Genomic DNA, 121896 nt, shown 5'->3' with positions numbered 1-121896 from the left:
TTCTGGTTTTAGTCCATAATATTTCTTAGCAACAGTCAAAATCCTGAGTTGGTACAGTACATGCAAACCTTTTCAAAGTCAGCCAACACACACTTTGATTGTTGCTCCAGGGGCTAAAGTGACAAAAACCGACAGAGAAAGGTAAACAATTTTAATTACTGTAGAAAGTTCTCCAGGGGGAATGGGAAAATTCAGCATGCACCATGACAGTTACAGAAACAGTAACCACACAATTAAACAAGTAATGAGCATGAGAATGTCTTTATGCCAGTGAAACACAAAGCCTTTGCTCTTTGGCGGCAGTACAGAGTTATGTAAGATCTGGCACTACATCGGGTTATCACAGGCCTGGGCAGCTCCTCTCCTTGTCAAGGTACCATATGGTAAGGACAACGACATGTGACTACTACAGATTCTGATCCTGAAACACTGTGATCACGCAGCTTGAACAGCCAAGACTGCAAAGGGCTTAAATTAAAGCAATGTTATTTTTAGGTTAGCACGCTTTGATTTCAGTCTTCTTTACAAATGTTGAATAGACAGCTAGATGTTATATGAAGCTTTACAGAAATATACTTATCAATGAACACCACTGTAGATATTAGCACTGGCATCATGTAACAATGTAATTTGGTAATTTAGTGCAATAAGCACTGTTCTACAGAGTGTTGTGATATGATAATAATACCTCTTCTAAGCTTATAAAAAGCTCTTTCTACCAAGCTACTAGTAATTAAGGTGTTCTTGTGAATTAACTTATTGAAAATACTGGCACTGATGCTTAACTGCCATAACTGTTAAAGGTACTGTTCAAAGAGTGTAAGAAGATGTGGAAAATCGTTTTACACAAATATCCACTCGACTGCAGCTCAACCCCCACATGGAATGTAACGCACTGCATTCATAAATCCAGACAGGAGAACTAAAAACTTTTAAAGTCTTTTAAATCTTCTTTCCATTGATATGAAGTGTTGTCCCTTTGTCTCTTCAGATCATTTTGAAAGTAAATACAGAAAAGAATTGGATTTTGTACAGACAACTCATGTCCGTTAGTGCTGTTAACTTTCAGAGACTTGACGGTAATGACCTCCAAACCCCTGGTCTTAAATCCACATGATGTAAAACAGAGAGAAAAACTGAACATGACAAGCAAGGCAGTGCTGCAGGATTGAATGGAACAAGGTGCAGAGTCTCTGTAGAATGAGACAGAGCAGAGGGAGGGCTACAGAGACTATCTAGGAAGCTACATGTCAGGTTTCAAACAATAACAGCTCATTTCAATTAACGTAATCCTTGTTTTGATGAGAAATGTATGTCTTTAGAGGGGAAAAAAAGAAAAAATCTTCCACAACCACTCCTTACGTTTTAGATCCTGTCATCACAGGCGTGTGTAAACTAATGCCATTTAACAGACCAACTCAGACCGCCTTCTTTTTTTTTTAAATTCTGTGGAATTTGTCCACTTCGTTCTCATCTTTTTTAACCGGGCTTGAGTAACCATGCTGGGAAAAGCGAAGACTCAGCCAAGGGACGATGGACGCTCTGCTGCTGTAAGAGACACAGAGGGGAAAAAAAGAGTGAGGCAGAGTTTTGGGAGGAGACAAAAGACAGCAAAATAAAAATAAGCATAGTGAAATTACAATACACATCATTTAGGCAATTCTTATGCAGAAATATACAATTTATTTTACAGGGGTAAATCTAGCAAACTATATCATTGGTCTCCATCTTCAGAAACAATATTATTCACTAATTCAATTAGTTCAGTACTGCTTATTAATGTGTATTTATCAAAGACAAAAAAGTCTACTGAACAATGATACAGCCAAGAAAGCAGTAGCAAATGACCCAAGTGAATTAACTCATTTCAGATAGTATGGTGTCCAATCGTGTCTGCAACTGTCAGTGTTACCTGCAAGAACAGCCAAATCACAATGCCAAGATAGGAGCCTTACACAAACCCAAGAACTGCTGACCCCAGCCTCCCTATCAGTATGGCCACTGTTTGCATGGGCCTGCCCCAGTTAAGGACACGTACTGTCACTGGCACCCACAGCAGGGACCACGTGGTGCAGAACAGATAAACTGCAGACTGAATTTTGCAATGGAATGTTGATTCACTGCAAGAGATATCACCTTTCTATAAAACAAATTTAAAGGATAAAATGGATAGATTACACTGTTTGCCTAGTCCCTTTGAGCCTGTTAACGGGATAATTTTTAGTTCAATACAAATCAGAGAGACTAAAAACGAAGCACCTTACACCTGAAAAGGATGGCAGTTAGCCGACTGATTTTAACATTTATCTTTGTAGCTCCATGCAGAGTGACAGAAATCTTTACTGAGACCAAGTGCTGAAATGTAGTCCCACAGGCAGAGTCAACACTAAAACATTCTCGAAAGCTTGCCTGATGATAGTGTACACAACCCAACACCCATATGCAATAACTTCCCAGGCCTCGTCATCACCTGCTCATAACCAAGTCATACTGTCGTTTTCTTCACAGTTTTAATTATATACAGCAGGTGGCTGGAATAGACTTTCACTGTCACTATTAATACAATCATACCTAGCGCAGGAGAGCACAGACCAGCTGAAATGAATAGTGTGAATACCTGCACTCCTAGATGAGCTGCACTGCCCCATTGGCCACCAGGGGCGCTATAGTGCGGTAACGCATCAGGTGCTGTGAGCCCACCTCCAGGTCAACGGCATATTCACTGTAGTGAAAGAGTGAAGAACAAGGAGTGAGAGAAGGAGTACCTCTCTCTGGTAGAACAGGCTTCTTCACAAATTCATTTTGTAGTAAAATAGGCTCAACTCCCACCACAGATTCCTCTGTGAAACAAATACAAGCACAAAATTGCTGTTTTATAATTACAATAAAAAAGTATACGTCATAACAACTGATGTAAAACTGCAATAGCACTTATTTAATCATGCGGCCTGAACTAAGTGAATTCTCAAGATCTGAAAGTGTCAGCTGGCTTGCTTTCTCACAGATATGCCACATATCAGTTTCTGACAAATCAAAGGCTTGAAGATTAGTTGTCATATTGGGTCAATTTTTAAAATGAAATGCTCTTTGCCTTAACATTTTTGATTCTTGTGTCCAGCTCACGCTTTAAGTTACATTTAAATTATCTGGAAATCAAATATTTATATTATAAAATAGAATGCTCAACTTCTTACATACTATAAGTGATGTCTAAGGTACATACTGTCTAATAATGGAGTACATATAACTAAGGTTCATGCAGTAGCAACTGTTTTCTGACACACTGGTCCAGACAGAATCACATGCGTTCTTATGCAGTGATACCTTTGACATACTGCATATGATTTTAAATATGTTTCTGTTGCTGTAAGGTGTCAAACATCTGTGTAAAGTATTTAAACTCTATATACACATCACAAATAGTCCAAGTAAATTACTTTTTGAATAATTATGAAATGTTAATATAATAAAATGTTAAACTACTCAATGCACAATATAATTTAACTGCTGCGTTCCTGTAATGGTTACCATAATTATTAACAAGAATAATCAACACTATATGCATTAGAAATTTAAGATTTTAAATCTATGAATGTTATACTGATAATATCTGTGTTGTTCTGAGTTACAGTGTGGAGAAACAGAAGACACACATAGAGTTCTTATAATTCCTGGCTTTCTACACTTCTAGGTATGGTTTTTAGGAAACGTTTAATTCCAAGCCAATGTGCTCTTTAAGTTAAAGGGGCAAGAAAGATGTTTTTTTCAACAGACATGTCAGACAATAGCATATATTCAAACACCAGTGAATTAAGTTCATACAGTATATTAACATATAGCCCATTAGAAATTTACTGATCCAAGGATGTCATCCAACTATTTGTTGAAATTAAATATTAGAAAAGTGAAATCCAATATAAACTATACATAATACATTCCATACCATCAAATCAATTCTTGAAAAAAATCACTAATATAAAGCTACTGTATAGTTTCCAATCAGAAAACAACAGAGAAATGATGTTTCCAAAGTCTGTATTGTCACAATACCAACCCACAAAATAAGTAACATATAAACTAAAATGTAGTCTCCAATGTACACATACAACACCTACAGTATTTAGACATGGCTCAAATGAGAGTGATAATTTTGCAGAATCCAACAAGTCTGAGGAACAAAATGTCAGACTGTAATAGAAAATGTCAATTTTTAAACATTATTGTCTAGGGTGATTATTAATTTGTATTTGTATATTAGGATTTCATGTTTTCAACTTGCAAACACTGAAAATATATTTTAGTCAACACAAAAAAAAATAATTTTAATAAATTACTAGGTCTAGTGTCTTCAATTTTTAAAATAAACAAAGTACATTAAAATTTTAAAAATATATTTATAAAATCAGTGTTATTTTATTTTCATTCCAAAACCATACAGAGACAATTAATGTTATGCATGCATATAAAACAGTAGTTTCTGTATCTTTCAAACATTTATGTCACAACAGAATTATGTTTGAAGCACTTCAAAATTAAGGTACCATAATTCTGCTGATTTGACATCAACTAAAGGGAATTGGCTTGCAAAGATTGGGGATTTTAGTTTTGGTTAATTCTTTCTTGGATTATGTAACAAGGCAGGAAAGATGTGCAAATTCTGAACTAATGACCTGATGTTGCCTCATATGGATAAACAGTAATCAGGTCATTTGTTTAAAGTAAATAAAAAGTTTTGCCTATTATTTACTTTATCTGATTTAGACATCTGTTTTCCAATTAAACTGATAGAGCATGAACAGAAAAGGTGCTGGACTTTAAATGCTAAGGAATAGGAAATGAGACCTACTGTACTTCACTTCCGCAAAATTAATATGAATAAATATTACTATAGAATTATAGCTGTTTTCTAGGTACAAATAAAAGGTATTTATACACCATTATATCTGAAATTGAAAAGGTTAAAAATTAAAATTAAAATTAGAAGTGACCACAACAGTAATTATTGATGTTGCTTGTTGCTGTTAATAATACCATCACTTTCTTAAAGCATCCAGAAATCAGATAACTGTGTCATATAAAATTAAACAGTATGTCACAATTCAGAAATATAAACAAATGCTGATCAGTTATACAGGTATGAAAATGTGCCCCAACTACTAAGGAAATTAATACACAGTGAATAAATAATAATCTGAAATATTTTGCGTTTATTTTTAACATTGGATGAACCCAGCTATTGCCTTGTCTCAAACTTCTAGTAGTACCTATTCCTCAGTGCTTGTACCTTTTACATCACTCTGCAGTTTATATCGTCAAGGTGGACACTGTTGCCACCTGGTGGCACTTCAGAGTGTGACACCCCATCTCCCCCTTGGATCAAAACAACACTGTATCGGAAGCATACAGGCGCTGCTTTCTCTTTAAAATTCACCTATTCTCCAAACACATCTTCAATCATTCATAATAAGAAGAAATTTGATGTAATTGTTTTTCTCTTCTGAACATCATTACTGTCCATATTACACTAATAATAGCTATGGACGAAACAAAAGCAAAACAATTTTAATGGACTACAATTAGTATCTCTCTTGTAGGTTTAAAGAAGCTTTAAAATATAAAAAACAAGAACAAATACTATGAAATCAGTTAACTTTGAAGGTTTTTCATAGCAGCTTCTTTTCAAAGAAATTCAACAACATCTAAAGAGTTAAGCCTTGATAGTGAAGTCTAAACTGTGATTTTCATTAATGCAAAAAATCCAAAGAAAATCAAAATTATGATTAACAGATAAAATTTTTATTTCATTTTGAAGGACAAATGTATAAGGACAATTGGATGACAGGTGTCTCTTGTTAGTCAGGTGCTTGTTGCTGGGTTATTAGACTCATGAAAATGCTGTAAACATCCCATCAGCCTGCCTCATTTTGAATTCAGTGTTTGAAGTCAGCAGTCAAAGTTAAAATGAAAACGAAATAACCTGCTGTTAAAAATGCAGCAAAAGGAAATCACCAACTGCCTCTAGAGAACAGGGTTCACTAGGTATCAAAATCCACAGCCTGCAAAAGAAATGGCTGCAGTGCAAGATGTAAATCTCTCGTCAGCAGCAAGAACAGAACCGCCAGGTTAGAATTTACCTGCACTAAGTAAATACAAAGACAAACCAGGAGAGTCTTGGAAGTAAGTGTTATGGAGAGAGATAATGAGACAATGATGATCCTTTATCAAAATGATGGCAAATGAATCAAAGAGCAGATGCTCCACAGACCACCACCTCATCTCTGAATACATTTGAATTCTGTGTTTCAGAGCTTTGGAGGACATACAGAAGACATTGCATCCTGGTGTTTTTTTGGCAGGAAAATTTAACAGTATCCGAGAATAGAAAAAAAAATGAGATCGCAATCATTTGTCCTAAATTACATAAGAAGAAAAAACAAATGGTTATGTGAGCTGCCCTTTTCATTAGTTTTTCTAGGTTTTCATTTACAATTCTACAGTTCATTTGATCCTTCAGTCTTTACCTCTGGTCATCTGTCTCTGGTTCCACCAAGATATTCTCCTGCTGTACTTTCACTCGCAGGAACACAAATGAGTCCAAGCTGGGCTCCGGAACTGATGTGTGGCAGACAAAACATAAGATAAGTTAATACTTAGAACTGGAGTGTCAATAAAAAGAAGGATGCCCTCAACTTCAATGGCAAATTGAAAATGTTAAAAAAAACTGTTTATAAATTCCAGCCTATCTTGTTCATTTGGTCTCTATTATCTAATCAAGGGTCAAATCTCATCCAGGAACCCAAAATGCAAACTCCATTCTTTATTATACAGTACCCTCAAGTACACCTGAACCTATTTGGCAAAAGTACCGTAGGTTTAAAATAAAAATAAGAATCTGTTTTCTCTTGTTCCCTTCTAAACATTTTATGTTCACTGCAGGACCGGTTATGCACAAAGGAAAAGTCATACTATAGTGGAAAATGTTACAGGCATGTCATACAGTTCTCAAAGTACACAAGAAAATGATAACGTTCTGACAAAGATACACTTTCTGCTCCATTTCTTGCAATGAAATTGAATTTCTGTGGTATTCTGTTTATATTTAACACATAGATGTGTTGTGCTGGAAAGAATATTTCCATCCCCTTACCAGATTTGGCAAAATCCACTGTCTGCAGGTTAGGGGGCATGTGTCTTAGAGCCACATTCTTCAGGTAAGTCTCTGTGTTGGCCATGTATCTGGGCCAGAGAACACATGTGTATCAGTATATGCATACAGATCAAGTATTATGCCTGGGAAACATGACAAAACTACAGTAGGTTACATATAGTGGAATTACCCTGTTTTTCTACAACACTTTTACAGAACTAGTAGAAACCCACATCGTACAAGATTAAGATACACCAGATAGTGCTTCATCTGTCATTTATCTTTTCACATGTCACAGGAAACATAACTCCATACCAGAGGTTCAGTGCCAATCAGAAGAGAGGCTTGTCATTCACCACAAGTGCACAAGAAGCAGCATGAGTGCTAACTCATACCCTCAAACTTACCCTCAGTAATGCTCAGCCAATTCAAAACCTCATTTTAATGTTACAGAAATCTGTATATAATTACATACATGTACAGTATACACTGAAAGAAAACTAATGTGTAACTATGCAGTCTGGGCTTGTTCTTTTTTCTTTTCAAGGTTAACATTCTCTCCCTTACTATTCAAATAAGTATGCACTAACTGGATTCACATTTTCCAGTACAGAACAGCTGAGGGATGCTCTATTATAGGTATTAAAGTCTTACCAGGTATTTATTTAATAAAGTATTGCTTAATTTGTGACATTTTGCATACATTTATGCAATTCTGATGGCTAGACAAGCAGTTACTGAAAAAAACGTATCAACTAGAGGAGATACTGTTGTGGCCTTCGATTAGGACTCACTCTTTAGCAAAGGCAAATTCCTCTGGGGATAAATAGGATGGGTCACCATCTGCCCGAGACTTCTCCTTCTTCAAGACATGTGGAAAATACTTCTCAATCTGGAACGGCAACAGGAAACCAAGGCTCAGCTGTGTGACGAGTTTGCCTCAAGTAACAAACCACAGCTCACTTTTTCATCTTTATCACAAATAAGATGTTGTTATAGTGGGAATACAAACAAATGAGATCAATCTGAGAAGAAAATTGTATTCTCATAGACTCCTGGACCCGACAAAGATTCCACTACAGAGTTCTGAACCTCCAAATGCCGGTTTATTTACGATACCACTCAATTTATAATTCGTTTACTTTACACCGGACATATTTCTTGTTTGGCTGTTAGAAGATCAGTTTCAACGATGTGGCTGTACAGTTTGTTCCCAAAATCTGTGACTCTTTGCGGAAAAAAGTTACTCTAATTTTCATTACTTAAAGCAGCTTCTATTAATTTTTAATATAGATTCAGTGGAGCAGACCCTGGCTATTTGTTGGTTTCTCCTTCAATGATTCTCTTAATCGCAGTGTTTTGAGTCCACACCAGTACAGTGGTCAGAGTGGTTGCATACCGTGGAATGATGTAATTAATGTTTTGCACCAATATACAGTGCATTCCGTAAGTATTAGGGCAGTGACACAATTTTTGTTGTTTTGACTCTGTACTCCAGCACATTGGATTTGAAATGAAACAATGACTATGAAGTTACAGTGCAGAATGTCAGCTTTAATTCGAGGGTATTTACGTCTATATTGGGTGAACCATATACTGTAGGTATCACAGACCTTTTTATACATAGTCCTCCCATTTTAGAGGACCAAAAGTAATTGGACACATTAACATAATCTTAATAAAACTGTCATGTTTAGTACTTGGTTGCAAATCCTTTGCAATTGATGACTGCCTGAAGTCTGCGACCCATAGACATCACCAAACGCTGGGCATCTTCCCTGGTGATGCTCTGCCAGGCCTCTAATGCAGCCATTTTCCACTTTCTACACTTACAGACTGTACTGTATACATGCTAAATTTCTGCACATACGCACTCAGATTTTTCAGCACTGCTCTCAAATTGGATCCTTCTTATAGTATTGTATATTTCTTTTTTGTGTTTTTATTTACAATATGGTATGCGTCAATGCCATCTAAACAAACTGCAATTCCTAGTGAGCCTGGCTAAAAGAGGCAAAGAAAAGTGATGTCTCTTACAGACATGGAATTATCAGATAGTTTACCAAGAGGGGAGTTTTGCTTTTGTTATATGCCAGCAAGGAACCAACATACAGTACCAATAATAAGGGACATTAAAAGAGAGAAGACATAAAAAGAGCACGAATTTCTGCAACACAAACCATCAACACATTAACAGAGTATATCATTTTAGATTTATTGCTTTATTATCTTGTTCTCTATTAACTGATCTTAAATTTTGAATAAATGTAATAATTACTATAAATGACAAAGAGGGGTGGCCAATTAGCACTAATTTTGCATTTCTTGGATTTCCTTTAAACAGGAATTTTCAAGAACATAACCCCCATGAACAGCAAGGGGTTTAGTGTTTAAGTTACTCTTCTGACTTACTGTACTTAAATAAATGCTTCATTTTTTGTGTTACTGTCACCTTTGAAATTTAGGCATATCTCACTAAAGATGAAGTGGTGATAAAGTGAAAATTTGAGGCAGCGATGAATTAATTACATGTAAAACCATTTTAATGAGTTTTATATTCAGGATGGTATTAATTTGATCTTGCATGAGCAATTTGTAAGGCCACGTTCGGTAAGTAAGCCAGATGAACAGATCTAGCACATTCTACTGTATGTGTGTAATCAAAGCACTTTCAAATAAAAAGAAAGGAAGTGCAAAGACAGGTAGGAGTAGGTCATTATCTTCAGTTTGGATTTTTTGTTAAATTCCAGACATATGTAAAGACCAGACATTTCCTATAGTCTGTGACACCGCATATATTCGTGCAAACCAGACAGACAAGTCAAAAAGCTGTGTTCTCACAAAGGGAGATATGTGAAGATGTCCTATATTGAGTTTGAATACTAAAGAAAAAAAACTAAAGAAAGAAACAAGAAGAAAAGCAAGAGAGAGAATGAAACAGAACAACATTTTTTCGATAATACAGCAACACATCTAAGTTAAGTGTCAAACCTGCTCTCCATATTCTGGAAATCACTGGAATGGTATAAATCGAAAATCTTCTCTTGCTACTTTTGCAGAAAGTTTTTTTTTACACCAAACTTTTCAGAAAATAAGATGGACATACAATGGAGCTCTGGAAAGACAATTACTACTACTAATCCTGATGATGATTTGTAGTACTAAAACTAATTACACTACTGATCTACAGCAGTCACCCTGACCTTCTGAAGACGTGAGCGAAGGTAGCTGCTCAGAACGTAGCGGATCCTGTCAATTTCCATGCGGTGTATGCTGGCCTTTAGGTCACCCTTCTTCACGCGCTGCAAGTTCTCCTCCTGAGCCACAGAAATGGACCGGAAACATGTAACACTGAGACTACAACACAGAGCACAGCAACATAATACACCACACAATGAACTGCACAGCATGTACACAACATACATCATAGACCCTGAGAGGGACAGTACTACATGAAAGCAGCATGCAGCACCCTCTCCTTAACATACGCTACATAACACAAGACACTGTTAACCATGACATCTTACTTTCTCGCCATAAGACTGTGTTTGGAGTTTCTGACACTGCTCTCAAATGGTTTAAGTCTTACCTCACTGATCGCTGTCACTTTGTCTCTCTTGGCAGATTAAGGTCTGAAATTGGTCTCGTTAAGTCTGGTGTTCCTCAGGGTTCGATACTGGGTCCCCTACTTTTCAGAATTTACATGTTTCCACTTGGTCAGCTTTTAAGATCACATGGCCTCAACTATCACTTCTATGCCGATGATACCGAAATATACATCCATACCAAACCTGACACTGACGTGGCTGTCTCTATTCTAATTGCATCTCTGATATAAAAACTTGGATGACTCAAAATTTCCTTCATCTTAACTGCGACAAGACTGAAGTCATGCTTATTGGCACCCCCATCAACTTTGTAAAGCCAATCCTGTAACCCTATCTGTGGATGAAACTGTACTTGAGCTTCAGTCTAAATTGAAAAGCCTTGGGGTGATATTTGATTCAGGCTTAACAGCATATTGTTAAAACATCTCTCTTTCACCTCAGAAACATCACTAGACTACGCCCTATGTTTTCACTAACTGTGGCTGAAAAGCTGATCAACACATTTGTCTTCTCCCGAATTGACTCCTGTGATGCTCTACTCGCTGGGGTACCTAAATCCACATTGAACAAACTCCAGTATGTCCAACATTCGATTGCCAGAAACCTGACGAGGCCTAGTGCAAGTGATCACATTACTCCTATCCTGAAGTCTTTGCAGTGGACTCCTGTCAAATTCCGCGTGGACTTTAAAATCCTCATGCTCACCAATAAGGCTCTGTATGGCTTTGCACCTCAGTATCTGTCTGATCTATTATCGCCCTATTCCCATCTCACAACCTTCACTCCTCTAATTCTGGTCTCCTAACTGTCCCCAAGCCTGTCTACACTCTATGGGTGACAGGGCCTTCTCCTGTTATGCCCCTAAGCTCAGGAACTCTCTCCCTAAGGATATCAGAGACTCACCTTCTCTAAACTCCTTCAAATCCAGACTCAAAACCTTCTTTAGAAGAGCTTTTACTTAACTGGTTCCATTCTTTACCCCTCTGCCCCTACAGTATTTAGTATTACCATCTACTGTCTCCTACTGATTATTTTTAATTGTTGTTGTTGCTGCTGTTGTCATTCTGTAAAGCGCTTTGAGAAGCCACCTTTAAAGGCACTATATAAAATAAAGTTTAATAATAATACTCATCACTCATTCAGGAAGAAACCAGACCTGCGTAAAGAAGATGGATCACTCTTAAACAAAGGGGTATGAATATATCAGAGAAGCATATTAGTGGAGTAACTGAGGACTATTTACACTAAGGAGGTGGGTCAGAGGGATTAACATCAGGCCAGCTCTGGTATTTTTCTCGTACGATCAGAAAAGCCCTAAGCAACACTAACAACGAACTCCACATCTGTCTTCAACTGCATTTTTACATGCTTATACCTCAGTGCTACGGCATAAAGAACAAAGTGCAAGAACCCAAGGCCACTGTATTGATGGGAAACTTATGACATTATAGGAATAACTGAAACATACTGAGAGGAGGATGACAGAGATGAATATAATGGATACACATAGCTTCAAGAAAACAGGCAGGTTAAAAGGGTGTGGTGAGGTACTGCATATAGAAAAAACCTGAAAGCTAAAGAGCACAAACAAGAGGACACAGGTAGTTTTAGACTGTATGAGATGTAAAACAGACATTCTGAAACAAAAAAGAACTCTGAAAGTAAGAGTTTGCAGGTTTTCATGAAGAAAAACATCAATGACATGGACGACATTATACAGTACAATGGTCTCCAGTTACACTGGGAGACTCTAGTGGAATCCCATGGGGGTAGAGAACAGAATGCAAAGTATACAGCCTCACCATGTGAGTGAGTTGCTCCATTACGCACTCTACAATCTCAGACTTGTTCTCCAGGAGCTCAGGGGAGAACTTCTCATTCAGCCAGGCCTGCATAAGAACAGCACACAAGAAGATCTGAAGTCACCGTTGAGAAAACAACAGAATACTTTACTACTTTTTCTTCTTATTCCCTTTATGAATTGGGCTATTTAAGTAAATTAAAAGCAGCCTTTAACCATGCCACCTACCGAAACCAAAACAAGCCCAAAGTTTAAACTTGATCAAATATCAACACAAATATTGTGGACACTTACAATACTGTTCTATTAATGAAGGACTGGATTCAGTTCAGAAGAACTGGAAAAAAAAACAGCACTCCCACTGTACAGTAATTTGGGATCATTTTGGAATCCTTTTGGGTTTATAAGCTGCAGGCCTTTATATAAAATCACATCCTTCAATGTTACTTACCTTTTTAGGCATATATGTAAATATAAATTGTAATATGCAACGATGAATTTGTTTCTTCTCAAGTAAAATATGGACAACAGTCTTCAGCTAGTTTAAATGGATGAGAGTCAAACTGCTGTGGCTTATGAGTATGTTCCTTTCTATAGCAGAAGCCAGTGGTAAAGGTGGTGTGAGGCAAAGCTACACATTTTCTTTACACTTCCCTGGAGAATTAATTCTTTACTGCAAAGGAGATGGAACAATCACTCATTACCTGAAGCACCTATAATATAAAACTGAATGCTTACTGTGAAGAGAAACATGAGAACAATGGATTATTTAAATTTAAACTCAATTTGTTTTTATATTTCTCAGATGGAAAGTCAAAGTTTGTTATTTATCTACAGTACATGTAGCAGATGCTTTTATGAATAAAGACATTTTCAAGCACTTTTCAAGAGAGGTCACTTCATACAACAAACTGATGTGAAGGAGTGAGCACTAACAGAAAAATAGTGTAGTAATGATAGCTCCTAAACAAAATTAAAACATGCACGCAGATACATGATCAAGCTAAATTTAAGCGTTAAATTAGGAAATTACTACGATCTAGAAAAAATGTTTTTTTTTTGCTTAGCCGAAGCTTCTGTGAATATAATGATCGTTATTTTCTTTTGGCTAATGTGAAACAAATCAAACAGCAAAATTACCTTTCTGCATACACAAACATGTCATTAGACTCGAGAATGGACTTTTGTTACTGCTTTTAAATAGCTTCTGTGTTTCGGACACTATGCTTCTACAGGTAAGAGAGAGGTACTAAAATAAAAAAATATATACATAATGACCTCTTCCAGCTTCTCGATTAGCTCTGCTGGGGTCATCAGCTCCTGGCTTTCATCTCCGCTCCCTTCGCTGCCTTCGGACAGCACGTCGGACATCACAGACACAGTGCGATCAGACAGCGGTGAATATCAAATAGTACGTTTCAGCTCTCGGATCTCGCCCTTATGACCGGCACAAGTCCGATACTAGACATCAACAATTCTGAATAAACACTTGTAAATTTAGTCGAGATTAACGTTTATAACAATAAAAAGGAAAGAGTACGACGCTTAAAGTACGATTTTCTACGTATGTTGTATTTATAAATACATCTTTGCGAAGCCTCCGAAGAACAATAAAACCAAGTTACACTTATTTCATAACTAAATTCCACTAATAATTAGTTTCGAAAAGTTTTTCCGCCTTTAAAAACAAGATACATCTGCTACTTTTGTATACGCTACTCTGCTGTTCCTAAATTTCGCGCCACCTCGACAAAACGTCACTTCACTGCGACACGAAATGAAAGTTAGCCGACATTCTCGCCATCTTTGTTGTGGAAAAAAAAACACATGAGGCTTTGGTCTTATATTAAATTATGTAATGATTATGAATGCCAGTGAAATGTAATGAAAGTTTAAAACATAATTCGAAATTAAATATCAAAGATATTTAGATAGTGTAGCGCCCTCGCCTGGCTTTGGAGCCGAAGAGCGCCCGGTTGGGGTGCACGGCGAGGGGAAGGAAGGGAGTAGTAGTGGCCAGGGCTGGTATTAGGAGAGCCACTGGCCAGTACAGCTGACCAATTGTTGAATAGGTGTACACAGTCGCGAGATTGCCCGGACTCATGTAGTTTCCCTGGTTTTGCGCCCCTTATACACATGTACCCAATCACCACTCCTGTGTAACTGTACCCGAATTGAACCCAGTGTGTTGTAGCCTGTTTTTGTTTTTTTCTCTCCCTCTGTTGTGGCTGCTGTGCTAGACGCACGTCCGATTTAATAAAGCGCCGTGTTCTCAGTTAAGAGCCTGACTTCCTGTGTCTATCTTCGTCGATCCCGTCGCGTTACAATAGATAAGCTTAAAATTAGGACTTGTTTACCTGTTTTACTTTAATCTGATATGCAGTCACTTCTTTAGTACACGAGACTATAATGATTACAATTTACTAATAACATGGAAAAGGATACAAAGAAGGGGTTTGCTAGTTTAACAACTCTACCAGAATTCTAAAAGAAAACATTAATTAATGTAGCTTCCTATACACTCCTTAAATACCTATTATTAGTCATGTTATTTCTAAGTTGAAGAGCAGTACACCACATAGCACCATTGTAAAACCATGAATGCACAGTGAAAGTAAGTAACCTGGTATACAATTTAGGGGAAAAAAACATTGTGAAGGCATCAGGTTTCTGGTAGTGTTTGAGGTATTGGTTAAAATTCATTTTAATTAGTAGTCCTCATATATTTTAAATGCATGCATACATCCTTTTAAAATGGGTATTAACATTGAAGTCAACATAAACCCTACTGTAAAACTACTTTTTTTAATCGATCCTTTTGCATGAAACATTAGGCACATAAAGAATTAAAACATACAAATGGTGATGAAGATAATGAGGAATATTACAAATGACAAATTTAAAATGAGCAAATGAATGTGGATACTGTACAGCACTCTAGTAAGACCTCTGAAACATTGTGTTCAATTACGTCACTCACAACACACAGGTGCCACTGATACCTTGGGAAGAGTTCAAGAAGTTCGGAAGAGTAACCAGAATGTTTATTTGTCTCAATTAATGTGTTATACAGACAAGGTTAAAGGAACTGAATGTCTTTCTGAATAAAGGAGTATTTTACGGGATTTAATTCAAGGATTCACAATCCTTGAAGGCCTTGACAAAATCAATTTAAGGGATTACCTCAAGTTGAAGTAGTAAAATGGACACCAGCTCATGAGAGGAAATTAAGAGTAGATCCGTTTAGGACTGAAACAGGCTACAATACCAAAATTACTCAGCCAACATTTTGAAGCTGAGCATTTAAGATCATCAAGAAAGATGAGTTTCTTATGAGGATTAGGAACACACTAAACAATTTCTAAGTAGTTAGAAAAGTCAAATTGCCTACTATTGTTTGTTTCCTTTCTTATGTTTTAATGAGATTCCAGAAACCATGGATGAATTATCCAATTTAGAGAGTTTTGTAGAGGATGAACTGGCTATGAAGTCTACCCGAATTAAATCGTACACTGATCCTTAAGAGGTCCCTATTCATTATAAGCTCAGTTCTACTTTGGAGCAAAACAGACAATCCAAAACCATCCCCAGCTTCCAAATTCTAACATGAATCATTGATATCCAACTTAATGGACTAAAACAGCAGGCTTCAGCTCTTGTTATACTTATCTCCTCTCCCCTCAGCAACTGAGAGCTATATGATTCAGATCTTCCTTTAAAAGGATAATGCTCATCCTTCACGCCCTCATTCCATTAATGGAGGTTTCATCTAAAGGTTGAGGCAGTTGATATCCATGTAGGTAACACAGCCAAGATCGATCTCTGTGAGCAGCTTAGTCCCTCTGAGCACAGGGACGGCAGGGTTGAGGTTAAGCACCTATTACTCCCACTCATTCTTTTATGGCAGGAGAAGCTCAGCAATCTGCTTTCTCAGTCTAAGATGTGCCGAGGATAACTTTGCACTGGTACGTGGGTAATGTGTATTTGTACATGAAGAGCTAAGGTTTTTTTAGCAGCTGGAATATAGAATAATTTTCAAAGCAGATATATTTAACAAGAGGATAGAAATCTTAGAAAAGGAAGCTCACCTTCTGTATTTGTCCCTCTGTATCTTGGACAGGGACCTCAAGGGGAAGTCTGTTACTTTGCCTTAAAAAGTACAAAGCTTCTTAAATACACAATTATGCATTCCTAAGTACAATACACCAGTAATATTTTATTCCGAATATTGTGTAGAAACGTAGCCACCATTTTGTAAAAAAGGCGCTGCTGCTCTAGAAACAGTCAAGAGAAAAGCCAGAAGACACAGAGAGATAAATCTAATCGGAGTGCCACCCTGTGTCTTCTGGTGTTTCGTCCAACGAGGCCTTTAATCACTAATTCTTGCCTGTTATTCATCTGCTTACTAGTTTGGCCTTTGTTCTACACTCAGTCCTTGGTTTAAATAAAAATAAAGTTAAAGTATGTTATTTGAAACATCTTCAGCACACAGAACTTCATCCCCACTCCTAACATGATGATTAAAAATTTGCTGTGTTATTTTTGAATATATATTTCTTAATAGGTGATCAGTTACAAAAAAGAACAGCATGGACACTGCAGGACCAGATCTGAGAACTACTGTATTATCTGATGGGACTCAACGCTGAAGCCCAGGAAACCTTCTTCTGTCTGCCTCTCAGTTCACATGAATCCACAGCACAGGGTAAAAGATTTGTTTTGGAGATGATGAGTAAGAATGTGTCTATTTACTTAACATACAATATTATTGTATTTAGTTCTTCTTGAGTCTTGTGATGCAATTTGGCAGACAGTTTTTCCTTTCATGCTTCTAATGGTAACTAATGATTCCACTAGTGCTCCAGGTCTAAGTGATGAGAGATCTTTCATGCCCTCTTTAACCAGGTGACATCCAGCTCATGACCCAGCTTGGGTTTTGCTTCAGCCTGGAAAAAATAGGAGGGTTTAGGGATGGGCGGGTTACCCATCCCTGTAAAAAATGACAAACTTCAGAAACAGAAAACTCGATATTACCAATATACAAAACCAAACACTATTTATAGTTGCTTCAACATTTACAGTAGAATCTCTATGCACTGCACAGGTTTTATTAAGTCACAGTTAATGTATGATAAAACCATTAGAGCCAAATTACCGAAACAGTAAGCATGTAATAAATCACATAGTGAAAAAAAAATCAACAAAGCAGATTTTGGTTCTTCAGAAGACAGCAAGAATATAGTTTTAAAAGTGAAAATACAGAATTTAGGAGAGTAAACTCAATAATACTAAAATTAATTTCTAAACAAAGCAAGTGAACTCCAAGAAATACCTAGGATTTTTGCATGAAGAATGATTCTTCATTCACTTCTGATTGAAGAATGTTTTTAATATTGACAATACATGATTAAACTGGTCCTAACAGAACTTTATCCCTGTGGCATTTGGTCAGCAAGCAATTGGACAAATTCATCTTTATTTTAGTTTTTCCCCCACATGAAAAATTAGCTCCATTATAGTACATCTAATATTCTATAACATAATTTATATGAAATGTCATAAATGGCTGTTATCCATAATATCTATGCATTTTTTTACAAGTCATTGAATCAGGTGTCTTGTTTCTAGAAAAAAAATGCCTCTTGGAAACAATGACACAACCAAGATCACTAGTTCTAAGGGTATTGATCTTGTCTACTGTAGATGATCAGTATTGGATGCCTGTTCATAAGTACACACAATTGTTAGTCATGGTTACTGTAGACTTTTACACTACCTAAGTTATTGAGCTCTTGGTGGACTAGCACTTTCAGAAAATGAGTCTGGCATCAAATACCTTTGAAAATCTCTATATTTGAAGAGGTTTCTGTCCTTGGCTGTGAGGAGACAATCCCAGACAGAGATTCTACTGTAATTGCAAAGCTCTTACTCCATCTAAGAGCATTATGAGGTAATAGGCTTAGAAGGACACATTTACTCAATCAGCCACAGACACCGCAGAGAAGTACACATCAAAGATTTTCCCTTCTTGGCACTTTTACCATACTACTATGTACTACTACATGTTTCACTATTAATCAACTTACTATTGCAATTTCCTGAAAACTATGGTGCCTTCTATGTTTATTTTTAATTTAAGCTTATTATTTATCTTATTTACTTGACATGTAATTGGATGTGTGTATTTTACAAGCTATGAAAAAAGTATTCTCATTTGCTGGATTGATTGAGATGCTACACTGATATATCACCCCTCCATATAGGTGGAAATTAAGGAAGAAATTGTATTTGTAAAGCACCAAGCGTTAGCTTACAGCGTACCACAACAATTACAAACAGGAATAGACTGATCCATTTCCTAACTACTTTGAGCAGTACAGAGTCACAGGGGCAAGGCAAGATACATCCTGAATGGGATGCCAGTCCATCACAGGCCATACACAGACACAAATATACACACAATTACACCAGGGCCAGTACGTCTTTGGACGTTTGAGGAAATCCACACAAACAAGGGGAGAACATAATCACGCAGCTAGCACCCAGGTCCACAATTCAACTCAAGGCCCCAGGGCTGCAAGGCTACCACTGTGCCACATTATGTTCTGATTAATTCTTTCTGCTCCATCTTTACAATTTTGAGTTGATGTTGCAGCTTCCAAAGACTGAAAAGGATCAACAGTAAGTGTTGCACAATAATAATCTTAAGTCAAATTTATATCTCATTGCAGCATATTACTTTTCAAAATTGTGGCATTACTAACAGCAGCTTGGCAATGGTGTCAGCACACAACAGAGTGATTCACTGTTAAGGTGGAAAGGTTCAATTCCAGCCTTGTGCACCTTCTAAGTAGAGTTTGTTTGGGTTTTCTCCAGGTGTTTTGGTTTTCTCCTACCCTCCTAAGAAATGCCAAGTTAATCGTCAAGTTAATTTGTCCCAGTTGTGTGTATGTTTTTACATACCTGTGTGTGAAATGGACTGGAATCTTGTTCAGAGTGTATCCTACCCATTTTCTGCTGGATGAGACCCCCAGCTCACTGCAACCTTGCATTGGACAAAGCAGAAACTGTAATAATGGATGAATGGCATGTGTACTTACACTAAAGCTGTGCTCAAAGCAGCAGAAATAAGAATTACTCTTCAATTAATATTAATCAGTTCATTACTGGGTGCATTTTCTTGACATTTGTGGGCTGTGCAATTTTACTGGTGACCCTTGACCAAGGTTTGAAGACATCTGAACTATTAACTTTTGAGAGAATCTTAGGATACTTGAAAGAAGATAAGTGTATCACTTCAAAAATATTCCTTTTTATAACTGTCTCACAACCAGTGATTTTCTTAAGTGAAATTCCACTTTCACAACCACCTCCTTTGTTTTTGCTACCTTGGAACTGCTGTTTAAGACTATTTCTCTTTCTTTTCATATGTAAAGTATCACTCATTTATCAGTGTTTAGGAATTTTACTGTCATTAAGAACAAAAATAAGTTTTATATTGCACAGCTTTTGGGTCATGGGTTTGATACTAGCTTGATATGGCTTGTGTGTGGAATTTTTATGTTCTCCTAATGGCAAGGGAGCTGTTTCTGGTTTCCACCCACAGTCCACAGACATTTTCAGCTAATTGGCGTCTCAAAATCGTGAGATGTCTAACAAAAGTGTGTGAATGCATGTGTGTGTGTCCTATGATGGAATGCTGACACATCCAGCTTTGATCCTGTCTTGAGGCCTACCTGCCTCATCCGATACTTTGGCAGCTTAGTGTAACTAAAATTTCATTCAGCCATTTCTCTAAAAGTGCCCAGAGCTTGAACCTCAAGCACCTGTCCAAGAAGCCTGTTTCAAACACCTGCAACTCTGTGTGTAATGAAATACTTCCTATTGTCTATCTTAAATGAGTTTCCAACTTTGATTCTTATTTCTCTGCTGAATGTGAAACAGTCCCTTGGCTTAACACTATTTTTGATCCTTAAGATCTTACATGCGTGAATCAAAGCTCTTAATCTCGTTTTTCTAAACCAAAGGTATTTAGGTCCCTGTCTGTCTGGGTACAAACATGCCCTGAGATCAGAAATGATCTTTGGTTTACACCATTCTAAGGCTATTGAAAATGAAATCGTAATATTAAAATAGTATAGTAATAGGTTCACCTTCCTTGACAAACGACTCTTCAAATTTACAGCCTGAGGGTCTAGGGATAACTAAAGGTGATTCTTAGAGTGAAGGAGACTGCTGGGTCTTTGAGTCCACAGGTACTGAAACTGGAAACAAAAACCGCTGGGTTACAGCCCAGAGTTTAATCGGGTGTAAAGGGGAGCTAGAAGATTATCAAGCAACCTTAATGAGATTCATGTCGTCGAGGTATAATTAGAATAGTGACTGGGAAAGGAAAAGGTTGATTCAGAGCAAGAAGTTTAAATGATCTCCTCAGGAAATAAGCTTAGAAGTTACGTCAGACGATGCAAGGTGAATATAAGCTGTCTTCCATGGCAGCTCCACGCCCCGCTGACGGACGGACAGTTCGGTACGGTTCGACTAGGCTCCTTGGTCTGAATTAGTTTTTTCTCCAGGTCTTTAAACGCAGGCTGTGAAGGAAGAACACCATGTTGGCATCAAGAGCTCTGCTGGCGAAACAGGTAGCGGCTGTCCTCACCCGCCAGCCGGCGTGCCTGGCTCACCAAGGAGACTGGGGTAACTGGGGCAACACCAACGTCGCAGTGGTAAGTTGTAGGGGCATTGAGGAGTGAAGTGTTCTGAATGTGTGGAAGGGCAAGACATTTATTTATATTCCCCTTGGTCATAATACCAAAGTTACCTGGTGAAACCGGCAAAAGTTTCCTAGCGATAAAATGTTGAAATAAAAGCAATTGTTAGGTTTTTGGGAAAATGTAATGAAGCACAAATGTATAGACGGAATCTGTGTTTACAGAGTTGCAGTTAATTGAATACAACTTCGTTTCCCAAAGCGTAAACCAACCAGTGATAACCAAGGAGAAAAAGGCATTTGTTTCTGTTAGAAATAAATGAAAAGCTTAAGCTCTCTTATTTCCTCTGGATGGGTAGTGATCAATCAATAGTCAAAGCACTGTGTCAGGTACAAGAAGGAAAAAGTATATTTCAGTACATAAAGAAAAGGCTTTACTCTGGTCGTCGATTGAGTTTCAAACGCGTTTGAAGAATCCTTCGACAGAATGTAAACTCATGAAGATTTGAAGACGCTGATACGTACCATGGCCGGGTGTGATAACTGCCCTTTCAATTTAAGACAAGGCTTTTGGCATTCAGCTCCCATACGAACTAGCTCCAGATTAATTTGATTTTTAAATCAGAATACATTTATTTTAAAAATGTTTGGAAATTTGAGTTTTTTTTCTTTCTTTGGCGTCTAAGAGGTTCAGATAATTCAGTACCCACTTTGGAATTTTGGTATAGTTCTCACTTTGAACGAATTGTGTCCCACAAATTTTACGCTCCTCTATGTAGAATCTGGAAATAAGAACAGGATAAACTACGGCACATAAAATGATTATATCTAGTACTGAGTTTAAAAAAAACTAATTTAGAGATTAGCATTTATTTGGGTTATTGATGAAAAGATTGTAAAGTCCTCTTTTTATGTGCAATTAAAGCTCTTGACGCGATTTTACTATTTTATTATTTTGTGTAAAGACATGCTCTAATTGTGTTAAATGTGGCCGCTTTACTGCGGGAAGATAGGAATAGGTTATTCCGCGGACCCCCGGGGAGACCCGTCTCCCTTTTCGCTAATCCTGTCATTACCTTTTAAATCGCGTTTAAATCGCCTCCAAAATACATCGCTCACCGGATTATTTTGTGGGTTGCTAGAAAGTGTCTGCCTGCAACGTACACATCTTGTATACTGTAGATAAACTAATCCGTTAGTAAACACTTATTACATGTTGTTCTTCATTCTAGCAATTTAGGTGACTACGTTTTCACACCTATTTTTAAACCAGAATACATGAATGCAGCAAAATAATCCGTCTACTTTATTTTGATCTATCCCTATCCTATACTATCTAGATGCTATTTGTATGTGTTGCAAATAATAGCTATTGCAACTGTGTTAATAATTTATTATTTTTTATTCTATATTGATGCAGTCTGGTCCTTGAAACCGGAAATAATTTTGAAATCTTTGGTTTGGATTCACGCAACATTTAAATCGATATTTCTGTGAAATTTTAGTCCAGTTTCATCCAGAGGACCTTAACTTGATTGGATCAGTAAAAATAAAGAATACAATGAGACTAGAGCACAGGAACACATTATATACTGGATGCATACAGTATGTATATCCAAACTTCCCCTATCGCAATGCGTTGTAGTCGTCCCTCTGCACCTGTGTGTAGGTGGCAGCAGGTCTCTCTGACCCAGTTCTCTGTCCTCACAGGTGTTCTCTGGCTGTGGATGGTGGGATGGCACAGACGTTCATGAGGCAGCATAGTGAGTATATAAATACAAATAAGTTGTTAGGAAACTGAGAGGCAACAGCAAGTGCTTTCATTGATCAGATAGTTGCACACATAACACTTTCCTGAACTGCTCAGTATATTCATCTTAGGTTTATACCAGAAACATTCATGTGATTTTATCAATCACTTTTGTCATTCACAGGTAATAATTATTAATTTAAAAAATAAGTTGCAGCGTAATTTTTAAATTTCCAGTTCAACAAGCTTTTTTTGCAAACAAAAGGGCAACTTTCTCCCTTGTAACACTACAGAAAAGATTCTGCAGGGATGTGGTATCAGTGTTGCAAAAAAGAGATGATCTAGGGCATTGATACCCATTCTGAGATAAGGGGGTAAAATCTGTTTAAAATCAAATACAGCAAGGGACAAAATTAGACCTGATCTGTGCCCCCAATAAATACGGAAGACTTGGATTTAAAAAAAAAGGTGAAAGAATATATGATTATTTAGATTGATGCACCTGTTCTTGTGGTACTACAGTGTTTCCTTAAGTTAGTAGGACCACTTTCATGTCTGTCTCATTCCTTCCCAAGTATTTTTTTTCTAGGTCTTTCTTTAAAAGAACAATATTTTTTAATTGCTATATTCTTCAGATGGCTAGACCTAGTGCATTCTGCAGCTGTGCTTAATGGGGTCAGTATTAGAAATGCTGAAATTGTGGACCCCAAGTTTGTTTTGTGTCAAATAAGTGGCTTGTGCCTTTCTCATTAGTATTGTTGTGCTTAATTGATGTGTTCTAATTCTATTCAGTACAGCTCTTTGTGATCCAATTGACATGAAGAGAAATAGTTGAAGATCAAATTTGTGTCTGTACAGGACTGTGAAGATAGGTACTTACTCCAGATTTGCACCATAGCTTAAAAACATAAGGAAGGAAGAGAAGCACAGTTTTACTTCCGAAAACATTTGTCTGCAGTCAGAGATGTCAGATGTCTGTGGAGCAGGAAACACATGCGCAAACGAAATGATTTTTTCTGCAGTTCCAGTTGCCATAGAAGCAACAAACTCAACCTTGCCTGTTGTATTTTTGGGCTGATTGCCTATAGAACAGCAAAAACACAAAGAAGGAACACAAAACCAAGGCCAAATGTGAAAAAGATGGGAGGCAGAATGCAGGATATTATTAACCATCGTCAGTAGCAATTCTGGAGTAATTCATTCAATGAAGTACTTAAGCATCTATTAAATTTTCTCTCGTGGCCTTGTAGCACGATGTACCATCTGAGTCGGAATGGGGCTCGGTTCCAGATGTTCGCCCCCAACCAGCAGCAGATGCACGTCATGGATCACATGAGGATGCAGCCCATGTCAGGAGAGAACAGGTACAGATATGCTAGTACTCTACAGTTACCTTTTCAGATTTAAACACATATTTCTGTCCAGTCTAACAGATTTTAATTAGATCTGTTAATCAAATCACCTCTCTCTGGAAAAAAGAAATGAAACTGGCTTTTAGCATATTTCCAGCTCTATATTTGTCAAAGAATCCTGATCTCTTTATTCCTATTTTCAAGTAATCACTTGCTACATTTTTTTTCATAGGATAAAGATGTGTTTTTCTGTGGCGATTTCTGCTCAATTGCTTTACACCTTATGTGGTAAAGGCTGTATTTTTCTTCATGATGGATATTTTAACAATGTTCTGCTCATCCAGAACACCATATAGGCACTCCACAGATAGGTTCAAAAATGTAAAAATTTTCAATCCACTAAAATGTCTCATAAACATTCAAGGCTTAATTTTCGATTGTTGAGAACTAGGATCAAGGATTAATGATATATTAGTGTAGTGCTCTCATGGTCAGTCCTCACCTAGTATACATGACCTTGTGTCACTGGAATGTGTGTGTGCTTTTTACTACAAACACTGACTTCCAGGAGAAGCAGGCTATTCTTTTTAAAGCAGCCAGTAGCTTTGTAGCCTAAAGGGGCTGAAGAAGCCATTTGTGCTGTAAAGATTTTGTGGTCTAAGCACCAAAGACAAACACTAGTGGTCATAAAAAGGGGAAACTCCTGTACGCTGGATCTGTAGTCAGCACCTTTTTGCATATCCCTATTAGCCAGTTAGCAGATGCAGTTGCAGTGTGAGCGGTCATGCCGCGATTGTGTTTGTTTTAATGTGTATGTGTGTATCTTCACAGGAACATGATGATGGAAGCGGCTCGCTTTACTCATGGGAATGGGAAGATGCAGATGCATGATCTCTCCAAGCTGGATGTCAACAGCTTTGATGCCATCATCTTCCCAGGAGGCTATGGGATTACCAAGAATCTGTGAGTGTTCCAGAGCAGAAAAAGATGAGGGTGGGCATAGAGACAGGGGGAATAATGAAGAGGAGAAGCCTGAGAAAAAGATAGTAGAAGACAGAAAGAGAGGTAAAAATAGAAAGATTGTCACAGGGTATTTCTGTCTCCCCTAAGTCTTCTCTCCATGCAGAAAATAACAGTTGTTTCTTGGAGCTACAGAAAAAAAGTTATTTTTTCAAGGGCCAGATCATCAGTTCCGCTATTATATTTTTTATACCCCCTTATTTTTAAGACTAAAAATGATTAGTAAAATATTGTTAGCAGCAGTGTAAAACAGATCCCAATGAAATTCATGCAGACAAATCTAAAAAGAAGAAGGGTAATATTTATCACATCTCAGCTGAGTCATCTTCCTTATTGGAACAGTTGATTCATGCAATGATTTTAATTTATTTAGGGGACAGGGTGTGAAATCAGTTCCATCTTACTTATGTGTGCTGCAGGTCCACCTTCAGCAACGATGGAAAGGACTGCAAGATTAACAACGATGTGGAGAGAGTCCTCAAGGAGTTCCACCGATCTCGCAAGCCTATTGGGTATGTACTTATATTGTAAAAAAATACAGTAGTATGATAAGGGTAGTATCGCTCTTATTGCGCTAGTATGTTGTAGTATTACATGAGGTTTTATTACACTGTATTACATTACACAGCAGCATACTGCTTACTTAGCTTTCCCAGGAGGTCTCCCATCTAGGTACTGGCCAGGCTCACACCTGCTGAGCTTCAGTGGGTTGCCAGATGTGAGTTGCAGGGTGATACCTGCTGGCTGTCATGTTTTATTAATAGAAAACACTCTGCTCTATACAGTATGGTGCAGTATGATGTAGAATTGCAGTGCACAGTGGTCTCTGACTCTCTACTGTTTTATGCTTGTCTCTATGACCCTGTGCTGTGTTGCAGCCTGTCATGCATGGCCCCTTTGCTGGCCTGCCGCGTACTGCCAAGCCTGGAGGTCACCATGGGTCACGAGAGGGACGAGAGCAGCCGCTGGGGCCGCTGGCCTCAGACCAGCATGGTGCAGGCCGTCAAGAACATGGGTGCCCGTCACAACATCCGTGAGCCTTACATATCCTTTCAGTTTCACGCGATTCTTTCAAATCTCAGTCTCACCTGCTTGGGGCTCAGAGCATCTGGGCAAAGAAACTCGATGATTAAAATACAAAACCCTTGAGAGACACTGGAACAGAATGTCATTTAAATTTTCATATGCGTTTCTCTTTGAATGACCCTATGACCCTTGCAGCATGTTGGAATAGGGAGAGCAAGCATCATCCCAATTACAGAGAAGGTCGAAGTGCCACTGTTCTCTCTCTGTAAAGAAACTGAAGGAGTTTCTTTTAAGAGCAATTCATTTTCCCAGTTGTGAATCATTTGAAAGTACACTTTAAAATATAAAGCATGCAAGCAGAAGGGGATAGAATATGTGAGGAAAAAGGAAAAAGACATAAGTGAGGATATTTACAGTGCTTTAAGGGAGAGCACTCACAAAACATAAAATTATATGCGTAAAATACTCATGCACCACATTTAGATTTTAGTTGAAATTTTAATTGAGCAGAAACATTATGAACAGTTCAAATGTCTGAAATCTGTGATTTCAGGTAGACAAGCCTATGAGGAATATTTGGTAGAAAGGACAACATATTTTTCCTACAGACTTCACTTTTCTGGAAAACAGATTAAGCTGAGTTTGTGCAACTAATGTGTGAACAGGCATATGCTGACAGGGCTGTGCCGGAACTTCTTCTGTCTCCACTCTTCTTTCACCAAGAAAAGCTCTCAATTTCACAGCTGGGCTGTTGTAACACCGCTATCCACCCTGTCAACCAATTACCCCCTGTTTTCATTTTTAAATGTACTTCCATGTAGTTTCCACTTGTGCCTTCTGGTTCTGGTTCTGGTTCAGACAGATTCTGAAGAATCATATCACTAGGGTCACTTTGTCGGAATGTGATACGTACTAATGCCTACCATGATCCTTAACCCTGGCTGCTTCACGAGGCCTATGTGGATGAGAAGAACAAGGTGATCAGCACCCCGACTTTCATGTGGGAGACCGACTACCACTACCACTACATCTTCGATGGCATCGGCAACATGGTCAAGCACGTGCTGCGCATGTGTGCAAAGTAACGCGTGTGCACGGAAAGAACAAAGAAGTGAGATAGAGGGTAAAGGAAAGAGAATCATGCCTGCAGGGGAATGTTTTGACTCTTGGCTTCTGTTTTGCACACTGAGTTCAATAACAGCAATTCGCCTTAAGCCTCCAGTCCATCTCTACGTCAGTCTTTCAGTGCGTCGGTCATCCTCCACGGCTGCATATCAGTCAGGTGTCAAAACCTTTTCTGTCAGATGATTTACTTTTCTTTTAGATTACTGTGATGTGCCCTGATTTTAGAAATGACCTAATGTGCAGTGTTAATAAACTGTGAAGAGGAAGGCAGACTCTCTTGTGGGTGTAATTATTTCTCGTGTTTTTAAATGCATTCGCCATGCACAGCACAATTTGAATGGAACTGGATAATATAACATTACCACTGAATTATTTACAGCTGTGGCTGAATGTTTCACACCTCCTTAACGTAATCTACACAGTTTTAGCTGCGTTATCCACAATGTTAAGGTGATGCCAAATGATCTGACTACAGCTGTCAACTTATACAAGCAAACCCTTTCTCTCCAGGGTGATAGGCATTCAAAATCCAGGCAAGGTATGTCATCATTTTCTTAATGGGGAACCCTTCAGAGTCATGTTTTAGTTTGTAGGCAGCAAGTGTTTATTTTTAAATACAAACATTTTGAAAAACCTGTTGACAATGAATTCTAAAATTGAATAAGAAAACATATAATAAAATGGAAAAAGCCACAAGAAGCATCCAGTTGCTACCATGTTAATGACTGTAGTACTTATGTTCCTATAGATCCCAGCTGTTGAAGAAAGTATACATTACTGACTTGACACACAGCTTTTATATAAGAGATAGAAACCACTAGGTGGTAGAAGTGTGCTGCACATAAAGTATATACAGGGACAGAAAAATAGACCAGACCCAGTGCTCAGGAACCAGTTTTAAGTTGATTTTAAAAAAAGCAAATGAAGAGAATTCTAACTGGCCAGTGCAATACCAAGGTGACTACCAGTATGAAAAGGCTTTACCATTTCTTGCAGAGGTTGTTCAGTTTGTAGACCCTATTATTACTTTAAAAAATCCTGTTTCATATATCTACATACTTAAAAAGATAACTGGAAATCATAAAGGGGTACAAAGACATGGTAAATCACTGGAATACAAACAGTGAAAATGCAAATTCATTGTGAATATTTTCTGTGCATAAACTCTCACGTGGTTAGATTCCTTGTGATTTGTGAAGGTGAGGTATCTGAAGGCAAAACATAGCTGAGAAGCTTTCAAGATCTGGGCATTTTTGAGAGTTACATTAGCTTTTAAGGTTCTGAGAAAATATTTCCCAAATGACTTAATCCTTGTTCTTTCAGATTAATTGAGGCACGCCATTTCACGAAGTAGGCCAGAATAATATATTTGAAATGGTATACTGCATCCTGGATGCAGTCAGCTCTTATGATTCCTCTCAAAACCTTCAGGTGTGTTTTAGACTAGAGGATGCGGGAATGGATATCAGTGTTTATAATGAACACTTGTCTGTTCTATTGGGGTCTGCACTGAGCCCAGCTAGTGCCATCCTCCATTTCTATTTACTGTAGTCTCATCCACTTCATTCTTTGAAAAAAACTTTCCTGTAACTTTTAAAAAAGTCCATTATTAGCAGAATGGTACAGGGGTTACTGCGAATGAGTTAAAAATCAAGACAGGCAGAAAACTTTCTGTCCAGAAAACACAGTGATATACTTTTTCTGGCAACCGGTAAAGCCCTGTTTAATAACTTATACCAATTACAGTGGTTGCTATGCAGGAGTCTCTGAAATGCCAGAGCAGCAAGAGTGGCACATTTGAGAAATTATGAAGCAGAAGTGGTTGCTAGGTAACACTTAGGTGCTATTTCACGGCATTAGTCAATCAACAAGTCAATAGCAGCACAATCAACCGCAGCACAAGACTCACTTTTCAATTTGTTATGCAGACAGATTCAGACTTTTAAAGTAAAACTCCTAAAATCAGCTGATCCACTTTATTTTATTTCCAACAAACAGACATATAAAAAACAAAGATCAAACATTTAGAAATCAACAATTTCCCCCACTTTGTACAAAATTTGAAAAAATTACTTCACAAAAAAAAATCTGAATTATTCTGTATGCAAACATATTAAACACCAGATAAGTTTTAAAATTAAAATTTATTAAAAAAATTCCTGGACAAAAAGTTATGAAAATAACCTAAAGGTTGCTATAGAGAACTGGGGAATTTCTACAAAAAGCCATAGGTCATCTGTAGGTTATTTTCATAATGGAACCATAACTGGTCAAATTTTAATTCTGACAATCTACCAGTTATCTTTACAAAACCAGAAGTTGTTTTTTTCTGTCTTTAAAAACCATATAACAAAAATGTAAAAAAAAACAAAGTTTGAAGAAATTTTAACATGCAAAGGAAATGGCTGTAATCCATCCAACACAGAATAAACTACAACAGAATGACACTAAAACAGCACAGTTCCGTTCACACTTATAGACAGGGGGAACAGGGATGAGCATGTCTGAGAGCCAGCTATGGCAGTTCCCATATAGGACTTTCTCCCTTTAACTGCTGGTACTGTTTATTAACTAAAAAAAAGCTTAGAGCACTTAACTTTCCAGCTAGCATACTGCACACTGGTGTCTTCTGAATTGTGAAATGGGCTCAAATGCAAATGAGTACATATAGGCATGTTAGTCCATTCTAGCTTCACAGAGCTTAAAAAGCAACATTGCTAGACTTGTGAACCTAAATTAACATTAACTAGTCCAAGACTAACTTTGAAACCACTGGGTAGTGGCTTTAGTGTCTCCTGCTTCTTGTTTGTGAAAAAGACATGTTTCTGTGAATCCCATTAAAAGACAAAAGCCCATTAAAATACAGAGTCAATAGGAGCATTTACACTAGGAAAGGATGAGAAAAGGAGTTCTGGAACATTATGCTAGAAACTAACAAATACATCCCAGAATGCATCCTCTTGTCTCAAAATTGAGGTGATATTCCAGACCACGAAGATGTCTTATGGTATACTTTACTGGTGTAAATGCTGACTACGGTAATTTAATCTCATCATACTGTACATTGTTGTTGTTTTTTTCTGTTAAATTTAACTTCAAAGCAGCAGTTAAAGTGGAGATTTGGACAACCAAAAAAATATTTAGGGATTTTTAGCAACAGCTAGGTCTCTAGTACATCTCTGGAAGGAAGTCCCAGAAAACTGCAGGCCTAAAATGATTTAGCTTTAGCTAATAAATATAGTCACCTCCATCAAGAAAAGCTGGCAGTGTGTACAAAGCTTGTATTTAGTAGTTGTTATACACCAAAGGTGTTTATAACTGCAATTTAAGGTTGGCAGGTACCCAAATTGACTGTTTTTGAGTTAGTACTGCATCAATGACTGTCTGGTTCATGTTTTCTTTTTATAGGCAGCAGGATTTGCTGTAAAATTGAGGAGTCTTCACACGGTGAACTCATCCCCCTCACATACACCAAATGGAATAGTCTTGGGTTTTGCGCAGGTCACCGCCAGCTTACCCAGTGAGAGGAGCACACAGAATCTGGGCTCTCAAAACAAGTAGAACAAAGAACCTTTGTCTTCTCCTATTGTTACTTTAAAACTGAAAGCATTGAAGCTGCACCACATCAAGAAGCACAGCCATCAGTGCAACACAGAGCCATCAATCCACAGGACATGTGCAAAGGAGCGAAAGGCAATGAACACGGTTTTTAAAACTGAAATGGGCAACTCAAAGGAAAAAGTTTCAATACTTCTATACAAATGAATACCTGGGGTTTTATATCCCATGAGACACTTGCAAGATACTGTGTTCTCAGTCAGAGATCTGAATGATTTCTTAATATGAAAAATGTTTCTAGAGACCTTCAACCATTCTCTCAGGGACATCAGCACAACACTTTGCATTGCTTCTGTTTTAGCAAGCAGTGAGGGCCATTCCAGAAGTTTCTCAAGGGCACTCGGTCACTGACAAAGCAGGCCAAAGTGCAAGCAATTCTTTCAGAGTTTACTGATGTCTTGATTGCAGTCCTTGAGACAGCCATAGTTGAAATAAATGAGAACACCATGTATTAAACTGACAGGTTCAGGTCAATGACAAATGCAGTTTTTGTCAAAACTAAATAAAAAGTTTGCTTTACTGACTGCTTATTTTATAGAAAAGCCATGTGGTTTGCTTCGTATCAGGATTTAAGTAGGTCAGACATGAAACTGTTGCCCCTGTCTCAGATCTAAAGAATGCTTTCAAGGATTTCTGATAGTTTCTTTTAAAAAATAATTTTGTTTAGACCACTGATAACCTGACCAACACCAATAACATCCCTTAAAGCTTTGTGAACAGAATCAAACATTAGCGAGTCCTTATAAAAGTTTCCTGTGGTACAGTATATTATGATAGAGTACATTAAAGTTTAGTGAAACATGGTGAAAGAACAAAAAACACAATACAATACAATGGAAAGCCATGCATAAAATAAGCATGGGTAAAAAACAAGATACAATAGTAAAATTTCAGTGCAATTGTACTGTGGTAAACTTTTATAAGAATTGTACATTGTTTCATCTGGAAGCTTGTGCAGGTCATGTGCACAGTTTTCCAGTTAGTCTGCAGAAGTCAGGCAAGAGCAGCGAAACAACACAAATTATCATGAGACAATGCTGCAGATGCTACAGACTGTAGCACAGGAAGAATCTGGAGAACAAACTGAGCTGTACTGTGCCTCCTGTGTCCTGCATACTCTAACAGGCTTTCATTTCTTTCCAAGAATTTTAATGGTTTTGGTTCTCAATAACATATAAAACACTCCCGGAGACGTTTGATGCCAAACTTATGTAGAGACAGCAGGATTCCTTTGTCAGAGAAAAAGAAACAAAGGATTCCTGAAGGAGACCTACAGAATATTCAACAGAAAACGTAGGGATTTTGGCCCATCTAGACTCTCAAAAGTTTTTTTCTGTGTGAGGTTTCCCAATTTTATTCACAACCGAAAACTAAAATTAAACAAATTTTCAGGCTTCCCTTCCCAAACTTGAGGGAATTCTACCTATCCTTTTAGAATAACTTGTTAGACATGATGTCAGAAGTGCTTTCAAACAGAGCTCACAGGTAACCAGAGGTAGGCACCAGAACCAGCTACAGATTCTCTCACTATTAAATATCTTCTGAAAAATCCCATAGAAACATCATCATGAGAAGAGTTTATTTTTTAATAAATTAAGTTTCTCTCTTTCATATACTGCAGTAGTATTTCAATAACAGAAGCATACTAACCATAGAAAAATATAGCAAACACAATCATCTGCATTAGAGGGATCTTTCTTTCTTTTGAGTCATAGTTACAATCTTTTAAAGATATATAGATGTATATATCTGTAGAGTTATATTGAGGTTCAAATCAGTACCTTATTTTCTTTATAGAAGAACCAGTCCATAAAACATACCCATGATATCTTTTAAAAATATATAGGGGATCATATATACGTTCTATAGGATTTTCCAACCACACTTCTTGAACCTTATGTATCACATTTTTAAATTCTTAAAATAGTATACCATATTACGTAAGAGTAATCTGAACTTCACTCATAAATTCTAAACTGTAAAAAGGTGATTAAAAGATTAAGGCTCTCTAATGTCTCTTAATGCTGCCTATGCACTGAACTTCAAGGCAACAGATGCTTCAGAATTCATTTTCTCATTTACGTTTGGTAACTGCTTTAATACATTGACTACATGTTTTGGTTTTTTTAAATGTTTTCATTTTTTTTTACATGAGGAAATTTGATCCCCCTGGCTTTTTGGTCCATTCCAATTTTGCCAGCAAGTTTCATTTTTTTAAAAAAAACACCCACAGACAAAATAAAAGTCAGCATTTTAAATATGTGAGTGTTATATCTGCTTATGCAAATCTACACCTGACTACGTAGTAATTGAAATATCTAGCAGCTGGTTTTGGCATAAACACAAGAGCCTGCATCTGAAACAAAACTGGAATGGCTCAGACTGCCAAGGGAAGAAAGTTCCATTTCCATCCACGCACTTTTGAATTTTTGCTTTTAAACTTTGCTTTTTAACTCAGGAATTTCATTAATTTAATTTTCCTATACCTCATCTGTATCTCAGCAAACACCACTGAATTACGGTTATAGAAACCAAAGAGCATGCATCAATTTGCTTAGAAAATATAAAAATGATCATTGGATTATTCAATTTTCTTAAATGTTATATATAAAATTTATGCGTAAATTTCAGTCTTCAAAAACATCCACAGTATCAACAATGACATAACAATAGGTTAACAAATTTGTCTATATACCATCTAGAAAAAATAACAGCACAAGGAAATGGAGATGATATCCAGTAACAGAACAGATTACTGGTCATAGACAGCGATATGGCTTTTGACCTCATTAAAGCTCTTCTACATACAATGGCAAAGATCAAGACCATTCAGATCAAGTCCATTTTAGTCTTAGACTTTCTCTGTTGTTTAAGGTGCTTCTACACCACCGATTGATCAAGATACATCTGTAGTTTAGACATTAATTGATTTATAGAGCTACATTTGAAACAAAGAGCTACCGGATACATACTGTATAGCGCAGTAGCCAGTGTATCAGTCTTCACGTTGTGCTGGAAGACAAATGGCAAAATATTTTGGCTCCAGATGCATCTCTTTTCTTAGTGTCTAGTATTCAGGGAGCAGCAAGGACGATCAGGTAAGACACAACTGGGTGTGAAATCCCATGAGAGGGGTGCCTGATTTCACCCAGATTTACTGGTTTCACCTCCTTATTGAACACTGCAGCCTCTGAGAACTGGTCCCAGATTATATTTACTTTTTAACGCACAACTGGAGAAGAACACGGTCAGTCAAACAGGACACAGGACACTTAGTGTTCATCAGTAGTGCTGCACATCATCTCAATGTCGTGAAGCACATTGAGACCCACAGGAAAGCTGAATTAAAGACAATAAGCACTACAGATTATGTACCAGCTGGGTACAAACACAAAGATAATTTTCTGAAATGTCTTCTCCGGGACTTTGAAGGAGCATTAGTGGTGTTATATTCTCTTACTTTTGAAAATCACACATGCAGAGGGTGTGTGTGAATAAGAACACTGTTTTATAATAACAGACAATGCTTCCTTGAGTGGGTGGTAGTGCAAACTTATATTACGTACAGTATAACATGATTGCAGAAACTCTTCATAAAGCAGAAGTAGAAGACTGCTGCCTTTCAGCTAGATGGAATTAGCTATGGATCCCCGATCTAAGTGCAAGTCTTCTTGGTCCGTCCATGCTGATACAGAATGATCTTTGTCAGGTAGGTTACAGTTCAGTCAGTCTGGATAGTACCAGCTATTCAGTGCTCATCAATGAACTGCAGTAGTTGGGCACAAACCATCCATAAAAAAAAACAAAGAATCTGTAAAAATATGCCAAAGGAAACACACAGGATAGCAGTTCTACTGTCATGTAGGGATACCCAAGTGCTCTAATAGCATATACACTGTGCCTCTTAATTTCTGTGGAGGCTGTCTGTGCTGTGTGGTTTGGTAAATCACAGAAGTAAACTTCTACTTTTAATTTGATTTGTTTCTCTACTTTGGACACTACTCCATGCCAAGCTTTGCTGTTCTTTCCTGTGGTTTTACATTGCAATCCTGGTGTTTTGTTACACTAATTATATGTTTATGACTAAAAACTAAATAATATCTTTATGATCCCACCTTAATGAATATTTACTGTGAAGAATCATGGGATTATCACAGTCTATTATGGTAAACATTAATGATTAAAATCTTGGATAGCACAGTAAAATAGTAGGAAAATACAGTATATGGCAGGGAAGCTAAATCAGCAAGGGAATTGGCTAGGACATGGATAAAAAAATAGATATGAAGTGCAAGAAGCCCAAGAATGCAAAGCCAAAGCTCTGCCTTCAAACGTTTGTTGCTATTTGGTCCAAAATGTAGCCCGCTTCTGCCCCACATAGTGAGAGCTGTCCATTTGGTACCTCTGATGTTGAATAATGTCCAGCCACATACAAGTCTGCAGTCATGTGACCAATCAGCAGAGGGGTCACGAATTGGCTGGTCTCCATGTTGCAGGATCTTTAACAAAAGCAGACAGAGTTTTAATGTTGTATCCACAAAATGTGTACTCTTGATAACTGCTATGCCATTCTCATTAATTAAAATATTTATATTATATTGGACTATACAGTGGTAGACTTTAATATATAGGAGGTACATTTCAAGAAAATGAACTGCTGTTAAAAGAAACCGTGAAAGCTATTGTTTAGTCTGAAATTGATAAAGAGACATCTGCAAGGTCAGACTGTAGGAGGTTGTAGCATGAAAAACAGCCACACAGACAGCTAAGCAGCCAGTAAGAAGCTACAGTAGGTGAGTGCAGGTTGCCTGTGTTTAAGACATTTAGACAGTCCAAAGAGAGACCAGCAACCAGACAGTCACACTGACCGTGTGAGGGGCACTCAGAGAAGGGCAGTGTCTGTGTCAGGAGGGGCAGGGTCATGCTGGGCAGCCTCTTGTGCCCGACGGAACTCTTGGAACTCTCGGCGCAAGGCATTGAAGCGCTCCTCACTGAGAGAACCACATGGCATCCGAGACTGGGAGTCACTGGGGGACACGGAGGACAGAAGGCCTGGAAGAGAGAGACAGGGGTGAAAAGGTTGGAGATTGTGGAGGTGAAAGTAGGGGATGGGAACCAATATTTAGCACGAAACAACTAAAATCATCTGTGGGTGGACAATCAAATACGCTCTGACAAAGAAAGCTGGTCTCACCCTTGTTCTGCAGCTCTCTCAGGGCAATGGTTGAGCGGGGTCGCTCTCTCCTCCTATCCCTCTCTCGCGATCCACCCTCCACTGTGCTGTACAACCTCAGGGCCTCCAAAATCTCAGACTCTATGCAGAAATCGCCTGTGTCCCACTCATAACTCTCATCTACTGAGGTGTTCCTCCTGGTGATGGATAAACAGAACGAACCTGGGTCAGAATCACGAAAATGTGAAAAGTTTGGACTGCACCCAGGTACTGTGGAGCTGTTACTAGGGATATAGCTGCTGGAATTATAAAAATAAACCCACTTTTTAAAATTTGGTGATCATCATGAGACAAAATGTCATGCGAACTATGTCTGAGTAGTTTGCTACAAATAATACAATACCTTTGATCAGATGTTTTAATTTAAATACCTCTACACTAGAATGCTTGATACTCACCTTTCTTTTTTCCTCACATTTTTATAAAACAGGTCAAGAAGCTCAAATAAAGAGCAAAGGGCTTCAAGGGTTAAGGTAAAAGAATCGCCAGCTATAGGTATCCATTTCAGATCACTGACTCATTCTATGTTAACCGCAGATTAACATAGATTAATACATATGAGACTGCGTTGTATCTGATTTAAATCAAAGAATAACACATCTAGCACTTCAGTTACTTGTTCTTAAACTGGAGGGCTGTATTCTTAGGCTGCTGTAGTTTTACATTTCAAATATTTATTAAAACAGAACAAATAAAAGGCACAGAAACAAAAGTCTTGAAGAAACACAATTGATGTACATTGTGCACCTGTGATATATTTTCTTAGCAGGACCCATGGACTTACAGCCAAAAAGTAAGCCCTCCCTCACCTTTTTGTAGGTCTCTTTTCCTGAAGCTCTAGCATAGTTCTTTCTAGTTCAGCTCCCTGCCGTTCACTTTCTTCAGTGGTTTCAGGAGAACCAGGGAGAGAGGGGGTGAGGGACAGAGACTGACGGAGTAGTGAAGAGGGGCCAACACTCCCTCTCCCACTGCTCTGGCTAGCATAGCTAGCCCTGGCTTCCTTCACATCCCGGAAATCCTTCATCTCTGCTTCTGTTTCCCCCTCTCCCTCATGTTCTCGGGCTGTCTTTCCTTTTGGCTCAATGGAAACATGGTAAGGTGAAGGCCAACTATAACCCCTCGGTAAGAAGGCCCTTGCAATTCCTCGTCTGGAGTCCAGAGGCTGTAGGAAATCTCCTCTCCTCATTCCAGGTCTGGGTGGAATTACCTGTGCTGCACGGAATGATTCAGAGAGGGATGATTTTGGTTGCACAGGGCCTGGAACATGTTGGTAGTCACTAGGCCACCTGGACATCTCAGGAAAAGTTACAGCCTGCCTTTGTAATTCTGAAGATTGTCGTTCTGAAGATTGCTTATGCCTTTGCAAATCCATCCCTGGAGGTAAATACCTAGGTCTGTGAGGTAAAGCGGTCTCTGTGGTTCTAAGAGTCTCCCAGCTGGCCTTGTTTTGAGGTCTGAATGCAGGTGGTCCTTTTAGGAAAACTCCCCGTCTTGAGGAAAAAGGAGCAGGAGCACGGCCTAGACTATAGGACTTAATTCGGATATCTGGGGCTGGTAATTCATCTCGCAGACACCTTTCAGACACATAATTTCTCGGGCATGGGCTCTCATAACTTTCCCATTTTTGTGACCCTAAACTGACAGACTTCTTCAGAAATGGATTGGATTTTTCAGCCTGAGGTACAGTCCTATTTAGACCACTACTCATGGACTTTTTCAGAAAGGGTGTAGGGGTTTGACAGATTCGGGAAACAATGTTGTTAGTCCTATTGCCCTGGGTTTCTTGGGTGAAATCAGGCCTTTGTTGTTCCAAAACATGCTCCTGTTGTTCTGCTATAACATTTGCTTGCATGTTTGACTTTGTAGCAGTTGAGTCCTTTTTGGTTAGTGACTCATGGGTTGCATTGAGGCTTAGAATTCGTCCAGCCTCTAAATCAAAATCTGTCTTCTCATTCAGTAAATACTCAGCATTTTGATCATAGTGAGGTCTTGCATTTTTATGATGAGTCTGTTTAACTTCATATTCAGACCTGGGAGAGTGTTCAAAAGTGTCCTGAAGTCTTCTCTCTGAAGCTGTCCAATATTCAACTGAAGTTGCTGCCTTTGAAGTGGACTTCCTGGTCTCCAGCTCAGTGGAAAAACATTCAGTCTTCTGGGTCTCACTAGGATCCAAATTCCCATGAGAACTATGGTTATCAACAAATGTATCTTCCAAAACACCTGCACATTTCTGACTAGTGTCTGTCTCTGTGCTTTTCTGTACATGAGGTTCAGAGTACTTTGGAACTAAATTGGGCTCAGCCTTCAGGACGTCACCTTGCTTCTGATCAGAACTAGTCTCCAATAAATCTGTGATTTCTGTTACTTCTCCGGGTTCATCTACACTCATTTCAATGAACCCTGGGAGGCTCAAATACTCCAGAATTGCACTTGTCTGAAGGGGCGATGCTCTAGACTTTTGTGAGTTACACAAAGCAGTTGGGGAAGAGGGTGGCTTTAATGTAGGTTTCAGGAAACCAGAAATTTTGCTAACAGATAGATCAGAATGATCACTGATGGTGTCATTTTCTATAAGAGGTATAGCAGATGCATTACTGGGACTGTCACTGAAAAGGTATTTATCACTCTTTCTGGAACGTGCCCTAATCCCCTCCTTCTCAAAGTCTGGAGATAACAGAGTAGTATTATTAGGAGGCTCATCACTAGTCTCTTTAGTCTCCCTTTCGTCATTTGTGTTCTCTCTTGCCATATCCCTCTCCCTGCCTTGCTCATATGGGAGGGTGCAACCAGTGAACAGAATCTCAGGCTTTCCATCATCCTCTTCAGATTCCCCTTTTTCTGAAGGACAGCGGAGCGTAGCTTCAGGAGAGCATGTGAAAGCATCTGGATACCTTTCCCTCTCCGTTTCAGTCTCCAAATCAGTCCCAAGGACGCAGCTGTCCTGTTCAATTTGCTCTTCCCTCTCTGCCTTGGATATCAGGGTGGGACTTGAAGTAAAGGTCAACCCCTCTAAATCTCTTGTGCTCTCCCTTGCACCCTTTTCAAGAATTGTCTCTTCAGCCAGAGCACCCTGTTGCTGATGCTTCCAGTCCTCCTCAAGCAAAGACTGACTTTGATACCTCTTCTCCTCTGCCTCTTTGTCTCCCCTTTCCAATCTCTCAGGGTACCTTGATTTAGCCTCTCTGAGATCCATTAAAAAGTGAGAGAAAGTGTCAGATGTTGGGGAGAGGAGGGAGAGAGAGGTGCACTCAGTGACAGGAGACCCCGTGCACTCAAAGCCTGCTGAGGCACCAGAGTCACAGACAGCTGGCCTGTTCATAGGTGTCATGGGGGTGGTATTCTCTGCTGGGCTCTGAGCTGGAACCAGGCTGGTGACAGAAGTGACAGGACTGATGTCCCAGTGGATAAAGGAGGATGGAGAGGAAATCTGACCTAATGGGCTACTTGTATTGCCAAAATAGCAACCTCTTCGGAAGCCAGAATCCCTGTGGGACTGCCCCATTGCCAGCTTGCTTTTTGGCCTAAATGTGACCTCCTGTGGTTTCCATACTGGCTCGGTCTCCCCCTCTTTTGTCTCCCACTCTGTGTCTCTCTCTCCTGCTCTCAAGCTGGTCTGATTCACAGCCCTGCTATCACTTCTTCCTTCTCTCTCCTGCACCCTTTGGCTCACTGTATACTGTTTTAGCTCTCTCTCAATCTCTTCCCTCTCTTTTGCTAGTTTTAGACACTTGCTCAGACTATCATTCCCTTTCTCATGTTCCATTTGAGACAATTGTCTTTCCCTGTCTATGGGGAGATAGCTAGAAAACTTGTACCTTTCCTTCTCTGTCTTTTTATCTTTTTTTACAGTGTCCAAGTTTAGGATTTCTTCTCTTGACTGAGATTGGGCAGTACGAATACACATCCTGTACTTTTTTAAAGAATCCCTGCTCCGTTTTTCCAAATTGTCTGAATAAAAGCTACTGTGCTCTCCCTGCATCTCCCCATCCACCTCGCTACACAGCTCCTCCCCCTCCTCATCAGTATAGAAACAGCCACTTTTAGAAAAGTTTTTGGCCATTAACTTCACTCTTCCAGGAGAGCTGTTGGGGCTATGGGAACGTGGGAGGTTCACAGTGAGAGCCAGCTCCTTCTTCTCATCCTTCTCTGAGCAAAGTGAGTTGGATTTTGGGGAGCCAACAGGTCCGGGGACCCCAATGCATTGTGGGAAGTCCTTCCTCAGGCTCTTCTTGACTTGAGAAGTGGCACTGGTCTCCTCGTAGGGCTGCACAATGAAGCGCCCATCAGGACCACGTGAGATCGACTCCAGGGCAGCAGCAGGGGAAGACAACCCCCCTAGGTGGCTCTCAAACAGTGTGTAGCGGGGGGGTGGAGCTGCATGGGATAGCAGCTGTGTCCGCTGGTCCTGGTATTCACTCCGACTGGCCTTCTCAAAGGAGGAGTGGTCAGAGGAGGAAGAGGAGTGGCTGAAGAGAAGGGGACACAGTTTCAGCTTCAAGACGCTGTCGGGGCTGTCAGCAAGCGAGCCAGCTCTGAAAAGAGAAAGGTAGAGGGGGAAAGAAGAAGAGAGACAGACAGGAAATGTCAGAATTGAGTGATTTGGGGGTAGACAGAGGAATGACAAGGTGTGCAGAGAAATGGTAATGATGAGAAGCAGAAGTATGGGAGAGAATGGGAAGGAAGACGGTCAGAGAGACAGGAAGTCAGGTGACACTGGATATTAAACTAACATCTAAAATATATTTAGGAAACATATTACCTAAGAGCTGTAAAACAGTATAACAGAATGACAAAAGCTTGCATGATACTAAAATATACTTTAGTTGACAGGTCATCATCTCATCCAAACATTCAAAGAAAAAGTCAGAGGTGTTTTGGCCTCATCAGTACTTATTTATAGTCACTGCAACTTACATACAAATATAAATTCTAAACCTTTTAAGTCTACAAGTAAAATATTGTTGTCATTTCAACTTGCAAAAACACCTAATAGGCTTGATGGAAACACCCTCACCCTCTGAAAAGTTTTATTCCCTTTACTTATGTCCCTACGTCTTCATTTGTCACCAAAATCTAATTTATTTACTCACTCTTTCACGTTCTAGAACTGAATACATGTTATAAACAAGGAAGTGAGTGTAGGTGGATTCTTCTGCATCATGTCTGCTCTAACACTACTGCCCAGATGAAGTGAGAGATAGGAGGTGATGTATAATAAGCCAAGTTCTCTCCCAGCCACCATCTCACACACTGGAACCCATTTATAGCCCCAAACATTACTAATTGCATCCTATATGAAAATGCTGACTTAACCACCACCAATAATCTCAATCATTAATTAATTATCACCTGGTTGTGTTTGTTTACAAACCACAGAGGCTTCAGTGGCAGGCTGACTGTTACACAGTCTCCTCAAAGACCAGCCTGCCTCAAGGACTTTTAGAAACTCACTGGTATATTTCTAAATCACTAGAAATGTTCGAGGACATGAAAGAGTAAGTAAAAGAGCTGTATAATGATTAGTAAGGAGGTAGCCAAAAGACTTAAAGGAAATTTGCTATGCTATACAATTTTTGAGAAAGTTTACTATGCAATTACAAACATCATTTACATATGTGATACACAATGTATATTTAATGGAAAATGGTATTTATAAGAGCACAGAGTGAGGAATAACAAAAGAAAAAGCTCCCTTTAAACAGCCCCTTTTCCTTGTCCAGCATTTGATCATACAGTCTGCCCACCACAACACTTTCTAACAATTTCCAGTGATGGCATATCTTTTTTTAGCTCAGTTTTTTAAAAATAACATGGATGTCTTTATGTCTTTATGGAACATGAACTGTAAAGAGATGTAATGTTCAATGCTTCTCCCACACTGGGAGCACATGATTTGTAAAGTTTTATAAGATATTAATTACTAGATGGATCTTGACGAATTGGCCCATTGGAGATTTCATAATGTTCGACACGCAACACAGAACGTACTAGCCTCCAGACATATTCGTGTTTGCTCACGGGTCTGAAGGAAATGCAGAAAGTTGTTCTTATCAGACAGTTATTCCAACAAACTGCACCAGACTGCACAAGGTGAACCAGGTTTTATTGCTATAGGTGAAAAGACCCATTTGTAATAGATCATATTATTTTATCCTTGGGTTCTGGCCCTGGATACTGGGGCAGTTTATAGCTCAAGAGAAAACAAAACAATTACAAAAGTGACATGGAATGAGAGATGAAGGAGGGAGGGCACTTACTGTGGAGACGGGCCCTTCTGGAAGGCGATTGGGATATCTGAAAAGGTCATGAGGGGGCAGAGGTCACACCATGGTCAAATAAAAAAATGAGATGTACAAACAAACTGAAAACAAGCAAGCAAGAGAAGCTGTCATGTCCATAGAGTTCACAAAAATAACTCCAGACTGACACATACACCAAGAATTGGAGCAAGACAAGAAGGTAAATTGAAAAACAAACATCCTTGTATGTAAAGGAAGAAGTAAAGGTTTATTCCATGCAGAAAAGAGAAGAAAAGAAACAGCATTTCGGCTGTGGAGCCTTCTTCGAATGTGTGACATTTCAAACTCAGATTGTAGAATCCATTTATTAAAGCACAACAGTGGAGGGGCTGCTATAATTTTGTACAAATCCATTTCTAGTTACAACTCAAACTTAACCTTTGCAGGACAAGACCAAAATGGGTCTTCAGATGCCAAGCTAAAATGAGAAATCCACATACTTTAGTACAATATATATCTGCAGAACTACCTTCTAGAAAATATTTTCTTCTCTTTTCAGCATGGAATAAACCTTTACTTGTTCCTTTGCAGCCTACACATGCTGACACAGTTACCTACTTGAGTCCTTGTATGTAACAGCATTCTATCTCTCAGCAGACTCTAAGGTTGAAACATTTTTTGTGAAAAAAACAAGTCTAGTCATGCCTGTCTAAAAATGCCCAAGGAAATGTTGACTACTGCAACCAATCCAATCAACATCTTCTGGTGAAGGATTCTGAGCAACTCCAGTAAGTAAAATACACAAAATAATGTTACTGCACACACTCCCTCCTCTCCCAGATATTTTGGAGATGAGCAATGATGAAGTCTGAGAAGGCTGTGGATTGAAGGTGTGGGGAAGAAATAACATATTCATGTCTGTTTTAGCTTATTCACTGTGATTTATCTGAACCTCTTTACATCAACAAGCAATGTGAGCAGTTAGCTGCAATGTGCCACACCTTGTCCTATCAACTCTAACAGCTGACACATTAATTTCTTGATCCACACAAAATGCACCCTGTCCAGTGGTGGACATTCAAAAGGAATACTGTGTTTTTACCTTCCCTTCTTTTCCTGCGGCGTCTCTCTCGCCGCCGGTTCATGGCACACGCTGTCACCAAAGATAGCATGATAGCAACGCACAGGAAGCACACCCCTCCTATCACACCAGCTACTAGCGGCTCAGGAAGGAGCTCCGAAAGGCGAGTCCTGGCAGGGTACATGTCCATTCCTGAAATGATATTACTGTGTGGTACAAACAATGCACTACTGCTGCTGTTTTTGTCAGAAGAGCAATATAGAACATTCTAGAACTATGGCCTCCCATTCTGCTCAGAACACTGGAACACAGTACTTCATGCACTGCTTAGGTCTGTCCCTGCAAGATGCACAAGACCATCTACCAGATACTTGTTTTTTTCCATGTATTTGTTCCATTTTGTATTTGTCAATATTCCTGTTTAACGGTACATACAGTATAGTAGTTGTGCCATATCAGATCCTACAGTTACCATCAACCCCTATAACAGCACAGTACTCTTCTCAGATCAGCATTAGAGCAAAGGCATGGAGCGCAGTGCTTTGAATTGATGTAGAAACTTTTTTTTTAAGTCTAATAGAAAAAGTATTTAAAAACATTTTGGAACTTGTCAATGTGTACCTTACCAGTATGTGGCAGAACAAGATGAAGATTTGTGCTTTAGCCACATTTCAGAGAAGGATGTGAAGAATGACCTGCGGCCCTTTTTTACGTGATACGGCATTATGCAGGGCTTGTTCAGTGTGGAGGTGGAGCCCTGGATGAAGGGTGACGCATTGCCTTTGTAGCCACAGCTGTAATGGCTGATTAAGGATGAGCCACAGCTGTGAGGGCTCTTTAAATACACACTGAGCACCTCCCCGAAGGGATGAGCAGGGTGACCTCCGGAAGGGGAGGAACTTCCACCGGCTTTTTCGCCTGTCCCATCATGCATCTCTACCGGGGCAGGCTGACCCTTTTCACATGTTGAGTTTTTATTTAGTTTTGGCCTTGTGTTCCCTGCTCTTCCATACTGGACCCTGTTAAATTGGGTAAGTCTAGTCTGGTCACCATTGTGCTAAGCGGTTCTTTTTCCAGGTTGGACTTACCCTATATAATGGTGTCCAGCCTGGATGCCATGGCGCACAGCAGCGCTTTTTCATTTTTCCCTTTTGTTCTTGTTTTTCCCCTTTTTTAGTGTTATTTTCACTTTTCGCTAACCTCACACCGGTGCCCTCAGTTAGAGTGTCGACTTTTACCGATGCTCGCTGTGACTCCTCCCACTCCCACATTGTTACACTCACCAGCCAGAGGAAGATAACTGGTCAAGTGACTGGTCAAGTGACGATTTAAAAACCCAAGCAGCAAAAACCTCATCTGCTGTCAAACAGAGGGCAGATCCACTGGAGTGGAGTGGGATAAGGAGCCAAAGGACAAAGAGAGAGAACATGCGAGAGCTGGAGGATTGAGAGTGGGACTGTGATTTGGAAAAGGAGAAGAGTGCTAATACTGGTAAGCAGCACAGCCGCCTGACTTTGGTTATTAAGGCACTTATATGGTGCTCTGAATGGAGCTTGGGTTTTTGTTGCATTTTCCATTTCATTTGATCAAATTATTTTCTCTGTAACTAAACTCACCCCTTAACAAGGGTTTTTAGCACATCATTGTGAAAGAACGCTTCATGGACACCAGAGGACAGAGCCCAGATTTGAGGCCAAAAGCCAAATGTCATCACTAGTTATGGATTCTCAGCTGTTGTTCTCTTTTCTTTTTAGGATGAAGATATTTCAGAACAGGTCCCCACAGTTCTGTAGTTATATTTCCAATGCATTTATACCACTTGATTTCTAGGGGTCGATGGTAACGTTCCCTGTTAATATAAACATTTCCATACACATTATGCCCTCTAAGGCACAGTATTGTGAAAATGTATGGATGAAAATTAAGACTGACTTTAATAAGTGAAAATCACTTTAGCCCACTGAAGGACACCAACCTGCAGTGGAGATGTTGACTGATTCGCTGGGCTCACTGATCAGCTGACCATCCCGAGACAGCATTCTCAGCTCATAGTTGCAATCCTGAATTGGGAAGACAAACGTGGTCATATGTCGACTGGGTCCCCACTTAGGTATATACTAATTCACTATTCCGATGGGACACACTGAATGTGGTGTGCTGCTTTGCTCACTGAACATATCTCATCTTGTTGGTGCCTTACACCTGTGTAGAACAGGGATGTGGCAGAGATAAACAGAAGGAGTGGTATCCACCCCATCTCATTCTGATTCAAGTAACGATACATCTTCCCACCACTTCCTGGAAATGCTGGAAAGTAAATTCCCCCCCATACAAATTGTTGTAAATGTAGCGTGTTTTTCCTAGCAGACTTTACAAGAATCTTTCTTCATGAAAAGGAAACAGGAAAAAATCCTGTGACAGCAGCACGCACCGATACAACCTACAAGCACATATGCTGTAGGACTCGTAGAGTTTTTTCAAAGTAGATGCATCTGCAAGTTGTGAAATAAGGTGTTTTGTGCTCAGGACATCTACAATACTTTTATTCTTTTGATTCTTTCCTTTTTGGAAAAGAATAATCTACTGTATGTTTGACTACAATTATTGCTCACTCCTCAGCTATTGTTTAGCACTGGAGAAAAAATGTGTATCCCAAATTCATGGTGAAAATATTTTACACTTACATATCTAAGCAATTTGAAAATGATTTTTACCTTAAGTAATCCCTGCACCAGTATCTCACTCTGATTGGCTTCAATGAAGCCCTCCAGTACCACCCACTCCCCTTTCTCACGTCGGGACTGCAGTATGAAACCAGTGACGGTTGCTGACTCTGCGAGAGGTGGCAACCACTGCAAGACCACACCCTTTGAGCTCTGATTGGCTGACAGAGACCTGGGTGGGGTCAGGAGGGGTGGCGATTTCACCGTTGGGGGTGGTTTTGTTTTAGGAACTGAGACAAAGGGGCAAAGGGAAAGAAGGAAAGAAATGTTAAAAAAACTAAAACATATACCCTGCTATTTTATAATCATCCAATATCATGACAATGTATGAGCCTTTTTATCATTTTACACGTCATTCTCATCCATCATGCCAACCAGCACCTTGGACATATTATGCCAAAATAAACTTTCTCCTTTGCAGAAAACTTGTCTTCTCAGCCCTGGGTATGCTGTGCTACTGACCCAGTGTGGAAGCTGTGATAATCTCACTGAAGGGGCCTGAGCCCAGCTTGTTCTGGGGCAGGATGCTGAACTGGTACCCAGTCCCTGGGAGTAGCCCTGTCACCAATAGGTAAGACTGGGATGGGGGAACCGGAAGAGATGTCCATTCATGTTTCCCCCTGGACACCTGCTTCACCCTGTAGGAGAGGGAATTTCCCAAGATTGAGGTGGTTGGAAAACGGGAGATGGGGACAAAGACAAAATGAGAGGAAAAAGGATAGACAGTTTAATGTTTAACAATTTCAAACTGCAGCCTTGTAACTACACAGGCAAAGAGACAGGTGGGAAAAAGAGGCAGAGAGGTATACTACCAAGGAGCAAAACACCCAAGACAAAATGAACAGAAATCTGAGACAGGTAAACTAACAACAAGATATACAAGACATAAATTGAGCATATAGGTGAGACAGCCAGTCAGAGCAACCAGAGAGATTTACAGATACACTGATAGTTGGGTGTTCAGACTGACCAGACAGTGAATTTCTGTGAGTATCCCCCATCAAACCCAGGTTCCCAGGACACATTCATTCTGTTGGTTCCTGGAACCAGAGTCACTGCAGAAACTGCATGAGGACTTGTGCCTGAGAAAGAAAGACAGAAACAAACAGTGTGAGAGACGAAGAGTGAGAAATGCAAAGGGGGAGGGGCTGCTCTTATTTCTGTATTAAAATAATACATAAGATCTTGAAGTAAATAAATGGGTGGATGAAACACCTGGGCTGGTAGCCAATGGCTCCATGACAGGTTTGGGTCTGAAAAGCACTGACTTCTGGCCTTTTCACACTGTCATACCCAAACCCAGCCGAGCCTTCATGTAACAGCTGAACCAAGCCAGAACCATGAGGCACCAGTTTCACAAGCTGTCTGTTTGGCTCAGGGCTGGGAGCAAGATTAGCATGTCAATCTGTCATGGAATCCTACAGTTGAAGAAAAGAGCCATTTTGACTCTCTTTTTGACTTAATAATGCAAGTATGGAAATGTCTAAAAAGAGTCATTTCAAGGATAAGGGATTTGCAACAACAGTAAAGCAAACACATAAGTTCAAAATGACATCAAGTAATTTTTCACAGTGTTCTATATTACGTTTTAAATAAAATATATCTGCTTTTATTTAGGAGTTCAAAGATCAAGGTATATTTTACCAGAGTAATAGATGATGCTGATTATTTACTCTGGATCCACTAACACCTGATCTTTTCACCTGATATAGTTTTGGTAATAAAATCTAAACATGGTGGCATTAAAATGTAAAGATAAAAGTTTAATTTTATCGGTCATACACAATTATTGTCTAATAATTTAGGTTTATGGATGAATTGCCACAGTGATAAGAAGGGGACTTCAGCTTGAAGACTATGGGGTCCTAGACATTTTCTGTTAGCCTATGTGAAAAAGTAATGAAGACAAAAAACAGGGCACACTCAAGCCCTGGTAGACATTGGGAATTGGGATTGAATAAATGTTAAAGAAATCAGTTTTCCCCCTAAAAATTAATTTAAAAAAGAGGAGGTCAGAAATACAGTCTACACACTCACTTAAGAACTATTTTGGTATATTTATTATTTTCCTTAATACTTTAACAGTGCAGTTAAAAGTGATTGCTCATTAATGAGAGTTGCCCTTGCTGCTTCATGTTAAATACTAATGCTGTATTAAGGGTATCACACTACATATAAACTGTTCATTCTTCTGGTTATATACTTCACATTCCATGTGGCAATATTGCGTGAATACAGTGTACTAATATACATAGAGCAATAGAGTATTACAATAAAGTTAAAACAGTTTTTAGAACAAGAGTCTATGTGACGAATGCAGCCCTCTGACTATGACTCCACTGCCAGCAGCCGTATCACCCTTCAGTTCACAACTGGCAACTGAAACAACGCAGGTGTGAGCCTCGTCAGTACCTGGAACAGACACCACCTGTAAAAATCTAAGGTTGCTGCTGGAAGAGGTGTTAGTGGCGCTCACCCTGTAGTCTGTGTGGGTCCTGATGCCCCAGTATAGTGACAGGGACACTATACTGTAAACAGGAGCCGTCCTTCGGATGAGATGTAAAACAGAGGTCCTGACTCTCTGTGGTCATTAAAAATCTCAGGGTGTTTCTCGAAAATGACTAGGGGTGTCACCCCGGCATCCTGGCTAAATTTTCCATTGCCATCAATCATGGCCTCCTAATAATCCCAGTGTATGGACTGGCTTCATCACTCTGTTCTCCCTCCAACTGATAGTTGGTGTATGGTGAGAGGACTGGCGCTTTATGGCCGTCGCATCATCCAGGTGGGGGCTGCACATTGGTGGTGGTAGAGTGGAGCCCCCATTACCTGTAAAGTGCTTTGGGAGGAGTGTCCAGAAAAGCACCATATAACTGTAAGCTATTATTATTATAAAAAGCAACATATTTTCGAAGCACTAGAATAGAGGAATTAAACCCAGTTTTTGCTGGAATGGGTGTGCCTGAAAGGCGTGTCTGCACTTCAACGTGTCACCCACCCAGCACGGAGACGGCGGTGCGTGTGGAGACTGCGGCCACACGATTGCGGGCACTGCACTCCCATGTCCCCTGGTGGTCCTTACTGAGTGGGCGCATGATCAGGGAGCCATTCTGGGCTGTGCGGAAGGGAGAGCGAGGGGCCGAGCCCACCTGGTGAGAGACAGGGAGAGGAGAAGTCGAGAGCAATGATGAGGGGAAAGGTGGGAAGTGGGAAGAGAAGCACATGCACAGGGATGGAGTGGGTGAGGTTTACAGTGAGATGCATAGTTCTCTCTTTTGTATGAAATAAAATGATATTGAAGAATAAAGGAATTATCTCTTTCATGTTAAAATGCCCAATGTTTTAGATTGTGTTCAGAGAGAACTGAACTCCACACTCATGGAAAGAAGCTCTACCTACTGTGAGCCAGCTCACAGGCACACAGGTACACCAGAGGTCCCTGGAGAAATCTGTGGACCAGCTGGAGGAAACTGCCCATAACCTCCAAGAGTTAAAACAGGCTGCATGTGGGAAGTGACCCGAACAAAGGGTGAAAACCTACAGCCACTCTGCCCTCCAGAAAACACATCTAAATATCATAAATGTCAACTTACTTAACTAAAGGCTACTTAATGTGAAATCTGAGAATGCTGAGGTTATTGGTGTTTTGAATCTCCTGACTGATCTGGAGAGAATATCTTGCCTATTTTATTTTAGAAGCTAAAAACCTCTCTCGCCAAACAATAAAGAAACAGACTACTGTTTTGAAACAACACCCGAGTTGTCCTTATTGCTATGTACAGCACTTGCCAACCCACTCAATCTCAAAACAGCTCACTGGAGGGGTAAAAGAAATTGCATTAGTAGGAAAGTTGATTCGATCTCAATTTATTCTATCCACACCAGGGGAGAATCTGCTATAAGAAAGTACCATATCTCCTGCCTATCCCTAACAGTGTGGCAGTGATTGACAGCTCTCACCTTGCTCCAGGTGATGTTAGGGGATGGGTCACCATGGGCTTCACAGGGAATAACGAGGTCCCGGCCCACCTCTTGAAGGTACTCTGCCCGGGGGGTCACCCGGAATGAGGGAGGGTCCTGAAATGAGGATCAGAAAAGGATGGACGTGTAGCATTCTTGCACATGTGCACTATAGTGCAGCTATGCTAAAGAATATACTAAAGCTTTTTCAGAGAATGATTGAGCTGTGTCTTTTCCATTTATAAAGACTTGGACACCTATGGAATTTAATTAGATACAGTAATCCCTCATTATAGTGCTTCACCTGTTCCTCGAAAACTTCTCATAAGGTGAAAACTCGTACAACGGAAATTACACTTCTGTTACTTCTCGTGTTATCATTTCAGATTGATTCCAGAATTAAAAAAATATCCCCTCAAAAACCCAAACTTCACCTTATTATAGCACAGAATGGTACCTAAGAAAGAAAACAACAACATTCCCAGTTAATTATTTGACTAACGTGCTTCATTAACTGATGCATAAACGACAGATAGGAAAACAATCACACTCCTGCTTATCAATGGTACAGTACAGTAGCTACATCATTACAGTTGTTAGCAAATTAATAAACATTAGGTACTATCCTGTACTACACGCACTTATGCTCAAACCTTTATTACTACATTAACTTTTTTGTAAGAAGTAATAACGTAATGAGTAAATTCCTCATCTGCAAAGAGGTTATGCTTTATAAGCTCATAAGAGTGAAAATTGGCACATTAAAAGAAAAAAACAGGCAGAAATTGCTACAGCTTGTATAATGAAAACTCGTAAAGCAGTTGCTCATATAGCAAGGGAGGATTGTACACAGTATAAACTGATATCACAAATAAATGATTCTATTTGTGATTCTGTTTCTTCTGGCGGCAAAAGGAAACAAAAAAGTAGTCAAAACATTCAGTGACAACAGATGGTTTCACTCTGATTGGGGCCCATCAGTGCAGAGCAACCAAGTCTGGACTATGTTCATGTTGTGGTTTTGTTTTTCATTCCAGCTGGCTGTTCCAGTCATTTTGGAGGACACAGGACTAAAGATTGTACTTCAGCCTAACAGCAGGGCACACGCTTGGAAACAGTCACAGGTGTAAATATCAATGTTTTGTACTCTTTTAAAAAGCCAGTTCTTAAGAGTGCATTTGTCAAAGGAAGTGTTTTTCCATCTTGTCAGTGGTGGGATCCAGACCTTTTGATGAGGCAGCAAGTTTGCTTAAAAAACAGCTGGTGTCTGAATCTCTACTGGGACCTGTCTTTGTTCCACAACAATTCCTTATCATTATCAGGGATGTAAGGAGTCACAGCGCAGTCCAGCGAAGGTTTGAGATTAATTTGTGACAAAAATGTCCATTTTCAGAGAACACTGAAAAAAGACACACCACAAGGCGTATCTCCCACAATGTCCCATATTACAACAGTATTACAGCAAGGTCAAAGTCCAGTTATGGTCACCCTATGTTATTACCATGAATGGGGGTTCATATCTGACCATTCCACTAATGGCCTAGTGGATGCCGATTCACGCACAATTGCAGGTGTCTGTTTAAAATTCACTGAAGCCACGTCAGGAGTCATGAACTCAGGCCACAGTCAGATATCTACATCATTATTAGTTATTATTATTACTATTACTTTGATTATTTTCACTGTTATCATTATTGGAATTATTGCATATCATCGCCATTGTTAGTATCTTCATTCTGATTATTCAGACGCAGCTGTACCCGTGTATGCAGGCTGGAGGAGTGACAGCAAGACTGGGATTCAGAATAGTAACTCTGAGCCAGCAACACAGTGCCAGCCTTGTGTATTGCAGTCAGGCCAGGGCTCTGTGTCATACCTGTAGGACCACTTTGGTGGGGGAAGACTGGCCCATGGTGCCGTAGCTGTTGTAGGCTGTACATGTGTACATCCCCACTGCATCATCGTTGGCTGCTGTGATGAAGACCGAGCCCTCCGAATTCACCATCCACCCTGGAAACTGTGAGGATGGGAAAGGGGAGGAGTTGAAGAGAGATTACGTGGGGAGTAGATGGTGATAGAAAAGAAGAATGCAGGAGGAGAGGTGAAGGAGAGAAGATTATGAGAGAAAGGAAAATGTAGAGACAGGGGGATATTGTGAAAAAAGAAGGGGTTGGTAGTGCTGTAAGTGACGTTATGCAGTAAACTGGGAATCCAAAGTAGTAACCTGAAAAGCGTCATTTCAGTCTGAGACATTTGCATCTGTCCAAAACTATGAAATAAAAGAAAATCATTATTATTGATGACGGTATTATGAAAATACTACAAAATCTGTAAACAACTGAAGAAGGGAGAACTGTGCAATGACTTCTATTTTTTTTTCTTTCTTTGGGAGACTGTAAGAAAATCTGTGATTTCCTTGTGACACGCACCATGTCCAGGTTGAGGAGGTGGCCATCTTTGGTCCAGTTGACAAAGAGCATGGGTGGCTCAGCCCGGACAGGACAGGTGATCACTCCTTCCATGCCCACCGGGAGGTAGGTCTCCTTGGGCATGGGCAGTACCTGTGCTGGGTCTGAGAGGGAGAAAGTGGAGGAAGGCAGGAAGGAGGGAAAGGGAAAAAAGAGGGACCAAGGAGAAGAGAAGAAAGGGGAAAAAAGTGATAAGAGGAGGTGAAAAAGGTGAGAAGTGCAGCGACAAAGACATACCAACAGAAAGAGACAAAAATATACTAAAAAGACACAGACAGACACTGCACAAACAGGTACAGGAAGCTTCATACTGCCCAGACACACACATACAAATCCAATGGCCAAACTCAGACACAGTGATGGCGACACATACTGTACAGTACCAGTACCTGTAACAGACAGGCGTGCCGGCAGACAGAAAGCTTGGTTCTTACGTTTCACAGTGAGGTAGGCAGAGGCAGTGGGCGGGGTCAGAAGGCCATTGGTTGGCACGCAGGTGTAGTTTCCAGCATCATCGGGCGTGACAGACTGGATCAGCAGAGTCCCATCAACAAGCACCTTGACCCTGGTCTTGAGCAAGCTGCAAGAAAACAAGCACGACACATGCTGCATGATAACACATCAGACACTGTCTTGCTGGGAGCGACACACTGTCGAATACACAGTCTCACATGTTGTATGCCACATGAAGGTTTCTTATTTAACACATTTTACACAATTATATTGCAATCTCAAAAAGTCTAGGACCAATATAATGAATTTACAAAAACAGAAAACAACAGAATATTAATATTTCCTATAAATCAAAAGAATGTCTGCTTGCTCTTAAGCACCTTAACTTGGAATATTCTTTAAGCATATATCGAGAAGTTGCAAATGAGAAGAAGCTGCTCAGACCATCCAGCTCATTTGCTTTCTAATAGCTATTTGACATGAAGATCTTATCTAGCTGCCTCATTAAATCCATCAGGGTGCTGGCTTCAGCAGCTTGGCTTGGGTAGCTTGTTCCATACTCCCAGCACCCTTTGTGTAAAAAAGGTGCTTCCTGTTCTCATTTCTAGAAGTACTTTTCACACTTGTGTCTTGTTTGTGTTTCAGTGTTGGTTTTAAATACTTTAATAAGCTCCTGTCACAGTCTTCTCTTCTTTCAGCCTTCTTTTAAAAAAATATATCTGGTTGCTCTTCAGGTTTCTTACAGAGTAGCAACATCTTTTGTATATCATAAAATGGGTTAAGATTTGTAGCTATCTATTGTAATGCTAACATAACACTAAGCTTACATTTTTATTGCTCTCTAGAGACAAAAATGATATGTTAATAGCTACCCATTTTTACAGATGGCCTCTTTTAACTCTGTGGTTTCCCACCTTATGTCAATAGTTTATGTTTTTCTGATCTGTGGATAGCATTCTGCACTTGTCTACATTAAATACCATACACCAGGTGTTTACCCAGTCTTGAATTGTATCTCTTTAAACACTTTTTAGATTCTATTTTAGTATCATCTGCAAACAAGATGACATTATTGACCACATACCCATAATACAGACTGACTGCTTCTAGACCTCAAAATGTGCTTCAATTTAAAACAAAAATAATCCATTGCCTCTCAGGCTGGAGAAGAATACTAAAGCATTGATTGATAGTGTTAATTCTACTCACTCGCAGATAGCAAGTTATAGTGTTCCAGTGCTAATTTACTGACATTAAAACTGCTAGCCCAATTTAATTTTGGACAATACAACATAATATGACTTTGAGCCAACTTTACAAACTCAGCAGTGCTCCTGCCATCCTTAGCCTAAAGTTGGTTACAACAGTCGCACAATTAAAATGACTATGATGTACAGCTTATGACAATGGACCAATATTGGACCAACCATTGAAAGCTAAGATTTGAAGCAGAGTACTAAAGAAAAAGAGTGTGGAGAGGGAAGATGAAATTATTACAAAGCAAAATGATAATCTCAATAACTGCTAGAGCTGTGTACTTTGTGTCTACTCACTCAATATGGAATACATTTTCTCCCTGCTTCCACCACAGATATGTAAGATTTGATGGATAGGCTTCAGCTTGGCAGCGCAAGACTGCATCCTGGGACATGTTGAGGGTGGTGTCCTCTGGGGGAATGATAATAACCGGAGGTCCTGTAACACAGAGAGGGAAAGGTGAGAGGTCATCACCATAATAAATCATAGGAACATAGTCCAGACAGTTAGATTCATGTCCCAAGTACAAAGAAAAACCTGGCACTGACATGCATAGTTATTCCTAGTGTACTTCAACCATGCTTAGAAAACATGAATTCCTTTTTTCTCAGCAGTGCTCAGTGATGTCTCAGCTGGAGCAGTCAGCAGTTGTTTTCTCAATCAAGAAATACAAATCCCAACAAATCTATTGCAGAAATATCAACCTACCATCTTATTAAAAGAAATCTATGACTGACATTTTGATTTGTGACTTAAATTAACAACTAATTATTACAATTTTAAACTGTTTATCCGCATTTGGAAGACTAGTTTGTAAATCACCTTACACACCTCTCTTAAACCACAGTCTGAAGTATAAAAACTGACATATGGGCTGTAAATAAAGCTTATGCTTGTAACAAAAGTTGGAATTTGTACAGTAAACAAAAATGAAAAACTGCAGCAAACTGAACTCCACAGTTCCTGGCCTGCTCTGTCACCACTAGAGGGCAGCTTTTACCATGTGATCCACACAAAGAAGCATAACTATTCTCACAATGTCAATTTGAATCTTACTAGAAACAGATACACTACTCTTCCATATTAAAACAAAAATAGTTGTGAGTGGAATTGTCTGGTTTCTTGCAAGTTTTTAGTTTAAATGTCAATCTTCTGCATGAGCAACTACATCTAGTGTGGCACAATGACAGACTACACCAATTATTTCAGGTGTGTAGCTGCGTCGGCATGCATAGTCTGCAAAGGAACAAGTAATAGGTTTATTCCATGCAGAAAAGAGAAGAGAGAGGCTCTTTCTTTCCTTTGTAAACCAATTATTGCTGTTTGTACTGCATACACAATAGCTTTATACTGAGTGTGCTCATTTTAATAGGATAGGGTCTGTGTATATTGATATCTGGTTATGTACAATTGTCCTTCAGGTCAAAGTAGAATGAGCGGGTCCATGTAGAATTAGTGTTTTTCAATTTTTGGTAAATTGACCATGACTTTCCATGTGGAACTCCCTGGTTAAATCTCTAGAGAATTTTCACAGAGTTCTCTTTTTTTTCCCATAGTTCTAACAATCATTTGCTTTGCTGTTGTTTGCCCATGTTGCTCTATGCTTTACCATACTTATACACTTTACTGTAGGGTCACCACAGCAGCAAGCAAGATTGGCAAGTTGGTGGCCGACAGTATTAAACTATGTATTTTTACGGCAAAGGTACCAATAGTGCTGAAATGAGAATAATAAAATTAACCAGTCAGTCTGCACACACTACATAATTTAAAGAACATAATACAGAAGCACGCTGACCTTTGACCAGCAGCTGAGAGGAGTGAGTGAGATTCCCCTCTTCATTGGAAACGTGACACTTATAAATCCCTGCTTTGTCTCTGCTGACTGAGAATAGGGACAGACTTCCATTGCTGACCTGTGGGGGAAAAAAAGAGCGAGAAAGTATTTTACTTGAGAAACATAGAGGAAGGGCAGACAAGAGAAAGAGGAGAAGAGAGAGGGAGAAGAATGACTGAGAGAGAAAAGGAGAAGGTAAGGACATGATAGTGGGAAAGGGAACAGATAAATCTAAATTTAAGCAGGTAAATCAACTGAGAACAAACTCACATTCACATGGCAACCTAGAGAGTTACCCTATATAGTAGGGAGTTTTATTAGAGAGTGCAATAAGGTGCTGAAGGGTACAACAGTAGTAGTGTACACCTAAGGATTTGAACCCACAACCTTCCAGGTTAAAATCAGAGCATTATCCATGACTCCACAATGTTGACCAAACTGCAGGAGAGGACAGATGGAGTGAGAATAAATGTGAAACAGACACAGTCCAAGGGAAAGAGAAGGGACATGCATTAATGTTGCCCTGCTCAGTATCTGACGCACAGTCATACACTCTACCAAACCACCATCTCCAGACTCCTGCTTTCACCTGCCTACCCTCGCCTTCTCCTCAAAATCTTTCCGCCTCTCAATATTTCTACTTCAATGGAAATCAACAGAAACACAGAGGAGAGGCTGAAAAAAGCTGGTTTGACAAGACAAAAGGTATAGCTCAAGATGATCACAATGCATTGTCCCACACAGCCTTTCATTTTAAGTGGTGAGTGTGTAAGAACAAAGAAAGTTATGTACACTGAGCCTGACTGTTCATTGTTCTCTGTAGAAGATTTGATAAAAATCAAGTTGTGCAGCACTGCAAGATTGGTATGCTGGTACCTTTTAGAAGGTAGTCAGTGAAATCACTAAATCCCTCTTAGCCCTCATATTTCACTGCTGTGTTTCTTTAAATAGATCTTGTCATCTATGTCAGAAATGCTTCACCTGTGGACTTTGTAGTTCACTATATTGCAAAACATGTGGTTTAATAATACACCTTAAGCATTAATGATAGGCCTTTCCTGAATTAGAGTATTGACAGTGCTGAGCTGCTTTGAACAATCTCTGTGAACTACAATAACATTTATGGGGAAAAATGAAAAGAAATTTAATTCAATTGGCTTTATTCAACAGGACTCATCTCCTAAGTGACTAATCTTATGGATAATACAATTAAAATAATAATTACAGAGCTGGTAGAATTGAAGTCTTTTTTAATAAAAATAACAGTATTGGGTAGCACAGCTCTAACCCTTATTTTTGCTTTGTGAGGTCCTGTGGGATTTCAACACAGTCCTCTTAAATAAAGAGGAAGAGGATCCTGGCTATTCCATAAGGATATTCACTCACCTGCGCATTATCTCCGTTTTCAATCAAGGTGTCATCCTTTCTCCAGGTAATGATTGGTGGAGGGTTGCCATGGGCACCACAGGTCAGGGTCAGTGGCTCTCCTTCCAGGACTTCAAGGATAGGGGGTGGAGTCTTAAAAAATACAGGTGGGGCTAAAAGAAAAGAACCGATCATGATTAAAGGCAAAGAATCATACACAATACAATTATTCCAGAGAAGTTTATTTCCTAATAAATTACATTTGCTAATAAAGGACACAGAGTCAATGTGTCATTTATTAGTAATGAATCAGCTATGATGGATGGAAGATTAGAATTTTTTTAATTAATTCTAACATTACAGCCCATGTCCTTTAAAAAAAAATCTTTTTTTATATTTCCTAAATCCAGAGAGACCCATTTATGAAACAGGTTACACTAACAATGAGGGTTACAATGATGATACAGCTGCAGTCCATGTAAACCCACAGTAACCTGACCCAGGTGTACAGTACCTCACTATTAATCTTGCGGCTGTTGCCCTTTTCATAACCACTTCCAAAGAATAGGGGATGAACTATGGCATGAAAAACTGCTGACTCATAACAGGGCACTGGTTTTTCCAACAAAGAACCTTGCCTTTTTTGCTTTGATATTTTAAAAAGAAACAAAAGCACCAACTGTAATTGTATTTTGTTTATATCTATACTATTTGGAATGTCCAGCTATGTGTTTTTCACATCTCAACTCACAAATACAAACCCTGCTACCACATGTTGGACAGAACATGGAAGCACACAGGCCAGTTGGCCATCTCTGACCCATTCGTCTTATAAGACATCACAGGTGTCACAGCCCCGTAGGTTCAGAGCCAATTGTATCTCAGGAGGCCACGGGAGTTGCTATGTTTGCCAAGAACTCTGGCCAGCTATTTCTCCTCCCTTTTTGACACTCAGCCAATTGTGAGCCACCACTTGGGGAATCCCAGTCACAGCTGGATAGTGACATGACCCAGGCTTATACCTGCATAGACCTTTCAACCTGAGTTTAGCCTGAGCTCAGTGAGAGAGCCCCCTTACTGGCTGAGCCTCTCAAGAGGCCCCCCCAAATTCCATACCTTTAGGTACCCAGCGTACACAATAGGTGGCTCTAGGCCACTTCAAACAGGCAGACTCAGCACAATTACTCACTGGAGATGTTTTAATTTCTTAATCTGCTTGATTGCAAAGAACAACAGACTGTAACTCGATACCCTCCTATGGTGAGTCCTGCTTGGGTGTGACAGAACTAGAACTTCATATGCACAAGCATGTTTGTGAGGGCTGTGCTTCAACCATGTGGGATTTGGTTGCAATCAGAGTGAAGCTAATATGCGGGAACAGGACTCTCCAGTGTGTTGTTGCTGGTGAGGGAAGGCTCTGATGTTGCAGGAGAGGATATTTGCCTGGGAACCGATGCATCAAATTAAACAGGCAGGGAGGAAGTCACATGGGGCCATAAACACTGTGCTACTAGCAACAAGATAGCTAGACCAGCTCCAGTCTCCAATCAGCTGTTACTGCTACAGTGTAACTACTAAAAAGCAAGTACCAAGGTCATATGTTATCCCAAGATTTATCCCACAAAACAACAAACCTGTTATTTATTTTATTTCTATAGTGCACATCTTGATGTTTTCTACAGTAAACCGCTGCAAGCTACATTCTGTGACAGTTTTTATTTAGGCAACATGGTGTAGTTTGACTTTTACTTTCCCTATGACAACATGAGTTGCTAAGGCTGCTTTACCAGTTCAGGGATTCAGGGATTTAGGCATACTAATTATCCAAACTACTTCATTTAATCTACCTGCTCAGGGGGAGAGTGGATGTCAGAGGAAGACCCAAAAGGGGCATATGTCACACCTACAATCCCAATCCTGGCACACACAGTGTCGATGGGAGTATCCCGGTTGCCGCACCTGTGATGGAGAGGAAGGTCCAGGTACCGTTCTGAAACTCATCCGTCTGTCTGTCCAGCAGGAGGATGCGGCACTCAAACCAGCCCTCATCGTCCAGTTGCAACCCGTCGATGCGCAGAGAGGCACCCCGCTCGAGAGAGACCCGCCCTGTGCACACCAGAGCAGACAGAGACCTTTAGGATAGACATTGCTGGGACACACAGAAGGTCACCTCTAGCACACATGAATAGGCATGTAGTACACACAACTAAAGGGAAGACTCAGGAAATAAAAACTTGCAAAGCTGACTGTGGCACACAGGCAGATCTGATACACCCTATGAACCACCCACTTCAGATAGAACTTCTCTACCTCCAAGACTCCTCCTTTCCCTCTCACACCTTTGGTCTGAATGCTGGTTAGCTGGAAATCCTAATTCCCACATCAGATAAAGAGACTGAGCCTTCAACTCCCTTCCCTTCTTGGAAACCTGATTCTTTTTAAAAGACAAGCACCTGTCTGTCCAAATCCATCCAGGCTTAAACTCTCTCTTCCTGGTGTCTGTTCCTTAGATACGAGCAAGGTTTAAATTATTTTAATGCTAAACAGCTTTTCAGCCTCAAGCACTTTATATTGCTCCTGTGTAGTGTTTGTATAGCAGGGGTTTTAAACCAACACAGACTTCAAAAAGGAGGAGGGCGTAATGCCCTGAAATTGCCATTGGATGCGAAATGTATGTTCAATTACTGACAGGAGAGGTAATTTACACAGAACAACTTTGCATCCAGGAATTGTTCTGGTCAATCTTCTTCAGATGCAATATAATCTCTGTTCACCAGGGAACCCTGCAAAGCAGAACTACAACAAAGCTTTATGTGTGTATTTGTTGAAAGCCAGGCCAGGGTGTGCACCACACACCACACATCCAAGAGCCAGAACAACTGCTCTTTTTTTTTCTAAACCCAACCGCAACCCCCCTTTTAAGGACTATTATTTTTCTCTTTAAAATGCTCCCTTTTTTCCCATCAAAACATAAAGAGCATACAGAAATAATAAACAAAAGTACAATAGTTAATAGTAAGTGATGTATTTCTCTTTTAAATACTTGAATTATAATGAGTATACAAAAAAAAGATACACAAAAGGACAATAGCTGGTCATATGAACAATTAAGCGATTTTTCTCTCTCTCTTTTAGGAGACCAAAAATTGTAAGGAGTATACAATTGCTCTTCACTCCATGTCCTGTCAATGCAACAATTTAAGGCACAAGCTTTGTGTGCTAGCAACACCATAAATGTTTGCAAGTTTTTCTTTCCTTCTCACAACAAATATCAAAGAATGTTCTCTTAATTTCATTCTTTCATATACGTGACAGCTTTCAAAGGTAAGTTGCGTTTCAATGGTACTTAACTAGAAACACACACACTCTCAAACCCCTGCCCCCATCCCCGATTTCCCTCCCTTCATTCATGGAACTTGTGTGGCTTTGAAACTTGATCTCCTGGTTGCCAAGCAACTGCTGCATGGACTCCAGAATACAGCATTACCCTCCCTCTCCAATGAAGTTTTTTTAAAAAATGCCAGGGTTTCAGTAGATAGGGAGACGCATTTTATGAATAATGCTAAAAAGAAAAAACTGTTGCCCAAGGATTAGCTTTGAAGGAGGAGATATTGGTGTGCTACCGCGGCTTCAAGCCACACATTATTTTCACAAACTCCTCAGGGTTAACGAGACTACTTAAGAAGTAACTTTGAGAAGATATTATGAATTTAGTTTTCATGTTTATTTTTGAATACAGTTCTCTTAATTATAAACTGAACTTTTTACGCAAAGCTTATTATAATGTATACTTTGACAATGTAGTGAAACATGCTGTAACTTTTGAAAGGGCTACTTCACTGTTGACCAACATATTAACAAGATATAACCAGTAACACTTGAAGAGTGTGCTGTTCATTTTTAATGATTAATGGTATTGCACTTGAAGGTGACAAAGCTCTTAAAATCTGGAGTCAGTTTCCAGGGCAAATGATCAGCAAAAAAAAGAAGACAACTTTTACTGGCATCAGGTGATAAATTTTACAAAGGAACAAAAACACACGCATACCCTCTTATTTCAAATCTCTGTAACGGAGAACAGCCTGTAACAGCCTTTTGTAGTTGAGGAGAATTACAACGGCTCCAAAGCTACTCTTCTGTGTTCCAGAGTTTTTATGAATAAATTAAAAACAAACAAGCAGAACAGCTCATTGGACACATGCAGTATTACACTGGCTGGCTGGTAGTGTTGATTTTTAAAGCCCAGTGAAGCCACTGCCAATTGGCCAGGGACTGTGCTCTCTTTTCATCTCCCCTGATGGATACTTAACCCTTTATTGAACTTCTCTTACTCCAGCCAAAACCCCTCTCCCTCCCCAGATGATACCATGGCGATGACATCAGGAATTTCCACCATTGGGCATTTTGAAATTCAAATTTAGTTGCCATAGAGATGCAACAGAACAAGAGGGGGGTGTTGATGTATGTGTGTGAGTTTTGGTTTGAAAAATTAAAAAAAAAGATTTGTTTTGATTTAAATGTGGAGAAGCAGCCTGTGACAGACGGAGAGAGAGAGAGACTTTCATTTGAAATGGTCAAACAATGACCCTGACCTAGAGAGAGGGACAGAAATTTGTTTGCATTTAAATTAAGCTCCTGTTTTATCACACACCACCTTTGGCATATATTTGTGCACAAGAACTAAGCAACAATACAGTACATTTGTAGAACAAATGATACTAGCACCTGTTGCAAGAAAAATATAGTTTTATTTTATTCAGGATATTTGTCCCCGACCTGCAAAAAAAAATCACACCACAGACTGTACACTTTTATGGGAGAAAATTCACATTTTATCATAGCAGGCCAACAAATATAAAAAATGATACAAAAGGTGTTTCTTATATAGCATTGGATGGGCAAGTAATTCCTTACATTCATACAGCATTTTTCATCCCAGAAGATCCCACAGCTCTTTACCAATAAGTAGGGACCCATTTCAACACTAAGGTGCAGCACCCACCTAGGTGAATGTGTGCCAGTAGCCCCACTACATAACAGAGGAAAGCTAGGTTAGATTGTGCATGCACAGAGCAGAATATAGTCAGGATACTGGGGTAACTCTTCTGAACAGTGTCTTGGGATATTTAAGGACTAAGTAGTCAGGATCTCAGTTCACGCCACCTCCTACAGAACAGTGTACTTTGTAAGTATAATAGGACACAGTTTTGGAAATTCTGGTCTGGTTGTAAGAGTTCCTGGAAACTCATGTGTTTGCAATGCCAGACTTCTGGTTTCTGTTCTATGGAACAGAAACCTTAGACAGACTTTCAGCTCTGATAGTCAGTTGGCCTATTTATTTGGATAAGTTGTCAAATAATTATTTTTTAAGGTCTGATGCTGTTACTACTTGAAGAACAGCTGTGAAATCGGCAGAACCCTTGCCCTCAAGGGCTAGAGATGCACATCTTGCTCTTTGAGTCACTTGCTCATCACTGGTTTAATCATTCAAAATAAATTTCAGCACTGATTGAAGACGTCTAAGACAGGAAGGACAGAGACTCTCCGGGACCTGGACGGAGAACACAAATGACAAGAAATAGAAGGCATGTGGAGCAGACAGATGCATCTCAGGGATAGGAATCATGCTAATATTATATAATCAGCTCAACACATATGTTCGTCAGCCAGATGGTGATGAATGATTATACTTCACACGTGCAATGATTAGGTCATCAGCACAACTGTGTGCATAGTTTCATTTTGCTTTTCATTGAAGCAATCCATCTTTCATCGTTCTGTTTAGCCAAGAGCTTCTGCTGCTAGTCACAGTAGGCCGTGCAGTTATCAAGCTCTCCATTGATTAGGCAATTATGGTTTTGAATGGCAGAGTAGTATGAAACAAGAGGCTATGCACTTGGGACATTTAAAGAGTCTCTATGGGGTTCCTGGATTGTTGAGCTCCTGATAACAGCATAAATCACGCAGCTTCCTCTCTTCTGAAACCCTTCTTATATTACGATCCAAATCAGAGCTGGCCAAGTTTGGCTGCAGAGATCCAGAATGCCTTCGGGTTTTGATGTCACCCAAGTTCGTTTTTTAATTAAGCGAAGCATTTACTGTGACTAATTGGGGAGAATGACCTCTTGCCCCAGCTAACATAGCCATGACTAATTTGGACAGACTTCTAAATCATGCAGGATTGTATGCTCTCCAGTACCAGGTCACATAGGGGCTAATACTTTTGAAGGCTAGGTAGTCCAGAGGATAAGATAAAAGTCTTATTACCAGGAGTTTCCAGGTTCAGGCTCTTTGTCTGACACTGCCATGCTGCACATCTCCATAAGAAAAGGTTACTGAACTTTCTTGTGTTCTGTTCTTTGGATACGGCATGGAACTGAGGTCCCTTTGGCAATGACTACAATAACAGCTGTTAATGCCATAGTTCACCATTTAGTCTCTGAAACTCTCTTTAGGGAAGAAACGGTCTTCAAAAGGATTATGCAGTACTGCCAACTGCTGTGTTGGGGGGTTTATGTGAACGTTTTAGGGGCCACACAATATTTCTCATCTTAATGTAGACTATTGTTCCTTAAGGGAATATTTAAAAACATATTATTTACTTATAAAAATGTCAGGATTTCCCCCCTTCTTTTAAACCATCTTGGGTTATTTATCTTGCAGCAGTGGCGTGTGATCCTCTGGCTGGTGTCTGTGAGTCTCGGCGAGAGTCAGATTGCTCGCAGTGGGTGGCAACCCTGCAGATACAGAGCTAAGTGGTGCTGCTTGCTGCCAGGAGCTGTTGTGGTTTTTGGAAGCTGTGTTTAGTCTTTAAACCTGGCCTGCGGCAATCCGGTATGAGGAAGCATTTTCAAATTAATTGCAGTTTTACTTCATTCCAAACTGCAGCACTGCTAGACACTATCAATAGAGATACTCTTGGTGTCTTTAATGTTGCATTGAAATATTACAATAATCATGTTCAATGAGACATACTTTTTTTCTTTCTTTAAGACATCTGCAAGCAGTATAAGACACACTAGAGTTCTACTACAGTAGACAGCTCTAGACTTGCACTAGACCGGTGGTATTTTAATATAAAAACGCAGAATTCACATTATTTTAAAGATGTCTTTTCTGCTTTCAAATCAAGTTAAGTTGCAATGTTTTTATTAGACAAAGAAAAAAAGTATCTTTTTAAACACTTGAATGCAGTATAAGATTCATAATTAAGCGGAAAACTCAGCCTGGAGTAAATTTAAATTTTAAAGGTAAAAATGAGCCCATCTTGATGATGAGATGGTAGATTAAATTAACACTATATAGATAAATAGTCTGCATGATGGGATGGAAAACCATCATTTCTGGTCTTGGTGTGTTGTAGAGACAAAGCTAGAATGTTAATTTTGTGGTAACCAGCCACAGAGAAGGAGAGAGGTGCACTGTGGGATGTGTTTTGATTTGAATACAATCACAAGTCTGGGAATGTCCCCCACACACCCACCCCCTCCACCCCAATTTCCCTCTCTCCACCCCCTCTCCCTCTCTCCTCCTAATCAGTTTAACCCTCTTATGAATGGGTCTTTGTAAATCTCCAGATTACAGTAAACTCTCTCTCCGCATGTGCGTCTGAAACTCCCATGCATGAAGAGACAAGGAGGCCAGAAATATTCTCAGGGTACCATATACAGGCAAATGTCTTCAAAAAGAATATAGTGAAGTTATAGCAAAAAAAATGGAAACAAAGCAGTAGCGTATGTTAGTGTACACACTTTTGCTTATGCAGTCAGAAGATGGCAGTTTCACAATCATATGTTGGTCTAACAATCTTAAGCAGATGAACAGCCCTGAGACATACTGTATGAACTTTGTACTATGTGACTGCATCTCTTGAAAATAATCAGCCCATTGTAAGTCTTTCTTCCCACCGAATAAACAAAACAGACCAATAGCCCTTCTGTCTGTCTACCTGCTCCTACCTCACATACTTTGTCAAACAGTATGATGTCAGTTGACAAGAAACGAGAGAGAGAAAGAGAGTGAGTGAGTAAGAGAGAGGAGACTCTTTTTTTCTCTTAAAAAGAACCTTCTCCACCTTAATTTTCACTGTCGCTTCCTCATACTCTCTTTGTATTGTCCACAGCAGTTCCCATTATCACAGGCAATGGAACCTATACCATATTCTGCATCACAGGTATAACACAATAGCTTAACAATGCATAAATACAATGCCTCTCTCTCAGCCACTGCATGATCACATTACGCAGACAACACCTATACCACAGTGAAATAAAAAGCTAAGGACTTTTTATTATAATTGAAGGTTTCGGTTTAAGAACTATAAATGTGGTCTGTAACCTCAGATGACGGTACAGATTCCTCCACGGTTGCATCACCAGCCTTTGCAGAACTTTTATGCAAAGATTTGCTTATTAACATGAATGTGGTTTGCACAAAAGCAAGAACATTGTGTGTGCTCTCTCCCACTGCAGCCATGTTGAGTGGATACATGCAATAAATAAAGTCAAAAGCAGAGCTCACGTTCAACTCAATTTTCCAAAAGCCGCTGGTTTGAAATGGAAACAAGGGTTTGAATTTGGCTTGCCATGCAACTCCACAGAGAGTTGTGTTGGACCTTGGTCCGATGTCTGATCTCTGCTCTTGGTCATTTGTGATATGCAGCATGAAATAAAGATTGCCCAGAAGTGCAACGTTTGGAGTATATATGTAGGTTGTTTTAATCTCTCCAATGCTTGTAAAAAGTCTACAAGCTGGAGCTGATAAAGAGTTGGTTGGATTTTGGTTTTGAGTAAAGGGAAAGGGGATAAGGAAAAGCAACATATTTGGATACGTTTGCATTTAAGAAAAAGAATATAGGCAATTCACTGTCAACCATGCAATCCATGACAAAAAAGGAGACAAGAAATTGAAGCACCTCAGCAAATAACTACAAGTACTTTGAAAGCAGGTGTCTTTACACAGGAAAGAAGCAAATTACATCCCAGCATGCTTAGGGTCAGGTATAAAATGCTGGACAGGCCTGGTTGCCTATAATTATGGCTTGTAGTACAGGTCCTAGCACTATAAGCATGAGACTGTTGCAACTGTAATTAAAGAATATTGAGAGGAGACAGTGTTTTATTGCCCCTCTTATTTAGTATTACAGTAAATAACATCTTATTTACAGAATAATTAAACACTACGAAGAATTAATTTGAAGAGCAAGGCATAACAGGCAAGCAACAAGATCAGTGGACTGCAAATTTCAACCTGAATAGCCAGTTCAGTCAAAAATGATACATCATGAACTCAACACAAGTGGATACAATAAATGAACCGTATTACACAAAACAATCATCACAGCTAGCAATACACATTTCTGTGTCCAGTGGTGCAAAGACACAGGCAATAGATTACCAAGGAGTGGAGATATGCAATATTGTCAGAGAAATTGTCTTCAGCGTGTTCTTAGCAAACAGACAAATGGAACCAAACTAAAGTTTACAGCCCCACTGCTGGTCCCAACAGTGAAGGGTTCTGGTGGTTCTGTAATGTTCTGGGACATGTTTTCCTGGCATGGATTGGGAGCACTCATTCCCATCGAGTGCAAGATCAATGCTAATCACAAATTAATGGTATTGCTTAACTATATTTACCCATGTTTCTGCCAGCAGGTGTTTCCTCCAAGATGACCATGCCTACCCCATCCAAAGAGAACACGTTTGATGAGCATGACACTGATGTCCTATTTCATTGTCCTCTCTGTTGTCATATCTGACCCCAATTGTGTACTTATGGGATTTTCTGTAACAACACATGAGACAGTGGTTTCCGTCTGCATCAACCAAGCGTGAGTTGTTTGACTTTCTCATACAAGAATGGTGCCGTAGTCCTCCTGCAGATTTTCAGAGGCTGGCAGATGCTATGCCACAGTGCATACAAGCTAATGCAATCCATGCACGTGGTGGCCCAGCACCCTATTAAGAGACTATACTGGCGATTCCATTGTTTTGTCCACTACTAGAACATTGTGGGGAATTTTGTTGCAATGGCCTTCTTAATTACTTAACAATTAGCAATTAATGTGCTGGCTATATTAGGGGCTGTAATGAATTGTATTGTTCATACACTGCCTTCAGAGGGAACCCTGGTCCTTCAGGATGGTCATTGGTGTCCCAATGAAAGTCAGAGGGACACAAAAACAGAATGAGACAACAGCAGTCTTTTTCTGGATAGTTGGGAGAACAATGTGTATCATATTTTCAGCTACAAATTTGGTTGTATTTCTACACTGTTCACTGCATTATATAAACTCTTTCGCTGCTCTGTTGAAACTACTGACCTTTGTTACACTTCTATCATTTTAAATTCCCTTCCTCTCATATTTATAGGAATTTCAGTTTGCTTATTGTAACACTTGTAAGATATCCTAGATAAAGGTGTTGGCCAAATTATCATGTTACAGCAGACAGAACACCAAGAATAAGGAAAAAAACAGAGCTGCAAAAGGACATAAAAAGTATAAGAATGCCCTCTTTCCAAAAGGAAGAACAACTTTCTCTACCATTTGAATAAAAAGCAGCTATAAAATGATTAAATTCAAAATGTCTAAACAAAACAAAAAATCATGTTCAAACTAAAGCATGCCTTCAGAACAGATTGAATGCATTACAGTGTACTAGCACGGGAGTATTATTCATGACACAGTCATGAGAGGAGTGATTGCATAACAGATCAGAACTCCTGACAGTTGCCCTGGTCAAAACATTTCCCATTTTGTCCACCACTGATGTGCAGGACTCATGTGAATGATGCATGGCAGCCAACTTGTGCTAGTAGCTTAGGTCAGACTATTTAAACCCAAAGTACAATTTAGCCCGGACACTGAAGTAATACCCCCACTCTTCATGGCATGGATCTATGATCCAAGTTTAAATGGCATCTCTTATATCACAGTTTCTCTTGTCAGCATACTGGCACTGGTTTGGAAATTCTCATCCAGAAGGAAGGGCACCGCATCTAGTCCATCAACACCAAGGACAGCAACAACCTGCTTTTCCTTAAAGGTCTCTTTCATCATAGTACTAACCAGATGCAACCCATTTAGGTTCTGAAGAGATCAGGTTATAAGATTTGCTGTTGTGAGGCTTAGGCTGTAGCTTGATGAGTCTGGAATTCCCAATATGTTGAAGGTTCAGCACATATTTTTTTCACTATCTGTCTAGTGCAGCTTAGGACAGCACTTACATTGACCACAAACCCTGCATAACTCCAATGGTGGTACACCAAAAGGTGGACTGCTTCTTTTAATTTATGAATAAGCTACTCTTTCAGACAATAGCATTGATAAGCATAACCTGAAACTACTTCTTTCAACATCTAAATAACTCTAATAAACATTCTAATTCTTCACCACCACAACAGCCTGCAAATAAACTTGCCACCAGTCCTTATTGTAAAGGAATTAACTTGCTGGCATGACAAGGCTTTAAAAAGACCCTGAGTTAAACCGTCCTCAGCAGAGTAACTCATGACTGTCCACAAAAATGCACCAGCGCAAGCCTGAAGTTCATTTACTCTAGTAAGAAATAATGAGGCTCAGTAATGGCATTATTATATTTTATCATGAATGTTATCTTTTACATGCCTGATAGGTTATCTTGGTAAATGTTTCCTGAATGGAATTTGGTTTAAACACTTGACCTATGCTGCCTAGAAGCAGAGGGCTCCAGTTTCAGATGCTAGCCCAGCTATAAGATCTGTACAGAAAGAAAATCTGTTAAATAAACCAGATATAGCCAACCATGGTTTTGGACCACATTCCTGCAGGGTTTATGGGGCTTTCTGAATTATCATCTTGAAATACTCTCATTTCAAAGGAACTTACAGCTAATGCCAACCAATATTTAAGTCAGTGAATTTATTAAGGACTGTGATGTTGTACTGTGTCCCAATGGAATCTGTATTTTAAAAGTATTTTGAGATTCGGCTTACCATGAATATGAAATTTATGAAAAGCAGGGGTGAAACACAAACCAGACGATTTGGCAACTCTCTAGGACCATGGATGTTTGATCCAGAAATAAATCAATAAAAGTGCATTTTCATAAAGACAACTTAAAAGCAGCCCAAAGAGTAACAGGAAAAGGAAATAAAATTGTTTGTATTTAGGGGAAATGAAAAAAAAAAGATTAAAACATAAGCTCTTTTTTAGTGTAAGAAGAGAGAACAAGATACAATGCACGAGGAAACATGCAGTATTTGTTTTTGTTTTTCTTTCCAGCTTTGCATTTATATAACATACCTTAAGATTATTTTATGATTTGTCAACTGCTCTTGGCAAATACTCACAATGGGAGTTAATGTTTTTTTTTAATCCAGACAACTATTCATTGCAGAAAACATCTCTTGTAAATGTCATGTTTTTTCCCCACAAGATTTCCATAGTCTGTCTAAGAGTCCATATGTGGCCAGCATAATTGCTTACTTTGTTACACTGGGTGTAGAACACCTTTGGCTTGATGTAGGACTTGAATTGAACCTGTACTTAAAATTACTTAGCCCTCCCCCATCACCTCTATTAATTAGTTGGAATATTTGCAAATGGAACAGAAATATGCGAGACCTCTAGCACTAGCCAAATGCAGACCCACCCAACCTGAATTTGATAGTATATTGCAGGCTGATGCAGCGTTATTGCTGACCTGTACAACAGGAGAACAGCCACCTGAGTCTTTTATCTGACACCTGAGAACCCCCTGCCTTACAGGGAGAAGCTAATCTGCTCACAGCTGCTTCCTCCAAACAACAACGCTGAGCTCTCTCACTCTCTCGGAGTCTAATCCACAGACACAATTTCTTCTACTGGCTTCAGAGCACAGACCTCAGGATTCTGTATTTTAAGTAGAATTCAGAATAGTTAGTTTATTAATCCATCCATTTTAACTGCTTTATTTAATACAGTGCTATGGAGCCTATCCCTGACTGGGACACCAGTCCATCGCAGGGAACACACAGAAACACACACACACACATATACACTTACATCAGGGCTAATTTCCCCAGAAGTGAGTTACCCTACTATTATGTCTTTGAACTGTGGGAGGAAACCCACAAAAACACATGGAGGACATACAAACTCCACAGAGATAGCACCCTAGATCCAGAATTGAACCCAGGGCCCCAGCACTGCAAGACAGAAATGCTCAACACTGCACCACCCTGCCATCCCATGTTCATTAATGCAATAGAAGAATAATTTATATATTTAGTTATAAACTAATTATCCCATTATAAGTTTTGTGGAGTTGTCTCCATATGGGTTTGTAACCTAAAAGACACTAAGATGCATCAAATGGGTGTTAGAAACAATATTACAGGTTGTATTTGTGATGTTTCTCAGTATACTATGCCATCTCTGAAAGAGTTTTAAAGGAGCTTTGCCTTGGCATTAAAATTCACATCTGCAGATCTATTTTGGCAGAGCTAACCTCTGTCAAAGAGAGAAAGTCAAATTCATTGAATAAATTACCCTTTCATATTAAGTATTATACTGATTGATTGGTTTATAAAGAAAAGTAGGCTTTCATGCCTTTACTAGTTCCAGGACAGAAAAGGCAAGAGAACAGAGAAATTTAAACAGGGCATGAGCTGGCACATTTCTTTTGCTGCATGGTTAGCATTAGCATTTCAAGTCTACATTCCCCCAATGCATTTTAATTTGGAATAGATCAGGACGAATGATATGGCTGACATTGTGCCAGCTGGCTTGGCTGAAACACAGAGGAAATGAAACACAGACACTGAGAACAAGAGAAGGGGAGAGAGAAAAGAAATAGAAATGGATTCTGAGAAAGATTTTCTATTTGTGTGCGAGTACAGTACTGGATGCATACACAGTCTCAACACTGGTGTGAAACCGTGACAGGCCATCCTTTTGTCTGGAAAAGACAATGTGGGGATTATTCTGTACTGTCTCACTCATTCACAAACAATCGCATTTAGTGGGTCACACCATGGGACACCAGCATGTTTGCTGGCCTCACTCCTTGATTAACCCTCAATCCCAGTCGCCACCACCTCCTCATTTCCATATTAAGACCCAACCCCTTCTCTTCTGTCCCTCCCTCCTCCTCCTCCGAAACTAAAGTATTGTAACATGGCACTTTCTGGTATGCTGTATTATCCTCAAACAGCATAAAACATCATACAAATTTACACACATAAATATTCAATTCAATTAACTTAAATTTCATTGGGAACCTCTGTCTCCTTCTCTCTCCTTTCATTTGCTTCCTTGTCTTTCTCACTTACTCTTCCCCTATCTCATAGGTCTTGGTCTTCCTCAAACACACTTGGAAATTACAGGGCCTTCTGTTTTGGTGGATTATTGGTTTTGGCAATCTGCTCAGCAACGCTCAGATCTAACACTCAGCTATCAACATAAATACTACACCCACCAACAAACTATCACCCTCCCTCTTCATTCATCTCCTGTCATCTATCCCTGCCACCTCCATCCCCTACCCCAACCACAAAGCTACACAGCTAGACTAGCGTCTGTGCAGAGTGCATACCTCCATGACTTAAAAACCGCACACTGAATTTTAGATGCCTCACATGCTTACTGACTCTATAAGGAAAGGTGAAAGCAGTGCATGATAACCAATCAGTCTTCCAATGCACAGCAGCTTGTCCATTTTAAGAATTACCAGTTGCTGGGCTCTTGTACAAAATTTACTGATGAAGCACAGAAGAGAGTAAACTGAACTTAAACAAAAATTACACATACATCTATATACGTTTGCTCCATTCATAGTATTTTTGACATTTCAGTCCTCAGCCACAGGTTAAAAAGAGTCTGAATTGCTCTGGAATCCACAGGACGTCTTTGGAATCAGCAATGAAATGCTCATTTTGATTTCTGAATCGCTATTTTACTGTGGTTGGGACAATGCATTTTTTTCACCCCAAAAAATATTTTCTGAAGCAAGACAGGGGGCAAGTGAAAATGAAGGGGAGATGTATTAAAACTGAGAATAGGAGTCGCTGTTTACACAAACGGTTGTGGGGGTATGGAACAAGCTACCTGGCTATTTTCTCAAAGCTGATACTTGGGATTTTTTTCAAAAAAACATCTGGATGATTAGCTACAAGCAACCAAACAAACCTGATGGACTGAAATGCCTCTCTCATGCACCCATTATGTTTTTGATTGGGTTTTTGTTACTGCAATACCAAATTGCCTGAGGACACGCTGAGATGTTGCAGACCAGAAAGAACGCCAATTGTTCTTTCAAGTTCTCTGAAAAGTGTTATGCATGATAGCAATTAAGTTAACTCTTCTGCTGGGAGAATTACAAATCCTTCAAAATCTACATTTCGATCACAATGCTTTGCACATACAGTATCAAATGAAACAAAATGTCATGTAATTTTATTAAACCCATGACATGCAGTTAATGATATGCCCCTCATGGTATTATTAATACATATTTCAGTGGGAAACTAGAAACACTGAATACAATGACAACCTCCAAATTGTAATATCTTTAAGACCAATTTCCTGACCCACACAACAACCTGAAATCCATTATTTATCTGGATACCCATCAATTATCTGTTTTTTTTCCAATATCTGAGGCATGTTTCATGAAAAAGTGAGACTACCGTAATATGTAGTATGAGCTTGCGCATTACCAAATTATAATTATTTGTTATGAACTATATTTTCTACAATTATGATCACAATACTCTCTATCCTCTATAAGTTTAGTGAACATTTATTATTTTAGCAAAGCTGCTTCCCCTACCAGGTACAGATGAAGATGATCTAGATAATTCTAGATACAGGATGCCAATAATTATGCTTGCAGGTATAACTAGTAGTTATGCAATGCCGCTGCTGTTGTGGGCACTCACCGCGGTAGTTTGGATGCACACGGGGGCTGTACACCCCAAATTTGATGAGCACAGGCACAGCGTAGCCCAGCCGCACCCACTCCACCACATGCAGGGGGAAGAGGCGTGGAGTGGTGTTGTCTGTCACAGGGGGGGACAAGCTGCAGCCCAGCACAGCTGAGCCCCCAACTCTAGACCGTACCACTGAGTCTGCTCCCAGGGTGGGGCCTGCTGAAATAAAGAGGGCAAAAGCAACAGAGACCATGTTGAAAGATGCAGGTCAATGTGATCGGAATTCAAGGGGAGAGAGAAAGTGCTTGCTGGAAAGAACCCATGAAGAGAGACATGCAAACAACCTGTAGATTCAATGCAGCTGTGATTGTGCTCATTGCTCAACATTAAAGAATGTAGACTACGATGTCCTTCTACACAATACAAAGTGAACAAAATGTGGATATGATAATGCCTATGAACCCCTGTGTCATGTCAGTAACTTGAGCCTACTAGGTCATGAGACTAGCATCCTAAAGAAAAATGCCTTAACAATAAAATAAAAAATGCACTAACAATAAAATAATCAATAAGGGACCTGAGGCCAGATATGGATAATCAATTCTTATTCTCATAGTGTGTATGTGTACTTGGTGGGGTGCAGGGACTACTAAGATTTGAAACAGCAGACTCCTGAGATCCTAAGGACCTTGTCCTGCATTTCCAAAAGATTTCAGTGCAAGAGATTAAGCCCTGATGCAGGGAAATGATTAGGAATCAGGACACATGGTTATTTTGGATAATTCTAGTGGGGGGGGGGGGAATTATCTCTCCTTGTTCTTTCTGTTCAATTGGATGTGGAGAAATGTATTTTTGAATGTATACATTTCTCAAATGTTTTTCTAGAAACAGTCATTTAGTTAAATTAAATTAAAGATTTAACCTCTTGCAGGGGGAAGGACAGAAAGAGGGAGGGAAAATAAAACCAGATAAGGAAGATGGCAGGATGAAATTAAAGAGTGGGCGATAGAGGAACAAACTCAGGTCTAATGTTGGACTCTAATGACAATCATTACTGTAGGCAGCCCTAAGACAGACCACGAACAAGCCTCCCTCACATTTCTATGAAAGAGGCTTAATGAGACAGTACTTAAGCTAAATTGCTAACATGCAGTAACTACTAGAAGGTTGCTGCATCAAAGGTGATGCTGTTATACATATGTGACACACCAAGTAAGGCACGGAGAGAAAAAGAGAGAAGTGGAAAATGATGGAGAAGGAATGAGAATAGGAGGGTGGTGCTTCTTACACAGGAAACAGAGTGCAGCTGCAGCGATGACCCCTGCGATCCAGAGGTGGGTCCGTCTCATGGCCAGGTCTCCCCGTCACACTCTGACTGTCCGGCACATTCCACACCACACCCCGGAGCTCCTGCAGAAAGCACAGTCAATGTAGCCATCAGTCAGTAACCCGACACAACACTGCAATGACTGTGAATCCATAAAACCTTCCGGCCACAGTCTGGAAGCAGGTCCAAGAAAGCCTGAAGATCTAAAAATTGTCAAACTTGAACAGAGCACAGCTGTAACATACTCCTCAGGATACAAGCACACATTCTGCCGCTAAAGCAGAAAAAAAACATTAATCAGTCAAAAGTATACTATTGATGCCAACATATATCAGTTAGATGTCAGGTTTTAGTTGGGTTTTGGATATCAGAGGTTCTGCTATTGGCTGGAACTCAACAGGCACAAGTGCTGGGCACGAGCCTCACCTTTTTACATGGCAAAATTCCATCACTATGTGCCTGCCTGCTGAGGACTGCAGCCTAGCGGGTATCTTTACAGCAGAGACCAGCAGTAAACCTAAGAAAAAAGGCCATGTTTTTGATAATTGAAGGATGCTGTGAATTTTATATCTCTATGATGCAATGTGTGGAAATCAGCACTGCCTTCCCAAGTGTCTTTTAGTAATTCTTTAACCACTCATCCCCCACATCCATGAGGTTTTCAGGATTTTGATTTAGCCAGTTATAGAAAGCTAATGAAAAAACACCTGACAAAACTTCCATCTACCCGTCAGTCACAGAATTCCAGACCTAGTACCTGGAGAGTTTCTGTTGGGTTGAAGTACCAGGGAATGTTCAAGCATGAAGATCTCCTATTTTATTGCAAATAGAAGCATAAAATAGCCATGAAACTTTCACCAGTCCTCAACACAGAAATGCAAAACATGCACAAGGTGAAGGCTGCAGCATTGCTTTCATCTGCAGTGTTAAGTGTTCACTGGTGTTCCTGCTTTAGAAGAGAAATGGCGACTGTGAAGCCTGTCATTCATGCTCAGAAACTGCCCAAAGTCACTGGGCACCAGGTTAGGGGAAACAGCTTGTTACAGGACCAAATCAATTATGATGCTGTTTGCATCAACAAGAGCATTCCTTTGCCTAGAAAGCCTTATGGCAGGAAAAGAGGAAGCTACAATCTATCACAGAGTTTACAACTCCTAATTAGTGGCTGGGACAAAGGTCTGATTTTTTTCTGAGTCTCGGAATAACAGCAACAGACAGGAGTCTACATAAAGGTATTTTAGGTCTCAAAATTTCTCAAAGTTTTTTCAAGATTGTACAGTATAAATGATTAACAAAAAGCAACACTTATTGTGTGTCAAATCTATGTAGATTCAACTTAAAATAAGGTACAGTACTGACGTCACATACATAGGCCAGGTATGATAACCTACCAGCTGTCAGGTAAAAGTCTGTGACTAGCATTGTCATGGGGAGTGCTAGCCTGAGCTGTGATTAGACAACTGTGAGTTTAGTTTTACCCTAAAGATGTGCTGTTGCAACAGCCATCCTGTTCAATACAAGAGGAACTGCAGGTTCTGACATTTGGCGTCTGTGCTCGGCTAAGGATCCAATTGTGTAAAGCTGCCAGCTGTGGGATTATGACTTGACTTCATTTGTCCAAGACAGAACCCCCCCCACTAAAATGTAGAGAGAATTCCATGATGCTTCCCACTCCTTTCTAAAAATTAACTGTGGTACACTATGATAAAAGCACTGTAAAGTTTAGTAAAGCCAGATGAATCACAGAACTGCAAAATTGGTGAACTGCATGACAGAGCAAGATCCGATATGTGGCAAGGCAGAAAAAAGGAGAAACAAGTATGAGAAAACACCACAAATACCTTGGAAATTTGTTGTGATACTAGGACCTGGAGATAGAATAGTATGCTGTTCTGACTTCAGTTAGCTGGATTACTGTTTCCCCTCCCCCTCCTGTTTCTCCCATCCACTGACTAGCTACAGAACTAATACCAGCTTATTACTTTAAGTGAATTACAGAAATGGAAATGAAGGGTATTTTTAGAAGAGTGGCGAGCTAACTGCTTGACAAAATCCACTAGACATGTTTTTGTGCACATGCACACAGATGAGACATGCACTAGGCAACGTTGCCTTCACGCCATACAAGCAAAGGGGAATCACACATTCATTACCTGTTTTTTGCACAACAAGACCATAAAAAGTAGTTTTTTATGATTCCATAGGTCACAGATAAGTGAACATAAACAAAGGCAAGAGCAAGCAGGTATTGGAGAGCTAATTTTTTTGTATGATGAGCAGTAAGAGTAAAAAACAGAACACAAGCAAATGAAGGAAAACATACAGTAATACTCCACTCCTCTCAATTCCATTAAAAATGTTTGCAGGGAGACTACCCAAATCTAGTCTTTTTCCATGATATGAACTTCCCTTATAGCATCCCCAATAATAGTTTGTCAATGTTTTTTTTTTATTTTAATCTATAGCAAAAAAGGATTATCCATACTGCTATAAATGTATGCACACGTACAGTATACCTCAGGACAAAACTCACTTCCATTAGTATTGCAGTTTACACAAATAACTCTGTGAAGAAGGTGCAGACATAAAAATATTCACTGGAAAATTGATTACAAATTCCAGGTACAGTATATGAACAGAGGATTGGTTTTAAATTAAGTGAGAGCAAAACTGTTAGGACAGCATCTCTATTAGAGGGAGAGCTTCCCAATTTTCAATACAAGCCAAGAATCTGACAAATCACTGGACCAAGCCTGCTTACTGGTCGATATACCCCTGATGTGTTAGGTCCTGTTTTTTAACAACTTGGGATTTTATTTTCCCAGCATATTTTCTCATATGTACCACAACATTGTCATTCCAACTGCAGTGGTAATGGCATAATTTAACTTAATAGGAGTGTACTAAATGGTTAAATGTTTTAAAGAGAATATGGGAACTACAGAAAATGATGTAACTGTACAAAAAAAGTTCAAAATTCAATATAGAAAAAATCTTAAACATTACAGTTAAACTTTCTTGGCCTTAATCATGGAGAGCTGATCTTTATTATAAATGACAGGACACAAGGACAGGAAAACCCTGTTCTAATGGCACCTGCACTAAAAGAGCTGTGGGGGGCTCCAGGGACTGGTGAGAAGAGAGAGAGATCAGCTTTAGGCTGTGTTTTTTTTGCACACAGAGAAAAACACACATTGACTGGAACTACAGCTGCCTGTTGGGAAAACAAATCACCAGAGTGCCTTAAAAACATAAACTGAAAGCCAGGGCAACAGCAGAAGAAGACAAACTGAATTATTTGGACAGACTTCATGATAATTCAAGCTCTTTTTATATCAAATCTCACATTTTATGTATCCCATTCACAATATACACACAATGAATGGGGAGGATTTGTAAGCAAGAATACAGAAGGTGGATGTGTGCTTCACAGACGATTTTAAAATGCTCCATGGTAACGCTTTGCATACAGCAAGACTAGATCTTACAGAGGTAAAGAGCTTGTAACCAGGATGTTCCCCCAAGATAATAGATTGCCACAGGTTCTGACTTCAGATGAGAAGCAAAAACTCCCATCCTGCTGTCTGCGATTCTGCGACACTTGACCCCAAAGTATCTACAAGTTTCTTGGTTAGGTAAATAGCAGTTACTTTACTCAACTTCAGGTACAGTAGGACTTCTCAACTCTGTTAACTTTCTATCTGTTGTTTAAAGAAACAGAAACAGGGGACTTCAACTTAACCACATAAAGATTAATATGTCAACGGACAGTTAAAAACACAATAAGTTGGTTTAAAGAGGGATTGGCCAACTGTAATAGGAGAGTCACAAGATCCACTGGTTTTCATTCCAATTCTGATTTTATTTACTTAATTCAACTAATTATTTAGTGTAGACAAAGTATTTAAGTGTTAATCAATAACTCCTTGAAAGGTACCCTTAAACCCCAATGACCCCCAGTGGTGCTTAAGAAATGGACCTGCCATCCCCAGAATAAGGATTTAATTGGGTAATCAAGAGTTCAGTCAGGATGAAAACCTGGACCAAACTGGGGTCCCGAGGTCCAGAATTGGGAACCTGCAGCGGAAGACCCAGTTTCTGATTACGGATCTGCAGGACTAGGCAGTGGGAGCTGGTAACATTACACAGCCTCCCCTCAGTCTCTGTAAGCTGCTTTCAATTAGGTTGATAAATGGCAAATCATCATTATGATTGAAGCTGCATGAAACAATTAAATACAATTATTCAGATTGGGTTAGGACATGGAGTTACAAATGATGCATGAATAAGGTGTAGAGAGTGCATTGGTATTCTTACATGTTGCATTCTAGCAACTAATGATGTCAGACTAATACAATGATGCAATTAAGCCACAATTATTTGTTCAATAACATCATTTTGGCATTGCTTTGGGTCAATAAATTCTGGAAATATGAGTATGCCTCTTGTTTCTCATACATCCCGCAAGGTGTTGATTACTCCACACCAGGGATGGCCAATCTTCGTCCTGGTGAGCCACAGTTAGGTCTAGTAGGTCTCCCTTGAATCATCAATGTGCAAAGAATTGATCAACATGCATTGGTCCACATTTGAAACAATCTGTGTTGATCCAGTTAAGTTGGTTCAATTAATTCCAGAAGTGTGACCCTTGAGCATTGAAATACTAGATTTTTATTCCAAATGATCTAAACTATGTTTCTCAACAAATGACCTGCTTTGGAAAAAAATGATTCTTCAAGAATTTAGAAACTGATTAATTTAGCATGATTTCTAAAATCTGCTGGATAGTGGCTTTAGCAGGACCAAGGTTGGACGCCAATTTGTGCACCAGTTCTTCATACCTAACAAGCAACATTCCAGCGATACCCCCCCCCGAAAAAAAGAAATAAGTAACCAGCATATATGAGATCTGGTTTCAATCTTGATTTTACAGAATGCTTTTCATTAAGCCACTGGCTCCCAGAAAACAAATCTAGAGGCCCCTTTTCTGAATGGACTGAATAGGTGTTTTTTATCACATACTGTAGGTCACATAACAGGTCAGTGGGTTGCACAATGAGTTTGCTTGCAAAACACTGAAAGGTGAGCTGCAGTGTGCTGTGAATGTAGGGTGTGTCCAGGAGCAAAATGACACAGGTAAGAAAGTAGAGAAATGTCAAGGAGGAAAGGACAGCAGCCACATTTCCTCAACGAGATACAGTATGCTCTTCTTAAGTAGATGAATACCTAGTCCCATAGCCAATGGGCCACTTTCTGAAGATAAACATTTTAAAGCAGTACTTACACCAAAATACATAAATAAGTGTATTCTTTGTTAAATGAATACAGTCGCTCATCTGCAATATTCTACTGCTCACTATTCCTGACACTGATGAGACAAGAAAATACCAGTCACTGTTACTGAAATGATCTAAGAAGAACTAATTGGGAGAAAACACTGCTGGCTGAAGAAAAAACAGGGGTAACTGCAAAAAACAAATGAATAATTCAAACTCAAAATAGACTATTTGAAATTAGTTATTTTTTGTATTTTCTAAAATGCCACCATATTGTCAAACTGTAGAAGGCATTTAATTAACAATGTTTAACCGAGCATAAGTGTAACTTTATGATCTTGTGTTGTCTTGTCCCTGTCATTATGGATCCAGACAGGTAAGACTAAGCAGCGTACTTGGACAACAATTTGTCACCATAGTAGTGATGTAAATGAGTGCAAAGCCGAGCTCTTACATATGCAACATTTTCTTTGGTCTTCCACCACCTCTGAGCCATGGCTGTTTACTTTAATAATGTAAAGTAATAGTGTATTGCTGTAAATTTCAGTGACCAGTGTCAAAATAAGATAGCTTTTATATTGCAAAAGATCTTCCATGCAGCAAGTACTAAATTATTTGGTCATTATACATAAATATATGACATACAGCACTGTGCATGTTTAATTGCCTGATTGGCAGGCTGTAAACACCACTGATACAGACAGACTTCTACATTCCTAAAGCTGAACAAAGTACACACACATTGTTTTTTCTCCCTGGTGAAGTTTGCTGATAGAGAAAAGCTTCCTTCAATAATGTGTCCAACTTGTTCAGGTGATGAATACGAACGTTTTTTCACAGCCCATCAGGCACTAGGAATGCTGCAGAGCGGGTTTTAGCGAAATGAACATGGTGAACCATAGAAATCAATAGGATTATTCAGTTCGATATATACAGCACTGTAAATCGAGCCCTCCTCACAGCATGAAAGACATCCATTTAAGGTGTTCTCTATCGCTTCCCTGTCATGGGGTTTTCCCTACCAGTCTGCGTACGTGTTCCATCTAGCACCCGACTGTGTATTTTTAAAAGAAAACGTACGCTACCATACTCTGATATATAATACATGCAGATCTTACATTGTAAAATATTGAGTGGATTTCCCATTTCTACACTGTGTACAACAGCACACAGAATACATGATCAGGTGCTGAACCTAAAACATGGTCAGGTAATAGTATGGGCTGGGGGTAGTACAAGAATTGGGCTTAAGGAACTGAACCTTTTGTAGTCATAAACAGAGAAGATTATGAGGGGACATGATACAGGTATTCAAAGTCCTCAAAGGCACTAAGAATGTAGACCCAGTGGATTTCTTCACAAATAAACAGTGAACCACAAAACAGAGGAAACAGGGAGAGACTACTGTACATGGACACGCATTTAAAACTGAGAGTAGCAGGTACTTCTTTACCCAAAGGGCTGTGAGAGTCTGGAACAAGTTATTGTATATCTATTAGATGCTCACCCGGTATGTTATAAATTCTGCCCTTGAGCCTGGAGGTGGCCAGTTCTAATCACCACTCACTTATGTTCAGAAACTCTCATTGAGAAAGGGCACAACTGGCACAAAAGTTTGCTGAATTTGGAGAGAGGATTACTAGGTAATGCCCCTTCTGCAGTGATCTGCATTACCATGGCTATGTACAGCTCTTAGAGATGGAGCTCACTATGAAACAGTATTCTATACAAGGCTGACTGAATGAGTGATGTAAATAGACAAATACCATAAAGGAAAGGTAAGACATGTCTTAATCTGACTGGTTACTAACTGTGGTTTTACAAAGTCAAGGTTTGCCAGGAATGAGTTCCCCAGCTGTTATCTTGTTAATACAGACTCCCTAGGGAATGGAGGAAAAAGGTGAGCAGATTACACTGGGATTAAAGTCCTGCTACTACTTAGATAAACAAATGACAAGTAATCACCATACCTTCCTGCTCAATACAGCATATTACCTGAAAGTACAGTACATTCACACTTTCCCATCATTTACACTGTACATTTCAGTTGCCACACATGACATTGTGCACAATTACCACAGTAAAATATTTTTGTAGTTCCATCCATGTATTTTCTAACCACTTAGAAATACACTTTTAATTAGCACATACATTGCTTTGTTCAGTAACATACTTTACTATGTTTTACAGAGCTGTGTAAAACTCACTATGTTTTACAGAGCCATGATTTTCACCATACTTTGCTCTCCTTTGCAGACAGGTTTGCAAGCATGAGATGCTCTTGAAAACTCTAAATTAATAGAGAAACGCAAGTACAACAGTTTTTTTTCCAAGGCCTCAGACAAGCTGCACGGGTTCAAACTGATCTAACCCGCTAGACACAGCAGAAGCGTCATTTTTCTCTCATTCCATTACTAAGACTGCGTGGGCAGGCTGCATTCAGGCCCTATAAGGCATGGCCTTGTGGCAGGAGCAAGTAGGTATAAGCAGCAGTATTAGTATCCAGATAAGAAGGGATGATCCTCTAAGAATCAGAAGTGGGAGAGGACAGGCTGCTCCAGAACCAAGGACAGGGGAAGGGCAGCCCACTGCACAACACACCTGGGGTCAACATGCAACAGCTTCACTTACTGCGTAGAATCCTGTCAAGTCAGGGAGGCAAGTGATGGTGACATTTCTGATAAGGAGCTGTAATTTATTACTAGTGACAAGTCTGATAACTAATCTTTACTGTAGATAGTAAAACACAACGTTCGGCTGTGGAGCCTTCTTCAGGTGAAGAAGGCTTCACAGCCGAAATGTTGTGTTTCATTTCTTCTCTTTTCAGGATGGAATATACCTATTATTTGTTCCTTTGCAGACTACGCATGCTGACGCAGCTATCCACCTGAACTACTTTACTGTAGATTACTTGAAAATCAAATTACAAAACCCTAATCTTAACCTCAGTCTGAACCACACCTCTGATCCTAACACTATGGTTATTTACAGAAAGTACCTTGTTCCATCTACAATACTTTGAACAGCTATCTTGTTTATAACTTGCAATGCTGTAGCTTCTACACTAAAGTGTGACCTTTGTGGGTTCCATTCCTGAGTGGAGAACTGTTGGTGTGTCCTTTGGAAGATACTTAACACTGATGGCTTCAGTAAAATATAAACTATATACAGAGTAATATATTTCTTTGGATAAAAGCATCAGTCATAATAAATTAATGGTATGCTCAGAGTCAAAAACTTCACAAAGTGGAATCTCATCTGGATGATCCCACTGAAAGAGCAGCAGATGTGATCTCAGAACTTTCTTAATGCAGCACAACAAAGTTAGATTGTAATCAATCTCTACATGTGGTGTTCTGCAATTAATATACGTTCCTGGCCAGACCATCCACTTGGACTTTCTCATCAACTGGTCTGCTGTACACAACATTTACTGTATTATCCTGTACATCTGCACCACATTCACTGACATCTATCGGTGCGTTCCACACAACAGCTTGAATTCATCTCTAAAGAAGACCTGACCCCATTGCTGGTGAGTCTGCCTGAGATTCAGGACACACCACCACATTCTGTTGCATTGATAAACATCGGAGAGTATAGGCCTCTGTGGTCATCTGACCTACAAATGATAAGAGTTTAGTCATTTCCTCATAACTGAACTGCTGATGGCTTAACTGTTGCAACCAGACCTTTCTAATGAAGTGTAATTGGCAGTGCAAAAGCAAAGAAAAAGACAGAGTAACAAGATAATGTATCAATCTTGGTGAGGTGTCATGACTGTCTACCTACTGTCCTATCACAGACAGGCAACATTCAATTTATGAGTATGAACTCTCCAGTGGCATAGAGGTGTTATTTTATTAGCAGGGCATCTTAGTTCCTTTTTTTCCCATAAGGCTTGGCATTCAACAAATCACATGACCTTATCACCTGTTCCCAATTAACTATTTCACAAAGAAAATGAAATGATTTGGTGCTTATGGAACACACTCGCTAGAGTGTATCATAGGCAGTTATAGATAGATACTTTATTAATCCCGGGAGGGAAACTGCAGTGCAACAGCAGCCTAGCACAGTCAACACAGCACAGTGTAACAAAACGATACAATAATACAACAACACAATACAGTAAGCACAGTTAGTGAGAAGTGCAGTAAAAAGTAAAAAAATTGAGTATACAGAATTGCACACAGTACAGAAGATACAAAACAAACCAGAATATACAGTACACAAGAAGATGTATTGCACATTATAAGTATATTGCACAAATCCCCAGCATATACTGTATTGCACATCTGTTATAAACAGGAAAACCAGCTCTGGAAAACCAGAGAATTCATGTTTAGTCCAAAAACAGGTCAATGTTGCCTCTGCCCAGACACACACTGGATGAGTTGTAAAGTCGTATGGCAGAAGGCAAGAATGACCTTCTGTAACGCTCCCTGTCACACCGTGGTTGGATCAGCCTATTGCTGAACGTGCTCTTCATTCTCACAAGCATGTCATAGATGGGCCATTGATGCATGTCATGATGGCCATTAATTATCAATTAATCAAAAAGTCAAACACATTATCAATATACAAAATCTATAGACCTTGTTTTTTAAAAACGTACATGCATAAACAGAGTGAGAACTTTCATTTGATGGTTAGGGTAATAGATTAAAAGTTGGAAGAATGATCAGACTTCCACTGCACAGCACTGAGACCCATTTCAGTTTTTAATAGCTTGTATGTCTTATATGAACTGTACTTAAGAAAAAGATAATTTACTGCATTTACTACATATATATTCACACACATTTATATTATATACACAGTAAGCTATATTAACTCCATATGTCAATATAGAATCTCTCTAAATTACAGAACTAGCCTGCAGATGGAAAATGATAGAAGGGATTAATGTGAATGGAATGTGAGTTTTCCATCCCTGTATATTAAGGAAAAACAAGATTCAAATTGAAAATAAGTTTATATAAGCCTAGGCCCAGTGCTAGATCAAAAAACCCAAACAGCTCAAGCTGCCGTATGATGGGAAGCGGTTACATTTCTTTCTGTATTCTGCCTACTTCAGAATGAGAAGTAATACTGTCCATCTGTGATAAAACACAATATCAAGAACACCAATAATCAGCTTAAAGACTGAGGTCGACCTCTGTCCTTAGTGAGCTCCAAAATAATAATAACAAAATATTACTGTTAATATTAATTTATAGGAAAGACAGTGGCCTTAAACCTGACTGAACTTGTGGCTTGTAACTTTCAGTCTTGTTCTGTGCCCACTGTACTGCACATGCTCACTTGATCAAAAAAACATCATTGCAATCTTCTTTTAGACTTTTTCAATCCTTTCACTGAACTCATGTGCTTTGATTTTGTGTGAAATCCCTATACAACAAACAAAAAAAGCAAACATAATATCTGAAAACAAATCGATCTTTCTGCAGCAATATAATTAGACTCTAGAATTCAGAATTTCCATCCTGTATGTCCTTTACGTCTTTAAACATTGATAGTACTGTTTTATAAAGGTGTTTAAGCTGAGTAAACAAAACATGAACACCACATAGCAAGTTAGGTGCTTTGCTAAGGAACAGTTGAACAGGGGACCTTTGATCCTAAAAGCCTTTTTGATCAAACATAAACATTCATGCCAACCTCAAACACCTATGTCAGAGGCAACACAGCCAGGCAAAAACAGAACCGGGATGTGCATATCAAAATGACATTGGTTTATTATTTGGAATGCATTTACCATAAGAAACTAAAACTAAAATGATCGACGAGAAGGACATGAATGTTTTGTTTTCCTCTGTGTTAGGCGGCTGGTCACTTATTAAAGTGTCAAACGAAATATACTATTTGAATTCAAATGTTTTGCATTTGTTTAGGACCAATAATATATTCTAAACGAATGGATATAATGCTTAGCAAGAATTTCCTCTCACTATGTACTATAGGTAAATTGGTTTCCCACTTCCCACAGACTGCTGCTTAATCAGAACAGACCTCCTTCAGCTGTTCTTCAGTTTTAAATGTTGATTGACTGAGTTAATGCCATTCTAGCCCCACTCCTGAGAGCACAGTCTAAATGTATTATTTGCAGCTTAACTACAATATGTCACAATACAGATACTCTGCTAAATGGACATCTTGATATAATTCCCGGTACAAGTTACATTGTCCTGGAGAGATCATAAACTAACAAAAGAGGATGATCTCAAAGTTATCGTGACAGCATATTAAAACTAAGGCCTATAGTGAAAGAATTAGAGCAGATCTTAAAAGGAAACGAGTTCCATAAGTGAAGAAGACCCAATATGAGATTATATTGATTGATCAACATAAGGACTGATAGACTGAAAGGTAGAAGAACAGATAATAAACTTTTAAACTTTAATGAGTGAAAAGCAACATCATTTATCATCTCTTAATTTGTCATAGTCTATTGTATATAGAGGTACAGGCTGCATTAAATGTAGGGAAATGGGCAGATGGATCCTTGTCTGAACAAGATCACGGCAGAAATTGATACCTCAGATTACACAGGGTGACAAAATAATTACACTAGATTAACACAGACAGATGTACAGAGAGCAGGTGATCCTGCCTGGAGGTTAATAACATAAAGCTACACAACGGTAAGTAAAATTAAAAAAGAGAAAGAAAGGAAGAGAGAGAGATCAAGAGGCACATAGAATAACTGTATAAAATCAGATTATACTGAACTGAATACACTGCAAAATGATAAATATTCAGACAGAGATAGATAGGCAGGTTGTTGGGCTAAAGAGCTAATAGAGCAGAAGGCAAAGAGCTTGGCAGACCAACTGTGGTCAAAATTAATCCCTTTCATCTTCAAATCCCTGGTGGAAGGTACTTCAATTCCAGTATTAAAGACACCCTGGGGTCCGGGAGTTCATGTACTGTATGTGGCTCTTTGTCTGAACTGTATGCTCGTGCTAAAATGTATGTGCTGTGTTATACTGTATGGTTCTATCTAAATTCTTCTAAGCTGTGCATGGTTCCATTTCGCATGCTATTGTTAGCTCTCCGTAAGTGCACGTTCAGCAGTGTGTATGGCATGGCAGTGCACATACAGTAGATCAATGTTGGCGTGTGAGGAGCCTTTTGCTTGCATGCATGCTAGTGAACATTTGTGCTACAGTTCGTATCAGTGTTTATTAGCTCTATTGTGAGAGTAAGTGTAATGGAGAGAAAAGAATGTCGGGGGAAGGGTTTATGACCATATGCTTCAGTGATTGATTTGCAGGCAGAAGGCAGGAAAGTGATCAATGGCTGTAAAGAATAAAAGGAGAAAAACAGAAAAGGAAACGAGACTTCCTTGAAGGCAAAAAACAAAGAGATGTTGGTTCACATTGAAGGCACTGTACAACATATTCCTCAGACACCCCGATGTACAAAAGCATTTTGAGTAATAGGTTGAGACTATGGTAATCAGATTTCTCAAAGTCACCACAACAGAGATCCCTGTGAAATTCATCATTTCAAATGTCACTTTAAGTACTTTTCACTTATTGTCTGTAATCATTGCACCCATATAGCCATCCAAACAGATGGTGCCCACAGTCTCAGGATAAAAGATATCTTTCATCATGTGCAAGTGTGACAAAGAATACAGCATACAAAGGTTAGCATACACACAATACAACAAGTAACCCTGGCACCTCAATGTCATTAAGCATAATTGTGAACTGATATTGTATTTGTAATGCATAATTACACAGTGGTACTGTATAGAAGAACAGGGAAGTACTACAAGACTGTGGTAACATCTTTTTTGCTACTTAACAGTATTTTTGTAATACAGGGGCCCTTAAGAAAATTATTTCTTGTAGAAAATTGCCAATTTTCCATAAATACTGCTAGGTTCCTGTAGGGAATGTGCATATTTCTACAGAAAGCTGTATAAAAATATCCCGTGGGATATCAGTATGTTATTTTCTAGATGTACACTAAAGTCCCACGCAACCTGTCGTGAGCTAAAAACAAACCAAGAACAAAGGGTATCAGATGATGAAAAGACGGGTATATTGCTGAATAGGCAAACAACAACAGGTCTTTCACTGCAAGAAAAGTCTTTGTTCTTCAGTAAAAGGATTGGGTACAATTGCCGCAAATAAACGTATCAATCGCCAGTCACTCATTTTGCGTGTTTAATACTCAGATGCGCTATTCCACTGCTCTTTGATTTATGGAGCTCAATCTAAAAGTCTATTGTTCCCTTTTCCCGATGCAGGCTAGTTTTACTGTACTGCTGCCATACACCAACTAAATGGTATCATATTCATCGCTATCCTTTGGCTTTGTTTGAACAATGTCACACCATATGAAAAGCGATACAGTGAAACCTTACCGATAGCTTCTAAGAGCAGCGGTTGTCTAAACGAAGGGAGAGCTACATATTTTTTAAAAGAAACAATCAAAATATAAGTTTAAAATACATATGCCCAGAAACTACATTCCGTACATATGTACAGCTATGTAGCTGTGTTACACTTCTAAAAGTTAATGGAATATATGTAAGAAAATAAAGTTGGGGGGAGGAGCAGGAACAGAATTACTATTTAAATCAACACAAAGCCTCGAAACTGATAAATCTACAACATTGTTCCCACGAGAGAAAATTGTACAGTTTCAAACAGAGAAAAAATAATGTGCAAATAATTAAATAATTCGCTATAGAACAGAGATCGGAAAAGACTGGATTTCTAGTAAATTATTCTTGAAACGACAAGTGTTGCTATACAGTATGCACGCACAGTTAACTATGCTGGTACCAGTCTGTTCGCTACAGATCAATATCGACAGGGCAGCTGCAAGATTTTTTACACCCGTTTTGTCTATTTTTAAACAAAATCTAGGTCGTCAGTCTAAATGCACACCTTACCTTGTATTACTTCAGGTAGTTTTCCAGTCCACTCTCAAAGAAGGTTTGTAAGTCCATCGAAAATCAAATCTTATATCTTCTTTTCTCCTTAACAATTCATAAACAACAGCCAAGCTTCATTCTTAGATCCATGTTTTGGAAAATAAGTATCGTATCCAACAAAAGACAAACAGTATCCGGCTGTTTGTGGATCAGCAAAACCAAAATACAAACAAAACCTAAGGGAATCTTCCACTAATGACAATCCTTTAGCAAACAGGTCAACCCAGTTTAAATCGCTTTTAATTAACTTAAAATAAGTTAAAGGTATAAGCCAGACATGAACAGACCAGCGACGTAGAGCGTAAGTTCATACATAAGGGTTTTTCGAGAATAATTTTCCACTAATTGTCTTTCATCTAGTGTCGTTTTGCAAGACGATCTGTTTCTTCCTGTTTATCATTCAAGCCAGAATTTACTCATTTAACTTCAGCACAACCACAATTTTAAGCTCGTAGGATTTGAAATCATACTGAACTGTAAAGATTGTCGTATATTCTTCCCAAATTATTGCTGCTGTATATTCGTGCATATGCTTTGGAAAATAATAGTATTTAATCACATAACTTTTGCCTACTTTGTTGTACAAGGTCACCAAATACACGCGTGAAAATGTGGCGATTTTTTTCACTCAGAGGAGGTAGTTTAAGACTGTCATTAGCCATGTTCTTTAAATTTCCTTTTGATGTTAACAAGAGACAGCGTTATCTCGCAATGAACTGGCAGGTTCCCACCAAGCCCTGAAGTTATTATAACGTATCTTCTTCTTGTAGGGAGTCTGGCAAGGTAGTGCGTAACGAGTCTGATCGAACACGCTTCGCAATAATTTTGATAACATGAATTTAGCTCGTAGCAATAATGAAAATAGCCTGTAGCTGCGCTGTTAAAAAATAACGTGAACCAGGTAAGCGTTCGCACTCGTAGTAGTTGTTTATGAACTACACAGATCAATAATAAAAGAAAGTAATAAGACACATAAGATGTTCTGCTCGTGGAGGCTCAAGAATCGCTTTTCCAATATGAAGTGCATCCCAGCGTGTTTCCGACGGCCGTGAACCCGGGTCCTCAGTCATTCCACAAGTTTATTCAGGCGCTGTTGCAGAAATGGATGCACGCTGATGAAACCATAGCGAGAAACATTGTTTAATGTTTTGAGAGGTGAAGTCATTCAAAGTCCCAAATCAACTACTGCTCCCTATTTATATCCCAATACAGAAGCAGCGTGCTGCAGTTCTGATACAACACCTCCCCTCCTTTCCTCTTTCTACCTCTCGCTCCCTTTCCCTCCCTCTCACGGTCTCTCCTGGACCGACCAACCGCATTCGACCAGCGAGAGAGACAATAAACACACACCTCCCCCTTCTCTCTCTTGTCTCTAATTCAGACACTTTAAATTTTTAATCTCTAAGATCTTGTTGAATACTTCCTTCACTATAGATACTTGACACATTGGTTTTAAAAAAGTCCGTTCTTTAAGAAAGTGAATCAACTACACACGTTTTGCCTTCTTTTTGGGGGTTTCCTTTGCTTTACCCTTTTTATTCTCCTGACCCAAGAAATGCGTCCTTGAGTTCTTGTTACAACATATTTTAACTTTTGATGGTAACTGGAGGGAACGTATCTCGCATCTATCAGGTTCCCATCAGGTCTTAAAGTTATTATAACGTATCTCCTTCTAGTGGGGAGTCTGGCAAGGTAGTGCGTATATATTTTATCTCCACATCAATATATTTCTTTACAAACGGGCATTGTGGATAACATCAAGCAGTACATGTGTAATTAACTTTGAATGTAGAATAAACCAAATACAAATAAATTCATACAGTCAGACCGCATTTAGTGCTTTTTAAAATTTATTTAAAGAAGGAAAGGCAATTGATAATCCTAACAAAGGATATAGGAAAGACCAAGAGAGACAGGTATATTGTAATGTAGGCTAAAATAAATAATCAAACAATATTTCAGTATTACAATAGCAAAAGAAGTTTGAAAGAAGTAAAATGATTCAGAAATAAAAAAGGAAAATGTTTAGATGAATATAAGGAATTGACTGAAGTAGCAAATTAATATTAAACAGAGAGCATGTCTCATTTTTTAAAAAACACAAAGTCCTATATTAAATTATATTCTCATAAAGAGGCAGAAATGTAAGTTTAACTTAAGAACATTATTTCCAGGTCTCTATGGTATTCACAGGCTATTAACACCATTCTATAAGCAGTCACTTCAGATAAACTCATTATAAACCTGCTAACGGAGCCTCCATCCATAAAAAACAAACAAACAAACCGAGTATAGACCAATGTCTTCTATTACATACAAGATCATGAAAAAATACTTAGAGCTCAATTCTGTATGGCCATAGTAAAGGGAGAGTAAATATGGATTTAGAAGAAGCAGGTATTTGTTCCACTCGATAGAATGTTTCTTAACAGAGCATATGCAGGATTAATTCTAAAATTATAGGAAATTGATTTTCAATGTAATGCATGTACTTAAATTCACCATGCCTTAATTCAGAATTAACCAGAATACCAAAAACAGAGGGTACATGTAAAATACTAAATGCTCAAATTGGGGGAAATGTGATTAGTGAGTAACTGTGTTTGTACCACTGCTATTCTTAATGTATATTAATGATCTAGATTCTGGTATAGCAAGCAAACTAGTAAAGTGCACAGATGATGTCAAGCTAGAAAGAACAGCAAACATTGTATAAGCTAAAAAAGAAAATTAAAAAGAAAAAGGGCAATAAAAAAGCTACAAATAAAAAAAACTACAAATAAATTATAAACTACAAATATAAAATGAAATGAAAGACCTAGCCTAAAGAGGCTACTTATGAGAAAGACTTAGATGTGCATGTAGACAAAATTTTCATCTTCTAGACACTATAGGAAAGCAAATCAAAATGGGCAAAGGATATATCGTTAAAAGTACATAATCAAATCAAGGGATGGTATGTTGAAATGGAGCAGCAATACTTCATTTAGAATACCGTGTAAAATAGTGATCACCAATATACACAGACATTTTGATGCTCTATAATCAGCTGAGAAGTACAAATATTCCCATCTGATCAAAACACCACACACTGACAAGCTGAAAAAAATGAAAATTTTTAGTCGTGAACAGAGAAGACTGAACGGACCTGATTCAAGCATTTAAAATCCTTAAGGGCCCTGACTGTCAATCCTCAGTGACACATGAACCAGAGAACACAAGGGGAATAAAATAACATAAGGTCACTTTATTTACCATATACAGTACAATTTCTTGTAGTAGGAATTTGTATTTTCACATACCCCAACTTGCTCTCCATAAGACACACAGACAGGGAGAGAAGCTTAGGGTCAGATCACAGGGTCAGACATTTATAAGGCACCCCTGGAGCAGTTGGGGTTTAGGGCCTTGTTCAGGGGCCCAAGGGAGTACGATTCCTCTGCTGACTGCAGGATTTGAACCAGCAACCTTCCAGCCACAGGTGTAGATCCTTAGCCACAGAGCCACCACAGCACCCCAAGGGTTACCAAAGGAAGTGCAGTTAGATCAAGATAAACCAAATGGATTTCTCCTATTTATTATCATTCTGAAGCTTTTCTTTATTTTAGTAAATGTACACGATGTACACAAGGGTAATTTAAAGCACATGGCTAAACATGGTATTTGTTACTGATGGCAAAAATAACAGATGTTATATCAAAATCAGATTTCTCTTACATTTAGCATGTGTGTGTGTGCTTGTGAGGTATTTCATTTTTAATTTATTTTATCTTCTCTTCTTATATAAAAACGCACTTTTGTATTTTTTCAGGTTAGCTTTTCTTGCACGTCTTCACTAAAAATGTAGCCATGAACTTGGTTTTATCCCTTTCATTGGATTAAAGCAAATATTTGAAGAAGTGATTTAATACTTTAATAATCAGATACTTAAATAATACAATTTACTGTATTTAATAATAAATATGCACAAAAAGGAAATACTAACAAATGTTGCAATTTTGCTTCAGTTTTGTCTGATGCCACATCTGAGATTAATCGACTTCCTTCTTGGCCAGAAGAGGGCATGATTTCATTATGCTTACATTACACTAAACCTCGACAAAAACAACGACTTGTGGTTACTACACAACACCAATCCTGTCACAGATGTAGTGTATCTAGAGATTATACAAATTCTTTATTTCAACCAAACCTACTAATTTACTAAAACTGTATTGGGATCTCAAAAGAGATAACCACACCCCCTCAACTTCATTTCCCCCACAAATTAACACATAATGCAGAATGTCTTCTTAAAATCCCAACAATTCGGAAATTCCATATGCCCTGCCAGAATTTCATAGACAGGCAAATATGCATCACCATGAATGTTAATTGTGGTATATCAAAGTAAAAACACAGTTTCGACTTAAGTTTACAGTAAAGAATAGTAAGATTTTAGGGAGAAAGCAATATTCATATTTTTTAAACATCTGTCACACCCACACTGAAATCAGACTGGCAAAGACTAATATTCTTCCTAAACAGCATGCTAGCACTAGCAAAATGCTTAAGAGTTCTTCAAATATGGGACGTTTTGTTCTATGATTGAATGTTATGAATGCTGGTAACGAACAAGACCGCCGCATGTCAAACCTAAGACATTTATAAACATTCACTGGCAAATAAGCATGTTTCAACATCACACAATACAAGCATCTGAAACGTCTATACAAATTCTTGTCTTGATTACTGAATAAAGATTGTTGTAAAGAAGAATTTGCTTTTTCATGTTGAAAGAACATTCATTTTAACTTCACAAGAAATTTGTTAAACAAAGCATTACCACTCAAAACACAATATTCAGTGTAGACCACATATTGGCTAACATTCATTCTGGAAGCAAATGTGTCATCATCAGATATCAAAGTCCGCAAACTGCAATATATGGACAGGTTACTTGTAAGAAAGGAAATGTGTCTTCAATATCTTCTGATTTTTCTACAGCATTACCAACTTGCAGCCTGGTCTCAACAGATCTCAGAAGATAAGCCAGTAAAAAGATCATTCAGGACTTGGATGGAAAGCCCTTGTGGTAGACCAGGAGGTGGCACTCTTCCTTCTGGCCCAGAATTTACAGACCCATGCTCGAGTATGATGACAAATATGATGTTGGCGTAGGTGCCATCCCTTGAATGTTCTCATTAATTGGTCATTAAAGATCACAGATGTTCATAATGTGCCCCAGCAGGCTTGACCTGCAACACCTGGGCACGAACCCGGGTCTCTATGCATAACGCAACAGGGAACCAGCTAAAGGAGACCTCCCCTAACCCAGGCGGCTGAGGTCCCTGCTACGTGCAGGGAGGGCGATGACGTCACCGTACCCAACCTAGCTCCGCTACAATAAGAATAGGGGTGTTATCCCTAGCTAAATTCTACTTTAAGTTTTAAGGCCTACCTGAATTTCCCACTAAAATTCACAGGGTGCAGCAATTCCTCACTTCGCCATGTATAGTTGGACTACTAGCACAGAATGACTGCTGAACATAATCAGAACATATAGTTCAGTTCAGTGCTAAATGAAGCAGTCTCATCCATTTTCTAACTGCTTTATTCAATACAAAGTCGCAGGGGAGCCAGAGTCTATCCCGGCAAGCAATGGGTGCAAGGCTGATCCCCTCCTGTATACAGTATATATAAACTGCTTTGGAATTCTTCGGGGAATGAAATACACTATAATAATGCAAAAAATTAATTACTGGCGTTGTGAGAGAAATAGAAGTTGCTTGAGTGGAAGACACTAAAATGCTACATTTTCCTATAGCTCACAGTGTGTTTCCATTTTCACTCATCTGGCTGTTACACAAAGCTATCTTTCACAAGTGCAAAATGAAATGATTCAAGGACAGATGATGTTTTCTTTAACTATTCAACTCTTTATTTTTTTTTTTACAAGAATGGAAATTTACAAAAGGTCTCTGCCAGCTTCAGGAAGATTTGAGCAGCAGACTAAACATTACAATGTTCTGTTCCTTCCAAGGAAAAAACAAGGACAAAAATCAAACCAGAGATAAACATATAAATACAGCAATAGATTGTAATAATCTAGTTACATTCTACTACAATTTCCCCATGCACTGGAGAAAGCTTCAGGGATTTCTGCATGCTGGCTTCTCAAGCATCAAAACATACCTTTCCTAGTCTTTACAGTTAAAAAAGCTAGAGCATTATGTCACATATTATACTGTACATCCAATATGCTCTTATACATATATTTGCAGATATACAATTTGGCCCACTTTAATTTAAACAATTTTTAATTGATCTATAAATTAATTTATAAAGTGTAACTAAAACTGTTAACCTTCACTGGTCATTCATACTTGCTCTAGCTTGATTTCACACTCATCCATTCCAGCCAGTGGTTAAAGAGAAATTGCAATTTAAGAAATACAGTACCAATGCTTATATAGTAGTATATTTCAATTATAAATAAAAGATGTCCTTTAAGCCATAAAGTCCTTGCTTTTTTCAGTGCAATGCTTATATGTAAAAAAGCTAAATACTGAATACATTTTAGAATCTAGGATTATTTTGCTACACAAAGTTATAAATCAGATCTGCAGCCTTGTCACTGTGCTCCTACAATGCCCTAGCAGAGCTACAGTATACATACACACTGCATCTACAGACAAGTAGTTATTACTCTGGCAGAACATAGGAACACAAGTATCTTACTGATCCAATGATTTCCTTCAGCCATTGCTTGATAGGTTGTAAGGAGTCAGCTTCAACAAGGTGGCAAAATTAAAGTCTATTCGGAAGTTAAAGACTTGTAGCCTGTACCAATAATGCAGAACCCTGCACAGGCCCTTTTACTGCAAAGCTGCCTAAACCACTTCCTTAGGATCCCAATGCCTTCTAGGGCTTTATTCTCTCAATTAACCTAATCAAAAACTTTTCTGATCTAATTATTTGCTTTATCCACCCCTGTCAGTCATTTTCTTTTGCTGCCTTTTAACTTTCCAAACAATTTTATAGTCTGTTTGAAATCTACAAGTGTCCAAAAGCTGGGGAGAAAATTATTTAGTTAACCTAACTGTTAGCTCATTAAGTTGGAATGAAACTTGAAGACTCTAGTCAGGAGTCTAGTCCAGCCTCTAATCAGACAGGATAATGCTACAGTATGTAATTAATGTAGTTAACAAGCTGTATAGGTCTAGTGACGATAATATTACTTGAGAGATTGTTTTATCCTTGGTTGATAAACAGGTATCAATAACATTTACAGCAGAGGTATTTACAAAAAGTACTTTGGTTTTGCAAATCATCTAATATACACACCACAACATGATGAGGTAACACATAAAGGGTGACAGAGTGATAGTGGCAGAGGAAGAGTATGAACAAAGAACTTCCTGGGACCATCTTATCTTACCCACTGGAGCATCTATACAGATTTGTGTTTCCCATTTGCTTTAAAGCCTACAGTATGTTAGTAAAAAGAATCAAACCAGGGATTAAAATGTAATGTAACATAGAAATCCACAGTAATAAGACACATGAAATATGGACTCAAATAACAGGAACTGCACCAAATACATAAGTAGGTGAGGGAATAATGATTGATATTTTACATTTGTATTAAATTAATCTGAAGGCTACCTGATACATTGGTATCTCTTGGAAATCTCAAAATTATCTATACTGATTTAAATAATACTGTACAATCCAAATCCTACATTTGTGTTGGATTACAATGCTCTACATTTTGGAACATTCATCCAATATAATGGAATTGTTTTTTGCACAAATTTCCATTAACCACCATGGTATAAAAATCTGTGTGCCCACGACAGGTCTTCAATGCTGTACAAAACTAAGCTATACCAGATCTTGCTACGTTTGCTATGTTTTGTGTGAGGTATTGTGTTATACACATTATCTGTATGGAAAAGTAGATCATGCTATTGTGGCAAGGCATAACAGTGTAGGAGAAGGAACATGGCATTTCAGTGGCTGAGACCTGAAAGACATGATTCATGGTTTGCTCAGAATAGTGGAGTCCTCTTGCGAATCAGCTTTAAAGTGTGCTGTCCTGACACATTTTGCAAGGGAAAATAGCCATTAACTGCTGTGAAATTTATTTTGACTAATCTGGCATTTAACAGGAAATCAAGGTTACTTTACAATGACTCCCCTCCCCACTATAAAAATACAATTTTGCATAGTGTTTTGGGATATAAGGAGGAATATACATAAGAAGCATTTAAAGAGATTTTTAAAAATGTTTTTTAAAACTATTTTTCTTGTTTTATTTAAATGATAAAATGCCGAATAACCTCTGCATGGAAAATTTGGAAAAATGTTTTTTTTTGGTTGAAAAAAGAATCCTAAATATATCTGTTGGTTTAGTTCAAACAGAATTCAAAAAAGCACAAAAACTAATTTTGTGTACAAGATATGCACTGCTTCAGAAAAAGTACACCTACATGTAAGGGTAGATGCAACACCCCACCTTCGTTCATCTAATCCATTATCCATTTTGAGGCTGGCCAAAACTCTTCTGATTGGCTCAGTCATCAAAGTCAGGGATGTCCTCATAGGAATAGCCACGGTAACCTTTTGAGGCATAGTAAGCAATGCGTAGATGGTAGAATCCTGGGAGGAAGACCAGAATTCCAATGATGAGCACCGGCAGGGTGCGGTCTGGATTCTGGAACAGACACAGAAGAAAACAACAAAGATTAATGAAGTGCCACTGCTATTTCTTGTTTAAAACACTAATGCCCTCCCACATCAAGACTTAGCCCAGATTAAAGGTCACTGTTTGGCTACAATGATCCCTAGTTTCTATGTTTCTACAGCCGTACTGTTCCATATCCCTTGGTGACACTCCGCACGTGGGTGGGTATTAATGCTGGGAGAATTTTAAATACAGTCTCACGCAGGATAAGACTTGGACTTCAGGTAGTAAAGATAAGGACACTGAAAGGACGTACGTCAGAGTGATGTTCATCCATCTAATGCAGTCTTAAGAATCAGTTTAGATTTGTCAAGTCAGTACAGCTGGCTTCATTCGTCTTTATATTACATTGCCTTACATTCTGGTGGCTAAACATGGTCATTAAAATTAAACCTGCATTGCATCATCAGAATTAAAATAAATAAAATGGACATGATGCTTATACTGTATTTACCAATTTCATAAACAGTATTTTTGTGGTCAAACCACAACAAAGATACAGTACCTCACATCCAAACAGCTTAATACCAATGTCAAACTTTCTTCCAGAAAAATATGCCATAATAAGAGGTAAACTTTACAGTATTAGTTTGGCTACAATGATCCCTAGTTGCTTAGTTTCTATAGCCATACTGGTCCATATCCATTTGTGCATGTATATTATTATCAAAATGCATAAAGCACATGTTGAACCTTCGGTAGGTCCTTTAACATTTAAAATGTGACTTTCCTAGATTTCACAGATTTCAATCATTGCATATCAATTTTGTATGAAATGCAAAAATGAGATCCTGAAGATTTGTGCTTATTAAAATTACTTGACTATTGGAAAGAGTAGGTTTGCCCACATTTATAACCTGTTTAAATTTTAATTGAGACTTTAGCCATCTTAAAATTCTAAATTGTCCACCTTCTCCTCTGTTCAACAAAGCAACTAGTGTTGAATGACAGAAAGTGCTTATTTTTTTTGGTAGGGGATTAAAGGGAGTACTCAATTGTCTTTACAACCTTTGAATATAAAAAGACTAGACCACTGCCTAACACTGCCATATTAAATGGATCAGCCACCCCTAGAAACATTTCTAAACACCCAGAGTTTTGCACTTGTTAGAAGCCCACATTTAAGTACAGCTTGACCCTGCATGAACAAAACAGAAGGAGATACGCATGTATTTCAGTATAGATAATTCCTTGTGCTTGCTCGCATGCTACTGACTGTTAAGAGAAGTGTGCTCAATAGAAGATTGGCAGGGCTGTATGTTATTATTGTCATTAAAGCAAGAGGACCTGTTGGACTTTGTACTCACTGTGACCTCAATGTATCCTGTGAGCAGCAGGGCACCTATGATAATCAGTAAGGAGCCGATCAGGAAGAGGACAGCTGCTAGGGCAATGGCCTTGTATGGCACTTTAGGAGGGCTCTTCTTGAACTGCAGGACAGAAATGCAATCTGTCAATTCTAATCGCCAGACATCAACCACGGGTAAAAGCTGACAGTGTGATGTAAATTTTAATTATTCATATATTCTGAATGAGACAATGAACATAAATAATACAGTAAAAATGACTTATTAAATATGTAAAACACTTTTGCATATTTTTCTTAAAAGAAACCACACAATGTTTTTTTTTTTTAATTGTCGCTGAACAACTGGAGCGGTTTAAACATTAGAACCCTAACAGAGGATCTAAACCAGAGGAGTCCATTTAGCCCAATTTGCTCGTTTTGTAGTTTAGTAAGGGAAGGAGAGCCTTTCCCAGACATCCACAATACTGTGTAAAGAAGTGTTTCCTACTCTCAGTCTAAAAAGAGAAGACTAAGTCAGTTTTCAATTATGTCCTTGTTTTGCTCCTTCTGCTCCCATAGATCCCTGTCCAGCAGGTTTTATAGGCAGCCATTTGATCATCAATTTCCAGAGACCTGGAACAATTTAACGGTGATCATTTAAGCTGGTGATTTTTTAAAAGTAATTCGAGTATTTAAGAGCAAAACTGCTGAAGTCCCTTAATAGAATAAATGACTTACCAGATTCATCAATAAATTACAAGTGTTCCTAATCTTAAAACGACAAATGATTTGAGTCACCCATAAGACAAACTGGACTGGGAGTCTTCAGGACCAGGTCTGGAACTCTTTCCAGGGTATACTTTGCCCTGGATGTATAGAATAAGATCCATAGAGCTGGAATCATTCTAATTGCTTTTCTTTTAACTGTTTTAAGGCCTTAATATCCCTTTTGTTTTATGATATGCAAAACTGAACACAAGATTCTAAGTTAGGTTTTATTAATGTGTCATATATTAACATAACACCTTGTTAATTCCCATTTTAATTATTTATCTACCATAAATAGGACCCTCTCATGCATAGTTTAATTTAGCTCAGAATTATCCATGTAATCTGTATAGTGCATATCCCTGCTCCCTTTGTGGATCACTAAGTAGCTAAATTAGCAATGTTAAAATGTCACATTTGTCAAGTGGCTGTCCACTGTCCATCTTGTCCAAGCTTTTTGTAATTCTCTGTAACCACAGTTTCTATTTTCTAACTTACTATTTTATATCATTTTCAAATTTAACTATAACAAAATCAAAGTTGTTGATACAGAAAAGGAAGAGCAATAGGACTAAAACGGATGCCTGTAGTAGACGCTTTCTGCCCAATTAGAGATTTGGGTCTTTAAGATAATACCCCATTTTTGTTGGAAACCATGGATTCCTACAGTATGGTTTATATTTTGAGAACTGATTTTATACGAGGAACACAGTCCAAAAGTTCCAGGTAATTTAAAAATAACATTTTTTATGTGTTATAGAAGGCAACACGTTGGCCCTTTGCTAGCACTGCCACCTCACAGCGCTGGGGCCCTGGGATCAATTCCTGAGGTTCTATCTGAGTGGAGTTTGAATGTTCTCCTTGCATTTACATAGATTTCCTCTTCCAGTTTAAAGACATACTGGTAGGTTAATTAGCTTCTTGGCCCTGTGATGGACTGGCATCCCCTTGAGAATGTATCCTCCCTGGTGCCCATTGGATCGATACGCTATATAGAGTTATCATCTATCCATGTTGATCCTTCAAAGAATTCTAGTAAGTTAGATAACACATAATTATATTTACAGCTGTATGCAAAAGTTTGGGCACCCCTGGATAAATTACATGTTTTATTTATTTTCCAAGTGAAAAGAAGTTAACACAACCTCTGCAGCGAACAAACTTAAACTTGACACATTTCTGCCAATTGTAATGCACAGTTACTATTTATTGGGTGCATTTAACAGATTGAAAAAAATAAAACGGTAAATGTGGCATGTGCAAAAGTTTGGTCCAGTTCAAAATAGTGTTATTTTTTGTTAGGTCTCAGAACTTAAATTAACTCGTTAGGCCTTAATCCAAGTCAGGTGATGACAATTCCAGAGCTTTATAAATTCTGTGACTCTTCGAACCTCTCAGGGTGTTGTGCTTACACTCAACAATCATAGGCTCCTCTAAGCAGCTGACTGAGGATCAGAAAATAAAGATAACGGACTCTTAAAAATCAGGGGAAGGCTATAAAAAGATATCTAAATGCTTCCTGTTAAATAACAAGACGATCTGGAAGACCAAGAAAAATCTCTGATAAAACTGCTCTTAGACTGCTCAGGAATGCAAAGCAAAACCCCCATATCCCATAACCCCCAGGAAGGTTTAGCTGGCACAGGAGTAGTAATGCACCAGTCCACTGTGCAGCATTGCTTGCACAAACATGATCTGCATGGAACACTCATCAGAAGGAAATCTTACCTGCGATCTCATCACAAAAGTCAACCTTTGAAGTATGCAACACAACATTTAGATAACCCAGAGGTGTTTTGGAACCAAGTGCCATGGTCTGATGAGGTATAAATTGAACTCTTTGGCTTCAATCACCAAAGGTACGTTTGGAGAAAAAAAAGGAGAAGTATTTGAAGAAAAGAACACCTGGCCAACTGTTAACTGCAAGCCAGTGGCACAGGAAATATTATGCGGGTAGAGGGAAGAATGGATTCTACTAAGTATCAACAAATCCCGGAAGCTAATGTCCCACAGTCAGTGAAGAAACTGAAGCTGAAAAGAGGTTGGATATTACAACAAGACATTGATCCAAAACATACCTCAAAATCAGCCATGAACTACTTCAAGAAATGAAAGATTAAGGTTTTGGAATGACCTTCACAGTCCCCAGACTTGAATATTATTGAAAAACTGTTGGTAGATCTCAAACATGGAGTGCATGCAGGATGACCTAATAATATTTCTGAACTAGAAGCGTTCTGCAAGGAAGAGTGGAAAAAAATTCCTAAAGCAAGAACAGAAAGACTGTTAGCTTGCTACAAGAAACATTTGGAGGCTGTGATTTCTGACAAAGGGAATTTTACTAAGTACTGACTGATAGGGTGCCCAAACCTTTACACATTCCACATTTACTGTTTTAATTTTTTTCAATATGTTAAATTCAGCAAATAAATAGTAACTGTGCATTAACTTTTGCCAAAATGTGTCAAGTTTAGGTTTGTTCGCTGCAGAGGTTGTTAACTTCTTTTCACTTAGAAAATCAACAAAATGTAATTTGGCCAGGGGTGCCCAAACCTTTGCATAAAACTACACATATCTTTATTATCTTAGTAATTTAATAAATGTAGTCAAGGAAGCCACCAGAAAGTGATGCTGGCCACTAAAGTCTCCCAGAAAAAAAACAAAACATTTTTGTTTAGATAGTCATTCTTTAGGGTGCAACAGGGTTTTTAATTTCAGGGGAGTTTTGCAGTTGCCTGTTACAATGGCAAAGACAGAATTTTGCCACCTCTCCTCTTACCTGCAAGTCAATGTAGCCATCATCGCTGTCTGCCAACTTAGAGTATTTCACCTTGCTGCTGGGCACCCCAACGGTCACACTGCTGCGAGCAGGCATCATTACACCACTGCAGCACACTGCTTGCACCCTGGGAGAGTGAAAGAGAAAAACCACTACAGGGCTGCTCAAAGCCACAGAGTGAGAGAGCAACAACAGTAGGCAGAGGGAAGGAACAATGTAGAAATGTATATAATAGCTCCGCCTCGAAACAAAACTAGAATAATCCCACAATTCGTTCCTAATCGTAAATTATATTGTTAAGAATTATTACAAATACGATATTCGAAAGTCTGAGTTCATGCAGTAAGAACATCACATCATTGATTCCAATAAAACCTATAACATACGTTTCAACTAATCTATGTTAGCTGACATTACAAGAGCTACCCTAAATATAGGCAAGAATGCATTTGATACTTTCAAGACCTCTGTCAGATGTTAAGATGAAATTCTATAAACAATTCCAAAACAAAGATGAAGAGTAAGAATAAAAGATAATATCATAAAAACGGCAGGCATCTTGCAGACAGGTCAAACAGATAAGGAACAACAACCCTTCTGTCATTTGTCACTGTCAATTTAAATTTAAGGAAATGTTCTGCGCCTTTATTTCTTATAACCAAGCTTTATAAGACATGGCCCTGACAGTTAAAAAAAAAGACTGCGCAGATATTTTGGAAGTCTTCTGCTACGATCACAGTCATTTTATAACAAAAACCTGTCCAAATAACCTTCAAAAGCTGCCACTAAACAAAATAAATTGCACCTCTGATTACGTTGACTTTTTCTCTCCGTAACACAAAAAAGTTAAGTTATAACAAACTGCGCTCCTGCCTCACTCCGGTGTTCCTCAGAATACTCTGCACAGTATGTCTCACTAGTAACAGCGCCATACCATCCACTTCCGGACATTTCACTGCGCACGCATTAGACGTCATTCTTATGTCACGCCATCTGGCATATCATACTGTAGTTCGTTAATCTTTTACTATTTCATAAAACAATAATAATAAATGGTCAATTTTGTGTATTATTTACGATTTAAGAACTACTAAATCCATCTGTTTTAATCCGCACAGGTTTGTTTAGGGTGCAAAAATGTTTCGTTTTGTTACGTTTGGTAAATGCTACAAAAATACTGTGCAATATTCAATATACCGCAAGGGGCACTACAGGATAAATAATCAAACGTTTAGCGCTTCAGCTGATTTGACAGATGATTATATTTCCCCGTTTCGGTTATCGATGGTTTAAGCATTTACGTATAAATACTGACTTTGTACTGTCTTTTGACAGCCTGTGGTATCACAGTATAGTTGTATCCCCAAAAGAGAAGGTAGGCCAATGTAGTACATTCTGATAATAAAACCTAGTCTAGTACACAGGTATAGTGATATATATATTACTATCGGCTTACTATTGGTTCATGCAGTATAAACACTTTTAAAAGTAGTTTAAAAACAACATCAGCTGTCTGAGAATGAGACCATATAAACCAAAATCATGGCATTTTAGGACGAATGAATGTTATTTTCTTTGGTTAACGCCACGTCTTGTCGTTTGTGGACTACATCTAAAAAATGTCCCTGTTCTACTGTATATATTTATGCATGTTCTACTTTTACTGGTAGAGTGGTTAATAGCAGTCAATCTGCATTTGTAACTAGAATGAATTTGTATAAGTTGTAGATGCTTCACATACGTTCAGGATAAGAAAGGTAATGTTGCGTGAATTAATTCCTCATTTTCTTCACCAGCTGGAAATACTGTACCTTCGATCGGCCAGGGAGAAAGCCGAGGTCTGGGGTCATAAATCAAGTTCAAGTGTCGACGTTATCCAAAGCCAGTGCTCAAGACATTGATAATAAAAAATGATGACCCATAAAATAATTAAACATTTCCTTGAAACAGTTGTCAAACAGCGCTAGAGCCTCTCGCTGCTGTGCAACAAAACCATGAACCTTCGACCCTCAAATAGAAAGTTTACAATGCTTTTTTACAATGTTAGCGTCACTTCCCACAAACCCCAACAACGTCATTTTCTTGGCAGTGGAACCACGGTAAGTGTCTGAGCCAATCTCGGGAAAGGATTTTGCTTCAAGGACAGATGCTGCCGTCACCATTCTAATAGACCCAATAATATATGTTAGGGAGAGGATACATCATAGTTCTTTCTACATTCAACAAAATGAGAACTTGGAATATTCATTGATTTTATTTTATTATTAAAAAATAATAGAATAAGGTTGCATGTTATTTCATAAGGTATTATAAATGAATAAAAACAGAATATGGTACACTTGACATTGAATTTACATTTATTTTTTACGGTTATTGGGTATTGCACTTCTTGTTCAGCGAAATTTAATTGAAAACTACTTGCTGGAGCTTTAGTACAGGTTGAAAATTAGTTATTGCCAAATGGGAAAGTACTAAGTTGCTATTTGTTGCTGAGAAACTTATGCTTTAATGTTTTTGAGGAGCTATTATGTTTTCACTTTTGCAATAACCAGTGTCATACAGGTCTGTAAGTAGATCCTTATCAATGAGGGCATTAAACCATGAGAGGGGAGAACAGAACAGACATCATTATTGTCATCAGAAGCTTGTGTTGTGAGAGGGTGCCCTTTTCTGAAGTTCGATTTCCTTTATTGTTGAATTGGAGGATTAAAATTATCACAATTATCACTTTTAGTGACACTGTTTAGAGTAGGGAAATTGGTTCCCATTCATTGGTTAGCATCTGTTTAGGGAGGGAGATTTAGTCCTGGACAGAATCTCTTATAGAGGACCTGGATCTCTAAAGCTTGAGGTCTCAAGATTATTTTATCCATTCAAATAGCCTTCCTAGAAGCAATAAACGAAACCATAATTCAAAATACAAAACTAAAGAGTTTTTAAAATAAATGCAAAGCGTGTTACATCATTTTCTACTGTATGGGAAGCATAGAAAACTACTTGTCATGGTTGGATAATAAGTTATGCAACCCAACAGAAAAGGTAAAAGTTTAAGAGTGTAGAAGAGTTAACTGTTACATTATCTAATATGGAAAGGCAGCATAAAGCTGATCCTTAGAACAAAGAGACTTATTCAAGCCTGGGGAACATACTGAATAAAACATTTGAAATTTCTTTTCTTAAACTAAGAATAAAACATTATGATATACTATGTGATAAAGCTGGTGGATTATTGGCATACAGCTTACAAAATCAAACAGCTTTATGTTTGATCCCCTCCATTTTGATTGAAGTTAACAAGAAAGTCATATTGTTATCTTGGGATAATTCAAGATAGAAGATATTCCTCATTTTAACATGACATTATTTCTGAAAAAGATCACAGAAGACTTAGATGGAATGACCTTCACCTCTTGCACTGGGGTAAGATTAACGTACATAAATCAACATTTTACTGTGCAATATTTCCTCTTAATTTTTCAGGAGATTGCTTCAAAAAGTTTAACGTTTTGTTAAGAAGGTTCTTGTGGAAAGATAACCCCCATAATTAGCCATCTTTTAATAACTCTAAAATATAAATAACTCTCTTGTGTCTCTTTTCTTTTCCTTTCAGCTTGGAATAAATATTTACATGTTCCAAGAATCCTATTAAACCCTTTTCATGTGAAATTGCCTCCATTCTTCATAAAATTATATGTTTCTCTGGACTTTAGTCCCCTCATGCACTCCTTTGATGAATGGTGGTATTCTCAAGAAGGGAAAACCCTTTGTTAGTAAGGAAGGGAAGCTAAAAACGTCCCAATCTCTGGTACACGTTTAAAATAATATAAGGTTTTTCAAAGTACTTTACAAAAATCTTATCTAACAAATACTTCTTTCTTTATTTGAAACACAGGGACACACCTCTTAAAACAGGCAAAAAGATTTACTCACCTAACAGTATCACAATAGAAGAGAAACGTACAGGGATTTTTAAAACTAATAAACATGTAGCCAGTCAACTGTATCAAATTGTTAATAACTCTGGAACATCAGTGTGTCATGCAGTTGAGTTAATTTAGGAGAGGGACCTAGGTGAATATTTTGGGCTTGAGAAGAATTTTGGGCTTGGTTTCCAAGACTCGTTTATTTAACTATTTTATCATGTTCTCAGGAAACAAATCTAAGAAAATTATAATAATTGCTTGTATGTGTGCAAAAAAGTGAATTGATCTGTTCTGGAATGGCTGTAATGGAAAAAAATCACACTGTGATATGCTTATGATAGAATAAAATGGTTTGTAACGAGGGAGATGTTTATAATCCAGACAATGAAATGTGGGAAACAATCTCAAGAATGATCTCCAATTCTATTTTATTTTGGTAACAGCTGTTAACTGTAGCCAGTGATATTAAATGTCTGATAGTTTGTGGCACGGGGGCCTTATACATCTGCCAGGAGGATGGATTGGACAGCCTTTCTCAGAGCAGGGTGGGTCAGGGCTTGTTGATTCTGCTCAGGCGTAAGGTGTGCCAGGGAGTTGGCAATCAGAATGTGTTTGTATAATAGGATGTGACTTCAGGGTGTCACCCTTTTGTTTTTCTTCTTAGCTGTCGGTATTGTTTAATCAATGTATGTGCCTGTTTATTACTTTTTTTGTCGAACTGGAAAAAAACAAAATAAGTTGAAAAAAAAAGTCTAGGGTTTCCCACATGCGTAAGTCTTTGATCTGGGTGAGCAATGTGGTGTCAATGACAGAAGAGGAGTGCAGCATTCCAAAACACAAGATTTATTTTCAACATTCAGAGAATTTAAAAAAAACATCTTATAAAGAATTTTGGGAAAAAAAGAAACAGATTGCAAACCAGTATTTCCTCATTAATGAAAATATGCATGACAATGTCATTGAACTGAGAAGAAACAATTCACTGCAGTCACACAAAAGCAACTTCAGCAATATGCACACACCAGTTACATCTAGATACAAGAAATAAAATCGGAGCAACCAATCTGAAAAGATGGACCTATCGGTGTCACATAAAGAAACTTTGCTGAGCAGAGAGCAGGGGACAAAAGAATACTAACTGAAACACAGCACCCAGGCATACCCCATGAAGCTCAAACCAGTTACCAAAAAGATCTTGGCGCTACTCTGTTGAAGTCCATTTAGCGAAAGTAGCATGACCCAGGGGGAAAAAAACTTAAGATCAAAAAGACACACTATCTGGTCTTTGTAGTCTTGTACAAAGAAAATCTCTCTTCCTATGTCTGCATCTCTATCTCTCATCTCCTCGCAGTCATTTCTTTAAGATCTTTTCGCCGCCCTAATGAAATCAGCAGCCTTCAGCTGGATTGAATCAACGTGCTGTTGCTGCGATGCTAAATGAATAAGGTGAGCAGAGGTGCAGTGCAGGGAATTCCAGACCATACAATCACAGCAATTTGCTTTTCCCTGTTACATAAAGCAAAAGATATCAATTGACAGTGCACATAGAGGATAGCATGTGATGAAGCTGATGTAGCAACATAATGATACCCTTTCTTTTAAAGTACTAAATTAGCTTAAGAATAACATAAATTGTTTCTAATACAGCAGTGTACAATACAGAACAATAAATACATAGATATATAATGAGTTTCAACTGTTAACACCATGGTAAGTACCCTGTAAGACTAAAATTGAATAAAATGGTCATTATTGATGAATAGGTGAAGTATTCCTTGAAAAGTAAAACTGTTCCCGGAATTAATGAACCACGAATAAGAGAAGTGTACAATGGAGATCCCCTTTAATAAAGAGTGTAAGTTGTCTTGGATAAGGTCTTTTAAGAAAACAAATAACAACTGATGACTTTTGCTCTCTATGACATAAATATCTAACAACAGAAATATATAAAAATCTCTTTGAACTTGTTCCTTTGGCATTTGTCCTTCTTAAATGATAATACACCATAAATGATGTATTAGAACAAGGCAGGAATTGTGAGAACTCTTGTTACAGGGAGAAAAATGTGTGTGGAAGCAACAAGTATCACAGGCTATGTTGATTTAAGTTTGCAGGGAATGGGCAGTGTCTCCCTGAGGGTGGTGCATTTGTCTTTTTTTGTTCTTGAGCTTGCCTTTAATCAAATGTCCTCCTTGCGCAGACACTTCTTAATTACCATGCAGTTCAGATGTGACATGTGGGATTGTGAGACATGTCTAACTGGGCTTCAGACTGAGACTGGGACAATGCATCGTTACACCTGGCCATCTGCATGCAGATTGATCAGTGATCAATGACCAGTTGATCAATAAGCCCTGAGCACGTAGCTCAAGAGACATGACCAGGGACTCTGCAGCATTGTCTTCCTCCCCCCAAGCTAGACTCATGAGAAAAACAGTTTAAGGAGGCGTGGAGTGAAGGCTAGCATAGAGGATCACATTATTCAGGATGGCCAGGACCTAATTAAAGACCACTGGAGGACTACACATAGTTTAATCACTTCCTGTGGTGCAATGGAATGAAGCACACCAGGTCACTGACTGGAGAATAATGCCGCTGGACTTTTCCTCTGGGACATTGGTTTTGGAAACTCAGGGCCATGTGGTTCTTTACTGTTCTTGGAGTGAGTGCCTCTTGTAGATAGGTTGTGTTATGTGTTCTATGTGTTGGAAAGGCAGTTGTAGAAATTGTTGTGTCATGGGGACTTTGGAGTGGAATAAAGGATCCTAACACCCTTAAAATAGCGATATAAAGTAGTCAGCTACAAAACTAACTTTTAAGAACAGTTCCTGCAATTCAGGGGTCACCATCCATGACAGTCTTAAGGGAACATTTTAAGCACGATTTGTTTTTCAAGCAAGAAGACAAGTAATATGGTATGTTCATTCAGGGTTTTTGTGTGTGGTGAACATGTTACAACACAGCTGGATTAGAGAGAGCTGAAACAAAAATTAGCATGATCCTCCCCTTTTAAAATGAAGCCTACACAAAGCATAGTTGGATACACAATCATTAAAAATAGAGCATATCCGAATATTCTGTTCTTTTGCAAAATGTTGTTTTTAAAATTGAAGACTAAATTAGCTTAGACAAATTGTTCAGACAAAACCCACTAAAAAGGTCAACTACACATTAAGTTGTGACAAAAAATGTATTTTAGTATTTATACAATCCATAACTAGGATAAACATCTTGCTTAAAACGTTTAAAAATGAACTTACAGTATCTTGAAAAATAGATGTCAAAAACTAGCTTTTTTTCTCAAATTTCTTAGATGTCGGCAAAAAGGGTGTCATAATTTTGGTCGAGAAAGATTTTATTGTGGTGCAATAAAACATTAACAACAACTCATAAATAAAGATGATGGCAACCATCAGTCCTTTGTAACTGTGACTGCTTCAGCAAAGAATGGCAATTATGTATCCTTAGTACGCTTAGTACTTCCATCCATCCAAACATTTTTTAAGAGCTTCTTCCAATTCAGGGTGGCTAGGGAGCTGGAGCTTATCCCAGCAACCAACAGTCGCAAGGTGCTATACACCCTGGATGGGACTCCAATCCCTAGCAGGGCAGACACACAGACAAGCACTCACACCTAGGGCCAGTTTTCCCAGAAGTCAATTAACCTTCTAGTATGTTTTTGGATAGTTTGAAAGCGAAGCACCCAGAGGAAACCTACATGACCACAGGGAGGACATACAAATTCCACACAGATAGAGTCCCATTATCTGGAATTGAACCGGGGGCCCTAGCACTGCAAGACATCAAAGCTAACCACAGTACTGCACACTTGGTACTTTTAAATTGTTAATTTGGATTCATTACTTACTTATGCAGTATACTGTATATAGATGATTAGTAAAAGTATAGTTACTTTAAATCACTTAATATACTTACAGTGGGAGACATGAATCTTTTAAGACTTGATACAACAATATACAATCATGCACAGGATAGTTTCTCCTTGAACAACATGGTTCACATAAAGGATTTAACAAATTGTAGGCTATTGTGAAAGCTCAAGATTTATCCTTTTCCAAAGTAGCGGCAAAAGGTAAGGCCACTGCAATTCAAAGATGGTGAAGTAATTACAGAAGCAATAACTGCAGCTGCTGATGGTTTATTCAAAGTCTTTAAAAACAGACATAATTACAGCAATCCAGAGCATGTCACTTGGTTTCCACAGCAGCAAGACGAATGAAATCTTCGTTTGTGGATGTCTTTCAGAAACGGCAGCAGGAGTTGAATGTGTCTGAATGCTTCTCTCTACAGTTCAATTAATCCGTTGACAAGCCTATCTTATTTGTGCACATACGTTTGAGCAGAAAAAGACAACTTCTCATCCTTTTGCTCCTTAAAGAGAAAAGGTGAAGCATAAATCTACTCAGAGAACTTGATGCTGCCTATTATTCAACTGACCATGTTAATGTGAGGTGGTTTAGTGAAGGGAAGGTCCAGCAAAGATTTTTATACAGTATGTGGTGCTAGTGTCATTCCCTCTGCAGCCAGAGGGTGCTCCTACTCTGTCCTGTCCCTAGTTTCCTGTGCTTTGCTGTCCTTCCGGTGTCTCTCTCTCTGGGGTTATATATTTTCGTGTCTCTCATTCCCCTTCGCTCAGCATTGACGTTCAGATGTCCTGAGACCCGCCTAGCACCAGGTCGCCCCACGTCCACTGCCTGAGGGCATTGGTTTCTATAAGACTCCTGAACTGCTGAGCCCGGGCTAATTCCCCATTCCGCCGCTACACATATGGGTCTTTTTCCGCTCTCCTTCCTCTCCAATGTTCGTCCCTTCTGACATCTGTGACAGCTGGTGAACTGTCAAATAATGCATTCGCTAGATTTCCGGACATAACATGAAAATGAATCAACTAAGCAGTGAACTAAAGGGAAAAAAAGAGACTTATCCAGTGTTGTGAATATGTTCCAATAGAATTGTGCTTGGTAGTCCTCACAATTCACTTCATTATCCTGTCCTTTTACAGTGAAGGCTTACTATGGTTCCACATAGTACTACGAGAAGACTTTCGTCCAATTTAAGATCGTCAAGACCAACTGTTGCTCCCCCTTCACAGATACCAAACTGATGAACTAGGTAGATCTCAGGCTGTACTTAAATTCAAAAGGAGATCTTGTGCTTACAAAGGTTTGAGGACACTGACCTAAAGGAAGCTTATTTCCAGACCCAGTAGCAAAATATCCTAGATGTGTCTGCTTTTCACAGTCAAAAGGAGGGCTTACAAATTCAGTGGCCTATAGTTTTGACTTGATTTTAGCCCCCTTAATATTTTCATGAACACCTGGCTGGCACCTCTCTGACCTAGATGTGTCTCAGGTCTCTCCTTCATATTTTTAAGTTACCCTCCCTCACCTCATTTCTCAGATGACTGTCTTCTCATTGACACTCCCCTGCTCTAGCTCTTTGACTTTTTTTTTAAGATATCTGATTTCCCCACAGCAAAAAGAAAACCTAGGCAATTCCACCTCTTTTGAGTGTTTAGGGATTGTCCTCGATTCTTATTCTTTCATGCCTTTTCATGCCTAACTGAATGTTTTCTGTTAAGTTCATTTTCGCACATTTCAGTAGGTCATTAAATTCTTCAGAGCCCCTGCCCTTCATTATCTTTGATTCTTTACAAGCAATAATAAACATCCATTATTTTGTCAGTTTAAATGATAATGTCCCAGAAAGAAAGCATTTGGATGCTTTAGCTAGACAGGTGTCTAATGACCATCACCATCATCACAGTCATTAGGATTTTATATCTACTACTTGAACTAACATGGAAATCAGCTTGTGATCTAGAGGAACATATTGAATGAAATGTTACAAACAAAAGATTCATCATATGACCCATCTATCCTTTTTGGTATATTAAAGGGCTAGGCATACACTTTCTTGGGCACTCCTTCTTCAGTGGGGTAGGGTGTTGATGGGGACAGTGATCAGAGAAACTTTGGGTCAGACTGTAAACAAGGAGTCATTTTGACACCAACTCACTATTCAGAATAGAGTGGAGGTGTGGTTCTAAACCAAGACAATCTACCCTCAGCCCTGGAAATTTGGTACTTGAATTGTATTCGTCCCTTAAATGTCTCGATAATTGAACCCTTTTTGGCGGGTATTACTATTCTACTTGTCTGTAGTAACAGATGTATTGGCAAATTCCTAATCTGCCTAAAGATCCCACGGTCTTTGAGGTTTATAGGTGTCCTCAATCAGTGGATTAAGACCACCTTCATATTCATCCATTCACTTTCTTACCGCTTTTTCCAAGTCAGGTTCACAGGACAACTTTAATATACAGTAACTAACTAATTGGATCAACTGAAATTGCAATTGGAAAGCTCTGTTGCTCTTCTATGAGAAAGAATGGAGAGCCCGGATTGAGCTGACCTATAAGAAAAGTAAAACTGCAATTCTCCAGGTTCAGCATGGGTCATGGGGGGACAAAGCACAAATAATAACAGAGAATAACACAGGTCATACTTGTGATATGAGCAGAAGGACAGAAACGAACTGAGAATAAAGAAGAAAATACCTTCTATCTGGTCCTTTCTGACCTGGAGAAACAGAATAAGAGGATGAACTAATCACTCCATCTACAGAGAAGTACAGACAAGCTCAAGCTGACAGCTGGGCCTCAAAGGAACAGGTGTTATACTGGCTGCTTAGTTGGTTGATAGTCTGAGAAAGGTAGCACTACACAGTGCTTCTTCACAATTAAACTGCACTGATGTAACTGTACATCTGGAGTCAGAGTCCTGAGAAGTGCTCTCAAAGGCCTACTCCCTGTGTTTCTTTCTCCCTCTGTTTTTAGTTCTATCTCATTCTCAGTCTTTAAGCCATCTTCTGCTTCTTTTCTCTCTCTCTTTCTTCTCTCTTAATCCCCAAACCCACCCCTTCTCTCTTCCCCTCATTGAATGCCTAATGGAGTCTTCTGATTAGAAATTTCAGTTTTACACACAGCGCTCTTTACCAGTGACCTCTGTTTATTATATTTCCTCATTTTTTTAATTTGCCAATCTTCCATCCCTTCCCTGTTGGAAATACACCGATACATATAATATCATGTCAGATGCTGATGCCAGACTGCATGGTCTTTAATAGAATCGTCTCATTACACATGCCATCTATGGGTAAATAAAGCAATAAAGCAATAAACTGGACTCTGCAAAAATAACACATCACTGCAGCTGTATGCATTCCATGTCCAGCCATTTAAATGAGAAAAAATCGTTTCTTATTCTGAGGTTAAAATGGGGATTAAATAAATGAGGGCAATCAGAGCTGACTGACTTTAAGTTTTGCATCAAGCTCTGAAATCCTGGTAGAGATAAAATGACATTTCTTGCACTGAAAAACTGAAGTACATGGTCATACAAGGAACAATGTTTTACTTTTAATCTCAATATTTATGTCCTCAAAGAACATTTTAAGACATCTTAAAAATATTTTGTACCTTACTACGTGTGGAATATTTTAGCTACACTGAGTGAACGTCTTTTTTAAAAATCCTTGTGTATTGTGTGAAGGTGCAGACATAGCGAAATATAGTTGTAGTGAAATGATGAAGACATTTTTTAATCAATAGAAGCAATACACAACACATGCAGGCAATCTTGCAGGTTTTATGAGAAAACTTCAACCCTGAGCTAATAAAGACTGTGAAGCCCTGGTACTTTGGACTAATTAAATCATTACAAAATAGGAAGAAATGAAAAGAAAATGTGACTCCCCAAAACAAAGACCAGACCTTGTTTGCATAAAATGCCCAGGGTCATGGATCTCTCTCCTGTTTCTGGAGAGGTACAGCCCTTAATGTTTTATAGGGAGCTCAATCTCATCAAAGATCAAAGACTTGGATACAGCTGTAATTAAGACTAATTAGGTCAAGAATGGATTAAATTAAGTCAATAAGGGCTCAGGCAGAAAGAAATCCAGATGATACTGTGGCTGCCTAGGAGCAGGAGGGAGGATCATTGCATTAAATGTTTAATGTCCATACTTTCCTTAAACAAACTATTGAATTGTGTGTTCATCTACTTTGAGCTACACTGCTAAGTTGACGAACACTTAATGAGGCTTTCTAAGCAAAACTAAATTCATAGTTTTCCTATATGCACAATGCAAAATGAACAATTGCAAAATGTTAATTTGTAACCACAAAACTGGCAGGAGACATAGAGTGCCAGAGAAGGCTTCAGAAAATGTTATTATGGTCAAGGCTATCTGTATGGATTGATTACATCTAATTGATTCAGGTAACAGTTGGTCTGTGGCATGGCTCTAAAGAGAAATTCTGAAACATTTTAAAATGAAATGGAATGGGGGAGAATCCAAAGAAAATCAGCAAACGCCAACTCCACTCCATGTTTGGCTCTTCTACATGAAATTCTCATGGAGTAAAGCCAAAAAGGGAACCACAGGGAAAACCCAAAAATCAAAGGACCAATAATTAAATGCTTAAACCTATTGAAAAACAAAATGCATGAAATAGAATCTACGTCATTAGCAGGAGATTGCAATGTAATTGCGTGATGGGGATGAATCCAACATTAACGGATACATACTGTAGTTCAGGTGGGTAGCTGCGTCAGCATGCGTAGGCTGCAAAGGAACAAGTAATACAGTAGGTTAATTCCAGGCTGAAAAGAGAAGAAAGAAAGCACAATGTTTCAGCCGTGGAGCCTTCTTCAAGTGTGAGAAAGACAGGGCAGTAAGCAAAGGTAATGTAGCGGGAGAACAAAAGCTGGGAGAGAGGAGGAGCGAGGGGCAGGAGCAGGGGACAGAAAGAGAGGCCAATCAGGAGGTGAAGTCAGGATAGGTGTAGAGAGGTGTGAAATGAAACCTACATTGAGTAGAGAGAATTTAGAAGAAAAGTAGTCTGTCATTAAGAGAAGGGGGAAGGTGTGAACCAAGTTTCACAAAGTTCATTAAAAATGAGAGCAGTCTAAACCATTTCTTTGGACAAATTGTTGTGAGGGGGGGTCTTGAACAAGCTTTTCAGCCATGCTCATTTCAAGGAACAGCTGTAAACAGCTCCTTCCTGTGATCCTACAACCGCAGTTGTTGAAGAAAATCTCCTAGTTCCTGTAAAACATTTTGGACAAAAGACTACTAAATGAATTATTGGTATTGTTATTACCACTGGATGTAAAAGTGCTGTTTCCACCCCCACAGCTTGGATCAATTTGCTACTGAAACACCAAAAGAAATGTAGTTTGAAAAAGTCTACAAATCCAACTACATTATTACATCTGCTGAATTCAGTTGTGAAGAGGTTGTGATTGGTACTGTATGTGGGTGCAGAGTTATGATTAAATCCCAGCACAGAGGCAAAAATCCATGTTCTTAAACTATTTATAATAAAAAGAGGCCAACTAAAACCTTTGGAACAGGAGGTGAGAGTGGTACCAGGGTTCTTTTATAACCAGATTTATTGTGTGTCACCTTGAACAGGTTACTGAACTTCGTACTCTGCTGTTTGTATTAGATTTAAAACACTTGCTTTAGTGATTCCAATGCAGCAGTTATTGAAGAAGAGCTCAACTCCTAGTCTTTCTAAATCATCTCGGATGAATGACTACTAAATGAATTATTTGTACTGTTATTACCATTTGATGGAAAAGCATTGATATTTCCACCTACACATATGCTTTTCTTTTTAATACTGACTCGCCTTGCATCCTCTATCCAGATTAAGCTTTTTTTCATGGAACACAGATGCTTGCAAGATATTATGCTTTCTGGTCACAACATTCACATTATTCGTTATTTATTGTCTTCCAGACAATTACTTTGATGGCATCTTGGAGTAAGAAAAGCATTCAAAACGTGTCGTGTGTTGCCAGGATACCTCTTGGATGCTCCAGAGGTAGTTGCTATGACATCATCATATTGTTGCCTGTCGAAGTAGTCAGTAATACATGTGATGGCAGATCCCCTTCGGCCAAGCAGACAGCCACTAAACAACATGACTAGCCAAAGGGAACAGGGATAAAAATCAAAGCTTAATTACAAGCCTAAGTTAAAAGAAAACTGTACTATAAAAAATATTTATCATCCCCTTGCAAGCCATAAATGAATTACTCAGTCTTTCACATGACAATTCCACCTCTGCAGTACAAAGATTGGCGTTCAGCACAAACATTTGCTCACATCAGGATCTGTGTGATACACAAGGTTAAGATGTCCCTTAATGCAAATATTATATACTGTATATGGTGGTAAAATTAAGATAGTGTAGTGAAGCACAGTAATCTCATGCAAAATTTCGATAAGGTCCTATATAAACTATTAACAAATAAAAGCAAAAGAAAAGTTTGAACAGAATAAAACTATCGGAAAGCTTCAAATTTAACTCAGGTTAACAATCATGAGGGAAACCACAGCACATCCAGTGTTGTGGCTTACTCCATTTTGTGTTTGGTGTTGTGTCACAGTGGTACTGTCCATGCATTGATAAAACATGGCTCCAAATGCATACATTCACAAATATCTCACAACTCCTTTTTTAGTATATTCATTTCCTCAAGTACAGAAGCCAATTAACTGCAAAACAATTAAGGTCATGGTTATTTGTTTGTGTGGTGATTGTTATAGGAATTCTTGGGAAATATGATTACCTGAGACAGTGCTTAATAGCATGAACATTTTGATAAAGTGTTTCTGTCAATGTCGTATTGGTTACTTACAGAGGGAGAGAGTTCAGTCGATAATACCCCATGTGGGGAAAAGGTTCAAGACTGACTACAGTAGTGATCAATGAAAAGAAAATATGTCATGCTGCAGATCAGTATGCATAAGGGTCAGTCTCTTCCTGAGTGGTAGTAAGCAGCCTATCTCCATCTTATTATTGGGTTTTCATCAGCTGTGTAATGTGTCCACTTTTAACAACTCCTACTCATTCCCTGGGGCTTCCCGTTTAGCCTCAAATAGAATTTCCTTCTTTAATATGAATAGCTCTAGTTTGCCCTTGAATATAAATCTGTCCATTTACACAACAGCTAATTTCATTATCATGGTTCAGAACAACAATGAAAGTATTTAATTTATTTTCTCTAAAAACACTATTTTATACTCCAGCTGAAACCACCAGTATCATTAAATTGCTGGGGCAATTTACTATAATGGCTGGATGAATTCTTTTATAATCTGCAGAAAGAAAGCAATCATTTCAGAAGAGCAGAAGCAAAACATCGATGCTTAAAGGTATGGACAGGGGATCGCTTAACATCGAGGTGGCTGGATCATAACTAAAACTGACTGATTCATGAGACCTAGCATGCAGACTGTAAAAAAGTGAAGATAATTCTGAAATGTTTCACATATCCATTCTTGCTATACTGTGCCCGATGGGGCTTGATGCTGAGATGATGTTAAAGAGCACTGCGGGTGCTGCTGGAGGAACCACATGCAAACTTGTTTATTCCAGGTGATTAACTCCTTCTGAAGCACTAAATCTGGATTGCTGTGGACGGCTTCAGGAAAATAAAAAAAATGTGTGAAGGTTTGCTGCTTAATTTTCTGCTGTGGTGAGCACAGTTTTACTTGTCACCGCATTTCTGTTTCTAAGAATAAAATAAAACAAATGATCTCAGCCATTTAACTGCAACAAGGTCAAATGTTCTCAAGCCAAGTGTTTGGACAACGAGGGCTGAGTCAGGAGATAAAATCATATTTTTAACAGGAGAATGCACAGCGAACCAAGAGGGACAATAACAAGGAGAGAGTGATGGAGTGATGCTGTCTATACAAACAGATCACATGGGCTTGGTTGGCACTGCAGGAGTGCTGAACAAGGCTGAATTTGACTGTTTTAACCTTTATATCGGTTCCATGCCATTTTGTTATTTTATGTTGAGCATTCTTCACAGTAAAACTGGAAAAAGATCATGGTAATCTGATCCAGTTTATAAAAAAACATCTTAAAATATTTGTCAATCTATATTTTAAAACACATCCTGCCAAGTATTGCTTAGATGATTACATGATTTATATGATTTGGAAATGAGGTTCAGCTACAGGGAACACACTGGTAATACTCTCATTCCCCTGATTTAAATATTTTTTTTACTAACAAATCTACATTCAGAGTTACTTTTGTCTGAATGTGTTCAGAGTGCGTTTGGCTACTCAAGGTGGCCAGAAACACAACTAATAAAAAATATCTAAATATAAGCAGAACCAGGACTACAAAAGCTCTTGTTATATTAACAAAACAGCAAAAGAAGTGTCCAGTTGAGAGGAAGTCATCTGACCCATCATGTTTGAATAGTTGATACTGTCACGCCCTCTGCAGCCAGAGGGTGCTCCTACTCTGTCCTGTCCCTAGTTTCCTGTGCTTTGCTGTCCTTCCGGTGTCTCTCTCTCTGGGGCTATATATTTCTGGGTCACTCATTCCCCTTTGCTCAGCATTGACGTTCGGATGTCCTGAGACCTGCCTAGCACCAGGCTGCCGCTCCGTCCGTGGCCTGAGGGCATAGGTTTCTATACGGCAATTCCAGAACTCTTTGCAGTGCTGAGCCCGGGCTAACCCCCATTCCGCTGCTTCGCATAGGGTCTTTTTCCACTCTCCTGCCATTCCACGGTTCGTCCCTTCCGACATCTGTGACATACTAGTTTTGCAATACCAATATCTTGTCCACTTGATGGTTGAATGATTCCAGATTATCTATAGTACATAAATGACAAATCTGGGCAGCTTGTTTAGGAAACCTAAAGTACTACTCATTGTGTCCAAAGTGTCTCTCATTTTCAATACTAAATCTGTTTCCTCATGTGACTCTGGATCCTTGTTTCATTGACAATGAGACTTGGGCTTATGGTACTGTACCTTTGCAGGTTCAACTCTGTTTAACTGTGTGAGTATGACGTGCCTTTGAAATGATTCTGGCCACACTTAACATCAGCGGACAGGAAAAAGAAATGCAATAGTATCTAAACCTCATTCTGATTTTCTTTTCTATACTATTTTCTTCTTCTGCATCATGACTTGGTTCCTCTAAAATAATTCATCTCCCTTTTATCCTTGAGGCAAGTTTAATGCAGTACAAACAGCACAATTGTAAAGGGCACTGAGCCATCAATTATGCTTGCCGAGGAAGCATGGAGGCCTCCAGCTGAATATCTGTATGGTATTCCAAAAAATAAAATTAAATAAATATGTGACAATTTCTGACAGGATATCACAGGAGTAATACTTCAATGTCTCAAGAACTTTTTCTGAGTTATTGTGTAAATCACAGATACTGTTTGTTTTTTGTGCTTAACATTGTTTTTTCGTGCATGTTATCCTGAGGCTGCCCACTTTAATAAGGCAGAGGTCTGTAAATGTGGTTCCAGAATGACAGGAGCTGGGTATGAATTATTTTCGATAAAAGTAGATGCTAGTTTGTCACAAAGAACAGAGACCTCACAAAAATTCACTAACTTCAATCTTCTATTGGAGTGCACTTGTATTGGCAACCAAGGGTGTGAAAGTGTCAGCACTTAAGAAGATTTTAGCACAACTGTGAAGATCGTAGCTCTTAGAATCCCTCAGAAGCACACAGGCAGGCTGATAATCATCAGCTATAAAAGGGTTCTCCAAGGTTACACTGTAGACATAATGACAATGAACTCTTGGCAGCCACATGGAGAGGGAGAAAGTGGGGAGCTGCATACCTCCCAAATATACTGCCCTCTCCCAGAATACTTTGGAAAGTGTAGTGACATACAATACAATTATAGCACAACATTGCAAAGTGTAACAAAGCATGTTATAATCTAAAATATGATACAGTAAAACGGAGACATTACATACAGTAGCAGCAGCATTGAGGAAAAATTGAGGGTTGTTAAAATCCTGAGCTAATTTATTCCATAGTGATAACACTTTCTGCATTATACAGAACAGATAATACTAGCCGGACATATTAATGATTTCGTTAAATGTTCTAACATATTACAACAAGGATCCCTCATAAACATAGTAGAGTCCGGTTCTTGGTAAAAAACATATTGGCCAACCGTATGAGCAAGGCCAAGGTACTGCAGTGAGGAATGTTGTGTTTGTGTCTGTTGCTTTTTGTGTTTTCTCACATTCATATAATCTGTTCCTTTAAGGCTGCTTGTATGAAAAAATGTTGTATCTTTATCATGCTTTCCGCCCCTTTTTAAATATATATTGTTAATACAAAGTGCATTTGCAGTTGAATCTATACAAAACATAAACGCAAATGGTTCAACTGCTTCCTTGTGTCATGCTGACCTCAGAGACATTACTCAGCATCAATATTCTGATTATGTGAGGGATCAGAAAGACCAATTTTGTCTCTTCCATCATCACTTTGATGCTGCATACTAAAGGCACCAGATTGATCTCTTCAAGCTTTATTTAAGCCATTCAAATGTGAAGTTCTATTTTTTCTACAGCTCTATTCTCTTTTTTCTGTTTTCTCTTTTCTCTGTAGTATACTTTTTCTTCAGTATTCTCCATTGCACCGTTCTCAGTCTTTCGGAAGATAATAGAAAACTCTCTGGAGGAAGAGAGCATATACAGTTGATCAAACCAAAGGATGATACACACAGCTCGGAATAGCTCCACTAAACTGCACAACTGAAATAGCCTTGTAAGGGTTTTAATGCTATAGGAGGGAATGTGTACAAGCCGGACAAATCGAGAACCATTGACAACCAGTGAGGTCAAAGTGTCGCAGGAGGAGCTCAAAAGTTAATAATTGTAGGCATGAACGCTTAGTGCCATAAAGCAGCTGTACAGAAACAAACCAGTTAATTCTCAGAGGAAGAAATACCAAGGCAGGTGAAGATTATTTTCTTCATAAATAAACATCCCTCTGTCTATGGAGATAAGAGGCAGTCTAGTTTATTCAAGAAAAAGAATAAGCTTTATGTTATTTATTTAAATACATATACAGACTAAAAGCTACTAACTGGATATTTTGACACACATCATGTACAGGTTTATTTGCTAGATATCAGGGATTATGGGCAGCAATTTACCTTTGTTTCCAAAATTGAAGCAAAATTGAAGTTGCATTATAAGAGTTTCAAAGCTGTAGTGGCTGTGTGGGAGATAATTACAGGCATGATCCAGTATTATTTTTTAAATTAAAATGTAATACTTTTAGTAAGTATTAAAATA

At 38.8% G+C, this 121896-nt stretch overlaps 4 protein-coding genes across 10 annotated transcripts; 1 reads left to right on the top strand and 3 right to left on the bottom strand.

Annotated features, from left to right (window-relative positions):
- Positions 1-250: 250 nt before the first annotated feature.
- gins4 (GINS complex subunit 4 (Sld5 homolog)) lies at positions 251-14304 on the bottom strand. 2 transcript variants are annotated; one of them, XM_088939160.1, is made up of 8 exons: positions 13835-14302; positions 12558-12644; positions 10351-10464; positions 7942-8039; positions 7148-7236; positions 6522-6612; positions 2618-2722; positions 251-1548 (listed from the first exon to the last, which is right to left on the bottom strand). In XM_088939160.1, exons 1-7 carry the CDS (start codon positions 13925-13927, stop codon positions 2626-2628), a joined length of 669 nt encoding a protein of 222 aa, XP_088795286.1. In that variant the 5' UTR covers positions 13928-14302; the 3' UTR covers positions 251-1548; positions 2618-2625. The 2 variants fall into 2 exon arrangements, with proteins under 2 accessions (XP_088795286.1, XP_088795295.1); XM_088939169.1 differs by lacking the exon at positions 10351-10464 and having other exon boundaries at positions 13835-14304.
- Positions 14305-21075: 6771 nt separating this feature from the next.
- gatd3l (glutamine amidotransferase class 1 domain containing 3, like) lies at positions 21076-27735 on the top strand. The gene is made up of 7 exons (XM_088906263.1): positions 21076-21279; positions 22974-23026; positions 24264-24377; positions 25197-25328; positions 25805-25897; positions 26264-26429; positions 27362-27735. The coding sequence occupies exons 1-7, from the start codon at positions 21163-21165 to the stop codon at positions 27494-27496; spliced, it is 810 nt and encodes a 269-aa protein (XP_088762389.1). The 5' UTR covers positions 21076-21162; the 3' UTR covers positions 27497-27735.
- A 1763-nt stretch (positions 27736-29498) lies between these two features.
- On the bottom strand, positions 29499-89345 carry igsf9b (immunoglobulin superfamily, member 9b). The gene is made up of 22 exons (XM_088908485.1): positions 89182-89345; positions 74950-75071; positions 73671-73877; positions 59730-59876; positions 57792-57943; positions 56367-56484; positions 54865-55006; positions 53293-53438; positions 52820-52962; positions 52267-52407; positions 50391-50507; positions 49429-49579; positions 47401-47512; positions 46893-47068; positions 46422-46660; positions 45683-45767; positions 43729-43899; positions 42645-42681; positions 37197-40919; positions 36349-36524; positions 36023-36206; positions 29499-35653 (listed from the first exon to the last, which is right to left on the bottom strand). The coding sequence occupies exons 2-21, from the start codon at positions 75008-75010 to the stop codon at positions 36037-36039; spliced, it is 6414 nt and encodes a 2137-aa protein (XP_088764611.1). The 5' UTR covers positions 75011-75071; positions 89182-89345; the 3' UTR covers positions 29499-35653; positions 36023-36036.
- A 5775-nt stretch (positions 89346-95120) lies between these two features.
- On the bottom strand, positions 95121-104817 carry LOC148839352 (transmembrane protein 230-like). 6 transcript variants are annotated; one of them, XM_088908476.1, is made up of 4 exons: positions 104598-104817; positions 102787-102913; positions 99259-99381; positions 95121-97921 (listed from the first exon to the last, which is right to left on the bottom strand). In XM_088908476.1, exons 2-4 carry the CDS (start codon positions 102883-102885, stop codon positions 97781-97783), a joined length of 363 nt encoding a protein of 120 aa, XP_088764602.1. In that variant the 5' UTR covers positions 102886-102913; positions 104598-104817; the 3' UTR covers positions 95121-97780. The 6 variants fall into 6 exon arrangements, with proteins under 6 accessions (XP_088764602.1, XP_088764598.1, XP_088764599.1 ...); XM_088908472.1 differs by having other exon boundaries at positions 102787-102946; positions 104598-104815; XM_088908473.1 differs by lacking the exon at positions 104598-104817 and adding an exon at positions 104528-104542.
- Between the last annotated feature and the right edge of the window lie 17079 nt (positions 104818-121896).

Source organism: Atractosteus spatula, chromosome 2, assembly GCF_055471065.1.
Source record: "Atractosteus spatula isolate fAtrSpa1 chromosome 2, fAtrSpa1.hap1, whole genome shotgun sequence".
NCBI classification, from domain to species: domain Eukaryota; kingdom Metazoa; phylum Chordata; class Actinopteri; order Semionotiformes; family Lepisosteidae; genus Atractosteus; species Atractosteus spatula.
Note: the sequence above shows the minus strand (reverse complement) of the source record. Positions and strands in the feature narration are given on the sequence as shown.

Bases quoted from the DNA above. Each gene is read 5' to 3' on its own strand.
- gatd3l (XM_088906263.1), top strand. From the start codon at position 21,163: ATGTTGGCATCAAGAGCTCTGCTGGCGAAACAGGTAGCGGCTGTCCTC. The intron at 25,898-26,263 runs GTATGTACTTAT...GCTGTGTTGCAG, and splicing joins CGATCTCGCAAGCCTATTGG to CCTGTCATGCATGGCCCCTT. The intron at 26,430-27,361 runs ATATCCTTTCAG...TGGCTGCTTCAC, and splicing joins ACAACATCCGTGAGCCTTAC to GAGGCCTATGTGGATGAGAA.
- igsf9b (XM_088908485.1), bottom strand. From the start codon at position 75,010: ATGAGACGGACCCACCTCTGGATCGCAGGGGTCATCGCTGCAGCTGCA. The intron at 47,513-49,428 runs GTGGGTGACACG...TTTCTTTCTCAG, and splicing joins CACCGCCGTCTCCGTGCTGG to GCACAAGTCCTCATGCAGTT. The intron at 36,525-37,196 runs GTGAGGGAGGGC...ATCCATCACCAG, and splicing joins GAAAAGAGACCTACAAAAAG to GAGGAACACCTCAGTAGATG.
- gins4 (XM_088939160.1), bottom strand. From the start codon at position 13,927: ATGTCCGACGTGCTGTCCGAAGGCAGCGAAGGGAGCGGAGATGAAAGC. The intron at 12,645-13,834 runs GTCATTATGTAT...GTTCTTATGCAG, and splicing joins TAATCGAGAAGCTGGAAGAG to GCCTGGCTGAATGAGAAGTT. The intron at 7,237-7,941 runs GTGAGTCCTAAT...TCTCTGGCCCAG, and splicing joins GAATTTGCCTTTGCTAAAGA to ATACATGGCCAACACAGAGA.
- LOC148839352 (XM_088908476.1), bottom strand. From the start codon at position 102,885: ATGATGCCTGCTCGCAGCAGTGTGACCGTTGGGGTGCCCAGCAGCAAG. The intron at 99,382-102,786 runs GTAAGAGGAGAG...TCTGTCCTGCAG, and splicing joins ATGGCTACATTGACTTGCAG to TTCAAGAAGAGCCCTCCTAA. The intron at 97,922-99,258 runs GTGAGTACAAAG...TGTCTGTTCCAG, and splicing joins CAGGATACATTGAGGTCACA to AATCCAGACCGCACCCTGCC.